The sequence below is a fragment of the Vicia villosa genome, linkage group LG3 (genome assembly GCF_029867415.1).
Source record: "Vicia villosa cultivar HV-30 ecotype Madison, WI linkage group LG3, Vvil1.0, whole genome shotgun sequence".
NCBI lineage: Eukaryota > Viridiplantae > Streptophyta > Magnoliopsida > Fabales > Fabaceae > Vicia > Vicia villosa.
Genome location: NC_081182.1, coordinates 199,453,605 through 199,597,783, shown reverse-complemented (window position 1 = coordinate 199,597,783; position 144,179 = coordinate 199,453,605). Strand labels below are relative to the sequence as shown.

General features: G+C 33.2%; 6 protein-coding genes and 1 long non-coding RNA gene across 7 annotated transcripts; 6 read left to right on the top strand and 1 right to left on the bottom strand.

The window, feature by feature from the left end:
* Positions 1-10,640: 10,640 nt before the first annotated feature.
* LOC131657102 (uncharacterized) lies at positions 10,641-12,301 on the top strand. Its single transcript, XR_009300477.1, has 2 exons — positions 10,641-12,003; positions 12,093-12,301. It is a non-coding gene; the product is annotated as an uncharacterized LOC131657102 (long non-coding RNA).
* Positions 12,302-78,786: 66,485 nt separating this feature from the next.
* LOC131593282 (uncharacterized) lies at positions 78,787-84,003 on the top strand. The gene is made up of 8 exons (XM_058865707.1): positions 78,787-79,098; positions 80,248-80,532; positions 81,334-81,390; positions 81,487-81,696; positions 82,620-82,738; positions 82,986-83,083; positions 83,160-83,284; positions 83,379-84,003. The coding sequence occupies exons 1-8, from the start codon at positions 78,907-78,909 to the stop codon at positions 83,544-83,546; spliced, it is 1,254 nt and encodes a 417-aa protein (XP_058721690.1). The 5' UTR covers positions 78,787-78,906; the 3' UTR covers positions 83,547-84,003.
* A 6,856-nt stretch (positions 84,004-90,859) lies between these two features.
* Positions 90,860-95,605, top strand: LOC131593281 (protein LATERAL ROOT PRIMORDIUM 1-like). The gene is made up of 3 exons (XM_058865706.1): positions 90,860-91,721; positions 92,294-92,604; positions 95,376-95,605. Exons 1-2 carry the CDS (start codon positions 91,001-91,003, stop codon positions 92,584-92,586), a joined length of 1,014 nt encoding a protein of 337 aa, XP_058721689.1. The 5' UTR covers positions 90,860-91,000; the 3' UTR covers positions 92,587-92,604; positions 95,376-95,605.
* Positions 95,606-99,191: 3,586 nt separating this feature from the next.
* Positions 99,192-103,124, bottom strand: LOC131593280 (phosphatidylinositol 4-phosphate 5-kinase 6-like). Its single transcript, XM_058865705.1, has 7 exons — positions 101,323-103,124; positions 101,067-101,234; positions 100,795-100,960; positions 100,578-100,694; positions 100,300-100,493; positions 100,007-100,216; positions 99,192-99,885 (listed from the first exon to the last, which is right to left on the bottom strand). Exons 1-7 carry the CDS (start codon positions 102,486-102,488, stop codon positions 99,597-99,599), a joined length of 2,310 nt encoding a protein of 769 aa, XP_058721688.1. The 5' UTR covers positions 102,489-103,124; the 3' UTR covers positions 99,192-99,596.
* Positions 103,125-110,842: 7,718 nt separating this feature from the next.
* LOC131593279 (putative disease resistance RPP13-like protein 1) lies at positions 110,843-115,878 on the top strand. The gene is made up of 4 exons (XM_058865704.1): positions 110,843-114,690; positions 114,793-114,900; positions 115,005-115,073; positions 115,348-115,878. The coding sequence occupies exon 1, from the start codon at positions 112,371-112,373 to the stop codon at positions 114,675-114,677; it is 2,307 nt and encodes a 768-aa protein (XP_058721687.1). The 5' UTR covers positions 110,843-112,370; the 3' UTR covers positions 114,678-114,690; positions 114,793-114,900; positions 115,005-115,073; positions 115,348-115,878.
* Positions 115,879-116,054: 176 nt separating this feature from the next.
* Positions 116,055-117,149, top strand: LOC131659714 (uncharacterized). The gene has a single exon (XM_058928866.1). It carries the CDS (start codon positions 116,055-116,057, stop codon positions 117,147-117,149), a length of 1,095 nt encoding a protein of 364 aa, XP_058784849.1.
* Positions 117,146-117,997, top strand: LOC131659713 (uncharacterized). The gene has a single exon (XM_058928865.1). It carries the CDS (start codon positions 117,146-117,148, stop codon positions 117,995-117,997), a length of 852 nt encoding a protein of 283 aa, XP_058784848.1.
* Positions 117,998-144,179: the final 26,182 nt, after the last annotated feature.

Sequence of the window (144,179 nt, the reverse complement as noted above, 5' to 3'; positions counted from 1 at the left end):
TGAAACCTTCTGAATCACTCCATGGACCTCCAACTGCAAGTGCTCCAAAGTGAGAGCAACAATGGTGTTCCTCCACCTACAGAAGTGATCCAGGTGCTTGGATCACCTCAAATGACCTCCCTTGAGATGTTAGAATGCTCACTTCCCAAAGATAAGCTTTGGTTTGAAGAAATCGATTCTTCTTGCCAAAGAACTTTGAAAAACAATGAACAAGAGGAGAGAAAGAGAAAGCAAGTAATATGGTTGCTTTGGTGTGTTTTTGAATGAGGAATGCATCTGTATTTATAGGCAAATGGATCAGTATAGCTGCAGAGGAGTGAGCTTCCTTAGTGAAGTTGATTTGCTTTCTTAGCCATGAAGGAATTTTGCAAATATCTCTTATGTAATGATGAGAATTTTGATTCCATTTGATCAATCCCCTAGCCCTCGATTTTGCTTGATCTTAGGGGACAATTCTGAGCCAGAAATGAGCTCTAATTGGTTGGTGAGAAGATTCCTTGGGTGATTCATCAATTTGCCATAAATTCACAAATGTAATCATTACATAATCACATGTTCTTGTTTTTAGAATCTTCTTCAATCCTTATGGCATGGTGAAAATGAATGCATGGCATGGTTTCAGATGTGTTATGGGTCATGTAGCATATGTATTTGAGGTCATGTGCACAAAACTTCAAAGTTCCAAAATGATGCATGACCTATAATTTCACTTCATGAGGCCATCTTTGAACAAGCATAACTCCTAGCTCAAATTGAATTTTGAGAAGGTTGAACACAATTTGGAAAGCCCTAAACATCTACTTTAAATCATTAGTTTATGTCTTCTTCAGAATCCTTTGGGAAATTTGTGAAAAATGAGGCCAAAGTTGGATGAAAACTAGGTTAAAACACTTAGAAAAATTTCTAAGTGTTTATGACCTAAACTTCAAAATTTCCAAAACTTCATAAATGGTTGATCTTTTGAAAAAAGTTCCCTTGTAAGATGTTGTTTTATTTTGCAAGATCTACAACTTTCATGTTGGAAGTTTTTTGAGTTGTGTAGGTGAAATTTTGAGATCTCACCATGCCTTCAAAAACCCTAATTCCCGACTTTTCGCTCCTTGATGAATTTCTTTGAATTTCTTTGGCCAAATGACTTTGACATCCATATATTGATGATATTGATCTTTGAAAGTCATTTTTTGACCAAAAACCTTAAAAGTCAATGATGATCCTTCACAGTTGACTTTTTCCTGACAAAGTGAATTTTTGGGCTTTTTGTGTAGAAATAAGATCTTCTCCACAAATGGATGATATAAATGGATTATATGGAGGTAGTAGAGATCCTTGAATCATGTCTTGAGTTTTGGATTCATGCCCTGATCAGAAGTCAACTATCTTGGTGAATTAGGTCAAAACCCTAATTTGTCGACCATGTGAAAGTAATGACTGTAGACTTTGATTTGAAGTGTGATGTCCAGTAGACCTTTTCATATGAGTTGTTTGAAGAAGATTGATGTCTTTGAATGGTTCCCTGGGGCTTTTTAGGGTTTCCCAAAAGTGATCCCTGATTTTAGTCCTTGATAGGCTCAAAACCTTAGTCTGGTGACCTGAGTAAACATGTACTCAGATGACTGGATGTCTAATCAATCATAGATGAGAAAAGTGAAGTCTTTGAGCCTCATGATTGTATTAGGGACTAATCCTTGTATTGATTGATCCTTTGCCTGAGCTTTCTTGTTTTTGAGCATCCTCGATTAGGTACCAGATGGAGAAATGACTACTCTGGGTACTTGTCTTGACCTGATGAAAAAATCCTGAAGATATGTCATCTCAGGGGGGTCAAAAATTAGGGTATGACACTTTCTCTCAAGACAATCCTTCTTAAAGTGGGCAGTTTTATGACAATTAAAACATTTTACCTTCGATTTATCAAAACATCAATTCATCACCCCCTTCAAAGCAGAAGATAATGACACTTCTGGCCTTACCCACCATCTCAATCTTTCTGCTTTACTTAGACGTGCATGCACCGATTCCTGACCCCTCCAAAGCATAAATACACTTCTCTCGAATTAAAATTGTTTGCATCTTTACTTTTCACAACCCAAAGTCGTTGTTTCCAGAAAATTTCTCGATCTCCCATCTACTCATAGTTTTCACTTGCAAATAACCATACCCATTTGTCCTCCAGTAGGTCCACTTGTTGTGAATAACAACAAGGTTCAATTCAATCAATATTTTATTATGTGAGGCAAAGAACAATAGCAACCAAAATAAATGATCTTCAGCAATAATAATCAATAAGCAAAAATTGTAACAGAATAAAGCGAGAAAAGACGAAATGTATGTTTACCCAGTTCGATCAACAGATCTACTATGGGGAGAGAGTAGCTCTCCTATTCACTATACTCAAAAAGTTGTTACAAGAGATTACAGATGAGTTATAAGAAAATAGCCTCCGCTTTTAGAGTTCCCAAGAACAACCCTGAAGGCTCCCAAGAACAAACCCAAGTGTTTCCAACGTCTCCAACTCTCAATATATAAATCATTCAAACCCAAGATTTAGAAGTAATTCAAAATCCTCTTAGATAACTCCAAAGATTTCCTAAAATCTTTGTTTTTATAAGTTTTCCCTTTAGAATACCATAAACTTTATAAACCTTAAGATTGTCACACTGTAAAATATAAAATACTCAAAAATACATATTTATAATTACTAAAACCCAACATACAAAGCCCAAAATACACCTTATTAATTATTAAAATAAAATATCATAATTAATTTATAATATATTTTATATTAATTTAGACTATTTCTAAATTGATATATATCAAATATTCTAACATTTAATAATGGATCCGTAAACTGAACCGATCAAATCCAAAATATGCGAACCATCCAAACCGATCATTCTTACTACTTTTCGCCTTTCTAATTTTTGACAATCTTGATTTTTGACAATCTTAAAATATATTGTCTTCTCTTCATCAAAAAAATGCTACTTGTACTATGTACTATGGCAGTATTAAGACTTCCTTCAACAATTGATATTTTTATTATTATTTTATTATCATTAAAATAACTCATTCCTATAATCAAAGGTTGAGAACTTAATTGAAAACAAAGATTCAAATGATTATAAAAAATTTAAGTTAACACTTTACTAAATACAACATATTGATCATCTTAAGAGACACTTCAAAATAATTTATAATTTTACATGAGGGTTTTTTCACAACACCTAAAGAGCTAATATTTTTTAAAAAATTTTAGAGCAACATGTGTTTTATACATTATAGAGTCAAATAATGTTCTATTTTTGGCATGCAAAGAGAGAGAAATATGGAATCAAGTTTGTGTATGTTGTAATTTTATTCCTTTTTCTTTTTTTTTTGTTCCAGAGAAAATTGACGCTGCCCCCAGTACTATATTTTTTTCATCCTTATATAAATTCCTTTAGTTCATGCATAATCTTTAATTTCCATTTAGTAATTATATTATTATTATTTTTTCATTAAAGAGGCAATTCCTTGTGCTAAGGATAGTGACTGTCCACCAAGAACTCCTATCTGCAGATATAAGTGCATTGAAAACAAATGTAGACACACTAGAGTAATTAGGAGTTATTGTATCTACGGATAGGAGTTCTTGGTGGACAGTCACTATCCTTAGCACAAGGAATTGCCTCTTTAATGAAAAAATAATAATAATATAATTACTAAATGGAAATTAAAGACTACTAAACGGGAATATGATCGATAATATGTGGGGTTTGAGTTATAAAAGTATCTCTGTGTTTTGTGTGTTTTTGTTGTATGCTTTGAAATTGATAAGAAAATCGTTATGTTAATGAAGTGTGTTGATTCATGTTCTGTTTTGTAAATGTGTTGCTTTGATTTAATTTGAGTGATGTTCATGTGATTGATCGAGTTGTTGAATTGTTGATGATATGATTATTGAATGGTTAATAAAATTGAAAGCCGATCCTGGGAATAATGTTGTAAATTCGAGGAATAGAATAACAAGGAAGGAAGAGAAGAAGATTTGGGAGCGGGGGCCACACAAGTATGGGGTGGGTGCCCTAAGTTCTAGCTAGGCAAAAGAAGTAAAGGCGGGGGCCCCATAAGAGTGGGGTGGGCGCCCTAGCCATTAAGTGGTTGGGACCACTCAGTTTTCTTCATTTTCTAATTACTTTCTTAACTTTGATTAGCCCTTATGAACATGATAACAGAAAATAGACAACATAATCATAATATATTAGTATTAGTATGAATTGGAAATGAGTTATTGTGAAATAGTATAATTGTTCCAGTCACAGAAGAGGTGTCTTAACATGGCCTGAAAAATGAATAATCGAACTTAACTCAACAAGAATGGTTTACAGAAGTAGTGATAAATAGCAGAAGTATAGATATAAAATTCAGTTGGTATTATAGTAGGATCGGATGATAGAGAATTGGTTAGTAGCATAATTAATTGTAACAATGAGAATAAGAGCAGATGACATATTTTTGGTAGCATGAACAATTTTAATAATAGAGGCTTGGTAGTAATATGTTGAATGCAGTATAGGGCAAGCAACAAAAAAGATTTGGAAATATTGATCCAGGAATTATCGTCCACAGAGATGAAGAGATGCCATTCAATAGTTTTTATGGTTTCGAGCTCGGGATTCAATGAGCAAAAAGTAAACAAAGATATAGACAGTAAAAGAATAAACACATTCTTAGAAGAGAAATAACTTATTAGGAATGTAAATATATTCACTCTTCACAAACATACACTTACCAACCCATTATACTCAACCTACAATACTCATATATGTCATCATGTATCTCTCACATAAGCGTCCATCTCTGGAGCACAAACGAGATCATATCACAACTAAGATTATCTCTAACGCGAAGTCCCGAGAACATTCGTATTCTCGCGTCCGCGATCTCTCGCGCGCCGCTCAAACACGAAAGCATTAAGTACAGATACCCATAGTGAATGCTAGCTCTAAATCTATCTCTAGAGTTCAGAAACTAACAGATAATCATCCTAGATAAGGATTCAAGAAGTTTATCTCTAAAGCACCCCAAATCCCCAGCATAGAGCAAAAATCCAAGATAACATCAACACAGATTTGTAAATCAAGTTAAACATAACATTATAATCAGTAAATATACATAAGTATCAAGTAAATATACAATCAAAACCCAACCAAAGAGAAATACACAAAGAAGAAGAGAAATGAACCGAAAATCTCTCGGTTTGTCAGCTCCGTTCGACGCTCAATCCACCCCCGATCATCCGTATGCAACCTCCGAAGTTGTTTTCTAAGCTAATTTTGATCTAAGAATGAAAATGATGGAGTTGGGACTAAAACTTTCCCAAAACCATAACCCTAAAATGTCTCAAATGAAGAAATATAAAGAAAATTCTGCGCAGGTCCGCTTAGCGGACCCCCTCCACTCAGCGGACTCAAAATTGCATCCAGCCTCTGATTTGCTCCGCTGGAGCTCCGCTCAGCGGACCCCCTCCGCTGGAGCTCCGCTCAGCGGACCCCCTCCGCTTAGCGGATGACAGCAAACGTGAAATCTTGTTTTCGTCATAAGTTGAGAACCGTAACTCCGATTTGCGCCCGGTTCGAAGCGTTGGAAAGCTTATTCAATGCTCTATCCAATAATGAATGAATGGAAACCAAAATGATAATTTTTATCATCCTTATTTTGAGCCTTATTCTTTGATGAATTGGTAGAATTTGCATTCTTGAAGCTTAGCCTTTGGTCTTTATTACTCAATGCTCCAAAGATGCATGAATACCTATAAAATGAATGGAAAACTATTAATTGGTATAAAAATGAATCAAAAACACAAGTATGCACATATTTACACAAAAGTTAGGATTTTATTACAAAAATCATAAGAATAGAATCGATAAGTGCCACAAATATATACTCAAAATATCGACATTTTGACACTTATCAAACTCTCCCCAACTTGAAACTTTGTTTGTCCTCAAACAATTTCAAATAAATCAAAGAATCAAAAGCAATAAACCAAAGAATTGTGAATCAACAAGTTTTGAAAACCAAAAACAAATGTATGGCTTAATACAAAAACGTATAAACAAAGTAAATACTTACCACTATCCTAAAACGACAACATATGAACGAAATGAATCCTAAGCACAAAAAGCATACAAAACATTCAAACACAATACATGCTCACATCATGAATCACACCTAGAAAAAATTCATCAATGGATGAAGAACACACAAAGGTGAAGGACTTTTAACACTCATCCAACAATCTTGCAAACAAAAGATTAAATTATGCATTCATCCAAAAATCACATTGAAGATACAAAAGCAAGAATCACAAGGACTTTTCAAGGTTGTAATGTGGCTTGGTTAACAAACAAGGGATATGTCCTAAGGCTAATCGAAACAAAAACTTGCCTAAACCTAAGGGAGTGATCAATCCACCAAAGTACCAAGCAATAAAATCTCGATTAAACTTCCTCCTTAACCACAAGTTTCTCAAACCAATCACATTACTTATTAGCACAATTATTCACTTCTCTTTTCTTTTTATTTTTCAAAACTTTTTCATTTTTTTTCTTTCTTTTTCTTTTCTTTTCTTTTCACATTTTTTTTCGTTTCTTTTCAATTTCACAGCAAAAACCAAATAAGTGCACAATCATTTTTCTCCTCAACTTGAATTCAACCACATCATCATGTGAATACTCCCTACTTTCTAAGGCAAGGTAAGAATTCATACCAAAAATCATGGTTGAGGGTTCAAGAAAACAAAGAATCAATCATCCATTTAAAAATGATAACTAAACACTCAAAGATAAGTATTTAGCAAAAACAATATGGACATTGAGAAAAAAGGCTCAGAAGGGTTAACAAATGATCACACACTCACAAGGTGAATTGACTATTTGGTTATGGTGGTTGTGCTCAAAATGAAACAAAATTCCTTGATACTTTTCATGCTTCCATAAAATCAACATAAACAAAAGATTAAGCATAATAAAATCCAGTTAAAACAAAGATTGTGGCCTCCAGCATATGTAAACAATGGAAAGCTTCCTCACATTTATGGTTTGGGAACTAAAGTGATTCAATCAACAAGCAAGTAATGCAAAAGAATGAATTATATGGTAATTGTACAAATGAAAAGTTTCCTAAACATGCTATGCTATAGAAAGCGATAAATGAGTACCTTGAATTATACACTTCAAAGACAACATCCTACCATACATCCGCAAGTTGAAACACTCGAGCTTTGGAAAATCACCTCAAAAATTTCGAATCACCGAACAAAATTTGAGTACAAACAACCAACAAAAGAATTAGAAAAACAAAACTAATATATACTATTAATTAGCCTTGGTGAGAGTGGGAAAAAGGAGTGAACCAAGTGGAATAGGAACTCCACTGGTACAAAGCAAGAAAACAGAATTTTGCTGTCATCGCTTAGCGGAGCTAGGCTCGCTTAGCGGATGACAGAAAAACCAGAAAAATCAGAATTGCACCAACTGTTCCAATTACTCACCATTTCACCTAAATACCTCATAAACAAAAATATAAACAATATTTACAACCGTTGGGGTGCCTCCCAACAAGCGCTTGTTTTACGTCGTTAGCTCGACGCCTTTATTGTTTTGGTGTTTGGAAAGTAGCTTTTTCTCGTCATGCCAGGGTGACGTCTCACCACACAAACCTAAAGAAAGTGTCATAACCAACCACTCAATAAATGTTATGGGTACAAATATATACAACGATTATACGAACATAAAGGAAAACACAAGTATAGAAATATGTACATGAACAAACACATATATACAAACATGAAACACATATAACTATTAACATACACAAAGAGAAAGTTGGTGAATGTTGGATGCACAAGTTGAAAAGTGAAGAATTGTAAGGAAATAGCAAATCCGAGATCAACATGTTTCACCAACATTCACCAATAAAAGTATAATTATATGTAACATATACAAGTAAACTTATATGGTGAACATAAACAAGTAAACGTGTACTAGTAAATATATATACAAGTGAAACTATACAATATATACGATATATACAAAGCTCAAGACCACGGAAACTATTGCGATGCAATCACAACCATCCCCGGCAACAGCGCCATTTTGTTGAATGCAGTATAGGGCAAGCAACAAAAAAGATTTGGAAATATTGATCCAGGAATTATCGTCCACAGAGATGGAGAGATGCCATTCAATAGTTTCTATGGTTTCGAGCTCGGGATTGAATGAGCAAAAAGTAAACAAAGATATAGACAGTAAAAGAATAAACACATTCTTAGAAGAGAAATAACTTATTAGGAATGTAAATATATTCACTCTTCACAAACATACACTTACCAACCCATTATACTCAACCTACAATACTCATATATGTCATCACGTATCTCTCACATAAGCGTCCATCTCTGGAGCACAAACGAGATCATATCACAACTAAGGTTATCTCTAACGCGAAGTCCCGAGAACATCCGTATTCTCGCGTCGGCGATCTCTCGCGCGCCGCTCAAACACGAAAGCATTAATTACAGATACCCACAGTGAATGCTAGCTCTAAATCTATCTCTAGAGTTCAGAAACTAACAGATAATCATCCAAGATAAGGATTCAAGAAGTTTATCTCTAAAGCACCCCAAATCCCCAGCATAGAGCAAAAATCCAAGATAACATCAACACAGATTTGTAAAGCAAGTTAAACATAACATTATAATCGGTAAATATACATAAGATTCAAGTAAATATACAAACAACACCCAACCAAAGAGAAATACACAAAGAAGAAGAGAAATGAACCGAAAATCTCCCGGTTTGTCAGCTCCGTTCGACGCTCAATCCATCCCTGATCACCCGTATGCAACCTCCGAAGTTGTTTTCTAAGCTAATTTTGATCTAAGAATGAAAATGATGGAGTAGGGACTAAAACTTTCCCAAAACCATAACTTTAAAATGTCTCAAATGAAGAAATATAAAGAAAATTTTGCGCAGGTCCGCTCAGCGGACTCAAAATTGCATCCAGCCTATGATTTGCTCCGCTGGAGCTCCGCTTAGCGGACCCCCTCCGCTTAGCGAATGACAGCAAAAGTGAAATCTTGTTTTCGCCATAAGTTGAGAACCGTAACTCCGATTTGCGCCCGGTTCGAAGCGTTGGAAAGCTTATTCAATGCTCTATCCAATAATGAATGGATGGAAACCAAAATGATAATTTTTATCATCCTTTTTTTGAGCCTTATTCTTTGATGAATTGGTAGAATTTGCATTCTTGAAGCTTAGCCTTTGGTCTTTGTTACTCAATGCTCCAAAGATGCATGAATGCCTATAAAATGAATGGAAAACTATTAATTGGTATAAAAATGAATCAAAAACACAAGTATGCACATATTTACACAAAAGTTAGGATTTTATTACAAAAATCATAAGAATAGAATCGATAAGTGCCACAAATATATACTCAAAATATCGACATTTTGACACTTATCAAACTCTCCCCAACTTGAAACTTTGTTTGTCCTCAAACAATGTCAAATAAATCAAAGAATCAAAAACAATAAACCAAAGAATTGTGAATCAACAAGTTTTGAAAACCAAAAACAAATGTATGGCTTAATACAAAAACGTATAAACAAAGTAAATACTTACCACTATCCTACAACGACAACATATGAACGAAACGAATCCTAAGCACAAAAAGCATACAAAACATTCTAACACAATACATGCTCACATCATGAATCACACCTAGCAAAAATTCATCAATGGATGAAGAACACACAAAGGTGAAGGACTTTTAACACTCATCCAACAATCTTGCAAACAAAAGATTAAATTATGCATTCATCCAAAAGTCACATTGAAGATACAAAAGCGAAAATCACAAGGACTTTTCAAGGTTGTAATGTGGCTTGGTTAACAAACAAGGGATATGTCCTAAGGCTAATCGAAACAAAAACTTTCCTAAACCTAAGGGAGTGATCAATCCACCAAAGTTCCAAGCAACAAAATCTCGATTAAACTTCCTCCTTAACCACAAGTTTCTCAAACCAATCACATTACTTATTAGCATAATTATTCACTTCTCTTTTCTTTTTGTTTTTCAAAACTTTTTCATTTTTTTCTTTCTTTTTCTTTTCTTTTCTTTTCACATTTTTTTCTTTTCTTTTCAATTTCATAGCAACAACCAAATAAGTTCACAATCATTTTTCTCCTCAACTTGAATTCAACCACATCATCATGTGAATACTCCCTACTTTCTAAGGCAATGTAAGAATTCATACCAAAAATCATGGTTGAGGGTTCAAGAAAACAAAGAATCAATCATCCATGCAAAAATGAGAACTAAACGCTCAAAGATAAGTATTTAGCAAAAACAACATGGACATTGAGAAAAAAGGCTCAGAAGGGTTAACAAATGATCACACACTCACAAGGTGAATTGACTATTTGGTTATGGTGGTTGTGCTCAAAATGAAACAAAATTCCTTGATCCTTTTCATGCTTCCATAAAATCAACATAAACAAAAGATTAAGCATAATAAAATTCACTTAAAACAAAGATTGTGGCCTCCAGCATATGTAAACAATGGAAAGCTTCCTCACATTTATGGTTTGGGAAGTGTAGGAGTTATTGTGATGATTAATTACCTCTATTTATTGGTAATAACGGTGATATAGGCGTATGCCTCGTGACAAGTTTTGATGTGATTGTGTATGTGATATTGCATTCATCTAGTCACATACATTTGGATTTTTGTGACGGTCTGGATTGGAAAACAGTGACGAAGGCTTATGCCTGTTTGATGTGAATTGTTGTGACTTGAATTGGAAGTCGAATATAATCATGCGAAGTATTGTGACTTGTAATCGTAAATTGTATCGTTTTTTTGAGTATATTATTGTGTAGAGAATTGTTACGTATATGCCGCGATGTGGTAATTTTGATGATCTAACGCTGATATATTATTTATCATTATCTTATTTATATTGATAGATATCTCACCCCTTTCTTGTTGATCGTTGCTTTTATACTGGTAACGTACAGGTGACTCACAGTGAGTGAAGATTTAATTGTTGTGATAGTTCGAGTCGGTGATGTCGTTCTGATACGTAGCACTCGGGGAGATGAACTATAATTGTTTAGTTGTTGCATTTGTTTTTGGATTGCTAAATTTTAAGTTAAATTTTAAGAAGTACTATGATGTTTTCAAGTTGTTTTATTTGAACAAGATGATATGTGAATTAAAATTGAATATAGTGATTCCGATGCGTAATTAATATAAAGAGTTTGGTTTTAAAAATTAAAGTATGTTGTTATCGGTTCATCCGATTGTGAAGTGTTATGTATCTATTGAATTAAAATGAACGGTTTGTTTTAAGAAGTGTGATTTAATGTGAAGCGTGACATCCCGTTGGTTTGTTATAAATTTTATAACTTTGATTATGATTATGATTATAATTACCTGGTAAAAATGGGGTGTTACAGAGACTTTACTCACAAAATTGTCATTGTATTTTTTATTTACACTTGTTTTTATTCAAATGAGTGAAAATCATCTCATTCTTTTTTTTATTTTGCAACAGTGTAACTATGTTTTCGCACAAATTGTAAATATTGATATTGATGTTATTATTTTATTATTAGTAAAATAACCCCTTCCTATTATTAGAGGTTGAAAAGTTAATTGAAAACTAAGATTCAAATTTTAAGTTAACATTTTACTAAATGCAACATATTGATCATCTTAAGAGACACTTTAAAATAATTATAATTTTACATGAGGATTTTTTCACAACTCCTAAAGAGCTAATTTTTTTAATTTTTTTTAGAACATGTATTTTATACATTATATAAGAGTCACGTAATGTTATATTTTTAGCATGCAAAGAGAGAAAAATATGGCTAAAATCAAGTTTGTGTATGTTGTAGTTTTACTTCTTTTTCTTTTTCTTGTTCCAGAGAAAATTGACGCTGCCCCGGGTAAATTATTTTTTCATCCTTATATTAATTCATGCATAATCTTTAATTTCCTTTTAGTAACAATATCTTATGATGTTTTTTCATTACAGAGGAAAGAAGTTGTGTTACTGATGATGACTGTCCAAGAAGAACTATCTGCAAATACGAGTGCATTAAAAACAAATGCAATCATACTAGAGAGATGGAATGTTTTTGAATAAATATATGGCATAACAGGTTACTTTTACAAGGAAGAATAAATTCTTGTACTAGCAAAAAAAATTATTTTCAATATATTTTTTGCTAGAAAATTTCTTAATTTCATGAGTCCCAGTAATTTTATTTTTATTTGTTTAAATATTTTTAATTTTACCAACCTTACAATTATTTCTTTGTACTTTAAGATCTTGAAAATTATATGGCCAACCATTTAAGCATATCATTATAATTTTAAACTAATGAGTTTTCAAACAATTCAAACAATATTTCATTTGAGCGGAGAATCCATAAGTTTATTTTGTTGATCTAGCTATAAATAGTTGGTTCTAATGTTGATGAATGGATTCTTTAGAAGATGATAAAGATGGAACTCAAATCATCTAGTTAACTTAGGGTTCGACGCACGTTTAGTCATATTCTCTTATTTCACTACTAGTCATATTCTCTTATTTCACTACGAGGTAATAAATGATGTCATAAAAAGTATCAACTATATCCTTCGGGTTTTAAAACAGTGAAGGAAAAATGTTTATGCACATGCGTTCGAAACCCAGCTTCTGCACTTTTAATATTTTTAAAACTAGTGCATCATACCTAACGATTTATCAATAACATCGAGGGGTAAGATTGATATTTTTTTGAACTCGTTACAAACTACAGAATATTAATAAATTAATTATTTACCCATACTATTACATTGTTTACACAGAATATTTATGTAAATACATATAACAATTTTTGAATTTGATTCATCATCATCACTGTTGGTGAAGATCAGATGTTGGATCGTCGTTTTATTGAAATGTCTGGAAAGATAAAATGTTGGATGCAATATATAATAGATCTCTTTTGCATTTATTTGTTTCTGATGTAAAACAAGAAAAATGTTAGTTAAATGAATGAATATATGATTATTGAAGAACACCGTAAAAAAAAATTAGTGAAACACACAAACCTTAAACACAATTTATTTTCTAATCTTGCAATCCATCTTAGAGAAGTTTACCAAGTTTTTTACACTTAAAAGTTTTCATGTTTTATGTTTCATTAACAATTATTGATATTTATAGTACGTTTATGATATAAGTTTGTTAGATTTCACAAGGATCACTAATGAAAGTGTCTTGAGCGTTGATATTCATGAAATAGACGACACAAATTTTTTTAAGGACAGTGATCAATATCCTCAATTATCATGCCAAAATTATACCCTCCATGGTAAAAAAATGTTTACCCCTCGTTTTCATTAGAAAACCGACGTGTATAAACTTTTTTTTAACATTACATTATGTGAGAAATTGATCAAACTCTATTATGTCGAAGGGTAGCTTCTAGTTCGACAGAGAATATGCATGAGATCGAAGCTTGTTTGTATGTTGTTGTTGAAGATCTATATATTGTAGTTAAAGTATGTTCTAGTATGTGGGTGTCTAAATGATAGGGTTGTTAGTATTTTGAATTGGGTTTGTTTGTTATGTCCAATTGTTTTATTTAACTTGTACCCTAAGTTAGCTTGTAAGAAGTATTTGTATAAAAGCCCATTAGTTTAGTATATTAGGTTTATTATAAATAGCATACTTGTCTCTCATCATTGCATATGGCAAATCCTAATTTAGGGTGAGGGGGTTATTTGTTATTCTTGTAACACTTGTTATCTTGATTCAAAGAGAAAGTAAAAAATAGCATTTATTACCAATTCCTTGTTATTTTTCTTGATTCCCATTGTGTTCCCTATTATACTCTGTTCTTGATGTCATACCCTAATTTTGACCCCCCCTGAGATGTCACACCTCCAGGCATTTCATCAACTCAAGACAAGTACCCGGAGCAGTCATTTGTTTATCTGGTACTCAATCGAGGGTGTTCAAGAACAAAGAAGCTAAGGCAAAGGATCAATCAATAAGAAAATTACCTCTAATACAATCATGGGACTCAAATGATTCATTTATTCACCTAAGTTGATTAGACACAGACATCAAGACTCAGGTTTACTCAGGTCACCAAACTAGGGTTTTGAGCCCATCAAGGACAAAAATCAGGGACCACATTTGAGAAACCTTAAAAAGCTCCAGGGCATCACTCAAAGTGTTCAATCATCCTAAAATGATCCCTATGACAATATCCAATGGGATTTTTACTTCAATTCAAGATCCACATTCATCAATTTCACCTAGCTTACAATTAGGGTTTTTGACCTAATTCACCTGGACAGTTGAGTTTTAGTCAGGACATAGCTCCACAACTCAAAACATGGCTCAAGAACCTCTATTACCTAAATGTGTTCCATTCATATCATTCATTTGAGGAGGAGAGCTTGATTCATCATAATAGTCCAAGATTTCACTTCATCTAGAAAAAGTCAACTCTCTAAGATCACCTTTGACTTTTAGGGTTTTGGATCAAGACATGACTTTTAAGGATCAATATCATCAATATATGATTATTTAAGTCATTTAACCAAGAAAAATCAAGAAAATCAATCAAGAATCAAAAAGTCAAAGACTGACTTTTCATACTTAGAAATTTTTCCAAGTGTTTAAAGGTCTTTTTTTCAAAACTTTGGAAGGGAATATCTCAAAATTTCAAGTACAAACTGAAAAAAACTTCCAACATCAAAGTTGTAGATTTTGATCTAATGAACAACTTTGTCACATATGATTTGTTTGGCTAAAAATCAATCATTGAAGAGATATGGAGCTTCAAAGTTGCTGCCTTCATGAAGCTAGCAAAAAAAAAACCCATTTTCAAACTTTAAGCCCATTTTCACAAATTTCCCAAATGATTTTGAAGAAACTCCAAACTAATGAATTGAAGTAAATGTTAAGGGCTTTCCAAATTATGCTCAACCTTCTCCAAATTCATCTTGAGCTAAGAGATATGATTGATCAAAGTTAGGCATTTGAAGTGAAATTATAGGTCATGCCTAAGTTTGAAACTTGCAATTTTATGCAAATGCCTTAACCAAATGGTACCTCTAAACTTCATATTTACCATAAGAGATAGGATGGAATCATTTGCATCATTCCACCAATATTTGAAGAGAATATTCCAAAACCAAAACATGTGATTATGTAATGATTACATTTTGAGAATTTATGGCCAAGTGGTGATTCACCAAAGGAATCTTCTCCCAACCAATTAGAGCTCATTTCTGCATCAAATTTGTCCCCTAAGATCAAGTAAAACCGATGGCTAAGGAGTGGTATCAAAGAACTCATCATTGCATATGGATCTTTCTCACATTTCTTCATAACCAAATAACTTCACTAAGTAAGCTCACTTACTTCAAGTGCTCTGAGTCCTTTTGCCTATAAGTAGAAGAGCATACCTCAGTAGAAGAGCATACCTCAGTAATTAAACACACCAAAGCAATAGAAATCTTGCTTTCTCCTTCTCTCCCTCATACTTAAGTTTTTCAAAGGTTCTTTGGCAAGAAGACTCGGATTCTTCAAACCAGAGCTCTTCCTTTGAAAGTAAGTATTCAAACACATCAAAGGAGTTATTTAGAAGTGATCCAAATACCTAGAACACTTCTGTACGTGGAGGATCATCATCTTCACCTCTCACTTGGAGCCATATCAGTTGAGGTCGAGCAAGAATTTCTGGGGAGTTCTAACTCAAACTAAGCATCTCAACACCTTCCTGGAGGATCATTGAAGGTATTTGAATCGTTGCACCAACTCTGTAACACACTTTGATCAGAGCTCAATCTCCATTTCAGAGGTAAGTTTCATAAGCTTCAAACTCTATAATTCATGCTTCATAAATCAAAACTTGTTATACCAACAAGTTTCTGCACTTGAGAGGATCATTAACCCTTAGTCAATTGCATCATATCATGCATATAGAGTATTTCATGTTAATTTTCAGTTTTAGGGTTCTTAGTGTTCATGCGTGCGAATTTTGAATTACACTGAAAATAAATGAAATCAAAGGATACCATCATGATCCTTGTTCAAAAACGAGCAAAATCCATGTTTACATATGTAATACGGTGAACTGACTTTAAAGGAATGTCGCGGTAAGCAAGAGTCGCCATCGAATTTTATTTTATCCAATTTAATAGAAAGGCTAAAAGAACAGGAAAAACCTTTTAAAAGAAATTTTGAGTTCGGGGGGTAATTTATACAAAGGGAAGGTGTAAGGCACCCTTTGTATCCATGGTTTTCCATGGGCTCTTAATTGCTTGGCTCACTTGTTTTCAAAAGTTTAGAAATGTATAGAAAAAGCATTTGAATAAGGACTTTAGCTTGTATATAAGCGTAGCCTTTTTGAAGGTTTTTTGATTAAAAAAATGGTAAAAAGAATTTAAGCCAGAGCAAGAAATTAGGAGGTAATTACCTTAACATTGTAAAAGAGTTCTTTTAGCCTTTCAGGGTTATCCATACCATAGGAATGTAAGAAGTCCTTTTATTGGAGGTTTAAAGGGTCATCGAGAGTTCGTTCGTCATAAGACCGTCCCTTGTTATAGAGAGGGCGGGTAGTCTAAGGGAAGGATAAGAATAGTCATTATTAGGCAACCAGAGAGGACGCCTCAGCAATCGAAAGGGACTATCACATCATATCGTAGGCAACCTCGAGGGACAAGATCATATAACCGAAGGAAACATCGAAGGGACTTATGATCTTTTTGTGATGAGAATGAACTGAGGGCAACATTTGCTGAGGCATCCTTGGAATCCGAGGGACTTGACTATTCTGTAATGAAAAGGCAACAAGGCAACAGGCAACAGGCAACAAAAGGGGTTACCATAAAAGGTGTGTGGGTGCACAATCACGTGGTTGATTCAGATATATTATCCTGTAAATTAGTTATTCTAATTCTGTTTAGAGTTGCACTCCCTAGAATTACTAACCACGCAGTTATAATGTAATGCATAACAGTTTAAGTGCCTTCAAGGCCACACAATACAAACCAGGAGCAGTTACAAAATATATAGCCATGGGGAAGTGGAAGAAGCAATAATATAACCCAATAAAGCAATAGGTTAAACACAGGTAATAATATCGGAAGAATGAGTTTAGGGTTACCGAAGGTTTGAGCTTTAATCGGTTGGTTAACCCTGAAAATCAATGAAGGAAAAATAAAAGGGCGAGTGTAGGATTAATTCATTGACCATTTGAAATAAACCCTATTTTGGGCAAAGTAAAAAATAATGATATTAAATTAAATAAGGATTCAGAAACTTAGCTTTTCGATCTGGTATGGCGTGTGTCTGAAGGATCCTGGGGTAACCCTGAAAATTTGCACAGAGAAGAGAAATGTTAGTGCATGAGTGATCTAATGACAAACCCTAACGGATTAAAAATCTACAAATCCTAACTGATTAAAACAGAACAGGTTCAAAGCAAACAATCATCAAAAGTTAAGGAAATCGAATGTTCGATAAAATATGATAATTAAATAATTATGGGATTAAACCCTACTTAATTGATTAATTAAAAGTATATACAAAAATAATAATTTTTATTGTTTAAAAAGAACTATTGATAAAATTGCGGAAAAAATCGAGTTTACGATTAAAAAGTAAATAATTATCAAAACACTATTATTTAATAAATAGAATTTTTCTAGAGAAAATAGAGAGTAGTTAATAAAAAAAACAAAAAAAGAAAAGAAAACAAATAAAAACAAAGAATTATATAATTAAAAGAAAATTAAAGAAAGAGAGACTTAGCTCTGATTAGGTGTGGTAAGCCTGGAGGTCTTTGAGATGCACCTTCAATCCTGGGCATTGGATTTAACCTAGACGTGATCTGATTGTCTTGGTGTGAAGCCTCATCATAGTCATTCGCGAGAGGGCGACACTGGATCTACAGAATTGATTTGCTAAAAAGTATAACGCTTGAGACGGGAATCGAACCCACGTCTCTGCATATAGAAACCTGAGGTCGCCTCTCTCCACTAAGCCAATTGCCACCTGATGACAATAACACAAACGCAAAACATAATAAGTGAATTCAAGAAATTTTAAATAATACTTCGCGCGCCCTGCCTGCTGCGTCGTCTTCCTCACGCGGTTTTCTTCTTAAAATTTGAGATCCTTTGCCTACGGTTTTGGTATGTGGCCATAGTCCTGTACATTCGAATCTAACAAAACACAACGCATAAATAAATTGCAAAGACATAGATTGATTGAAAACCGCCCTCTGAATCCATTGGTGGCCACGGTTTGGGCCAATTTTTCCTAATTAAAGAATCCCTAATTTGAAAACCCTAAACATGGCACAACCTTCAATCTGCAACTAAACATAAATTAAACAATCCAGATAGTTTGAAAACATCATTCTAAACACAATGATACAATCTAAACATGCTCATGATGTATAAATTGCCGTAATCAAGAATCAAAAAAATTGCAAACCGTGGTCCTCTGTAGGATCGATTCACGAAGCTTTGGCCGATGGTGATGTTTTGGTTAGCTTCAGAACATGTCCAGGAACGTGTTAGAATACTTAAAACACCTTGAACCGCCCCCAATACTGAATTCAGTTTTCAATTTTTCTTGAAATTTTGGAGCTCGGTTATGACTCTTGGAGGCCAAAAAAACCCTCTCCTGGCATCTGCAATTGCTCAGTATATATATGAGACTAGATTAGGGTAACAAATTTGCAAGAAATCCAATCCAATCTTATTCTTTGATGATGGAGAATTTGATTGAAAATTAGTTATAACGTCTTTCTAAATTGGTTCAAATTTCCATCTAATCTTTCCAATCATCATGTGCACGAATTTGGATACACAATGTGACTTAAATATTGATTGAATATGATTGGAATATGGATTTGAATCATATCTTTGATTTTCCCTTAATTTATTTGATTTTTATTATGTTTTAAATGAATAAAAATTCACAAAAATTATAATAAAATCAACTAAAACGTGGGATTGGTCTTGGAGCTTCTTGAGTAATTGAGGAACAAGTTTGGATCATAATAAGTTAGGCCCATTTGTAAAAATATCCATTTTGAACCTTATTTACTTCACATTTTTCGTTCAAAATCGCTCAACTTTGACAAGGCATATCTCTCTCAATTTTTAAGATATTAAAGAGTTCTAGGACTTTTTGGAAACCTCAAGATGTCCTCTTCAAGCCACTTTGGAACATATTTTTCATTTGGAGATTTTATCTTGACGATATGCCCTTTGACAAAAACTGCTCTTGGTTGACTTTTGAAAAGGACCTATAATCTTTTGTACCATATCTCCCAAATGAAGCATTTCTGGCTTTGGCTTGTGAGAGACAAAGTTGTAGAGAATCCAATTTTCCTTTATAATAGGCTTTGGTTGGGAAAATTTTGATACTCCATGTGAAGGTATGGATGGTCAAAGTTCAGTTGACTTTCTCCTATGAAACCCTAATTTAGAAACTTTTAGGTTTTGTTGATTTCTGAACTTTCCTTGATGAATCATGATCAATAATTGATCAAATGATGAATGATACTTCAAAATAAGGATGTTGACAAAAAATCAGGAATTTTGACTGTACTTTGACCATAGTTGACTTTTAGGTCAAACCAGTCGACTATTGATTTTCTGATCATTTGACTGAGCAATCCTTAGAATTGAAGCTTGTACTTTGCCATAGAGATAGTTTGAAACATCATGATCCATATGAATACATTGGAGACCTTGATTCATTGATTTTCTTCAGAGAAGTCAAAACCCTAGTTCATTGAGCCATTGTTTAGGAGGATGTATCTTTGAGTCTTGAGTCTTGGTATGAGCTTGGGAAGTAAAATGAGATGGGCAAATTTTGGGGTATGACAACATCTTTAAGTTTGGTTGAGAAACAAGGGAAATAGAAAATTCAAATTTTTTAAGCTTGAGGTTGAAGATGAAGATGGTGGCGCCATTTTTCAAATTTCCCAGGAATAAGTTTATTTTATTTTGAATGATAGGCGTGTCATTTACGAATTCATCGTAGTGTCACAATGGTTACAACGTGCGTCCAAAGTCTTGCATTGCCCAAGGTATGGGGTTCGAACCCCCCTCAGACCTTTTGTTTTGTTCATTTTATTTTTAACTCATTTAAGCATTTGTTTTCAAATATAATGAGCTGGAGGTGTTTGTCTAACAAGTCACGCGCATGGTCCAGATGGTAAGTGTTTTGAGTGGTGACCTAGAGGGCGTGAGTTCAAGCCCTTTGGAAGACAAAACATTATTTTTTATCACTTTTCCCATTCAATTTGTTCACAACTTCAACTAATTAATTCACCAATCAAATTAAATCATTTTCACTTGATTTTTCACACACTTCTCATTTAATATATCTATTTTGAGAATATCCAAAAAATCACAAAAAAATATATTATTTTAATATATCTTAATTAGGTTTAAAATCATATGTTTAAAGTATGTTTTAATACTTTAAAATATAGTTTTCTCTTGATTTTCAAAACCTAATCTCTTGTAAATATTTTTTTGTGATAAAACCCTAATTCATTTAGGTCTTAATTAGGTATAGATTTTGTCTTTACTCTAATTAAGTTGACTTTTGTCAACATTTCAAACTGTTTTCAAACTCTGATTAAACAGACGATCAAGGTTTTCAGACAACAAAACCTTGTATCATTTCAAAAGCTTTCAACTATTTTTCACAGATAGTAAATTAATTTCAATGGGCCTCTAATAGAGTGTAAGACCCAACACCCTTTTCTTTTCATAGTTTTTTTTTAAACTGTATTTCTTTACAAAAACTTCTCATCTGTTTTCAAAACATTCATCTGATATTTGAAGGGCATTATTCCCGGTGAAACTCTTCAGATACCTATGTGACCTAGTGTCCATCTTCCCTTCTTCTGTTTTCAAAACAAAAACATTTCAAAAATGTTTTCAATAAACAATTCAACTGTTACCAATGAACAACCAAGCTGATGGTAAGGCTTTGTACATACATCTTCAAAGGCCTCCTCTTCATTAAGGTTAGGCTTTATAGCTTTCCATTTACAAGCTTTCATTTAAATTACTGTCAAATATAAGTTGTGTGTGTATATATATATATATATATATATTGTTTAGAACTACGTCTGAGTACAACCTTAGGACAAATAAACTATATATATATATATATATATATATATATATATATTTATATTATAGGACTATGGCCTAGGATTGAGAATGTCTTCCCAGTGAAGGCTCTTTCCTAATTAGAATTCCTTAGTTCAAACCTCAAGATGAATTATTCCCGGTGAAACATCTTGAAAAAGCCTTAGAACAAAAACAGGACACATCCATCCAAGAGGAATTATTCCCGGTGAAACCTCTTACCCATTTACTTAGAGCCAAATTAAGTTCAAAACCACATAGCTTTCTCTTGTGCTATAACAAAGACCCTCGATGACCCTCGATTAGCCTCCTCTTAGGCTTACAATACAAGGACCCAAAGGCTTCTTAAAAGCATATTCCCAGCTTTATCTTGAGCTTGTATACAAGGACCCATCAGGTTTCTTATAAACATAGGAACAGGTCTTTAGTCACCTTTTAGCCTACCCTGGTGAGATTCTTCTACTCTTCAAACCAGACTTTAAACAAGCTAAGAATATCTCAATCTCAGTATTGAGTTCACCTTTTGGAATGAGAGACATGGACAGTCTTTGTCACCTTTGTTTTCAATCTCCAATAATTTTCCTCCTTAGTAGAGTCTAGGTTCCACATCTTCTCAGTCAGAGTCAGCCTTAATCTTGGGCTTTAAATAAGAAGTCTAAAACATTTAATCTAAATTCCCTGGAAAGGGTTAGCTTCCACATCAATCTTCATAAGTCAAAAACCCCTGGAAAAGGTTAACCTCCAAAAACACTCCTTTTAATCCAAGCCCTTGGAAAGGGTCAGCATCCAAAAATTTCAACTTTCAAAAGATAAACTCTCCAGCTGAGTAAACCCCTGGAAAGGGTCAGCCTCCAAAATCAATCCTTCAAATCCAAATTCCCTAGAAAGGGTTAGCTTCCAAATCATCTTTCAAACCTTCAAAAACTCCTCAATAGAGTCTAGGACAATCACTCAAACAAATTCCCCAGTAGAGTCAATCTTCAAACCTGGGTCTTCCATTCATCAATCCCTGCTTAACAAAAGCACAATCCTCAGAAGGGTCAACCTTTAATCCTCAACAGAGTAATCCTCAATTGAGTCAAAAGATCCCACATTGGTAGATCTTCTCCCCATTAAGAGTCAGCCTCAACCTTGGGCTTTGTACAAGGCAGATACTCCCCTTAGAGTCAAAACCTTACTCATAGGTATTTCCCTATCCAGAGTCAGCCACAACCTTTGGCTTTGTACAAGGCAGATAATAGAGTCTCCACAGTGAGTCCTTCCCCATCAAGTAGCCACAACCTTGGGCTTTATACAAGGCAGATAAACATCATTCCCTGTGTCAAAAGATTCTTAACCTTCAGGATCTTTTCCCTAGAGAGTCAGACACAACCTTGGGCTTTGTACAAGGCACACAAAAAATAGAGTCATTCATAGTCTCCAAGTTCTGTTTCCTCAGTAGTCAGACACAACATGGGCTTCGTACAAGGCAGAAAACAATGTCTTCCCTAGCTAGAGTCATCCATAACCTTGGGCTTTATACAAGGCACAAAAATAGAGTCTCCCTAGGAATAGCCAGCCACAATTCTGGGCTTTGTACAGAACACTAAAATAAACCCATCAATCAAATAAAACAAACACTCTTCAATTAGAGTCAGCCTCAATTATGGGCTTTGTACAAAACACAAATTTCCTTAAGACAAAAGTAAATTCCCAGTGGAGTCATCTACCAGAGTCAATAAAAACCTTTTAAGCCTCAAGCTTGGGCCTCATACAAGCCAGTCAAATTTAAATCTTTTATACAATAGATAGACATGACTTATCTATATAGAGATATATTTCTCCTATTTCACCACCTTCAAATAAACAAACAAACAATCATTTTAATTACAAAAATTCTCCCATTTAGGACTTTGAAAGGCATGCTCTGGCACATCCCCAGACTTGTACAACTTTCCCTAATTTGGTTGAGAATCTTTCTTTCATTTAAGAGACATGTGACTGGTATACTTGTACATCCAAGTAAGGTCCCTCTCTTATGAAACGAACTCAGCTTTTCTGTCACTTTAAATGTTTGTGGTGGAATAGTAGAAATACCTCTCTCTAAAGATGACTTCATGTCTCTTTACTGTAAACGGAGATTTAATTTCAAAGCTTCAACCTTGAGCTTCAAGAAAGGCACCAAAAAAATCAATCAATTTCCCTAATTAGTTCCTCGAACTACAAAAATCTCTAACTTCCATTAGGGATATGTAGGCATGAGATTCACAAGGAATCTCAGCGAGCTAATCAAAAACCAAAAACAGTCAGTTCATTTGTCTTTCAATTCACTCCTCTCTCCTAAACACAAAGGAGAAACTTTCCCAATCAAGTAGCAACACACACACACATAGACACAAAGAAGGTTCCCGTAGAGTAATACGGATATGTAGGGTGCTTAAAACCTTCCCTGTGTATAACCGACCTCCCGGACTCCAGAATTTCTAGTCTAGGTGAATCTCCACATTTAGCAAACTCATAGGGTTTATTTGAGATATTCTTCCCCCTTCCTCCTCGTAGGATAATTAAAAGTTTGTGTTCTATCGTAGGAAGAACTGAAATAAAATTCATCCCACAAGGGCGCTTTCTCCTTCCAAATTTTGCGTGAAGGGTTTGGCGTGCCTTCCTCCCAAGTGAAACGGGGAGGTAAAAAAATGACACCACACTTGACATCATTTTCACAACAAATTGGTGTGGTGAGTATAGAGAAGATGACTTCAACAAAGTATGAGACTGAAAAGTTCACCGGAGTGAACGACTTCAATCTGTGGCGCTTAAAGATGAAAGCCCTACTAGTCCAGCAAGGTTGTTTGGAAGTGTTGAAGGGAGCGGAAACTATGGACGGCTAGTAGAAAATGAAAAGACGACCATGATTGAGAAAGCCCATAGTGCAATTCTATTGAGCCTTGGTGATAAGGTTCTTCGACAGGTATCAAAGGAGACGATGACATCAAGGGTATAGGAGAAACTTGAAATTTTGTACATGACCAAATTGTTGGTAAATCGACTCTACCTGAAGCAAGCTTTGTATTTATTTAAGATGATCGAAGACGAAGTGTTGACTGAGCAGTTGGATATGTTCAACAAGTTAATTCTTGATCTTGAAAATATTGATGTGAAGATCGATGAGGAAGATCAAGCTATGTTTCTGTTGTGTGTTTTGCTTAGGTCACATGCTCACTTTAAAGAAACTCTCTTGTAGGGAAGGGAGTCATTGACCTTCAAAGAAGTTCAATCAACCTTGTATTTCAAGGACTTGAACAAACGAAAGGATCATAAAACTTCGACAATTGGTGAAGGTTTGGCTGTTAAGGGAAAATTCTTGCAAAAGGATAATGAGTTTGACAAGAAGAAAGGTAAAAGTCAGCATGAGTTTTACATTGGTGAAGCATCTGGTACTCGATGCTATCATTGTAAGAAGGAGGGTCACACAAGAAAGGTGTGCCCTGAACGCCTGAAAGATCATGGATGTAAGGATAATGGAAATGCAACCATTGTTCAAGATGATTTCGAGTCATTTGATGTTCTTGTGGTTTCAAGTAGTGACTCAAGTACGGAGTGGATAATGAATTCAGTTTGCACTTGGCACATGACGCCAAATAAAGACTTGTTCGAGGAATTATGTGATCAAGATGTTGAATATGTATTGCTGGGAAACAACAAAGCTTGCAAGATTGCAGGTGTTGGATCTGTGGGATTCAAGATCCATGATGAGTCAATAAGGTTGTTGACAAAATTCTAGTATGTTCCTGGTTTAAAGAGAAATTTGATTTCTCTCGGTGAATTCAACAAGAATGGATATGTTTTCCAAGGAGATAAAAGTATCCTAAGAGTCATTAAGGGGTTGAAGGAAGTCCTAAAAGGAGTGAAGAAACAAGGCATGTATGCCCTTGAGGATGAAGTTGTAGGAGGTTCGACAAATGTTGCATCCATCAAACCTTAGCCAAAGACATAAATTTGGCACATGAGATTGGGCCATTTTTGTGAAAGGGGTCTGATTGAATTGGGAAAACAAAATATGCTTGGTGGAGACAAAGTCGAAAAGCTAAAATTTTATGAACCATGTGTTAGGCTAAAGAAGGTGTTTTGGGTTGAAGTTGTTTCTACAACAACATATCTGATAAACAAATGTCTTTCGATTGTGTTAGATATGAAGACACTTGAAGAAGTTTGGTTGAGACATCCACCAGATCTCGACAAACTGAGTGTATTTGGCTTTGTAGCCTATGCTCACATTAGGCGAGACAAGGTCGAACCTAGAGCTCTGAATGGCATGTTCATGGGATATCCTGAAGGAGTCAAAGCTTTTAGGCTATGGTGCCTAGAGCCAAGTCACAAGAAGAGTATCATTAGTCAAGATATAGTTTTCAATGAAGCTGAAATAGCTTTTAAGAAAACTCGTGATGTTGGTCGAAGGGTAGAAATATCATACGAAGAGCTGGAACGGGTAGAGATTCCAGTTGAGGTGGAGCTTATTGATATGAACTGCATATCTCAGATGAAGTCGAAGAAGAAGCAAAAGATGTTGAGGAAACTGTCGATGACTACGCATTGTCAAGAGATAGGTCTGGAAGAGTCATCAAGCCTTCTCAGAGACTTGAGTATGCAAATCTTATAGATTATGCCTTAATCTCTACATGTGAGGTTTTAGACAAATAACCTGGAGACTATAAGGAAGTTATGAGGAGTCGAAAAAGACATTCCTGGATGAACGCCAGGAATAATGAGATGAAATCTCTTCATAATAATCACATCGGGGAACTATCAAGAAACCTACTGGAGTGAGGTTCGTCAGCTGTAAATGGATTTTCAAAGTTAAGGAATGAATAGAAGGAGTGGCGTCAAAGGGATACAAGGCAAAGTTGGTTGCAAGGGGTTTCACTAAAAAAGAAGGTGTCGACTTTAATTGATATGTTTTCTCCTGTTGTGAAGCATAGGTCCATTTGAATATTGCGTGCAATGGTGGCACAGTTTGATCTTAAATTAGAACAGATGGATGTGAAGACTGCATTCTTGTATGGTGATCAAGATGAAACGATCCTGATAAGGCGACCTGAAGGGTATATCGAAAAGGGGAAGGAAGATTATGCATGCAATCTAAACATATCTTTATATGGATTGAAACAATCTCCTCGACAGTGGAATAGGAGATTCGACAAGTTCATGGCACGTATAAGTTTCATTAGAAGCCAGTTCGACCACTATGTTTACTTCCGATTTCTACTTGGTAATTCATTTGTTATTTTGTTGCTTTATGTGGATGATATTCTCATAGCAAGCAAGAATGTCAAAGATGTAATGAGGGTGAAGGTTGAACTTAATATAGAGTTTGATATGAAGGATTTGGGAGCTGCATCCAGGATCCTTGGGATTGACATTCGAAGAGATAGAAAACAGTCAAAATTATGGTTATCTCAAGAGGCATACCTACGAAAGATTCTCGAAAAGTTTGGTACATCAAATTCAAAGCTTGTTGTGACTCCGACAAACCCTTAATTCAAGGTGAGTATAGATTAGTGTTCCATTACTGATGTCGAAAGAGCCTATATGAAAAACATCCCATATTCTAATATAGTAGGTTCTTTGATGTATGCTATGGTCTATACTAGACCAAACCTAGCATAACCAATGAGTCTTGTAAGCAGGTACATGGCGAATCTTAGAAAGGCTCACTAGAAAGCATTAAAGTGGTTTCTAAGGTACATAAATAGGTCTCTGAATAGAGTCCTAACTTATGGTGGAGTCTTGGGTGAATATAGTAAAGCAGTAATCGAAGGATATGTCAACTCTAGTTATGCAGGTTGTATGGATTCCATAAAATCTATTTTTGGGTATGTTTTCACCATGTTTAGCACAACATTTAGTTGAAAAGAAACACTTCAAAAGGTTGTTGCTTTGTCAACCACTAAGGTGAATTATATTGCCCTAACTAAAGCTATGAAAGAAACATTGTGGCTTGAAGAGTTTGCGAAGGAGCTGAAACTTTAAGGTCGAGGTATCACTGTGAAATGTGATAGTCAAAGTTCTATACACCTGTCGAAGAACTCAGCATATCATAAGCAAACAAAGCACATCGATGTGAAGTTTCATTTCTTCAAAAGAGTAATCGAGCATGGAGAAGTCTATGTGCTGAAGGTTTTGACAAATCACAATGTTTTTGATATGATCACTAAGACATTGTCGAGTTGCAAGTTTTTCCACTGTATGCAATTGATAAAGTTATATGAAGAAAGCTAGTTTGGTCTTTGATACTATAGAGTTTGTTCCAAGGTGGAGATTTGTGAGAATTTGATTGAACTATATTATGTTGAAGGGTAGCTTCTGGTTTGACAGAGAATATGCATGATGTCATACCCCAAATTTGTCCATCCCGATTCAAAAATTATATAATCTTAAAATTGGGTTTTATAAAGTTCTTTGGTTTATTTACATTTTGGATATTAAAATTTCTTTGGTTTATTTACTAACATTTTAGGCTTTATATTTCGTTGTCTTATTTACTAATATTTTGGGGTTTTAAATTTATTTTATCTATTTAAAAAGATATAATAGCTTATTTAAAATTATTTGTATTTTCTAAATAGCAAATACTTGCTTGCACGTCATATACTTTTAATTGGTTTATTATTATGAATAAATGATATAGCACAATTGGTAAAGGAGAAAAGCTTGTAAACAAATGTCACGGGTTTGAATCCCACAAGTGACATTTTTTCATTTTTTTCTATTTCTACTCATTTTCTTTCCTTTTTCCAGCATATCAAATTTTGGGCTTTTTGGATATGAGTTATTTCTCTTTTGCGATTTTTAACCTAATTTCCACTTTATAAATAGGATTTTTGGGAATCCTATTGAGAGGGAGAATTGTTTGATCTCACGTACAATTTTTTGAAACACTTTCTTTTTGACGCTATTTCTTCTCTCTCTTTGAGGTTTGTCTTGTTGACTGAACAGACAACGACCGATAAACCTTTTCTTTTATGCACCTTTTTAAATTTTGGGTTAATAGACATTTTCCCCCCTGCCATATAGGCGAGATTCGGTTTACCCCCTATTAATTTTTTTTTTGGATTACCCCCCTGTATTTTTAGGGTACCCCCCCTAAGCGTGTAAAAAACAGTGAAAAACCAGGGGGTAAATCAAAAAAACAAGTTTACAGGGGGGTCCTAGGGGGATAAATCATAGAGCTTTTCATATTTCAAGGGGGCAATAAAAAAAATATATTAATAGGGGGTAAACCGAATCTCGCCTATATGGCAGGGGGGCAAATGTCTATTAACCCTTAAATTTTTGGAGGCCAATGATTTCATATGAGGCCTCTCCCTTTTTTTATAAACCTATTTCAAATATTTTATCTAGAATAACAATATTTTTGGCCAATGATATACCTGAGCCTCCCTTTTTCAAAATGTTTTTAATGTTTATTTTGGCCATTGATTTTATATGAGGCCCCGTTTTTAAAATATTTATTTTGGCCAGTGATGATACTTGAGGCTATTGTTGCTACACTTTGGTTTAAGTTTACGATCATAATTTTATTTTCTAAACCCTTGGGGATTTTTACCCTTTCTGGCCAATGACTTCAATCTCATATTATATGAAGCCAAATCCTTTTTATAATATACTCCCTCTGTCCCAAATTATAAGAGAAATTCTCTTTTTTGATTCATTGAATAATTAATGTATCGGGTCTATATGCAGACCAGATACATTAATTATTCAATGAATCTAAAAAGTGAATTTCTCTTATAATTTGGGACGGATGGAGTATTTTTTTTAAATAACAATTTTCCAAAATTTTCACGTATTTTTTAAAACCTAAAGGCTAAATGGATCCCCTTGGGTACAAGGGAGGCAAAGGGTGTCTAACACCTTCCCTTTGCCTAATCTACCTACTTACCCAAATCTTTTTTTAAGGGTTCCCCACTTGCCCATAAAACAAGTAGTGGTTGGCGACTCGTTTAAACGTAAATTTTAAGGCAGGTTGTTACACATGAGTTCGAATATTGTTCGCATGATGCTAGGGAAGACCTACATATGCACGAGGTCGAAGCTTGTTTGCATGTTGCTGTCGAAGACCTACATACTGTAGTTAAAGTGTGTTCTAGTATGTGGGTGTCGAAATGATAGGGTTGTTAGTATTTTGAATTGGGTCTGTTTGTTATGTCCAATTGTTTAAGTTAGCTTGTACCCTAAGTTAGCTTGTAATGGGTATTTTTGAAAAATCACATTAGTTTAGTATGTTAGGTTTATTATAAATAGCATACTAGTCTCTCATAATTGCATACGGCAAATCCTAATTTAGGGTGAGAGGATTATTTGTTATTCTTGTAAGTTGTAACACTTGTAATCTTTATTCAAAGAAAAAGTAAAGAATAACAGTTATAACCAATTCCTTGTTGTTCTTCTTGCTTCCTATTGTGTTCCCTATTATGCACTATTCTTGGTATCATTTTCGCAACATTTTATTTACACAGAATATTAAATTACATTATTACAACAAATGCACTGTTATCACAATAGCTATTATTCTTGGAGAACAACACATCTTTGCTGTAATCCAGATCATGTTCAATATATTTTGTGATCATTATTTTAAAGTTCTATGGATTGCATTCAATCAAATTCTAAGGAGATATCTTTTAAAAGTAAGATGTTATCAGTTCCACACATTGATAATGTTTTTCTACACTTGCAATCAATCATATAGAACTTTTCCAAGCTTCTTTAAGTTCCAAAATTTCATTACCTTGAGCAAATGTATCAAGGAAAATGCTATGGATTGATGTCTTGGCAATATCTTGAGCATTTTTTTAAGAATGTAGGGTAGAGATTCATTGTTGTAGTTGTGTAACATATTTCCTCGGTTTTTATTAAAAAATCTAGGGGAAACGTATTTTCTTTTTAAAATAAAAAATAAAATAAGTAAGCCCCACAATTTTAGAAGAACACTAGGGTGAATAATATTTTTTTAAAAAACATTACACTATTTACATAGAATATTAAAAAATCCATATTCATCATCATCGCTGCAATTTCAGATTTTGTTACATATATCTTTTTAAAGGTTGAACAACCTTCTTTGTTTAACCTGAAAGCAAGAAATATTTTCTGCACTTGAAATCTATCATAGAGAACTTTTCCAACATTCTTTAACTGAGAGTTGTTCCAAATATACAACATCAACACTATTATGTTATATAGATTGCTAAGACAGAAAAATGTTTTAGTCACTAATAGAAGAACATTGTATATTTTTTCGGAATTGCAATCCATCCCAAAGAATGATGTGTACTAGTTTGGGGTGGCAACATATAAGTTAGAATTAAGGTAAAATCTGTTTAACAATTGCTTTTATAGTAAAATTTTATTATTTTATCCCTCAGTTATTAAGAAAACTGAAGGGATAGATCATTTAGTTTTTACTTATAAACAAATAAAAACATAAACTGCAATAGTTGGAATTTGAAGCATGCCTTGAGTTGTTTTTCCCCTCGGTTATATTAACAATCGTGGGAATATGTTGTTTTTATTTTTATAAAAAACACAAAACATGATGCGTCTTGGCATAATACCTCTTTTTTTTTCTAGCTAAAGTTAAAGCACCGTCATGAAATATATTATTTATAGTAGTGCTTTTTTCTTTTAAAACATACACTCTTAACATATCTTCTAACAATATATTGGTCCTTTCCAATTTACATTTTAGTTAAATTCGATAGTCCAAACTTATACTTAACTTCATTCCTACTGCCTCTTAAGATTTTCCTGAATCGTGATCTACATCTTGAACCTCTACCTGATACATTACTCCAAGACACTCCATCCAGACTTAAAATTTAATTATTGTTCAATAAAAAAAACTCTCCAACATGACTTATATAATAATTTAAATTAAATTAGTTGACTTAGCTTATTAGTCAACTAAAATGCTAAAAGATTAACCTCTTGACTGGCTTTGTAGTAGTCTTGCTACAAAATCCATATCAATATGATCGAATTCAAAACATTTTTCATTAGAAGGTTGCAATATTTCTAATTATTTATTGATGTTCTTTCTTTAATTTCAGACAAATCAGATGCACATATGGGTAAATAAACAAAAATGAAAATGGTAAAGAATTAGTATAACAAATTCAAATATGAGTTTTATGAATATTATGATGTCGCAGTTCTTATGGAAGCAAGTTGAAGGAAAGAGAAAAGCAAGGAGACCAATACAGTGGGACAATGTATCTAAGAATCATAGTAGAAATTGCAAACTTGGGGGTAAAAAGAAAACTATCTTCTTGACATCATTCCAAGATATATGCAAAGCAAAGGAGATGTATGAATTTTTTAGGGAGTTTAGTGAGATTGATGACACCGCTATTAAAGTGACACCGCTAGAAAACTATCTTCTTCACATCATTCAAAATTTGATTAACTCTGAATGATAGTTTGCTGTTAAAATGACACCGCTAGATGCAAAAATTTCCTCAACCATTGTAACTCTTTGCATGCTTCGGTAATGAAAATGAATTTAGCCTCTGTAGTAGACAATGCTACACACTTTTGTAATCTAGACTGCCAAGCTACAATTCCCCTGTAAATTTAATCATGTAGCCCGAAGTGGAATTTCTGGAATCAATGTCTCCATCCATATCAGAGTATGAGTACCCCACTAGAGTAGGCTTATCTCCTTAAAAACAATACCTTATATAAGTAGTAATGCGAAGTTACCTTCAAATCCATTTTAAAACATTCCAATACTCTCTACCTGGATTTGACAAAAATATATTGATTGTAGAAACAACATGTGTTATATCTGGTATTATACACACCATTGCATACATCAAACTACCCATATAAGACGCATAAGGAACATGTTTCATATCAAATGCTTCATATTCACTTGATGGACTTTGATTAGAACTAAACTTGAAATGAGTAGCAAGAGGAGTGTATATCGTCTTAGAGTTTTCCATTTTGAATCTTTGCAGCACTCTTTCGATATAATGTTCTTGTGACATCCAAAGTTTCTTCTTTTTTCAGTCACACATGATTTAAATGCCAAGATTTTGTTCAGCTTCTCCCATGTCTTTCATTGTAAATGACTCGCCCAACTGCTTATATAACCAGTCAATGTTATAAAAATTGTTCCACAAAATAATAATATCATTGACATATAACAACAGGATAATGAAGTCAATTTCATAAAATTTTCTAACAGATACCTAATGATTTGAAGTAGTCTTATGATATCCTTGATCACGCATAACATACTCAAACTTCTTGTACCACTACCTTGGAGCTTACTTCAACCCATATAAACTTTTTCTCAATCTACACACATGATCTTCTTTGCCTTTAACTTGAAAATCGTCGAGTTGTTTCAGGTATATCTCTTCCTCCAAATCACCATGAAGGAATCATTTTCACATCCATTTTCTCAACCTCTAAATTAAAATTAGGAGCCAAACTCTGGGGATTAAATTGCAGAATGGTAAATCACACAATAAATTATTAATCCAGTTCGGTGATCACCTACTCTGGGGACTACCAAGCCAAGAATGAAATACATTATAATAGTATTAGTTAAAAGTCTAAACAGTCCCTGTTTACAACTTCTCTCATAATCATTACCGCGTGCAACTTCTACCTATAAATCACCATCTAGAGATGAGAAATCCCATCTAACTTCCAATCACCGTAGTGATAAATATAGTCACAAACCTTGTGACCCGAAGAACCAAAAGAACCCAAATGAAGATTACACTTCAAAAAAATAACACTTGATCTTGCTTAAAAGCTTCAACAAAGAACAACACTCAACTTTATGCTTAAAAGCTTTAAGAGTGAGAACGATAACTTGATCAAGTAACAATTAATCTACCACATGGTATCAAAAGCTACATGGGTGACCTAAAACATAAGAGACTCTCAAAACTAAAGACTTCTAACCTTACCCTAATTTTACAATTGTAAAAAGAGACGCTTTACATTAGGTCTAGGTTCCTCTTTAAATACTACTTGATAATCCATGTGCTTTGAAATATTCACCCAAATATTGCTTGATCCACAAGCTGAGAGCTGCACCAATTCTAAAGAGAATCTCCTTAAATTTTTCAACACAATATTAAGTTTCCTAAATTGTCTCAATATACAATTTTAGAAACATATGTACAACTAGAGATTAGATCACTTGTTTCAGATTAAATCTTCTTAACCTGCGAAAATTATTGAGATATATCTAAAAGAAATATCACAAAATTAAATCAAAATTTTCAAGATTTAAAATAGCATGTACTGATGTTCTGGTTTAGCATGTCAGAACATCTGTCTTCAATGCAACCTTCACAATTTTTTTGAATCAGCTTGATCAATATGTTATAACATCTTGCTCAACATCTGTCATGAACCATGTTTTAGCAAAATTATTGTCAATCCTAAAACCATGATACTAACACTTTCACCAATAATCTACCTTTATATATTGGAGACTTATAGTTGCTTTCATGTTTAAATCTATAAATCCACCTGTTTTTCAAAGCCCTTTTACTTTTAGGCAACTTCACTAAATCATGAGTGTGATTATCATGCAATGATTTCATCTCATCATGCATTGCATCTAACCACTTTTTATTTTCATCACTTTCTATGGCCTCTTGAAAACACTCGGGTTCACCCTCATCAGTCAAGGTCACATACTCTTCAGAATTATACCTTGTAGAAGGTTGTCTCTGCCTATTAGACCTCACTGCTACGAATAACTTAATTAACAATGGTTGGGAAAGATATATAACAACGTGGGCCTATGCATTGTTATGTAGAGTGATGTTGAATATATGATACTTACTATCATGATCCAGTAACTATTGTAATATGGAAAGCGTGCTCCCTATCACAGCGGTTTTCCAAAAGACTGTTGTGATAACTTTAATGTTCCTGGGTTCAATTCCCAACTGCGTCGTTTTGATATTTTATTTTTTCTAGACAACACGCGAGATGATATAACGGTTATGACTATAACTGTTGTTAGATTTTCTTCATAATTAACAAATATTATGCTGCTTATATAATTAATCCCATTTTTAACTTGTATCACAGCAGAAAATATTGTTCACCATATTATGTTCACCATATCACAACATAATTAACAAATATTATGCTCACCATATCACAGTAAAAAATAAAACCCACATTTGTGATAAAGTTATCTAAATAATATTAATTGTATCATATTCATAATATCACATAATTGTATGATATCCAATTGTACCAGAACAAATAATCTACAATTTACACATAACATCACATAACTGAAACTTTGTTTTTTGGTGTCTTGTCTCTTGGTGTCTTGAATCTAAAAACCTGTAATTTTAAATAATTAAAATTGTTAGTAAAAATACTTGGAAACTATAACATACATGAATATATTATGAATAAATAATAAATTGCATACTTGTTAATTTTCCCAAATGCCTTATTCATGATTGATTCAAATAGCATGGAAAACATCTCCATCAACTTCATCATATGAGGTAGGAACTTGTGTTGTGTAAGAAGGTGTGGATGGAATATCAAGACTTTCATCACTAAGAGGAATGTGTTTTCCTTGGAGAACGATCGACCATTTCCATGATATATCTGATGGGTCAGTAACAAAGATAAATTGTTTTACTTGAGAAGCCATGATGAATGGTTCGATCATAAAAGATGCTTTGCCAAGGTCGACCCGGGTGAATCCTAAGTTATCAATGTGTACACCATTACTATTATTGAGAACCCACTTGCATTTAAATAAATCCACTATAAAATTAACATAACCAATATCCCAAATCTCATATATGATACCATAAAACGCGGTAGTTGCCAATGCAGGATTCTTTTCTTTCGAACTAGAGAAATACATCGATTCGGCTTCAACCATAACCATACTAATTTGCATTGTACTACGATCATCTTTTTTGATTTTGTATGAAATATATAATGACCAAGGTCGTATGCAATCCAAGTAATGACACAAAAATTTTGTTCATACGACAACCATTTAAGTATCTCGGATGTACTACAATCCTTAGATACACTTTTATTAAATCAATCTATGAATATCTTGTTATGCTCTATTAACAACAACTTGTCACTCATTCGGGGATATTTTTTCCTCATAAGTCTTTTGTGAGTATCTATGAAAGGTTGAACATCATTTATATTATTCAATATATAGAAATGTGCTTGAATAACTACATCCCGAGAAATTGACTTAACATTTAGATCTTGAATACCTCTTTCGTATGTGTGATCACCGTGACGATACTTTGGAATGCCTATAGAATCTGATTCCGACAAATAGTGTGTAGAAAACTCAACAGCTTCTTCAGTGATGTACCTTTCAACAATCGAAGCTTCCGGTCGCTGATGATTCTTTATATATCCTTTAAAGATCTTAATACATCGCTCTATTTGATACATCCACCTTAAATAAACCGGACCACAAAATTTGATTTCTCTTACTAGATGAACAAGTAGGTGAACTATAATGCCAAAGAACAATGGAGGAAAATACATCTCCAATTGACACAAGATTATGGCAGCCTTATCTTCTAATTGATCTAACTTTTTGAAATCAAGAACTTTATTACATATGGAATTGAAGAATCAACACAATCTCGTTATAGTTACTCTCACATTATTTGGTAGGATCCCACAAATAGCCACTGGTAGAAGTTGTTGCATCAATACATGACAATCATGAGAATTTAAACTAATTAACTTGAGATCTTTCACTAATACAAGTTTCTTGATGTTTGATGAGTAACCATGCGGAACTTTAATATCTTGCAAACACTCGCAGAAAATTTTCTTTCCCTTTCTAGATAGAGTGTGACATGTTAAACGCAGATAAGTTCTTTTTTCTTTCTCCATTGGAGCCAACTGTTTTCCTATACCCATCGCCTCCATATCAAGACAGGAATTCTTACTATCTTTAGTCTTGCCTGGAATGTTTAGAAGTGTGTCAATTAAACTATCATGCACATATTTCTCCACGTGCATCACATCAAGACAATGTCTAGCATCAAGACTTGACCAATATGGAAGATTAAAGAAGATGGACCTCTTTTTCCATATATTTTTCGCAACTTCCTCTTTTTCTTTTTCTCTCTTCCCGAAGACAACATTAATGTGTTCCTACCGTTGATAAACTTCATCCCCTATTAAAGGTTCAGGAGCCTCATCAAACTCTTACTTTCCATTAAAAGCCATCTGCAATCTACGATAAGGATGACCGAGTTTTATAAATCTTTGATGCCCTAGGTAAACGGTCTTTTTTCCAAACTCAAGTTGGTGATAACAAATATTATCTTCACAAATAGGAAACACTTTATGTCCTTTGACACTATATCCAGCCAAGTTATTTTAAGCAGGAAAGACGTTAATTGTGCAAAATAATATTGCACGCATCATAAAAGTTTCCCCAGAATATGCATCATCAACTTCAACGCCTTCATCCCACAAGAGTCGTAAATCATCAATTAATGGACTTAGATAAACATATATGTCATTATCAAGTTGTTGTGGTCCATAAATCATCATCCTTAACAGTATATACTTGTGTTTCATGCACAAGTCTTCATACTCTTTCCTGTATAAAATGAAATCATTAGGGCTAGCATGTATTTTAATATACTCTAGACCCATTGGATACAATATCTTATTGGCCTCATAGCAACGATCCATCAATTTGTTATCTTCCGGTAACATTTTCTTTAGTAATTCCGTGAAACTTTTATCCGACCATCCATTTTTTGCCTTTAGAATAAACAACTTTAACACCGCTGATAATCGTACAAAATTTATGTATCCCTTATATAAAGGGGTGTCTTTATCACTACATAAGGTATCATAAGGTATCATAAATATGAGCATTCTTAAAAGAAGATTCCTCAATATCACGGAACATGTCCTCTAGTTGATCCTCCGCATATTCATCTTCATCCACTCTTTGACTTTGTGGCGCCCGAATTTCCTCTTTATCCACCTCACCATGCCATGTCCATATTATATAATTTTGACATATACCATCACAACAAAAATGCTGGAATATTTATTTCTTTGTACCCTTATTGATATTCACGTAAACAAAACAAGGACCATAAAAGATACCATTATTGTTGGAAAGATGTTTATCACCATATTCAAGGAATTCAAGAACTCATTTTTCATAAACTGAACCTAATCTATCGGCTTTCATCCAACTATGATCCATAACAACTTCTGAAATTTATACACATATAATAATGTGAATGTCACACAAAAATATAAACCTAAAGCGTATAAAAATGTACTTTCATATTGACTTGATCACATATACAAAGAAAAAAGGAATGAAGATGTTGAAGAGTATTATACTTTGAAGCTGAAGAATCTTATGCACTCAAGCAATAAAGATGTTGAAGAGTGTCGTACTTCGAAGCTGAAGAGTCAAATGAACGAAGAGGGTGAATATTTGAGCATATACAACATAAACCAAAAAAAATTGAAAAAAGATGTTGAAGAGTACCGTACTAGAAAACTAAAGAAACAAATGAACAAAGAGGGTGAAGGTTCGAGCTCTAAATGGATAGATACAGAGAGGGTAAAGATTACGCCACCTCCAACGTCTCTAGCTCGCTTGTTCACCTAGGGTATCTTATAAAATAAATATGAAATAAGTTGTTTTAATGTATCAGTAAACCCTTTAATCGCGGTTGAACAAAGCAACCGTAGTGGAAATTTAAATCCTCTAACAACGGTTGGTGTATTCACCATTGTTAAATCATTTACAATTTATTTTTTAAATAATGGAGATAGGTGACACACGCTTAATGTACTCTAAAAAATGAAAAAATGTAGTAGCTGGGAGTCGAAGCATGTACACATTATTTTTTACTACAGTGTTAAAATCAACTGTAATTAAATTACTATTTATAAATCCAGCAACTCACTAGTGCGAAAATTTTAACCTATCACTACAATGTATATGAATACGTTGTAAACATGACATTGTTGTTTGCACGTTTTGTAGTAGTGCCTCTGTCATACCCAAAAATTTGCCCTCATATATTTGCAAATGTCATTTTATTTCAAATAAGTGACATAGCCCAGTCGGTAAGGATTTGAGGTTAAAAGGTACAAGCCCGAGATGCCTCGGGCTCGAATCTCACTTCTAACATCTCTCCTTTTTTATTTGTTTTCTAATTTTAATTCTAACTTTATTTCCATTTATTCAAAAATCATAAAAATTGCATTTTTTTTTTATTATTTTAATTTAAATTTTCGCACTAATTGAATAAGCATTTTTCTAAATAGTCAATTTTCACTTTTATGCATTTTTTAGTCAAAAATCATAAAATATTCAAAAAATCCAAAAAAAGAAGTTTTTAATTCTAATTTTCGTTTTTTCTTTTAATTTTTTTTAAATATTAGTTTTTAATTGTAATTCATTATTTTATGCATTTTATAGCAAAAAAAAATAAAAAATAAAATAGTACTTGTTGCTTAGCTTTTGGTCCAAGTCAATTGGCATTAAAATTTATTTGATTTGATTCTCTCTAATTTTAGATGAAATCAAAACAAATAATTTTGTTATGTCAATAGTATTAATGTTAATTTATCTTTTCCTTTTTTATTTTAACCTAACTTTACACTATAAATTGAGTCACTTTGTATACTTTTAAAAAAAACTAACAATTATCAATTTCCCAATTCACTCTCACAACTAAACCCTTATTTTTTTTAACACCTTCAACCTCATTCTTCATTCCTAATTCCTATATACAAAACAATTTACCAAGTTTCTTCAATATCTTTTGTTCTTCTTTTGCTTGGTTCCTGGCCAATGATTTCCTACGAGGCCTCCTCTTCTTCTTTTTTTTTTAAAGAAAAAACCTTTTCTAAATCTTTTTATCAAAACTAAAAATAAATCTTTTGTTTTCAAAATCTTTTGGCCGATGATTAACATATGAGGCCCCTGATGTATGTTTTTATACTAACTTTAGTTTTTGGCTAATGATGATACTTGAGGTCACCTTTTATCAAAATTCTTATGTTTTTGACATCCTCTTTATTTTTCGAAACACTTTCTTTCAACTCCCTTTTTTAAAAACCTTTTTCAAATACTTTATCTAAAATTACAATATTTTTGGCCAATGATGATACCTGAGACTTGTTTTTTTATAAAAATTATTGCTTTGACCATTGTTGCTACATTTTAGTTTAAATTTATGTTTTTACGATCATAATATTTTTTTAAAACCCTTGGGAATGTTTGCCCTTTTAGCCATGATCTAACTTTCCGAACCTTTCTTTATTTCTTGGAAAAATTGTAAATTACATGAGGCCAAACCCTTTTTATAATATTTTTTATTTTTATTGTAACTATTATCATTACTAACCTTTTTTTATTATAATTATTATTAGTAATATTTTTGTTAATTGCTTCTATTATACTATTATTATTATTATTATATTATTGTTATTATTACTATTATACTATTATTATTCTTATTATATTATTGTTATTATTACTATTATATTGTTATTATTCTTATTTTTATTCTTATTCTTATTTTTATCCTATTTTTGCAGGTACTTCCTTTCGCTAAAGAGGAGCGGTGCATGAATATGGGTTTACCATTGTTAAGACATAAAGCTTTTGCCTCTTCGAAAACCTCATTGGCATCCCATGGACCTCCAGCCACACCATATCAGATCAAATCCTGGTTTTTCTTTAATTCATTTTTCTAATTTTTGGTTTATTGTTTTATTATTTAAATTTTCACTAAAACCTTAATTTTTTTTCTCAAACCATAAAATTCATGTTATTTTCATAAATCACTCTAAAAATCTTTTTTTATAAAATTAATTTTTTATTTTAGTAATTAATTTGAATTAATTAGAATAATTAGTTAATATTTTTAATTGGGTTTATGATTTAAATTAGGTTTAATTTTAAATTAATTTTAGGATCAATAGTTAAATAATTTAATTTAGGATTAATTAATTAATTAGGTAAATTAGGTTAAATAATTAGGCTAATTAGGTTTATTTAGTCAATTAACTGTTTCGTTATTTTAATTTAGTGCAATTAGGCTTAGTAATTAACCTCAACTTCAAAAACCATAGATAACCCAAGAGGTAGGCGTTGCCCATTAACCTTTAAGATTTAGGTTTGCCCCTTTTGTAATTAAACATTGAATTTCTTCAAACGCGCATTCTCTTCTCACCTCATATTCTATGATTGTCGTATGTTTGTGCTAATTCCCAGCCTTAGGGTAAAACTTGTTTATTTATTTAATTTTTGCATTTTTATTTAAATTTCTGCCTTTATTTAATTCTTTGCCTTTAACTTTAATTATTTATTTTTAAGTTTCGCTTTTACTATTTATTTTAAATTCTAGAAAATGTGTATAGGCTTGCATGGTTTTTTTTGTAATAGTTTAGTTTTATTTTTCTGCCTTTCTTTTCCGCCTTTATTTTTCTGCCCAGAGGTGTTTATTGTAATAGCGTAGGAACTTATATTCTCTGCCTTTAATTTCTGTATAATATTAATTGTTGTGGTTAGTAACCCTAGGGAGTGCAACCCTGAATTGAACATAGAATCACTAATTTTACAAGATAAAATATCTGAATTGAACCACCTGATTGTGCCACACACGCACCTTTAGGGTAACCCCTCTTGTTGCCTGTTGCCTGTTGCCTTATTATTTGCTTCCTTGTTGCCTTTTTATTATTATCGTAAAATAGTCAAGTCCCTCGATTCCGAGGATACCTAAAGCAAATGTTGCCCTCAGTTCATTCATCATCAATTTTGTCCCTCGATGTTGCCTCGGTAAATGATGATTTGTCCCTATTGCTAAGGTATCCTCGCCTGCTGCCTAAAAGATTAAATGACTATTATGTCCTTCCCTAAAGACTACCTACCTCTATATGGTAGGGACAGTTTTATGGCGAACGATACTTTCTCGATGACCCTTTACATCCAATGAAAGGACTTCCTACCCTCCTATGGTATGGATAGCCCTCTTAAATTGAAAAGCTAAAAGAACAATTTTTCTAACTTAGGGTAGTTGCTACTAATTGCTTGCTCTAAATTCAAAATCTTTTCACACTCTTTTTTTAAAAAATCAAATTCAAAAGACTACGCTTATTTACAAGCTAAAGTTCTTCTTCAAAGCTTTTCTTATTCACACACTACACTTCAAAAATTTCAAACAATTCAAAAGTGAGCTAAGCAATTAAGAGCCCATGGATAACCATGGATACAAATGGTGCTTTAAACCTTCCCTTTGTATAACTTACCCCCCGAACTCAATCTCTTTCAAAAAAAATTTTTCTGTTCTTTTAGCCTTTCTATATATTGGATAAAATAAAAGTCGGTGGCGACTCTTGCTATCCGTAACATTTCAAAAAATCAGTTCTCCCACCGTATTATAGAACTGGCGACTCTGCTGGGGATGCTTTCGAATAAAAGAGGGGTTACCTTAAAGTTTAGGATTCACTTAAATGTTTTCAATTGTTTGTTTTATATTTGTGGGCCTGTTTGGGTTTACTTGTGTGAAAGATCCTAACCTGGATTTGAGTACCTTAGGTAAATGACATGATACCAAGGAGACTGCACGGTGTATACTGTTGTGGTTGATATGGTGGTCATCGTTAGTGTGACATATTGGTTTGTCCTGGTGTTCCTTGGGATCCAACTTGAGGAAACATTTGGCTGCTGCGTGGTGTCATTAAGCACTAATTTGCCCCTAGAACCCTAGTTGAACTTGACTTTGGCCTATTAGAAAGTAGCGAGATGGCTGGCTTTGGTTCCGACTCAAGTTGGTTGATACTCGATGCTACACTCATATGAACTGGACTTTCAGGACATTTTCGGTCGGTGATTCGATTGCTGAACTGAAATAAGTGCCTTCGAGAAAGGTCAATGATATGAGCTCCCTAGAACCCGATCTTTATCTAGGACAGGTTGAACCAACTAAACTTCAGTGGGGAGGGTACTTACCTACGGACTTCATGCAAGCCTTTAAACCTAAGGACAATTGTGTGACTTGCTTGTGTGTGCTACTAACCCTTGATTTCCATGCAGGTTTTGTCGTGGGACTCGCTTGACCTTATTTTACTTATGATTTGCCCAATGCATTACATTCGCATAACATCATGACATCATAACATTGCATATTAACTAACCCTTTCAAGGATCTTAGGGATTTAGGGCGCATAATTTCAGGTGCTCTTATCAAGAACTAAATTCCTTCCAAGGGGCAAGAGGATTTATTTTCCTCTGGCCATATGTCTTCCAATTCAGAGACACAATACCCACAAAGGGGCAAGAGGATTTATTTTCCTCTAGCCAATTCAGAAGTACAGGTGTCCCGAATCAGAGGCGATGACCCACTCGATATGGTGAGCTTGATTCTCAAAGAAGGACGTTCAAAGACAAAAGTCAGAATTCTTCAGACAAAGACGCGACCAAATCACTTTCTAATGTTTCTAACTAAATTCCTATAGATCCTTGAGAAGATTGCATTTGCATTCATAACATCACATAGAACTAACTTTGCCTTTCAGGACGACCAACTGGTCAGACAAATACCATTAACAAATCAATCTCTATCAGATATATATTCTGGAAAGCATATCCCTTCAGACATTTTGAAGACACCTTATCAGATATACATTCTGGAAGCTTGAACCCCAGACTTCTGAAACATTCCAATCAGATATACATTCCGGAAGCTCGAACCCCGGACATTCTGAACATTCCAATTAGATGCACATTCTGGAAGCTTGACCTCCAGACTTCTGAAACATTCTTATCAGATATACATTCCGGAAGCTCGAACCCTGGACATTCTGAAAGTTCCAATCAGATGAACATTCAGGAAGCTTAACCCCCAGACTTCTGAAACATTCTTATCAGATATACATTCCGGAAGCTTGAACCCCGGACATTTTAAAAGTTCCAATCAGATGAACATTCTGGAAGCTTGACCCCCAGACTTCTGAAACACTCCAATCAGATATATATTCTGGAAGCTCGAACCCCGGACATTCTGAAAGTTCCAATCAGATGAACATTATGGAAGCTTGACCCCCAGACTTCTGAAACATTCCAATCAGATATACATGCCAGAAGCTCGAACCCCGGACATTCTGAAACATTCTTATCAGATATACATTTCGGAAGCTCGAACCCTGGACACTCTGAATCTCTACACCACTTCCACAACTACGACCCAAGCTGGACCCACCTAAGCATCAATTCACCAAAATTAACATGTCATTAGATCAGGCATTGCAACATCTTTTGAAGGCAGGAATGATTACTGTGAGTGACCCTCCTCAACACATCAACACCTCCTCTTCTGAACACAACCCAAACATGCGATGTGCCTACCATTCCAATAGTCCCAGGCACGATACCACTAGCTGCTGGGCATTAAAGAATAAGATCCAAGACATGGTCGATACGGGTGAAATTGAGTTCAATCCTCCTAAAACCCCTACGGCAATCACTGCTCCCATGCCTAATCATGACAAGACTGATTAACGTCTAGACGGACGAATTTTTGGATCATTAGATCTACTTTCATTTGCAAGTTTCTTTTCTGTTTATTTAAACATTTGACTCATGATAGACATTATATGTTTTAATAATCATCATCAGTGCATTGCATATGTTTGTCTTGAATAAATTATTTTACTTTCACTCACTTTAAATTGTGTCTTTACTTTGCATATGTTTTATGATATTCAACTCCTGCTAAGCTGTAAGTCTTTTAAGGGAGGATGACGAAAATAATACCGCACCCTCATACAGTATGCTTTTGAACGGACTATGCTGACGATGTACAGGCATTGTTTCAATTCCTAAACAGTGGAGATATAAGGATGTTAATCCCTAGTCAACCCCCTTTGAGCCTAAGGTGTAGAAGTTTTTTCTTTCGCATACAAGCTAAAACCCTTGATCATATCCCGGGGCAGGGTAGTTGTAACACCCCATTTCTACCCGACAAATATATATAAATCAGAGTTTTCAAAAAATTTCTCAATAAACAAATGAGGTGTCACATAATAAAAACAAAACAAATCAACTCGTCGCATAAAGCGGATACATAGCACCTTTGAAATAGAATAACTTATTTTATCAAAACACAGCGGAATCACTTCAGAATGTATTCAATAAAATATCCTTAGTTAACTTATCATTTTGTTCAACCAAGATAACACAATTAAACAACAACATCATGAATGACATAAATCGTTCCCCCCAGAGTGCTACGTATCAGAGCGACAACCGATTCGAGTAACGACAACTAAATCTTCATACTTGAATACCTGCACATTACCAATATAAAGGCAACGGCGAAACAAGAAAAAAGGGTGAGATATCAAATCATATAAGTGGGCATATGATAAATTGCATGCTAGGATTCAGACATATAAAATCATCACATCACAAGTATCAATAGCTACTATACACATCATACTCCTACAGTTCATTAATCTCACATACTTTTCATCACACAACAAGTCATAATCATGTAAATAGTATCATCTAATAAATTTCACATATTCAAGTAAGCACAAAATTCAATAGTATAATACTCAAAAGATTCAATACTATTATCCCAAATATAAACACAATCCATCATTATCACATATTCACACGTTTAACCAATTATATATCAAAACATCACCAAATCCAATTATCACATCTCATGTACACATGACAATCACATAAATGCATATATTCAAACATCACTTAACCTCAATGTGACTCAATGCAAGACATGTGACTCTATGCATGTGGTACCCAATGTGGACCCAAAGTTCCACCGCTTCCGATTCATATAGAATCTAGCCACGCTTCAGATCCGGACAAGATCAAAGCCACCAAACGTAAACATATAGTTTACCGCTTTCCGAATTCACTCTAGAATCCAAGCCTCGCTTATGTTTCAAAGCAAACCACCTTTGTTTCAAGGCATCCATGATATGAATGTATGTACAATGTTAATCAAACATATGCAATTAAGATCATCTCTACCATCTTAATATTTAGCATATCACAATAATTCAACTCGATGAATTATCCACCAATTGTACACAACATTCACAACACATACATATCATTCACATATAAAAGGTCAATTAATCAATTACGATACACAAAATCCAATTAACACTAGTAACCATACTATCTCATGTTAATTCTCATTTTGCCAATTATATATGAACATACACATTTAAAATCAAGCAATTAATCATTAAAATTAATGCTATCCAACTACCCACAGAGAATCAATATCAAAACAACATCATTGACATAATAATATATATTTCTCAACATACATATTCAAGTCAAAACACAATTACGGATAACTTCTCAAAATATCGTAATTTACCGACAAACCAAATAGTTGATCTAATTCCAAATTATATTCTAATCAATTAAACACATTGAAATTAATTCAACTATTAATTTAATCAACCAAATAATAATCACACTATATTAATTTAATTCACTTCTATTTCTACTCCATTTCTAATTTTCTAGCATTCTATTGCTCAAGACCATTTTTATTAAAAAGAATATCGCGCTAGCTTTCTAACGCCTCGAACGGAGACTCAAACGGAGTTACGGTTCAAAAGATATAAATTGTTAAAGTTCTAATAAAAAAACAAACACCGACGTTATACACTGACAACTCTAAACATGTCAGAATTACTCAAAACGAATAAAAATATGACTCTTAATAATTCAAAACAACTCTGACAACTTATTGTCGACTCTAACAACTCTATTGACAACTCTAACAACTCTATTGACAATTCTATTAAATTATTATAATTTATTTATAAAGAATATTTAAACCAAACACAATTTCAGTCGATTCGTAAAATGTCACAATTTCAACAAAATAACACCACCACATTAATCTACTAATTAAACTTAACTACCACGTAAATTTTTATCAAATTCCGGACAACTAATTATACCGTTTAATTCGACTATTTCGATCAAACGGGACTGTTTGAATTGCATAGCACCACTAATTCTAAAATTCACTCTGATGAGTCAGTTAATAATAAAAAATGGGGCGGACATGTAGCTGTGCAAGGTTTTGGAATAACATAATCATAATATAACTATATCAGTTATGTTTTACTCATATATAGATATATCTATAATCATAGTGAATATATTAGACCACACCCCTTTCATTCTTTCATCATGTGGAAAATAAAGTTTTTCTTAAACATGAATTTTAAACATGGATTATATTCTATTCATTGCTCTCACTTTTGTGGTATGTTTTTATATATTCATTTTACTCAAGGAAACGAATTGTTCCTCACCGGTGGCACAGTACAGAGAAAAAACAAATCCAAATATATACTTTGTCCCTGTGAATGAACTGCAGGGTAAGATATTTGCTCAAACCCTCTCATTAACAGACCAACAATTAAAGTAGCACCTCAAATTCATATATTTTATGGCATACATCCCACTTCAAACAATCAATTAACACAAGTAATAATAATAATCTACACATCTAATTTCCCCACATACAATTGTTCATAGGCCCCATTATAGGAAGAGAACCCCACCCTTACCTTATAAATGGAAGTAACTCAATGGGTCTCCAATTGCATCTTCAATTTGACACCATGAGTAGAAATCTCCAAGCTTCTTCTTCTTCTCCTCCAAGACTTGCCTCTTTCTCTTCTAACTTTGTCTTCTCCAAATGACAACACTACACTTCATATCTCTAAAACCCTAATTTTATCATTCTAATTGGGCTTAGTCTTTCACTTCTTTTTCACAAACTAATTTAGGCCCAATAAGAATAATAACTCAAAATAACAATATATCACTTTAAATAATATTCCACCGATATAATAATTCTGACTTATAAATAATATTGTTCTTAATATTATTTTCCGACTTCAATTTAATAATTCCAAATGTGCCCTTAAATAACATCGACAATCCAAATTCGACTAAATCGAATATTTCCGGTCTAATCTCAATTACTCAGAAAATTCCCAAAACTTCAAATATTCTTCCAATAATATTTCTAATACTGAAAATATCAAAACTCTTGGTTAAATATCAATCCGCTATCCCGAACTAATACCGACTAAATCGTCTCAAAATACGAAAATTTCACTAAACACTCTGAACGTCTAGATTAAGTGAATAATTGAATTTCCGGGCGTTACAACTCTCCCCCACTTAGAATATTTTCGTCCTCGAAAATCTACTTGACAACACCATCGCAACCAAGTCTTGTATCCAATTCTCAAATATCCAAATCGCGTTTGGTAACACTTCGATCACTACTTCTTCGGCACAACAATGATTCCACAAGAACACAAACACATTACTATTCTTACAAGATACGCAATAATCTACGATTCGATGCAGCATCCTGGCTCTTCGCACTTATTCCAACAACCTATCAATCCAAACATTAAGATAATTCCACTTCACAGACTTCTGACATATAGTCCTTCACTTCTTACAAGTCGTACAACATCAGTGTCACACAATGCTTCCGCTGCGCAACTCTTATAAGTCTTTTTTAAGTTACTGTCTTGTTAAAATCCCGTCAACTGTATGGTTCACAAATTCTCAATCCAACGCAGACTTTCCTTAATACTCATTTTCACATCGTTGTTTCACTGTTACTTCCAAATCTTTCACCTTGCGCCAGCTGCTCGCACAAAACGCGCTACTTTGAATTGTTCTCTTCGTCAAACTCTTACTCAACCACTCCTCTTACCAAGCTACACAAACGGATGGGCGACTATCTTCACGGTAAAATATAGATACTCTTTCTACACTATTAAGACAACAGGACAAATCTATAACGTCCAACACGAGTTTCGTCTACCATTAACAATAGATTGAGGGTGATCAGTTCCCCAATTTGCCAATTAGTATCCGACAACCATAGTGGAGTATAAATCGTTGTTACATCATAATAGCGTTTTTTCCGAATTTCCACTTAAATCCAATAACACGACATAATCCAATAATTCACTTTGGGTTTTCACAACTCCTATAACTTCTTACTCAATTGATTTTGTCGATGAGACACTGACGTCCAAACATAATACTAAATCTGATTCACAATTACTTAGCATCACACAATCGTCAAACATCTTTAAAACCAACATCTCGTCTTCTCATTTTAATCATTAACAACAAGTTCTGCTTAACTTCACTTCAGACATTTGCGGTAACAACCATTCTTATTCAACAGACTTACACATTTCCATAAGGTATAATACAACTTCACCTCTTCATAGGTTCAAACGGTACATCCAATTGATACTCGAAACTCAAGATACGAATCTCTGACGTTATCCAAATTACAAACATCAACGTCAAGCATCGACAATTTTTATGTTATCTCCCAAACTCCTCAAATAACTTCGATAACAACTGCACCACATCCCAACATCATCACGTCAAACTCAAATCTATTATGGCTGCGACAATCATTCTTATAATACATTTCATCTCGTTATCTTTCTGACGCTTCAAACGGAGTTTAAATCAGATATCCGAAACTCAAACTACGCGCATTATCGAGTTCTAACTCGGGTTCACGATTCACAACACTTCACACAACGACTACGTCCGTTAATCACTAATGCGAGTCTAACATAAATTCTACTGCAACTTTATCACTTTAACACTTGTCAAACACCAACATCAGACGCAAAGGTTAAACACACCGACAAGTTCTCAGTCCTTAACTGTGCTGAACATCGCCACTCTCTAACTTCTGTCTCCCAAAATTATCCTTAACTTCACATCGTCTTCGACTCTGGGTAACATCCAAAACTCTCAACAACACTTGCATCGTCGCTTGTAGACAGCATACCTGACCATCCCTTACAACAGAAACATCTTCGAGAAGTAAAACTTCTTCCCCACTTTGAATCAAACTAGTCCCTGCAACAAAGCAAATAAGTACGGACAGTGTTTCACACACATGTCGCGTACTAAGGAATAAAACACTGACAGCATTCAACTGTCACACAACTCAACTGACTCGACAACTTGGCCGGACGGACCGTCCTGCTCTGATACCACTATTGTAACACCCCATTTCTACCCGACAAATATATATAAATCAGAGTTTTCAAAAAATTTCTCAATAAACAAATGAGGTGTCACATAATAAAAACAAAACAAATCAACTCGTCGCATAAAGCGGATACATAGCACCTTTGAAATAGAATAACTTATTTTATCAAAACACAGCGGAATCACTTCAGAATGTATTCAATAAAATATCCTTAGTTAACTTATCATTTTGTTCAACCAAGATAACACAATTAAACAACAACATCATGAATGACATAAATCGTTCCCCCCAGAGTGCTACGTATCAGAGCGACAACCGATTCGAGTAACGACAACTAAATCTTCATACTTGAATACCTGCACATTACCAATATAAAGGCAACGGCGAAACAAGAAAAAAGGGTGAGATATCAAATCATATAAGTGGGCATATGATAAATTGCATGCTAGGATTCAGACATATAAAATCATCACATCACAAGTATCAATAGCTACTATACACATCATACTCCTACAGTTCATTAATCTCACATACTTTTCATCACACAACAAGTCATAATCATGTAAATAGTATCATCTAATAAATTTCACATATTCAAGTAAGCACAAAATTCAATAGTATAATACTCAAAAGATTCAATACTATTATCCCAAATATAAACACAATCCATCATTATCACATATTCACACGTTTAACCAATTATATATCAAAACATCACCAAATCCAATTATCACATCTCATGTACACATGACAATCACATAAATGCATATATTCAAACATCACTTAACCTCAATGTGACTCAATGCAAGACATGTGACTCTATGCATGTGGTACCCAATGTGGACCCAAAGTTCCACCGCTTCCGATTCATATAGAATCTAGCCACGCTTCAGATCCGGACAAGATCAAAGCCACCAAACGTAAACATATAGTTTACCGCTTTCCGAATTCACTCTAGAATCCAAGCCTCGCTTATGTTTCAAAGCAAACCACCTTTGTTTCAAGGCATCCATGATATGAATGTATGTACAATGTTAATCAAACATATGCAATTAAGATCATCTCTACCATCTTAATATTTAGCATATCACAATAATTCAACTCGATGAATTATCCACCAATTGTACACAACATTCACAACACATACATATCATTCACATATAAAAGGTCAATTAATCAATTACGATACACAAAATCCAATTAACACTAGTAACCATACTATCTCATGTTAATTCTCATTTTGCCAATTATATATGAACATACACATTTAAAATCAAGCAATTAATCATTAAAATTAATGCTATCCAACTACCCACAGAGAATCAATATCAAAACAACATCATTGACATAATAATATATATTTCTCAACATACATATTCAAGTCAAAACACAATTACGGATAACTTCTCAAAATATCGTAATTTACCGACAAACCAAATAGTTGATCTAATTCCAAATTATATTCTAATCAATTAAACACATTGAAATTAATTCAACTATTAATTTAATCAACCAAATAATAATCACACTATATTAATTTAATTCACTTCTATTTCTACTCCATTTCTAATTTTCTAGCATTCTATTGCTCAAGACCATTTTTATTAAAAAGAATATCGCGCTAGCTTTCTAACGCCTCGAACGGAGACTCAAACGGAGTTACGGTTCAAAAGATATAAATTGTTAAAGTTCTAATAAAAAAACAAACACCGACGTTATACACTGACAACTCTAAACATGTCAGAATTACTCAAAACGAATAAAAATATGACTCTTAATAATTCAAAACAACTCTGACAACTTATTGTCGACTCTAACAACTCTATTGACAACTCTAACAACTCTATTGACAATTCTATTAAATTATTATAATTTATTTATAAAGAATATTTAAACCAAACACAATTTCAGTCGATTCGTAAAATGTCACAATTTCAACAAAATAACACCACCACATTAATCTACTAATTAAACTTAACTACCACGTAAATTTTTATCAAATTCCGGACAACTAATTATACCGTTTAATTCGACTATTTCGATCAAACGGGACTGTTTGAATTGCATAGCACCACTAATTCTAAAATTCACTCTGATGAGTCAGTTAATAATAAAAAATGGGGCGGACATGTAGTTGTGCAAGGTTTTGGAATAACATAATCATAATATAACTATATCAGTTATGTTTTACTCATATATAGATATATCTATAATCATAGTGAATATATTAGACCACACCCCTTTCATTCTTTCATCATGTGGAAAATAAAGTTTTTCTTAAACATGAATTTTAAACATGGATTATATTCTATTCATTGCTCTCACTTTTGTGGTATGTTTTTATATATTCATTTTACTCAAGGAAACGAATTGTTCCTCACCGGTGGCACAGTACAGAGAAAAAACAAATCCAAATATATACTTTGTCCCTGTGAATGAACTGCAGGGTAAGATATTTGCTCAAACCCTCTCATTAACAGACCAACAATTAAAGTAGCACCTCAAATTCATATATTTTATGGCATACATCCCACTTCAAACAATCAATTAACACAAGTAATAATAATAATCTACACATCTAATTTCCCCACATACAATTGTTCATAGGCCCCATTATAGGAAGAGAACCCCACCCTTACCTTATAAATGGAAGTAACTCAATGGGTCTCCAATTGCATCTTCAATTTGACACCATGAGTAGAAATCTCCAAGCTTCTTCTTCTTCTCCTCCAAGACTTGCCTCTTTCTCTTCTAACTTTGTCTTCTCCAAATGACAACACTACACTTCATATCTCTAAAACCCTAATTTTATCATTCTAATTGGGCTTAGTCTTTCACTTCTTTTTCACAAACTAATTTAGGCCCAATAAGAATAATAACTCAAAATAACAATATATCACTTTAAATAATATTCCACCGATATAATAATTCTGACTTATAAATAATATTGTTCTTAATATTATTTTCCGACTTCAATTTAATAATTCCAAATGTGCCCTTAAATAACATCGACAATCCAAATTCGACTAAATCGAATATTTCCGGTCTAATCTCAATTACTCAGAAAATTCCCAAAACTTCAAATATTCTTCCAATAATATTTCTAATACTGAAAATATCAAAACTCTTGGTTAAATATCAATCCGCTATCCCGAACTAATACCGACTAAATCGTCTCAAAATACGAAAATTTCACTAAACACTCTGAACGTCTAGATTAAGCGAATAATTGAATTTCCGGGCGTTACAACTCTCCCCCACTTAGAATATTTTCGTCCTCGAAAATCTACTTGACAACACCATCGCAACCAAGTCTTGTATCCAATTCTCAAATATCCAAATCGCGTTTGGTAACACTTCGATCACTACTTCTTCGGCACAACAATGATTCCACAAGAACACAAACACATTACTATTCTTACAAGATACGCAATAATCTACGATTCGATGCAGCATCCTGGCTCTTCGCACTTATTCCAACAACCTATCAATCCAAACATTAAGATAATTCCACTTCACAGACTTCTGACATATAGTCCTTCACTTCTTACAAGTCGTACAACATCAGTGTCACACAATGCTTCCGCTGCGCAACTCTTATAAGTCTTTTTTAAGTTACTGTCTTGTTAAAATCCCGTCAACTGTATGGTTCACAAATTCTCAATCCAACGCAGACTTTCCTTAATACTCATTTTCACATCGTTGTTTCACTGTTACTTCCAAATCTTTCACCTTGCGCCAGCTGCTCGCACAAAACGCGCTACTTTGAATTGTTCTCTTCGTCAAACTCTTACTCAACCACTCCTCTTACCAAGCTACACAAACGGATGGGCGACTATCTTCACGGTAAAATATAGATACTCTTTCTACACTATTAAGACAACAGGACAAATCTATAACGTCCAACACGAGTTTCGTCTACCATTAACAATAGATTGAGGGTGATCAGTTCCCCAATTTGCCAATTAGTATCCGACAACCATAGTGGAGTATAAATCGTTGTTACATCATAATAGCGTTTTTTCCGAATTTCCACTTAAATCCAATAACACGACATAATCCAATAATTCACTTTGGGTTTTCACAACTCCTATAACTTCTTACTCAATTGATTTTGTCGATGAGACACTGACGTCCAAACATAATACTAAATCTGATTCACAATTACTTAGCATCACACAATCGTCAAACATCTTTAAAACCAACATCTCGTCTTCTCATTTTAATCATTAACAACAAGTTCTGCTTAACTTCACTTCAGACATTTGCGGTAACAACCATTCTTATTCAACAGACTTACACATTTCCATAAGGTATAATACAACTTCACCTCTTCATAGGTTCAAACGGTACATCCAATTGATACTCGAAACTCAAGATACGAATCTCTGACGTTATCCAAATTACAAACATCAACGTCAAGCATCGACAATTTTTATGTTATCTCCCAAACTCCTCAAATAACTTCGATAACAACTGCACCACATCCCAACATCATCACGTCAAACTCAAATCTATTATGGCTGCGACAATCATTCTTATAATACATTTCATCTCGTTATCTTTCTGACGCTTCAAACGGAGTTTAAATCAGATATCCGAAACTCAAACTACGCGCATTATCGAGTTCTAACTCGGGTTCACGATTCACAACACTTCACACAACGACTACGTCCGTTAATCACTAATGCGAGTCTAACATAAATTCTACTGCAACTTTATCACTTTAACACTTGTCAAACACCAACATCAGACGCAAAGGTTAAACACACCGACAAGTTCTCAGTCCTTAACTGTGCTGAACATCGCCACTCTCTAACTTCTGTCTCCCAAAATTATCCTTAACTTCACATCGTCTTCGACTCTGGGTAACATCCAAAACTCTCAACAACACTTGCATCGTCGCTTGTAGACAGCATACCTGACCATCCCTTACAACAGAAACATCTTCGAGAAGTAAAACTTCTTCCCCACTTTGAATCAAACTAGTCCCTGCAACAAAGCAAATAAGTACGGACAGTGTTTCACACACATGTCGCGTACTAAGGAATAAAACACTGACAGCATTCAACTGTCACACAACTCAACTGACTCGACAACTTGGCCGGACGGACCGTCCTGCTCTGATACCACTATTGTAACACCCCATTTCTACCCGACAAATATATATAAATCAGAGTTTTCAAAAAATTTCTCAATAAACAAATGAGGTGTCACATAATAAAAACAAAACAAATCAACTCGTCGCATAAAGCGGATACATAGCACCTTTGAAATAGAATAACTTATTTTATCAAAACACAGCGGAATCACTTCAGAATGTATTCAATAAAATATCCTTAGTTAACTTATCATTTTGTTCAACCAAGATAACACAATTAAACAACAACATCATGAATGACATAAATCGTTCCCCCCAGAGTGCTACGTATCAGAGCGACAACCGATTCGAGTAACGACAACTAAATCTTCATACTTGAATACCTGCACATTACCAATATAAAGGCAACGGCGAAACAAGAAAAAAGGGTGAGATATCAAATCATATAAGTGGGCATATGATAAATTGCATGCTAGGATTCAGACATATAAAATCATCACATCACAAGTATCAATAGCTACTATACACATCATACTCCTACAGTTCATTAATCTCACATACTTTTCATCACACAACAAGTCATAATCATGTAAATAGTATCATCTAATAAATTTCACATATTCAAGTAAGCACAAAATTCAATAGTATAATACTCAAAAGATTCAATACTATTATCCCAAATATAAACACAATCCATCATTATCACATATTCACACGTTTAACCAATTATATATCAAAACATCACCAAATCCAATTATCACATCTCATGTACACATGACAATCACATAAATGCATATATTCAAACATCACTTAACCTCAATGTGACTCAATGCAAGACATGTGACTCTATGCATGTGGTACCCAATGTGGACCCAAAGTTCCACCGCTTCCGATTCATATAGAATCTAGCCACGCTTCAGATCCGGACAAGATCAAAGCCACCAAACGTAAACATATAGTTTACCGCTTTCCGAATTCACTCTAGAATCCAAGCCTCGCTTATGTTTCAAAGCAAACCACCTTTGTTTCAAGGCATCCATGATATGAATGTATGTACAATGTTAATCAAACATATGCAATTAAGATCATCTCTACCATCTTAATATTTAGCATATCACAATAATTCAACTCGATGAATTATCCACCAATTGTACACAACATTCACAACACATACATATCATTCACATATAAAAGGTCAATTAATCAATTACGATACACAAAATCCAATTAACACTAGTAACCATACTATCTCATGTTAATTCTCATTTTGCCAATTATATATGAACATACACATTTAAAATCAAGCAATTAATCATTAAAATTAATGCTATCCAACTACCCACAGAGAATCAATATCAAAACAACATCATTGACATAATAATATATATTTCTCAACATACATATTCAAGTCAAAACACAATTACGGATAACTTCTCAAAATATCGTAATTTACCGACAAACCAAATAGTTGATCTAATTCCAAATTATATTCTAATCAATTAAACACATTGAAATTAATTCAACTATTAATTTAATCAACCAAATAATAATCACACTATATTAATTTAATTCACTTCTATTTCTACTCCATTTCTAATTTTCTAGCATTCTATTGCTCAAGACCATTTTTATTAAAAAGAATATCGCGCTAGCTTTCTAACGCCTCGAACGGAGACTCAAACGGAGTTACGGTTCAAAAGATATAAATTGTTAAAGTTCTAATAAAAAAACAAACACCGACGTTATACACTGACAACTCTAAACATGTCAGAATTACTCAAAACGAATAAAAATATGACTCTTAATAATTCAAAACAACTCTGACAACTTATTTTCGACTCTAACAACTCTATTGACAACTCTAACAACTCTATTGACAATTCTATTAAATTATTATAATTTATTTATAAAGAATATTTAAACCAAACACAATTTCAGTCGATTCGTAAAATGTCACAATTTCAACAAAATAACACCACCACATTAATCTACTAATTAAACTTAACTACCACGTAAATTTTTATCAAATTCCGGACAACTAATTATACCGTTTAATTCGACTATTTCGATCAAACGGGACTGTTTGAATTGCATAGCACCACTAATTCTAAAATTCACTCTGATGAGTCAGTTAATAATAAAAAATGGGGCGGACATGTAGCCGTGCAAGGTTTTGGAATAACATAATCATAATATAACTATATCAGTTATGTTTTACTCATATATAGATATATCTATAATCATAGTGAATATATTAGACCACACCCCTTTCATTCTTTCATCATGTGGAAAATAAAGTTTTTCTTAAACATGAATTTTAAACATGGATTATATTCTATTCATTGCTCTCACTTTTGTGGTATGTTTTTATATATTCATTTTACTCAAGGAAACGAATTGTTCCTCACCGGTGGCACAGTACAGAGAAAAAACAAATCCAAATATATACTTTGTCCCTGTGAATGAACTGCAGGGTAAGATATTTGCTCAAACCCTCTCATTAACAGACCAACAATTAAAGTAGCACCTCAAATTCATATATTTTATGGCATACATCCCACTTCAAACAATCAATTAACACAAGTAATAATAATAATCTACACATCTAATTTCCCCACATACAATTGTTCATAGGCCCCATTATAGGAAGAGAACCCCACCCTTACCTTATAAATGGAAGTAACTCAATGGGTCTCCAATTGCATCTTCAATTTGACACCATGAGTAGAAATCTCCAAGCTTCTTCTTCTTCTCCTCCAAGACTTGCCTCTTTCTCTTCTAACTTTGTCTTCTCCAAATGACAACACTACACTTCATATCTCTAAAACCCTAATTTTATCATTCTAATTGGGCTTAGTCTTTCACTTCTTTTTCACAAACTAATTTAGGCCCAATAAGAATAATAACTCAAAATAACAATATATCACTTTAAATAATATTCCACCGATATAATAATTCCGACTTATAAATAATATTGTTCTTAATATTATTTTCCGACTTCAATTTAATAATTCCAAATGTGCCCTTAAATAACATCGACAATCCAAATTCGACTAAATCGAATATTTCCGGTCTAATCTCAATTACTCAGAAAATTCCCAAAACTTCAAATATTCTTCCAATAATATTTCTAATACTGAAAATATCAAAACTCTTGGTTAAATATCAATCCGCTATCCCGAACTAATACCGACTAAATCGTCTCAAAATACGAAAATTTCACTAAACACTCTGAACGTCTAGATTAAGCGAATAATTGAATTTCCGGGCGTTACAGTAGTTACTCAGTTAACTCAATTATACTAGTCGTTGTTTACACAAATAATGATGGGTTCCCACAACCATTAAGTCAGGCAGTCAATATCCACCAAAAAGAAAAAAAGATGTTAAGTCAAAACCTATGAAGGAGACTTATTAAAAATCGAAACATCCCACTGACTGTAATCTCAAAATAAGCAGTTCAGGCAAAAGTTAGGGATAATAAAGTCAAAAAAGGAGGTCATTACAAATCCTAGACAAAAGAAAATATTACAAAAAAGGATTATTGTCTGTCCAAAATAAACTTCCGGGGCTTCAACCATCATCAAATGTCAATCTTACGAATTCAAGCTTCGCTAGGCCTTAAACGCAAAGCTAATTGAGCATAGGATCGAAGAACATCATGAAGATTGGGATGGGTACAAATAAACTTTGAGCCATTATCTTTTGTTTCTTAAACCATGAACCAAGCCACGTTACAACCCTTGAAAGTCCTAACTGAAGCATGGTTAGCTCGAAAGCATACTGTCACCAAAAAGGTATCCTGACTCCTTAAGGTTTACCACAAATGCTGAGTTGATATTTCGTTTTTACAAACATCACGTTTTTATAAACTTCACGTTTTTTATCCCCTGTTTTAATGTTTTTAAAAAAACTCAAGACAGACATATGCATTGCATCTCATGAATTCATTATTAAACATATTCTGCTACATAATTTCAAGTGTTAGCATCAGGAAGAACCTGCACAAGGTACGGCTAATGACTAAAAGTCATCCCGACGGACGAAACTACTTCAGCAGCAACATCTCTTATGTCTGACACAGTTGATTAGAAGCAATGTATACAAGGGACATGACATGCTTTGTCCAATCAATCTGGGACAACCAGGTCAAGATTCAAAGAATCTCTCAAGAGCATCAAACAATCAGGGGCATACACCCAAGTAGTTCTGAAGCTACTTCCCGATTAGTCAGGGGCATCATACTAAGTTTATGAGTGCTAGGGGCATGTCACCCATAGTACACATCTTATAAGAACCTCGTGAGGCGAATCTCTTCAAATTCCCTACTAACTGGGGAAAAGCTATGTAGGGCATGTTCGACACTTCGACCAATACTCAATGACGTGTCCCAGTCAATAAAAGTCCGGGAATGACAACTACTATAACCACTGGGGGCAATGTTCAAAGCATCCATGCCTTCCTATCACCATCAATAGCATATAGATTATGACTAGGTAACTGAATTGGATCAACATTAGACAAACTAATATCTTTCTTGGGTGTAGTCTTTTATACCTTATCAAGGTCTTCAATGTTTTGGTATTCCATGAATACCATATTGCGGCTTTGAATAAGCTTCTTCTTTACAGGATCAAATAACCTGTAATCAAACTCATCTTGCCCATAGCTGATGAAGATACATTGTTTAAATTCTGCATCCAACCTGGATCTTTCATCCTTTAGAATATGCACAAAAGGCTTACAACCAAAGACTCTCAAATGATCGTACTTGACATTCTTTTCAAACCAAATTTTGTTTGGAACTTCACTATTCAATGGTTGAGTCCCAATAATTATTTGACAGCTTAGCTTCAGAGAGCATACACCTCACTCTCTTAATTAAAGTTTGATTCATCCTCTCTATTAAACCATGCAATTGAGGAGTTTTTGGTGGAGTCTTTTCATGTGAAATACCATGCTGCTTGCAATAGGAATCAAATGGCTCGCAATACTCACCACCATTATCTGAACGAACACATTTCAACTTCTCGCTTGTCTGCCTCTCTACCAAAGCATGGAATTCTTTAAACTTCTCCAACACTTGGTCTTCTGTCTTCAAGGCATAAAACCATAATTTCTTGAAACAATCATCAATAAAGGTAACAAAATAAAGTGCACCACTAAAATATTTTACCTTTAATGGACCACAAACATCAGAATGTACCAATTGAAGCAACTTTGACTTTCATGAGGGAGGATGTCTCTTGAAAGATACTCTTGTCTGTTTACCAACCATGAAATGAGAACACTTCTCCAAATATGTATTCTTTAATCCATGAAGAACATCCTTTTTGGCCAAAAAATTCATCCCCTTTTCACTAATATGACCAAGTCTTCGATGCCACAAAGATGCTTCCATGTCGATAGCATTCACACCGTCCCTAGCAACTAAATCTTTTGTCCAATATAATTTAGAAAGCTTCTTCCCTCTATCCATAACCAAGTTACCTTTGTTGAGTTTCCACTTTCTAGAACCAAAGTGATTGTCATAACCATAATCATCAAGCATATGCACATAGATAAAATTAAAGTGGACATCTAGAGCATGTTTGACACCTCTAAGCAACAATTGCATTCCTATGTTGGTTTGCAGGCAAACATCACCAACACCAATTACCTTAGGTACACCATTGTTACTTATCTTTAACACTACAAAGTCACCAGAAGTATAAGATGTGAAGAAATCCTTCATTGTTGTAACATGCAGTGTGGCACCATTGTCAACTATCCATATGCTCTCGTCTGATACAAAATTAACAAACTCATGATCACGGAGAATAACAAGATCATCACTAGTAGTAGTAGTAACATGATCTTCATCGTGATCACCGTGATCTCTCAGTTTAGACTTATATTTCTTGCCTTTGTTATCCTTTTTCTACTGATAACAATACTAGTGTACGTGTCCTATTTTGTGACAATAATGATACTCCAGATTTTTGTATTGTGGCTTGGACTTTCTTATGCTATTCTCTCTACCACCCTTTGGTTCCTTTTTTTTTACTTCTCCTCTATTTTCAAGCACAAGTACCTCAGATTTAAATGAAGAACTATGTGCCTTCCTTCTCATCTCCTTATTAAGAATACCACCCTTAGCCGTTTCCAAAGAAACAACACCTCTAGGAGCAGAACTTATGATAGAAACCTGAAACGTCTTCCAAGACTCTAGTAAAGATAGAAATAGAAATACCCCTGATTTAGAGGCATACAAGGACTTTATCTTCTCCCAAGAAGTTTTTGCATGTGTCTCATTAGCAATATGATTATAAACATTATCTTATACATGTTATCAAATAAAACCGTTCAAACTACCATTCTTCATCAGACACAAAATCCGGCTTGGCAGAACTAAAAACTTGTAAATGCAATTTCTTCAGAAATAGTAAGCCTTTTATCTTACTCTTCCACAAATGATAATTAGAATTTAGAACCACTCAACAATACCATCTTCATCTTTGTATTTGACTTCATCATTCAAACAAGTAAAATAACAGATCAATAACAGATCAATATGCAGCGGATATAAATTTCCCCACACTTGTAGGAACCTTGAGCATCCATAACAAATATAAGACAACAAATCAAACAAATAAATGCATAAAAACATCGATATTTTAACGTGGAACATCCCTCAATATGAGACTAAAAACCATGACTCGTCCAGACCAAAGAAATAGCTCCACTATAATCAATTTAGGATACACGAAAATCTTAAATTGATTCACAAGCAAGAGCTAACAACCACAAATCACAAAGCAAAACTAACTTACAAATAAGAAACAAAAAGCTGAAAAATAACTCAAATATGCAACTCCAATGAGAGCCACATATCTCTCAGCTTAGACCTTGTTTTCATATTCTGAACGATTAAAAGTTAGATAGATGAGTTGCAAACATGTCATCAAAATTTCAACTTGATCTGATGGTGAACGAGTCGAGGATCATCGATTCAATGAGGCTGATGCAAAAAAATGGGAATTAGTTTCTCTCCTCTTTTCTCTCTTTTGAATCCTTATTTTCTCTCTATCTCTCTTAACCCTAAATTCAAATTATCCACTTAAATAATTAAGACAAATGGACTATTCATATTTGAATTTTTTTTCCACATAGGAAGGGAGTCCAAACATTAGTGGAAGGTTTCTTTTAAATGCGCGTTAGTGGTTGGTTATTTTTATCATTGAGTGGATTATTAGAATTAAGTAATAATAATAATAACTAGCAAGAGACCCGTGCTTTCGCACGGGTCGTATAATTATAAATAATAAATAAATATAATATAATAATGATTAATAAAAGTATATAAAAGATATATAATTAAGTAGTCATCTACCCGTGCATTTATAGGGATCGCACAATATCATTATAAATAATATATAAATATAGTATAGTGATGGTTAAGAAATTATATAAAATATATATAAATTTAGTAATCTCGACCCGTAAAAAATGTATAGTTTAGTTCAAAAATAAATAAAATAATTAATTAGTCATCTACCCTTCTGTTCGTACGGGTCGCACAATATCGTCAGAAATATTAAATAAATATAGTACTTTGATGGTTAAAATAATATAATATTTGAAATTTTGAATGTCATATAAACATAACATTAATTTTAAAGTGTTTAAAAAATTTTCACTTTGATTTCATATTCTTGTATTTTATTTTATAAGTTAGTTGTTTAAAAAATTTTGATTTTTAATTATAAACAAATTGAGATAAATGTTTCAAAAAATTCAAAAAAAATTAATATATTGAATAAAAAACCTATATTTTGTCGGCCCGTTACAACATATGATATATAATATATGTTCAATTTACGTAAATATTTTGTCGGCCCGTTAGAAAAATAGGTTCGACCCGTCGGGCATGCCTATAATTTTTAAATTTTTCTCAATTGTAAATTTTTCTGAATTTGTGGAAAGATTTGCTGCGGATGAAGATAGTTTCTTTTAAGGTTTTTGCTAGCTCAATGCAGAAGCTTAGTCTTTTGGGTGTTAAAACTGGTAGACGAGGTGAGATCAGATTAATTGATCTTTCATCTTGTTTTTTGTGAGGGGTTTGTTTTGGATTCTGGTTTTGTTATTGGGTTTCGTAAAAATGTAAACTTTATTTACTTGCTCCTTTTTTTATATGTATAATTTTAGAAGGTGTCGTTTAAGTTCATTGTTTTGACTTTTGATACAATTAATAAAGGACCTGTGCGAAGTCGATATAAATATTATATAGTTATGGTTAAAAAATGTATATTAACTTATACGAATTAACAGAAAAAAGTTCAATGTTGATTTTCATTCAAATATTAATTTAATTTATCAAGTTGTAGTATTTGTCCGGATATACATAGATTTGATAATTGCTATTAAATTAAATATATGGTGAAAAAAAGGTTTGGTCCGTCGGGCATGCCTATAATTTTTTTAAAAAAATTTAATTTTAAGTTTACAATTTCTATTAACAAATATTATAAAATAAAACATTATACACAAAAGTTATATTATGTTTGTTAAATTTGTGTAGTAATTTAAAAGTTATATAATATAGTAATTCATATTTAAGAAGTCATTAAACATATGATCTATAATATATGTTCAATTTAAGTAAATATTTTGTCTGTCCGTGAGAAAAATAAGTTCGGTCTTTTGGATATGCCTATAATTTTTAAATTCTTCTCTATTGTAAATTTATGAATTCTATTAATATTATATGATTTTATTATCTAATAGAAAATAAATTTAAACATAGTTATTAATAACACATATTTATCTCACAAAATTGAAAATAATTATTTAATTGGATCAGTTTGAACATATTATTCGTTTATAATATTGGACACCAGTCATATTTTTATTTGAAATAACAATAATAAAAAATTGTAAAATAAGATTATTATATAAAAAAGTATTTAAAAAATCTAATAATAATTATATTTGATTAGATTAATGCATCCGTTTGGACTAAAGGAAAAAAATATTTAGAAAATCTTAAATAATGAATAGATTAGATTAAAAACATTAATGCAGTCTTAGAAAATCATTTTTAAATTGATTATTTACATTAATGACAATTGATATCTTGTAAATTGATGTTCTTAAGAGTATAAAAGAGCAAAGTTTATGCAATGGAGAGTAGGAGAATGAATTTATAGTGGAAAAGGAATTGGAAAGGTTGGTGATTTAAACATAAAAATTCAAATTATATAATTATTTTCGTTACCAACATTAGGTTGGAAACGGAAAAAAGGTTGGAAATAACCTAATGTCATGTTCAACAATCTTATGTTTTTTCATTACCTGTACAAAACAGGACATTCTTCAACCATTTTAGAAAAAGTAAAAATCAAAACAGAAAATTCTTCAAATAATAGTAATTAAGTAATTATGCTGATGGTGAATTATCTTATATTGATAGAAAAAGAATAAATAATGGATTTTATGATACCTTTGCATCCATTATATCATTATATAGGATTAAAATAATTAGAAACAATTGGTTTAACTGAAATTGGTATTTTTAATGCTTCATAACAAAAGACATGAAAGAAGAAAAGGTGAATGAAAGAAAAATGAACGTAATCGACACACAAACTCTTACCCAAAAATAGAGAAAAGACATGAAAGAAGAAAAGGTGAATGAAAGAAAAATGAACGTAATCGACACACAAACTCTTACCCAAAAATAGAGAAGGGAGAGCTTTCTCATTTTTTTAAACCCTAAAATCATTCTTCACGTGCCTCCATATTCTTCATGTTCTTCTTCATCTTCATTTTCTATAAATGTATAAAATCCAAAAAAATAAAAAAAATAAAAGAAGAAAATCGTACATGTTCGTCCATGTGAGGGAAGAGATTATATGAAAGTTCTTCAAAGAAAAATCGATGCTGACTATGAATTTTGATTCAGTTTTCTCCTCTTCCCTTTTCATTTATCGATCTACTTCAAATCATCTAAAAACAACCATAAAAATAATGGGGATGAGATTTAGAGATGAAAAAGAAGAAACTATGGTGGATCTTAGAGCAGCTTCAAAACTGATTTTTTTTCCAGATGCTACAATGACTGCATATTGTTTTATGGAGAGTTTGTTTGATGGAGAGATTGTATTCTATTTCTACTAAACAATAATGAAGATGCATGAAGGGTTTAACCGAGAACGGCGAGAAGATAATAGAAATAGGATTAGTAGAGAGGTAAATAGAGTGACCTATTTTCCATGTATTGGAAATCACGAATGAATTTGAAAAAAATAGATTGGAAAATGTGGAAACTTCATAGCATGTGTATAAGTTATAATGAAGATGGTGGGCATGGAATTCTCAAAAGATGTAACATTATTATATCGATTAAGATGACTAAATATCATTAATGGTTATTTAAAAAAATAATTAAAACTGAATAATCTCGTAATAACTTTTTTAACTCTAAAATTAAAGTAATCCTTGGATTAGTTTGGGATTTAAATGTAATTAGATGAGGCATTAAAATTCTTATTATAATAATAATAATAATAATAATAATAATAATAAGTAAGCTACATTCATGGGAGTGTTTTCTGTCTTTTAAGAACAATAGAGAAGTTTTGTGAAAGTTCAATTCAACTTGTTTTTGATTCAACGCTGCATTTTGTTTCATCTTATGGCAATATCTTACTAAATGCGGAAACAAGTTCATGAACCAAATCAATAACAAATGATAGCAAGGTTACTTTTCCATGCTCAGTTATTCCTCCGTTTATGAACCAAATCTACGCTAAATTATAGCTTAGGAAGCATAAAAACTAGTTTTTGAATAACAATTGGAATGTCAACACGATTTCAAATCTCCCAACTCTGGATTTACCTGTGAATTTATCTTTAAAATTTTACTTTTAAAACTTAATTTTCATACCAATTTATATTCATATATAATTTTAATTTCACAAAAATAAAAAATAAATATATTAAATAAAGAAAAAAATTAGTAAATTATACAGTTTTTGTTTTAAAAGAATAATAACTTAAGGTAGCGTCCTACTAGTAGATTCTTTTTGTAGATATTTTACTTTTTTTTTTTTTGAAATCAAGAAATATATTAAAGCTTCAAAGAGACGAAGATACACCCAACAAATAAAAAGAGAAAATTACAGACCGATTGAAACCTAGCTTAAGTAAAACAATGGGTTATTGCTAAACTCAAAGAAGTTATAATTGGAATGAGTAATTTTTCCGATGTACGACCACCTCCAAACGAGCGCTTTGCAACTCCAAACAACATCCCGCGAATTCCATGATCCGTTGTTAAAAACCATGTCATTCCTACGCAACCAAAGGCTCCATAAAATAGCAAGCCAAACGGTACCAACTTTTCCGTTTTTGACTTTCTTCGAACGGCGGCAAAAGGAACTCCAACTCTAATTAACCATCATAAATTATGATAAGTAAGCTACATTCATGGGAGTGTTTTCTGTCTTTTAAGAACAATAGAGAAGTTTTGTGAAAGTACCCATTTAAGTAATGAGAAATAGTACTATAAGATTTTTTTTTTTTGAATAAATAGTACTATAAGATTTAGCTACATGATCTTTTGGTATATAGGAAAATGTGTTCTAAATTTATTTATCAATAAATTGGATATTATTTTTTGCAAGTAGATTTCTTTATAATGCAAAAAGACATATGATAGCAAGGTTTAGCTGCATTTTGTTTCCTCTTATGGCAATATCTTACTAAATGCGTAAACAAGTTCATGAACCAAATCAATAACAAATGATAGCAAGGTTACTTTTCCATGCTCAGTTATTCTTCCGTTCATGAATCAAATCTACGCTAAATTATATCTTAAGCATAAAAACTAGTTTTTGAATAACAATTGCAATGTCAACACGATTTCAAATCTCCCAACTGCGGATTTACTGTTACCTGTGAATTTATCTGTAAAAATTTTACTTTGTTTTCATACCAATTTATATTCATATATATAATCTTATAATTTTAATTTCACAAAAATAAAAAATAAATATATTAAATAAAAAAATTAGTAAATTATACATAGTTTTTGTTTTAAAAGAATAATAACTTAAGGTAGCGTCCTACTAGTAGATTCTTATTGTAGATATTTTACTAGATTTTTATTTTCAAGTTTTTATAACATTTTTAAAATTTTCCATATCTTTTATTAAAATACAAATTAAAAAATTATATTAAATTTAAAAAATCACCTTTTATTAAACTTTAAAAAACCTACTATTATTAATTTTAGTAAATATATAAATCTATTAAATTTTTTTGCAAAAAAAACTATAAAAAATATTTTACATTATTTTTAATTTGCAAAAATATAAAATATAATACAAAATAATTTATAGGGAAATTTGCAGATACATATCCTGCGGATTTTGTATTGTAGTTTTGGTATTTAATTTTCTGATTATTTGTTACGCAGCAAAATATACAGAAAATTTTCCTACGAAAACGTGCGGATTCTGTAATATAGTTTCGTTTTAAATTCAAAATATAATTTCTAGTAGTGTAACTATGTTATCATGCTGATTGTGAATTATTATTATTATTATTATTATTATTATTATTATTATTATTATTATTATTATTATTATTATTATTATAAAAAAACTCTTTCCATCATCAAAGGTTAAAAATTTAGTTGAAAACATGAAATCAAATGAAAAGAAAAAAAATTTTAAGTTACCGTATTAGTAAATAGAATATATTAATATCCTTGAGAGACACTTTAAAATAATTATAATTTTATACGAGGGTTTTTTACAACTTCTAAAGCGCTAATTTTTTTTAATTTTTTATAACAACATGTGTTTTATACATTATATAAGAGTCTAATAATATTCTATTTGTTGCATGCAAATACAAAGAGAGAAAAACATGGTTAAAATTCTCAAATTTGTGTATGCTATATTTTTATTTCTTTTTCTTGCTTCAAAGAACATTGACGGTGCTGGTAATTTTTTTTTCATTCTTTTATAAATCTGTTCTATAGTTAATTGTTCATGCATAATCTTTAATCTTATTTTAGTAACATTATTTTTGTTATGTTTTTTCATTACAGTGTCAATTGACTGTGAAACTGTTAATGATTGTCCACCAAGAACTGCTAGCCGCAAGTATAAGTGTGTTAGAAACAAATGTAGACATACCAGAGTAATGCAATTTAATGAATAAGTATAAGCCTAAGAGAGTATACTTTTGCCATGAAAGAAAGAATAAATTTTCATTCTAATTAAAAAAAAAACTAGCGGCTTGTTATATGTTATCTCCTATTTTTGTATAATTTTAATTATATATAAAATAAAGGTTTCCCTAACCAGTGTTTTTTTTATCACTTTTTAAGTATATTTAAAAAAGAAAATATTTTTTTTAAAAAAAATCAAGATTTTAATTTCTAATACATTTTCAATGCATTGAATATACGTATTTTTTAAAATATTTATTATTTTAATCACTTAAAGAGTGTCCCAAGGACACTAGTTAGCCTTGTTAGAATATTTCTTAGTTTCCAATTAGGTTTGTGATGACTCTCAATAATTTAATTTATATTTATTTAAATTTTTTTAATTTTACCAACCATGCAATTTACTATCAAACTATTTTTAAAAAAGTCCACAATTCTATCCAAATTATCCTCTTTTTTTTAACAATTTACAAAGCAAATTAAAAGTACTAAATTGTATTTTCATAATCCAACCATTTTATTCAACTTCCAAACAAACCAAAATGCAACACATGTCTCCAAATCTTTCACTTTTCAAATTATTATTTTTCTTTTCTTTCTCCAATATTTTCACTTTCATTTTAATTTTCTCTCTCTCAATTTTCTCTTTTCTTTTTTATTTTTTAAACATAAATAAATTAATAAATTAAATTAACATAACTATTAAAAATATTATTTTCAAATGTCAAAATTATTCATAATTATTAAAAAAATATTTTCAGATGTTAATATTTCTATTTTCTCAGTAAAAACTATCAGAAAAATACATATTTTATTTAACAATTGTTTTTATTTGAGACATAAAATTCTTATTTTCAAATGTCAAATTTTTTATTTTTTTCGTGGGACACTATCAATAAAATATCTACATGTTTATTTAAATAAAATATATATTATAATACATAAATTTGTTACGGGAGACGATTAGTTAAATTCACGCTTTTTTTTAATTATAAATATTGCTTTCAATATGCATTTGAGTATAAAACCACCATACAAAATTATTCTAACCTATACAAATGAATAAATATCATTATTCTTTATACAAATTATATTTATCATTTAATATTATAAATATCTGAATAAATTACATATATAATATCAAATAAATAAATGTACTCGTGCGACAACACGGGTGATTTACTGCCGCACTAGTGAGTTACTAGTTATAGCTTTGTAATATAAGATCTCCAATCAAATTAAATTCTGCAACATGAAATCTATATTGATCAAATTATTCTAGGTTATAGATAATCAATTTTTTTATAACTAAAATTCTTATAGCTTTGTACAATCAAATCAAATTTTGCAACATGAAATCTGTATTAATCAAAATGAAATGAGTTGGTTTAGTCAATTGATCTGTCACAACACAAGAACAATCACATCTTGATTGACTCTACATATTAATACGATCAATTTCAAAACAATTATGTTTAGAAAGTTGCGATATATATAATGGTTTATCATTTTATTTCTTTAAATTCTCACAAGTCAATCACACATACACTACTTTTACAAGATATTTCATTTCGCCTTATAAATAAGTAAAGTTTTTTTTAGATTCATTGAATAATAAATGTATCTGGTCTATTAGATATATTCATTACTCAATAAACCTAAAAGAAAGAATATTTACTTATAAATAAGACCAAAGAAAATATCTTTTAAAAGTAGTGGATGTGTGATTGATTCTAGGTAACCAAAAAAATATTCTTTAGACATTATAATTATAATAAGAGTTGCTTAATATATTTTAAAAATCAGAGTGTAACCCAAAAAAGATGGTTGATTCCCTACATTTGATTAAGTATGTCGTTACGTTTCTTAAATATATTTTTCTTATATTTATTTTGAATCATGTGTTCTTTGTTTGTCATTATTGAATTTTACTTTGCAAGTTTTTTCAAATATTCAGAGTTCTTGTGTATTAATCTTTTCTTAATATAAGTTACCTTTATCAAAATAATAATAATAATAATAATAATACATAGGGTTCATAGAACTTTAGCTTTTTAACCTTGTCACCACCTAGTAGATTTTGTTTCCTCAATCCACCGACCCCTTTCGATGACATGACTCAGTCTCATGTGTCGTAGTTCTGTTTTCGACACTTGTTTTATGGATACAAAATCTGATGATCCACTTACAACATCAACCTCAAGGATATACTAGCCTTATTTTTTCCCGCCTCTCAAAACTTCATTCAACCCCTTTATGACTTTCAGGATACCTTGATCTCAGCTAAAAACGTATCCTTTCTTGTCGAATTCACCAAGAGAAATCAAATTTCTCTTAAGATTAGGTACATATCTGACACCAGTTAACAACTTTATTGACTCATTATGGAGCTTGAATCTCATAGATCAAATACCTGCAATTTTGCAGGCCTCATTGTTTCCCAACAACATTGATCCACTATCTTGATCATATAATTCCTCAAGCACATTCTTATTTGGAGTCATGTGCCAAGTACAACTTGAATCCATAATCCACTCCTTGCTAGAGTTGCTACTTGAAACTACAAGAACATCAGATGACTTCACAATGGTTGTGTTGTCATTACCCTAAGACTTGAAACTACAAGGACGTATTGTACGATTCTGTCTTTTATGTACTCATTGTTCCCTAATACTTTTTGAGTCGTTGCATCAAGGAAAGCAACCTTTTGTCCTCTCTCAACGGTCATCATTTCATGGGACTATATATATATATATATATATATATATATATATATATATATATATATATATATATATATATATATATATATATATATATATATATATATATATATGAGACACCCTCTTTTGAAGAAGTACGTCGATCAACAACGCTATTCAGGCTATATTTTTAAGCTTAGCAAATAAACTTCAAAGAGAAAAGAAGAAAAAGAAAGATCTTAGAGAAATTGCACTAAACACTTCGTTGTGAGAAATCTAGTTTCTAAGAATCTGTAAAAACACAAGAGTTATTGTTCATAGATTGTGTTAACATTTGAGCTAACTGTTTATGTTTCAATCTGCTTTTTAGAAACAATATCTTTTAAACATTTCCATTTGTAAATCTGTTGAGATTTGTATTCCTCAAGTGACTAGGTTGTTAATTTGTATACTTGAAATGACTAAGGTGTCTTTCTAGACTCTTACAGGTTGTTTGTAATCTTTCAAGATTAATGGATTAAGTCATTTTCTAAGGCTAAATCACTATGGTGAGGGGACACAATTAGCCTTTTCTAAGGTGAACCTGGATAACCAAGAGTGTTATTTTCCTTCTCCCTTTGAAATATCTCTCTAACTACTTGAAACATTTTTTAAAAGAATCAAAGTTTTAGAAAACCCAATTCAAACCGCCATTTTCTTGTGTTTTTCTCAATCTTCAATTGGAATCAGCACTCCGGGTCTTTGTTGATTTTTATCAAACACTTAATCGTGTAGAGAGGTTCAGTATGAGAAAAACTTATAAATGGATGTCGCTACTAACACTCAGGGAAGAGATAGTTACAATGCTAAACCTCCATTATTTGATGGAGAAGGATTTGACTACTACAAAGATATACTAGAAAGTTTCTTTCTAGGCTATGATATTGATCTCTGGGAGATTGTTACAAATGGTTATGAAGAACTTATTTCTCTTGTTGGTATTCCTATTCCCACAAACGAAATGGATAGTGAACAAAAATGTGCGTTCAAGAATTATCACAAAGCTAGAACCATCATTCTCAATGCCATATCCTACAATGAATATGAGAAAATTACAAATAGAAATTCATCAAAAGATATTCTAGATTCGTTAAGAATGACACATGAAGGAAATGCTCAAGTTAAAGAAACTAAGGTCTTGGCCTTAATTCAAAAATATGAGTCCTTCAAAATGGAAGAAGAAGAAGAAGAAGAAGAAGAAGAAGAAACTGTGAAAACTATGTTTTCAAGGTTTCAAACTTTGGTAGCAGGACTCAAGGTTCTGGATAAAGGTTATACTACAGCTGATCATGTTAAGAAGATCGTCAGAAGTCTATCCAAGAAATGGAGACCTATGGTAACTGCGTTAAAACTTACAAAAAGATCTAAACAACATAACGCTTGAGGAGCTGATTAGCTCTCTCAGAATTCACAAAATAGAGCTAGAAGAAGATGAACCTCAGAAAAGAAGAAATAAGTTACTCTAAGGTCTAAATCAGAAAGGACTAATTCAGACAAGAACAAGGCTTTCCAAGATGAAAATTTAGAAGATTCTGAAGATGAGGTTTCTGATGATGAAGACGAGTTGTCACTTCTGTCCAAAAGAGTCAAGAAACTCAAGAAGAAAAGACAAAGCAACTTCAGAAGATCTAGAAACCGAAGATCGTCCAGAAACGTCTGACAAAGGAAGATCAAGTGAAGAAGTTATGTGCTACGAATGCAAAGAGCCAGTACACTACAAAAATGAATGTCCAAAGCTTACAAAGAAAAGCACCAGAAAAGGAAAACTCTAGGGCAAGAAGATAGGGCTAATGGCAACCTAGGATAATCCCGATTCCTTAGATGAAAACTCATAAGAAGAAAAAGGTAACATGGCACTAATGGCTTATGTTGAAATTTCTCATGAGGATACCTTCCCAAGGTATGAAGCAAAATCAGAGTCCGAAACAGAAAAGGAAATTTCCAAAGAGGTATTTTCTGACCTCTCTCATTTAGAATTAACTATTTTATTACTTGAAACTCTGGAAAAATTCTCATTACTCAAAATTGAACTTAAGGAACTAAAAAGGTCCTATGAATCAATGTCTTATGGAAATAATAAACTTAAGGAAGAACTTCTAGTTTTAAATAGATATATAAATCTTCTTAAGAACAAGAGCTCTAATCTAAAAAATTTAGAAGTTAAGTCAGAAACATCTGATAGTTCTAGCACTATATTATCTGAGATTGTAGTCAAAGATACAAGAAAAGAAAAAGGAGCACTTACTCCTAAGCTTAAGAAAAATGTGTCGACAAAAACATCTATCTCAAGCCCATCTAAAACTAAGCCCAAAAGTGCTATAAAATTAAGAAGATCAACTAAGATAGAAACTAAAAATCTAAGGTTATCTAGAAAATAAATTATTTATATTTTCATTTCTTTTTTTGATTATGTGTTTACTTTTGAATTCATATGTTTCTTGAATTTGTATCTCAGAGTTTCATCACTTTAGCCTTTCGGATTGCTTAAAGGTATGGAATATGCTCTTACGAAACATTAAGGATCAAAAGATTCGATCGTAACGAGTTTATAATAAGCTTGATTCAAAAAATCAAAGTTGTGTGAAAGATTGTGCAGATCTAGAAATAACAATTGCGGGATTCTAAAAATAAGGTTTCTAATGAAGATATTACATCAAAATCCTCTAAAGATCTATCTTCCCAAAAAAGAAAAAGAAAGAAATAAACATGTAACCGATGATACGATTATTGAAGATAAAGTTGAAATTGTCAGAATAAGATTCACCATAGAATAATCTAAAGAGTTAAATGAGTTCTTCAGAAATGATGTTTGAATTCAAATATCAAAGCTTGAAGAAATATGTGTTATTGAATCATAATGGGAACTCTGAAATAAATCAAAGAGAAAGTAAGAATATTTGACAACAAGATATATCAGGTTAGACCCTTATTAAATCTCATTTATTCTTGTATTTTCTTATTCAGATGCTTTTACGAGTTAAAAGTTATCTGAGCTAGAAATATCTCAAATAAGAAAACTCTTTAGTTTCTTGATATTGAGAATATTAACTCGTGTCTGCATAGTTTACGTGTGCAATTGTTCATATGGACACCTGTCATCATTATATCACTCTAAGTGATACCTCGAACAATGGAATTTCTGAGTCTAAATGAAAAGTCATTATTACTCGCCATATTTTTCTTCGGTTGTGTATTTATTAAATCAAACTACTTAAAACACATTATTTCATAAATCACATACAACGTCACTCACTTCCCACACTTTCTCTCTTTCAAATCATAAACCCTAAAATCCCTTCTCTAAAATTATCTCCATGGATGCCCAACAAAAAGAAATCTATGAGTTCTCCAAGAAATTTGAGAAACAAGGAGAATCATCTCAACATGCGAATTCAAGTACTCCACAACAAATGGGTATTGCATGTCAACAATCTCTGGCAGCATTTCAAAATCCATACAAACCTCATATTCTCGATCGACAAGATGTAATTTGTCTTCCAACCCCATCAAGTCAATTAGAAGTCCTTTGTGAACTTCTTGAGGAATTTGAGAATATCAAGGATAATGGAATAGATTTAACAGAATTACTAGACAATCAAGGATGGAGAGTGTTTTTCAACCGTCTGTATGGTCTTGTTTACATTCATCTCGTTAAAGAATTTTGGAGATTTGTTGACGCAGACAAAAGGTACATTGTATCTTATGTTCTTGGTAGAAAATTGTATTTACTGAAAAATCTATTTCTACCTTGTTGGATATGGAAGGAGTTAAAGGAAAAAGGGTCTCTCACACCATCATAACTCTAAGTTTCTAAAGGAAAAGATTATCTCAACCATATTCACAAGAAAAAGGGAAATTGCATCAAAAGGAACATCCAGTTACAAGATTAGAGAACTGGATGACAAACTTAGGATATGGGTCAAGATCATTCTAAGTTGTATTCATCCTAGACCTTCCTCAAGCTCTCTAGACTATGTCAACTATGACCAGAAGTTTATCTTGTACTACATCATGAAAGGCATTAAAGTTAATCTTCCATATCTTCTCTTCAACTATCTGAGAGATACTATAATCAAAACCAGGAGTGTTGATACTGGAAAATCGAAAAAGAATTACATTCCATTAGGAAGACTCATACAAGACATCTTGAAATAAAGTGGACTTGTTGGTCATCTGAGTGAACTAAACCTTGTCAAAGATTTAGAATCTGAAATTGGAAACACACTTAATGGCAACAAACATAAAGTTTTGGGACTTCTTTAGAGGTTTGTATAGATTGTCAAACCTACCATTCTAACGGATTATGATTTTGTAATAAGTACAAGGATTCCTGTCAATAAATATCCTCTCTTCACACAACAAAACTCTCTAGAAAATCTTGAATCATGCATCCAAACGCTTGAAGCAGAAGGAATTGATGCTACAGCCATGTCCTATGATTCTCCTCTAGAAAACCCCTCATCTCCCATTGGTAAAATAAAGATCGTTTCTTGTTAAAACACTCAAAATAAGAAACCTAAGAAAGTCAAGATTCTTTTAAAAGGACAGTCTTCAACATCCTCTGAGAAGGCTACTCAAAATCAATCCGCAACTTCTGTTTGTAAGGTTTTTGAATCAGTTAATCCTTTTATGTTTGTTTCTACAACCAGTTCAATTGTTTTACTGAAATTATAGTATACAAATCTCATATGTCCTAAGAGATGTTGAGACATTGATCTCTGAGTTACATCAATGGCAAGATAAACATGATTTAAGAACAAGGTTGAAATTAATTGAACACACAAAATTGTGAGCCCAGTTTAGTGTATAACAACACCTACTCCGGGGGCTATCAAGCCGGGAAGGAAATTCACTATTAGCAGTATCAATTTGAAGCTAAAAAACCTCTAGTTTACAACTTCTCACTTAATCCATATTCAGTGCAACTTCTACCTAAGAACTACCTAGATAAGAGAAACCCCTCTCACTTTCAATCACCGCAGTGATGTCTCACAATAACAATCCTCATTACTGATATTGATGGCCCTTTATCTCAATCTTCAATTACAAGTGATACTAGATTAAGAACATCTTAATCAACAAGAATACTTGATCTTGCTTAAAATCTTTGATCAATAACAATAGCTTGAGACACAAGCAAAGAACACTTAGATTTCTGTATCAATGATACATAAGTTACATACAAACATTCAATGCTTAAAAGCTTATGAATGCATGACAGAACTTACAACTCAAAAATAGTCCTACTCTTCTATCAAGAATGATATTAGAGAGGCTCACAATAAACACACAAACCCTAACTTATTCCACTGTAAGTTATGCTTCATCAACAGGTTTGTAGTCTTCTATTTAAAGCACACATTTGGACTGGATTTTGGCTTCAAAACGCAACAAGGAGACGGATAAAAATATGCACAAGATTCTCCATAAAAATAGGTCTCCAATCATTAGTTTCCTAAATATTTTCCATATTTAGAAACTACAAATACATCTTCAAAACAGATAAAATCTTTTATCCACAAACTTAGCACCATGTTGGATTGTATGATATTCTTAAAATATTTTGCATATGTAACAACTTAAACAGATTTCAAAAGCCTAACTTTGCACACAGTCAGGATGTCGAGTAAATTTGCATAGGACATCTTGTCTGACATGTTGCTTTAGTTGATAGAAAATCTCAACTCAACATGTTTCTTCATAAAATAGGACTTCTTACTCAACTTGTTCTTCTCAGCAAGTTAACACATCCTCTTTAACATATTGTTGCTCTATTTGTTTTACTAAAATTAATGTCAATCCTAAAAATAGAGAACTAACATTTACCTTTGCCTACACCACCTTCATACACTTCAACCAAAGTGACTACAACACCCATTCCATCTCCATAAGAATTTATTATTGTTCTTATAGCAAAATCCAAAGAAAATCAAATCCCTCAAACAATAACCACCTCAAATATTCCATAAATTCAATTTAAACCATCTCTTCCTATACCATTCACTGAATCACTAATGTCTTATGCATTCAACCTTCCCCATATAAAATAAACTCCAATCTTACAAATCCAATTGACTTGTCTGACCCTGACTCACCTATCTATATTGATACCACTTTGCTGCAACCTACTCAACCAAATTCACTTGTCACTGAAAACTCTTTCTCGCAAAAAATTCATTGTGAAGAACAATACTTCGAAGAGCACAACTCTCAACCTCAACCTCCTGCCCTATCCTTAAATGAAACAATATTTTTATTCAAGAATAGTGTAGAAGAAAGGATTAATATACTTTAGGAAGAATCTAACATCTCAAATGATTCTTCAAGAGTAAACTCTAGCTGGAATTCTCTCGGCAAATGGATGTGTGAGGAATTCCAAAAGATCTTGGATCTTCTAAAGGTAGTTAGAGAAACTTCGATGATGAAGGCTGATGAAAGATTAAGAATTCAAGAAGTTGGACAGGGTGTTTAAGAAGTTTAGAAACTGCATTGTGAAAGAAATTTTTGGCTTGGTATTTGAGTTCCTGGAATTTCGGAGTTTTGCTAATAAGAAGGGCGTTATTTGGTTGGCAGTGGTGGGAGGAATTTGGGATATGCAGAATGACATCATTTTCGATAGCAATAGAAACATTGTTTCCGATCTCATATGGAATACAAAATTGAAGACATGAAAATGGTCTTTTGTAGGAGAAATTTCCTATTCCAAGTGCAATTTTTATGAATTTTGCAAAGATCCAATGTATTTTCTTAAGTAGATTTCAGTTGGCTGAGAATTTCTCTTATTTTAGATATTTCTCTCGGCTTTTATAAGCGGGTTTGAGTACCCCTAATACTCTCTATCATTCTCACATTTTTCATCTTCTACTCTTTTAATCTCTCTCAACCTCAAATATCAAACTTCCACCAAACTTCTTTGTTTTCTCTCGAGTTTGACGGTGAACGTCAACATCGACGATCAACACATTTCAACAACTTCAAAACTCAATTTAATCGATAAGTTTTCGAGTTTTTGAGTATTTCTTATAATAGAGTTTGAATACACTTTTAGGTGTAGAAATCATTAGTTAGTTTTAGAAACATAGTTTAGAGACAATGTAGGTATTTTTTTATGTGTAAAATGGATGATCAAGCCACCAAAATGAGGTTTGTTAGTGGCTGGAACAGTGACAGACGCCATTGTGCGTTTTTGAAGTTTAAGAATGCTCCGTAGGTGCATCTACAGAATAAATGAAACGTTAGGTAGTTCCGTAAACGCACATATGGAACAACTCCAGTTTTTTAAAAAACTGTGTGCTTATGTAGATACATCTAAGAAGGATTTTCAGAATTGAATTAATTTGAATTTTTTCAACGTTCATTATGTTTTTTATGCTTCCATAAATGCACCTTCGGAAAAAAACCAAATTTTATTAAAAAAGTGTTTTCATCTATGAAGCACGGACACCTCTAGGAGTAGGCGTGTCGCGGTGTCCGACACGCGTCGGTGTCCGACACTTGTATGACACCCGTACGACACGTGTCGGAAAAGTCAAACAAGTGTCGGAAAAGTCAGACAAGTGTCCCCTTAAAAATGGTTTTTTTCTTTGCTTCGACACTCTTTTAATCAGTGTCCGACACTCATATGACACTCATACCACATATGTCCGACAACTCAGACAAATGTTTCAAATAAAAATTTGTTTTTTTTCTTTGCTTCAACACATTTATATATTTTTTGGACAATTCTCACACATCTAAAAGGGTTAAACATGTATTGAAACAATGTTATCAATAAAGAATTAAAGACATTAATTTTGATATAAATGAAATTTAAATATTAGCTTATATGTAGCGGTGTCGGTGTCCTATGTTTTCAACATTATCGGTGTCGGAGTGTCCGTGTCGTGTCGTGTCCCAGTGTCCGTGTCGGAGTCTGTGCTTCATAGGTTTTCATATATATATATATATATATAGGGGACGACTCAGGTGAGAACACTTGGTTATTATGAGAAATGAGAACAATGAATCACGACCATTAAATTTTGATTTTGTTGATTTTAATGGATTGGATTGGTTTCTCTTTCTAGAATCCTTAATATTTATTTTAAATCAACATAGAAAGAGAAACCAATCAAGTCCATTAAAATCAACAAAATCAAAATTTAATGGTTGTGATTCATTGTTCTCATTTCTCATAATAACCAGGTGTTCTCACCTGAGTCGTCCCCTATATATATATATATATATATATATATATATATATATATATATATATATATATATATATATATATATAAACAAGTAAAATATCTCCATATATATCCAATCCAAATCAGTTACATAACATTGATTCATACTTTTCTTTCTCCAATGATTGATTAATCATCTTTATCTCCTTGATCACCACATGTTAACTCTCTTTCTGTCTGCCTATAATCAACTATCCACTCAACTCAACTATGTCCTCTTTCTTCACACTTCCCTCTTCATTCTCCAAATTCCAATTCTACCCTCTCCCTTTCTCTTCTTCTTCATGCTCCCGTCTCCTATGTCACGGGGGTTCCAACGTTCAGCACGTGGCAAAGGATGATCTTGAGTTCGTTTTGCATGATGCTCTTGATGCTTCTGGAATTGATACTACACATGCTAGAGTAAAATCTCATCTCTTGATTGATTCTTCAAATTTCAATGTTTTTTCTCATTATGTTTCATTATTTTGACTTTTTACTTAATTTTTATTATTTTTTAATTTGGAAATTAGTGTCAATTGAACTTAAGATTGGAAATATGTAAGTTTTGTTATCTGTTATGGTTGATTTTTTGTTTATTCGAGTTTGTTTCAAGTTGTGAACTATTCATACATGTAGTCATGGTTTTAAATTGTGTTCCAGGATGTGGTTGCAGTTGCGCGTGTTGCGATTGCAGTCATTATGGATATTGTGATTGTTGTAACTGCTGTAACAAGCATTGCAGCATGAATTTTGATTGAAATGTGCTTAAATTACACGGTTGCAACCGTTGCAGCATGAATTTTGATTGAAATGTGCTTGAACTACACCGTTGCAACCGTTGCTGCATGAATTTTGATTGAAATGTGCTTGAACTACACCGTTGCAAGAGGCTTAAAGGCTTAAAGTTTAGATTTTTCATTATAATAAAAGAAAATTGAGTTTCGTGTTCTGAAACTTCGATTTTTCGTGAAAATAATTGAATAAACATAAGCGACATTGTCTGATGAAGATCCTAAAGTCGTCACACGTGCAATTTTAGATGACACTGCAATTATGGTTTGATGCGGTTGCGGAGAGCCGGAGACCACTGCATCAGCTACATTGCGGCTGCAATTGCGGTTGCAGAGTGCAATTTAAATCTATGCTTGTAGCTTGGTGTATTAGAAAGTGGATTATCTTTATGCATCTGAAATTTACAAGTTTTTGTTTTGTTTTGTTTTTGAATCGTATTTTTTAACCAAGAGGCTTAAAGTTAAGATTTTTCATTACGAAAATTGAGTTTTGATGTTCTAAAATTTTGATTTTTGGTATGAGTGACATTGTCTGATGCAGTTCCTAAAGTCGTCAGATGCCCGATTTTAATTGGCACCGCAATACTGGTTCAATGCAGTTGCAGAGACTACTGCATTAGCAATATTGTAGTCGTAATTGCGATTGCTGACTGCAATTTGAAACCATGTATGTGGCTTGATGATGTGTTGGAAAATGTATTATCTTTATGCATTTGAAATTTACAAGTTTTGCTTTGTTTTGTTTTTGAATCTGTGTTGTTGGTTGATGAATGAGTAGGAAGCAAGGCAAGGGTTCTGCTCACAAATTAAGAGACTTACTGATATTGAGAAAGAAACAAGCATTTGCATTAACAGACATGTTGATTTGGGGAGAACTGCTCTCTATATAGCTGCAGAAGATGATTCTCTGGTATCGCATTCATCGGTTCCACTTCCTGTTGATGCTTTTGTTGGAAGATTAGATGATCTTTCAATGGATTACTGTCCTCACTATAACCCTCGAAGCGATTCATCGCCCGAGAAGTTTTTAGAAAGCGTAGAGAGGTTTCTGTATGTTCATAAGGTATGTAATTTGATTTCAAATTGCTAGTTGTATGCTTGTTTCATTTCAACGTGTGTGTATTAACTACTAAAGGATTGTGAACTCTTAAGCAATGTTTTAGGGTGGTAGATGTTAAGTATCCTGAATAAGAAATGGAAGCCCTGGCAGATTAATAGAACCCTATGAAGTGCTTATATGCTGGGCATGACACTGACACTGACACCGACACTGACACTGACACTAATTTAAGAAAATAGAAGTGATCGAATTTTGTTATATGTGTTGTGTTGGTGCCGATTACCAAGCATGTCTTCAGTAGGAAGTGTCAATGCTACATAGATCGAACCTCTAATTGTTTTTAGAGGCTCGGATAGTAACAGTTAGATTCATTTTAGGTCAGAAATTACAACAATTGATCAATTTTGTGTAGTTTAGCTGTAAATCAGATCTGTGAAGGAGAGAACTCAGAAATTGAACTCTAAAGAAATGTTCTCTAAGATGGTAATTTTTTTGTAGAACTATACTATATTTGATTTTCTCATTAGTACCAGTTTGTATAACTGATATATCATCCAAAAGAATGAGTAAAAAATTTACCTTTTTGAAAGGTTCTCATGTACTTACTAGTTCACGCCCACGAAACCGACACTTAGACACCAATAATAATTAAAGAAAATGAAAGTGATTGAATATAAGTGCCAGCGTCTGACACTGTAGCGTGTCAGATAAGAGACATGTCTTTAACTCGAACCTTTAATAGATTTTCATCAATTTTCCCAACATGCAAACTTATTTACTATTTCCAACCTTTGGTTACAACAGGGTTTCCGAAGAACAAGTGCGAATTTATTGGAGCCACAAGCACTCTATCTTCACTCGGTAATGTATCCGTTGTTATTTAAATTTTTCTGAAGAGAAATTTTTGTGTGTGCAAATGGAAGAAATTTGATAGATTTACTTAAATATTCTGAGCAGGTTTTGACTCATCGATCAGGTTCACCTGCAATGCTGTCACTTATATACTCAGAAATTCTGAAAATGCTTCGTTTGTGGGGCCTTTTGTATTTTGATGCTGAAATTTACTACCCTCATGATGTTCTGAATGTTCCAAAAGGCTACCATAAGCTGAAAAGCAAGGAATCAGACCAAGCACACATAATGACATCAGGGAACTTATTGGTTGAGGTAACATTTGATCACTTGCTTTTCTTTTACTTCTACTACTTTTGGTATCTCCTTTGTTAACATAAAAAATCATGTGCATATTTTTCCAGTTTTGGCATAAAATTTGCATCTGTATCATAAATTGAGTATAAGTGCTGCCACTTAGGCATGGCTGTCTCTTGACTCTTAAAATTTGAGTTGGGTCTAACGCAACCCTACAAAGTTGTCTTGTAAGGTGAGGGATGTCTGCTACAATGTGCGACTCTCAACCAGTGTTGTCCATGGCGGAGAGCCAAAGTTCCGCCATACCGGATGCTTTGTGGCGCCACTATAGCGGATTATGGCGGAAAAACCCGCAATATCTGCTGATATTTACCATTGCATAGCGAGCCTAAAAACCACCTCGTATATCTGCCATAGCGCCGCAATTGCAAATATTTGATAACACTGCTCTCAACATACTCTCTCATGCTTAGGACTGGACATCTGGAACTGGAGTGATCTATCGGCTTGTAAGAGGAGGGATGTCTCCCACTTATAACCATATTCTCAAGCCATATCTCATCTAATGTAGGACTCAACAGTGACCTACTGATCATGGGTTCTATTTGCAGAGACAACCTCTAAACTGAGGGGATATGGCTGCATCTGCAGATGTTTGACCTGCGTCATCCTCATAGCTCACAGTAGAGAGTACCTTGTGTAATTAGACACCCGTGATGACAATAGATTTGCCATTCTGTAAATCGTTTTGAAACAAAAAAGAAGGTTTTCTTCAATGTATATGGAAAAATGAGGTTGGAGCTCCTGGTTTTAAGACCTAAGTTCTGAGTTTGACACTTCCATAGCATATTCTGCCATATGTTAGAGAGTGTGTTGTTAGGATTATTCTTGGCTTTGTTAATTTTCCTTTAGCACTCACTCATGTTAGTCTATATCTGCAGATCTTAAATAATCTGAAACATGCATTCTGGCCTTTTCATCATGATCATACAAAAACCTTATTCTTAAGGGCAGCACATGCTGCTAACTGTGCCGATAGATCTGATTTTATTGGGGAAAGGTACTTTATAGAATGCCTTTCTTCTCTTTTATTTATCTATTGTAATCTATGAAACACAAACACCGGATACGACACCGACACTAAGACGCTGAAAACGGTAATATTTAAATTTGAAAAAAAAGTTAAATTGAATGAAATCACAAGTGTCGGTGTAATCACACCGACACTGACACGGATACGGGCACACCTTTTTTCAGAGGGGTCGGTGCTTAGTTTAAGAACTAGCCTTAAAGTTTGTGAACTGCAGTGGCTCTCAAATTGCATCAGCTAAGGCTGCTCAACATAGACTGGACCGAGGTGTTTGGACTACCGTGCGCTTTGGCGACATGAGGCGTTCATTGTCTGGTATGGACTTGATGCAGTTTCTCTCTCTTTTTTTCTCAATATTTGAAAGCCATTGTTAAACTTTCTGGTATTTCAGCATGTGAACGCCTTATCCTCCTTACAAATGATGCAAATGAGCTAAGAGATTACAGCGTTCTCCTCTACCATTGCGGATTATACAAGGAGTCGCTGCAATACCTAACAAAATACCAGGATCTGAAAGTATTATATTCTATAACCATCCTATAATGCAGAACCAAATGACGTTTTGTTGCCAAATTAATCGAATGTGATGTGTGCCATTTGGTTTTTGCAGAACTCATCTACACAAGTGATGAAACTATCAGACTCTAAAAGAATCATGGAAGAAGACGCTGCTGTGGATAAACTGCTAATGCGATTGAGTCTCATCCAGTTAGAACACGGATGGAGTCGGCCGTCAGTCGCTAGAAATTTTCTCGGTAACAACTCCGATCCATGGTAATTCCTCCTTTGTCTTGATTCAGACAACATCAAAGAAGAATATTGGTTAGCTTGTAAATGAAATGAAAGCTATAGTTCATGGGAGCGAGTTTCGCTGTATTTTCTCGACACAGCAATAGCTTGCAAGTTACGCAATCATACAAATGCGGTTGCAACTTCTGAAGTGGACGAGATTGTCCAATAAATGGAAAGACAACACTTGAATACAAAGAAAGCAACACCATATAAGGAGTGGAGAATGTATAATAATCTTTACATTTTACACTTTCATGTAAATTCTATACAAGTGTTTTTAACATTGTCAGGTTTCAACATTAATTTCAAAAAATATAGATCAAAGAAATAGATAGTCGTATGTATTTTGTGCTTGTGGTAATTGGTTCATGTCTGAGTAACTACTTGCACTAAACTGTATTTCAACTTACTAGACCACAATTTTGAAAAGGGGGTGTGGTTTATCTTGGATTCTTTATGCAGCCTCAGATAGCCTTTAAAAATAGATCTCAATTGGGCTGAAATCTTATGGCAAGAGACATTCTTACCTTCTTTGCAACTTGAAACCAAGAAGCAAGAAGAACAAGATTTTGGTACCTTTCATTTCACCAGCCTTAATCTTTTGTAATACGGCATGCTCATCTTATTGAGCCAATGCTATTTTTAATGAACAAACTAATAGGATAAATGTTAAGAGTTCTATATATATATATATATATATATATATATATATATATATATATATATATATATATATATATATATATATATATATATATATATGAGGAGGGATATATTTACTCCAAGAGTAAGTGTTGAAGACTTACTCCAAATCTTAACCATTGCTTATCATTAATCTAACGGCTTTAATTAAAGAACAATATTTCCAAAAATAATTAGATTAAATAATCAATTAAAACCGTTAGATTAATGAAAATCAATGGTTAAGATTTGGAGTAAGTCTTCTACACTTACTCTTGGAGTAAATATATCTCTCCTATATATATATATATATATATATATATATATATATATATATATATATATATATATATATATATATATATAAAAGTTGTTTTGTAAAAATAAGATAGCTTCAACTCAGAATCTTTGTTAAGATTCATTTAGCCGATTCCTATTAGATTTTCGTTATCGGACCCATTTATTTTCATGCTTCAGATGTTCAGTCTTGAGCGTGTAAGAGAAAATAATTTTCACTTTATAAATTGGTTTTATAAAAATAAATCAGGTTCTTCAAAAAAACCAGAAAATTTATTTTTAAAATGGTCCTATTTATTATCTTTTTTTTTACTTGATTATATCATCGTCAACTCTCTTAATCAATGACGTTTTTCATTCTTCTATGTGAAGTAAAGTTATGTTTAGTTTGGTTTTTGGAAGAGGCAAAAACAATTCTAGAGGTGTAGATTCTTAAGTGATTTTGAAGTGTCTGATTCTTCTAAAATAGAATTAGTTATGCCTTTAAAATTGATTTTATTTGAAACTAAAATTTATAATTTAATAATTTAAACGTGTGAGAAGAATCAAAAACAATTTTAGATGTGTAAATTCTGAAATGATTGTGAGGTGTTTGATTTTTCTAAAATAGAATTGATTGTATTTTTGTTCCTTAAAGTTATTCTGTTTTTTGTTTCATTTTAGCTACTTTTAAGTTATGATACTTTTTAATATATTTTTTAATTAATTATATTTTTAATATACTTCCATAAAAGTGGCAAATTACTAATTAAAAAATCGAGGGAATCTTATTATTAGAGAGCATTTATTTTAAATTATCTTAATTTCAAAAGAATTTGTTAATATGCACTATACATAGTAGATTACTAATACTTCCATGATGGCATGCTATTGCTACCCATAACTAAAAAACAAAAAGTGCAAATAAAAATAAAATAAAAGTCTCATAATGCCATATCACTGTCAGTCTAGTTGTCAAAACAAGAGAAAGAGGGCCAACTTTTATGCAGTGAGTGGAAAGACTAATGAATGAAGTACCATTCCTATAGCGTGATAGCTCCATAGTGCCCTATTTTTACTTTCCAATAAGGCAAATCTATAGCTCAATTACTAGGGTAGGCTCTGTGATATTGACCTATTATAATGCATCATAGATTCAACTAGCTACTTATACTAGTAACTAGGTTTAGGTTGGTCCTACTTTTCCATAAAATATGGTTGGTTGGTCCCATTTTCCAACTCTTGTTTGTTTAAGCAAGTAATTGGGGTTGATGGTTGCTTAATCATGTTCCCTAATTTAATCACATGAAAAGATTGAAGAATGTTTGTTAAACATCATATCCTAGTACTTTTGTTTATTGTGTCATAATGTTTGAGAATTTTTTAGGGATTTAGCTTGATCTTACTTGTGATTTAAGTGATGGTTCATTTATTTATATTTATTTATTTAATGTGGAGGATTTTGTTCAGTGAAGAATTTGACCTAATTCAATAGTTTGATAGGTGGTGACTTAGATAAATATTTATTCAACATATTTTTTAGATTGATATTTTTTTTTTCTGCGTTAACTGCAAGATTCAAATAGCGAAATTCTAGTAACAAAGTAAGTTATTAAATACGTTCTTTCTCCTTTGTATTGTAGACTATGTCTTACGAGAATATCATAAAAAAATTCTCAAATTAATTCAACGATTAACTACATCCCACATCGTTTCACGTGCATGCAGTTATCCACCATCTCCCTTGTTTAAAGAGGTCATTTCACATGGATTCAAATCATATCTCATTAAAAATTCATTTCTCATTCTTTTTCTTTTAGTACTAAATTGAGCATTGAAGTTTAATCTTCTTGTAGATAAATCATCTCTTCATCGCATTGAAATTTTTAAACAATTATAAGAGATTGTAGTCTGTAAATTCATCCTCTCTAATCATTATCTAGTTCAACAGAGCAAAACATATTATTTTATAATTTGAATTGTACATAATTAAATTATTTTAAGCTTCATATATTAATTGAAAATTTTAATTGTATTTCTATTTAATTGATTATCTAGATTGCAAGTTAAACTATGATAATGATTTGATATTCATATTTGTGGAGAAATTTATTTCCTTTTTAACACATTAGCAACAAATGGAATTATCATATTTTCTTATAATACATAAAACATATGAAACTAATATAAATAGTAAGTGTATCGAATTCACATAAGAATTTCATAAAGAAGAAAGGTATGTGTGTCTATGTACATTATTGTAACGTAATCAAGTGAACCTTTTATTTTTAGAGAAACTCAAAAAGAGAGGGTGAGAGACAGAGAAAAAAAATGAGCAAATTATATTATTTTTTTTCTAGTTAAAAAGAGGAAATATAAAGGGTATAGACAAAACGTAACGGATTCTTATCAGTATTTTTTTTTCTTCTCATTATTGAGAAAAGGAGGAAATAGAAAAGCTTGTTGAAATGATTAATCTATCCGATAACCTTTTAAGCCACGGGATTTCTTTTAATGTCTTCTATAAAATCAATGAACGTATTCAGACAATTCTAGGATATGTTTTGATTAGGCAGTGAATATAATTGATTTTAACAGGTTTGGTAGAATTGATTTTAGAAGAATAAAGTTTAGCATAATTGATTTATGTTTGGATACATTTCTGTAAAAGTGAGTTGAACAATAAATTTCAGTGTAAAAATCACCTAGAATCAATTTTGGAAATAGAAACTACAAATTCTAGTTTCAAATAGAATCAATTCTAAAAACAGAATCAATTCTACTTTTGATAAAATAAACACCTAAAAATTACCCAAAATCAATTCTATACATCTAGAATTGATTTCAGGACTTTCAAAAACTAATCCAAATACGCTAGAAGTAAACTAGGGAATGGTTCTAAGATTGATTTTTGGCGTTACATGGGATGACTCAAATTGTTTCGATAACAACATTTCTTATAAATTAGGAAATGATTCTAAGATTGATTTTAGGCGTCATAAATGTGTAGCAAATTTTTTGAAGCATTATTTTCATGGTCAATTTGATTGTGTGCGGGGTTCAAGACTTACGGTGGAGGAATTTGCTTCTTATATTAGAGACAATTGTTTGTGGTGTGTTAGGATCAATTCAATCTTGACTTCAAACACCTCGAGGAGTGATTGGGAAGGTGTTCAAAACACTTTGTTAGTCACTGCCTCAAATCCTGATTTTTTGAATGCCTTTGTCTGGTGGTGAGATGCAACATAATTCTCTATCGAATATGCTCATAATAGATTGACAAATATGTCCTTAACAGGTTCACAACTAGATTTGGTTTGGTTGAATGCTCTCAAACTGTTGTGAAAAGCAAATGTGCCTAGTAAAATTCAAAATTTTGTTTGGAGCTTGATAGTTTGTAAGCTTCAAATCAAGGATGATCTTACAAAATGTGGGGTCTTGATGAGAGTTCATAATTTAGTTTGTCCTTTATGTCTAGGTCAAGATGAAACTCATTCTCATCTCTTTCTTTGTTGTCATGTGGCTGAGCGTGTTTGGCATATTACTATCATCTGGATTGGTCTGGGTGCGTTGCTCAAAGTGTGTCACTCTTAGATCAATTGAAGACCTGAGGGCCATCTCTTGAAAGGAAGAATCAAGAAGAATTTGCGTCTACTTTTCTTACTAGCAGTAACTTGATCAATCTGATTAGTTATAAATGATATTCTTTTTAAGGTTAGTTACAAAGATGTGAATGATACTGTATCTTTAGTTAAGTTTCTTGCGTGGAATTGGTTCGGGGATAATTGTAAGGGTCCTGTAGATTTTGAATTTAGTGTTTGACCTCCACCTTTATAGTAGAATTCCAAGGTTTATAGGCACTAGAATTTCTTATTTGGACACATGTGTAAGAGAATAGATGATAGGAGATCTCATAATTTACTATCTACTAGTATTTAGGTGTTGGTCATCCTAATCAGGTGAATTGCTAGGGTGTGACCATCTCATTGTTTGAAGACCCTAAAACCTTCTTCTAAGATAGCTACTTCAAGGGATAAATGTCAGGGAATCTAATTTCCTATCTTATCTAATGCTCCTTAGGTTATAAGCCAACTCATTTTATATTATGCTAGGGTTTGGCCATCTTATGGTCCCGCGGTTATAGATCGTTTGTTGGGTATAACTTCCCTAAATCGTCTCAGAAGACAATTATTGAGATTTGACGGCTCTAGGATAGTGTGCAGACAATGAGATACTTCAACTCGCGATACATGTTGTCATGACACCAAATAATTAAGTTGTGTCATGGTCTAGTTTGTATATATATATATATATATATATATATATATATATATATATATATATATATATATATATATATATATATATATATATATATATTCAAAACTCATGATAGTGGTGCCAACAATTAACGCTTGATCCATACGAATGCAATAAGTGTATCACAATCCTAAAAGGTAAAGATTTAAGAAGAATCATCTTAGTAGTATTTACATAAAAACTGGATTGGACATTAGAGATAAAACATAAAAAACATTGCTCATATTTTCATCGGAAAATAGTATAAATCACACATAAAAAATTGTATCTAAATTTTCTCTTTTTTAAATTGCTCTTTCATGTGTACTAAACAAAAGATTAATATTCTAAATTCATACATAATTTATCTTTTATATATAAAATTATGTTTTTTAATTTGTGTGAAATATTCAAAACATTTTATAATTTGAAATGAAGGGAGCACAGCGGAAGAAAAAAACATTTTATTATGTATTTTAAAAAATAAGAGTTTTAATTACTTTTTTTTTATAAAAATCCTAAAAGAAAGAGTAAACTATTTTTTCAAAAAGGATGGGTAAATAAATACTTTTCCTAAAAAAAATATAGAATTAAATAACTTAACAAATTGAAGAAGAAATTTTTAGAAGAATAATGATGAAATGAATTGAAATGAAAGAAGAAAACACACCAAATCGGAATTACTCCCAACCCACCATATGTTCCATTAACTTCCCTCAAAATAGAAACCCTATTTTGTTTTCTTGCATTTTCTCATGTCTCTTTCTTCCATTTACAACAAAACATAAAGCCTAAAATGACTCATCAAACTATAGATGAATTTAATAACAAAAAACGTGCAAGACGTAACCTAAGGCTTAACCTAGAAATGAAGGCACACAAAAGATGCAATGTGGGTAGCCACATAACTTGTGGATATTAGTTACAGCACTACTCTATGAAGCTATTAAGCCAAGAATATGTATGTAATGTAAGTGGAGTTTCAGTGTCAGAACCTGTAGCAGTAGACCATAGTAGTATAGTACCCAATATTTTGCACAAAAGATATACTATTTTATATTATTTTCAAAAAGTTGGAGAACTAATTTAGTTTAATGATATTTTTTTATAATAAAGTAATAAAAGAGAGAGATTACATTTAGCAGTTTAATGTTGGAATTTAACTTCCTAAATGTAAATAAGTACAATGTTGTATTAATACATAAATATTGTTTAAATCGACCTCAAGTCCGTGTCAGTTAAAGATAAGAAAATGTAAATTTTAAATTTCTATAAACATTCTGATCAACCTCAAATTCTCGTTAGTCGAAGCTAGATGTACAATGCAAACTAATAATTTCCCTAAATGGCGTTTCGATTAATCTCAAGTTTACGCGACTGAGATTATCAACTAGTATGGGTGTAAGAATTCTAACAATTTTATTTTATTTTTTAAAAAGTTTCATTAAGTTGAAGTTTATGTGTATCATGTACAAACTACACTTAAAATCGATTCTTTGTGCCACTATTTTAGCCAATCTTAAACCAATATAATTAAATGTTAATGCCATAGATTGAATTTTTATATAACATATTAATCGTTCACCTGCCTCATCTATCCAATATTTTAATTACTTTAAAATATGCTTGATTTATAAATGAAATGATTTTTTTAAACTTAAATAAGAATTAATTTTTAACTCTTCTATTAATAATATGAAATTGAATGTAAATGATATGTGATTTATACACTGAAAAATATTAAATTTTTGTTTTTGAATTAAAGTTTTCATCTATGATTTTTTTTAAATAACACATTAGAACATTTGTTATTGTTAGCTTGATATATACTTTTTGTTTTTATAAACTAAAATAGTATATAGAAATTAATAGAAATTATTAAAAATTAAGATTAAAAACATCAACTTACATTTTTAATAAGAAAAATCACATAAACCACAACTTATATTTTATACATTTTTTAGTAACTTTTGTTTGCTCAAAATTCAAAACATATCCTCTTAAGATTTGCATAAAAAGAATAGAAAGAACCACACCATTCTATTCTCATTCCCTCTATAAAAATCACCAATCTCCATAAATTCATCACCACCTCAAAAAACACACAAACACAACACAACAACACTCTTTTTCTCCGAAACCTCAAAACTCTCACACATTTTGTAACAACCTCTTCCATTTCCAATGAGTATGTTAGGCCTAAGAGACCTAGTTCTCATAGCTCCATCACCTTCATCTCTTCACCATCATCAACAACAGCAACAACATCAACAACACAATCATCAAAACCAACCCATTTCATCAGATCACAATTCATCAGCTTCCTTAAGTGTCGGTTTTGGAATTTTCCCACTTCTTACCGCCACACCATGCATGCCACAACCACAACAACAACCAAACCAGTCTCAAAACAATGAAGCTCAAGAAAATAACAATTTTTGGAACCTTAGGATGTGTCCAGAACCAAAAAAAGTGATAACTGATGATAATGATGATGAGAATCATAATAATCATAATGATAGTAATAACAAGATGGTGATGATGGAGAGTGAAGAGAATGGTGTGTATGGTTCTGAGTATAGAGTGTGTCATGATTGTGGCAATAGAGCGAAGAAAGATTGTGTTTTTAGGAGATGTAGGACTTGTTGTAAGGGACGTGGTTATGATTGTAGTACTCATTTGAAGAGTACTTGGATTCCTTCGACTCGTCGGAGGGAGCGAGAAGGAGAGATTGTTGTTGGTGGCGGCGGTGGTGGTGGTTATGGTAGTGGTGGTGAGGGTTGTTCTGGTGTTAAGAGACCAAAGATTTTGTTAGGGTCTTCACAAAATGGTGCTGCTACTTCTCATAGTTCGAATTCTAATGGTGCTACTCCAAAGAGTTTTGCTAATAGCTCTCGTCATCAAGGTAGTTTCACTCTCTTTTGTAAATGATATTTTTATGTTTTCTTTTCGATTTTGTTGAACTTGTCGCGATTTCAAACATGGGTTGTATGTATTTATACCCGATGTCACATTAGTATTTTAGATTGACGTATTTGAGTTTATCTACACACGAATCACACAACTCAAAATTTGAATCGTCTAATCTTGATCAAATAGTTCTGGTTTGAATGGCTAAATGCATGATTATCCTAAATGCGGAGATTCTAGATCTTTAGATCTTTAGTATATGTGATAATCTAGTTAAGTTGATATATTTTTTATGAATAATTACTATTAATACTCTTCGGTCTCATATATAATTAAATATTAATTTATTTAATGTATCTAATCTATATATAGACCAATAATCAGAAGAGAGTAGTCGTTAAGCTAGTCACTTTTTCTTCATCGATGTTTAAACAATTTGAACTCGGGTCATTTAACCCTAATCTCAGACCAAATGCCCAAACAAGATGATACAATTGCATAAATTCACCACAAATCTTACTATAATCGAAATTACGGTTATTGAAGTGACGATTTTTTGAATTACAGATGCTAGTTTCAAAGAGGCATTACCAGGTCAAGTTCATGCACCTGCTGTATTCAAATGCCATAGAGTAACTGCCATTGGAAATGGAGAAGATGAGTTTGCTTATTTGGCAACGGTTCATATTAGTGGCCATGTGTTTAAAGGGTTTCTCTATGATCATGGAGTTGATGGGAAAAATCCAATGCCTTGTGTTTCTGAACTTCAATTGGGGAACAATTGTAGTGGAAAAAATGGTGAATGTTCTTCTGGAATTGGTGTTCAAAGTAATAATGCTTACCCTGCTTCTGCTAGCTAGATGGAGATTTATTATAAGGTAAGAATTTGACTTTTGTTGAATTTAAAGTAGTAACATTTTGTACCCTTTTGGTTATATTGCTTAAATAAGTCAATTTAACTTGAACATTGAAAAAAAATTCACTTTTTAATGTTTACTAGTTCTATGTGAAAAAAATTTAGTTGCAATAAGTCGGGTAATCAATTGGTCGGGTCGGGTGAATTTTGTATCCACATAACCCAACTTTGACGGGTTGGAAAATAGGTATTCATACTCATCCTAGACATGGTCGGTTTTTCTCTCCCCGATCACACACATATATGTAGGTTTGGAAATTGGATTCTCGTAGTTGTGAAAAACACGCATTTACGCATTTAGAGTATTAACTATTAATAATAGTTTGATCAAGATTTTATGACTCAATAAAATACCGGTTTAAAATTTTTTTAATGTCAAATTTAAATCTAAATCATCTAATATTGATCAAACGATTACTAATACCCTGAATGTGTGACTGCGTGTTATTTCATTACCTAGAAACTCATAAATTAGATCGGTAAATTTAAGTTTAGGGTGGAGTAGGTATCCACACTCCAATTCCATTCTCTAACTTTAAATTGCTTAACAAAATTTACTTCTCTATTAAAGTCGAGATAAGTTCAAACAAATAGTCATAATTGTTCTTGAACTTATGTCAACTTTGTCATCAATCATCAAAATAATGTGGTTTGTACATTACATATCTACACTTTTTCTTTTTACCATGTCTTTTACTATGAAGATCAAAATAAAGACACTATCAAAGGTAAAAACTATAGTGTACTAAAAATAATAGTATTACTGCAGTTGTTGAGGAAGGGTAAAAGAACAGTGAGAGTCACTTTAAAAATGTCACTTTGGAGAATCAACAGACAACAATATAAAAAAAGCAGAAATTGTACAGTTGTCTATGTCCATTATATGAGTGTGTGGTGTATAATATATTTTCACTACCGCCATTATATTATATCCTCATAATTGTGACATTTCCACTACCACATCATAAATTTCCACACTTTAATTATCAATTGCTTACTCTAGAGGTGTCCCATAATACTCACTCTTTTTTTTTAAAAAATATTATAATCACCGATTTTTATAAATTTAATGTATTTATTAATCATTTTTATTTAGGTTTAAGTTTTAATTTCCCTATTATAGCTTATTTGTAGAAAATAATCTCTCTATTTGAAGTTTAAATAATTTTGATTTTTTTCTTACATTTTGTATTTAAATTGATGTTATGTTCATTAATATAAATGACACATTATTATAAAATAGATATTTTATTAATTTTAAAAGTAAAATTATAAGTAAAAGATCAATAATTTTTTAATTTGAGGTAAAAAGTTTTGTGAATTGAGTTAAAAATAAAAAACCTAGGTGGTAATTAAATCTTTTATTTATTAATTTTTAAAAAGCATTTGTATGCTAAAGTGTAGCTTTCACTTTTCAAAAAGGTTAATAGTATATTTAAAAATAAATAATAAATGCATATAGTAAACTACACAAGGGTTTAGTATATAATAACACAAATTATTAGTTTATACTAATATGTATTTTTAATATGTGTGTAATAAACATTTTAGAGGATAAATTTATACAATCAAAGACCACAAGGAGTATATATTTTTAATATGAGTGAAATAAACAAACAAGTCATTTATTATGAAGATAGAGATTACATTTTTTTAATCAAATAATAAAAATAATTAATTAATCAATCTTTTCATTTTCCATAGAATTCAACATCTCCTAGCTATAAAAATGTTATAGCCATTCATTGCTATAATTCAATACTACTATTCTACTAACTAGTCACATAGACCCTACCAAAACCAACAACTACTACAAGCCATTGATTTCAATAATTCAAAAGCTAGCAACATAGGAGTAGGAAAGTTTTAATGTACACAATGGTTGTCACCATTTAACTTCAACATTTGTTTGATAGGATGTTTAGTTTCATCTCATTTATTTCATATTTGGGTTGACTTCAACTTTAATGAAGGAAAGGACAACTAATATTGTTTCTTACAATGAAATATATACCCAAACAATAATGTCCTTCAATTTATTGATTGGCTATTATCTTTCCTAAATGGAAATATTTGACCTAACATAACTTCAATTTTGGTTAATGTCACATCTTGCTTATCACTCCTAATTTATTTTGCTTCATTTAGAAACCTATTTGGGTCGCACATTTGTTACATAAATGAGACATCATGGAAAAGAAAAAGATAAGAGGAAACCTAACAATTGATTAAAGAAATGAAAGAAAGTTAGAGTAAATGCAATGTTTGGAAAGTCGAACCGGGTCGATTCAATCTATTCAAGCGGTTGAACCAAAGACGGCTAGTTTGTCGGTTTATTTTATCTTTGTTGAATTTTAGTCTAGTTAAATTTGAGTCAAGCGATTGAACCTGAAACCGTTGGTTTAATTGAGTTTATTTTTAAAATATATTTATTTACTTTATTAATAACAATTTAATCTTTTATTTATTTATTTATCATCTGATTCAATCACATTTGAACCAATTGAACTATAATCTAAAAGACCGGTTCAATCTTCGGTTTGGTCTGATTCTAAAACATTGTTTGCATGCAAAAGAGCTAGCAAACACTACACTAGTTGATTTATAAGTGTTACATTTTGTGTATGTATTGATGTTTTTTTTTCTTTATTGGTTTATTTCTAATTAACAACATAATTTTTAAGGTTAGTTTTAGGCTTAACAATATCTAAACATTTTGTATGATCATTACAGGTGATGGATGAGTTTGGTAAAGCAGCAAAGAATGGAAGTTTTTATTATGCCCTTTTGTTGAGAAAACTAACCAACCTATATGCTAAGTGGTCTTTGATTGTGTAAATTTATTCTCTTAAAATGTTAAAATGCATAATGGACCCTTTGTTAAATTTCTTGCACTAGGTTAGAAACATTGATGTAGCAAATACTTTATATTTAATGCTTAACTGAAGTTCTTAATTACTTTATGATGAGGTGAATTAGAATAAACCAATATTTAAAAATTTGAATTGTTGAGAACTCTAGATTATGATTCAACTGTTTTAAATTATTTGAACCGTTTCTTGGGTTGATTTTCAAATCATTGTTAGAAACATTTGGTATCATTAGTTTTAATAGGACAAAAAAAAAAATAATGAATACTAAATTTTAAAGGAAAATGATGGAAAGATGACACAATAATTTGGTTATCACAATAAATCACAAAATTAAGAGAAGAAAAAAAGATGAATCATGATTACTCATGTGCTTAAATTAATTATGATAATATGGGTGCAATAGTATTAACAATATTCTTTTTGGTCAAATAGTATTAACAATATTTGTTGTAAAAAATAGCTATCAAGACATTTTTGTTTGTCCATTTGTGTATGAAGAGGGTTGAAGTGCACCTTCATCATAATTTCACTCCTCTATGCCAACAACCATCGTGTTAAGAGTCCCACATCGGACAATATATGGCATGAACATGTCCTTATAAAGTGGGGGCAATCCTCACCCTATAAGCCGGTTTTGTAGGGTTGAGTTAGGCCTAACCACATTTCTTAACATGGTATCAAGAGCCTCGTTTAAGATCCAGTGGGCCACCTTCTATGGTTTCCGCTATCGGGCCACCCGCCATTTATTTCCACGCTCCAGTTGTCTAGTCCTGGGCGTGAGGGGGTGTGTTAAGAGTCCCACATCGGACAATATATGGCATGAACATGTCCTTATAAAGTGGGGGCAATCCTCACCCTACAAGCCGGTTTTGTAGGGTTGAGTTAGGCCCAACCACACTTCTTAACACATCGAGTCCTTGCAACTCTGAAACCATCTTCACTAACCAATGGGTCAAAATGGTATAGACATGAAAAACGAACTCCTCCAGAGCCTTCACCATCGGAACTCTGAAACCATCTTCACTAACCAATGGGTCAAAATGGTATAGACATGAAAAACAAACTCCTCCAGAGCCTCCACCATCGGAACTCTGAAACCATCTTCACTAACCAATGGGTCATAATGGTATAGACATGAAAAACGAACTCCTCCAGAGCCTCCACCACCGAAAGATTTGAAATCTTTGAAATATTGTGTTTGTGTGTCTGATATAGTAATTGTTACTTTGTTTTCTGTTTTATTTTAGTTGTGTGTTGTTCTTATGTTTAGTTTATTTTAATTTTGTTCTCAATGTGTTGTTTGATGAAAAGACCCAAAGAAGTTTGAATGAAGAAAAAATATTGATGAGCAAGAATCTAACTGTGGTTGTTGCAAATTAGACTCTCTTTTATAATTAATATTAAGAACTTTTATAATTGAACGCTGCAGTACACAACTAAAGAAGTAATCCATAACTGAATAGATTTAAATATTGTGGTTCTTAAACTCACTGGCAGGAGAAAATTTACTTGGTTGTTGGATTAAAGAATTGAATTTTTAATATTCTAGGAAATTTCTTTACCCCCCTCCTAACCTTCTTGGTCACCTCTGGTGAATTTACCGAAATACCCCCTGTTTCGGAAATACATCTTCGAAAAAGTGCTTTTATTGGAAAAAAAGGTGTTTTTCGGAAATGTATTTCCGAAATAAATTTGTTTTCCAGAAAATTGGTGTATTCGGAAGTCCATCTCCGAATTCACCCCCCTTTCAAGAATTCGGAAATGAAATTCCGAAATAAGGTCTGGGACAAAATCTACATGGGCACAGTCAATGAGGCGTGCTTTAGTCAAGTTTAACCCGATTGATTCTCATATGAGTGGGAATTTGAAAAGTCTTGATCCTGATGATACAAGAATGAGGTTAGAAAGACGAAGGAGGAGACGCTGCAACAGGTTAGAAAGTCCTGATCCTCTAGAAATTCATACCACATTGTAACTTACCAACGTAATAAACAACAACAAAAACTATACATTTAAAGTTCAAAAAACTTATGAACAAACTATACTTACATCATAGTGGTGTAGATCCTTACCAGCCATTCGCAACTCATTATGATTAGCACAAACTTGAATTTTCCTTCCCAATTGACCGTAACCAGGTCGGTTAGGGAACCTAACCGCCTTTTGAGACGATGGAGCCGACTCTAGAGTAGCCTTCTGTTTAACTTCGGCAGTCAGACTCTCAATGGAAATCGGAGCCGAACTCGAGGAAGCATCCGACACAGCAACAGATGGAGTAACAACTGGCGCTGCAACAGATGGAACGAATGGCGCTGCAACAGGTGGACGAAGAACCAGAGCTGCAACATATGTAGGAGTAGGAGTAGGGGTGACCGACGGCGAAGCATATGACGGAGGAGGTGGATGTCCGGAGGAGGTGGATGTCCGGAGGAGGAAGAACCGGCGGTACGTCCACCGCGAGAGCCACGACCACCACTACCACGGCCTGATCCTGCAGCATTAACGGATGATTGTTGAGAATGTGTAGGAGATGGTTGACTCCGGCAATTTTCGAGATGGTTTCCTCGACCGCGACGAGACATTGTGATGAAATTGGTTACAAGAGAGAGAAAATGTGTGAGTAGAGGAAAAGAGTAAAGATCGAAAATGATTTTGGATGTGATTGGAAGAAAAATGGGTGAGAGAGCAGGCTTTTAAGTAGGAAAGTGTTACCACATTTCTTAGAAGGTAACCGTCTGAGAGTGGTGGGGGAGAAAGAAAAGGCACTTCGAAATTTCAAATCAGGTTGATTACAACTCGTTCTACATTTACTATCATTTAAGAGACTTCCCAATTTACTATCAATGCGATTACAATTTTTGTCCTATAATGGTGAACAATTAAGAGACTTCCCAATTTACTATCAATGCGATTACAATTTTTGTCCTGTAATGGTGAATAATTAAGAGACGAAAAATAGTTTGATTTTGATGGAAGTTTTGGAGAGAGTTTGGGTTTGATTTTGATGGTATATGAACACTTTTCCGAAATATTACCTGATTGTAAAAAATAACTGAATTTTCATGCATTTCGGAAATGCATCTCCGAAAACACCAATTTTTTGGTGTTTTCGGAAATGCATTTCCGAAGTCTAAAAAAAAATTACTTCGAAGATGAATCTCCGAAGCAAGGGTAAGTTGGGGATTTCGCTAGGGGTGACCCCTATAGGGAGGTGGGTAAAGAAAAAACCATATTCTAATGATTTCTAATTTCTCTATGTTTATTTATTATTTATTGATGTCTAAATTTTGGATGGCATAGTTATTAGTGTTGTTTTTAGAATGTAAATTTCTTTCCCTATGATGTATTCTAGCAAATGAAAGTGTTCTAAGATTAGAAGTTGTAATCATCATATTTTAAATGAATATTGTTCCACTATTTTTTCTTCACCAAAAAATGTGGGAGTATGATGTTTAAATAATAAAAAGGAGACTCGATTATTTCAAATGTGATTCCAAATGATATGTAAAAATATGTTCATCTTATGTAATGATTCTCTCACATAATATAAGATATAAAATCGTAAAAAGCTCAGAGAATATCAGATGCTAAAATCGTAAAAAGCTCAGAGAATATCAGATGCTAGTGTGTTAGTTCAACCATGCAATATTTCACTTGTTCATCTTTAAAGAATGAAATTTTGGTCAATAAATTTCTTGGAAGAAAAATTAGATACAATACCATAGTATCATTGAACATGCCTAAGAATCATCATATATTTTTTGCACACTAAAAATCAACTGTTCACCACCTCAACATATGTACATTTCATTCAGCACCAAATACAGGCCCCATTTTGGAGACAAAAAATTGTTACATAATGAACATTTTCAATGTTGCTTACCCCTTTAGTTGATTCCTATACAATTTTGAAACAACATTGTTGTAAATAAAACAAAATTCACCAATGTACCCTCCTCAATGCGCCGGTCGCGAAAATGAGTACGAGCATCGACGTGCTGATTAGAACTCTGTCGTTCGTTGCAACTATACATGGATGGCCACATGCCACAAGTCGAATATTTTGACCAAAACTACACCCTTACGTAGTGTCTTCTACAAAAACTCGGAAGATGAATTCGCGAAAGCGTTTTGAGTATAGCCTTGGATCAACGGATGAGATTGACGTTGGATCGTATTGGATAGATTTGTAAGCATGCTCGAGCTTTTTACTAATATCGTAGTCTTGTAATATGTCTATGATACCGAAAAAGATTATAATATCGTATAACTCCCCAGTTGGTTCTCCAACCAACTGAGGAGTATCGCAATTGCTTCTTCGTAAAGCCATTTCGGCTTGCGCTGGCATGTTTATACCTAATTGTATCCACCTGAAACATAGCACACAAAACAGAAAATGTTTAATGTTCGGTTTCATTGGATTCATATGTAAAAAGTTAAAATTTATCAAAAGATTGCAACATTTTTCAGATGAGTTAATGGAGTATATACCGATTAGGATCTACGATGAGATTATCTATGTCGACTCCAGAAAGACGAGGGCCTCCATCGTCAAATCCAGATGGGGTGCATGTTCCCGAATTTCTACTACAAGGTGTAACGTTGCCGGTTGAAGTTGTTTCTCGAAAGTGAAGACCGACCAACATACTATAATCCATGATCCTTTCATGTTCCAGAAAGTCGCAATCTCTAGAAACTTGTCTGCATGAAAACATGTTTAGAACTATGATCAACAAACTTCAAAATAATTACTTTCCATCGATAACTTGCGGAAAAAAACTCACCTGCAAAATTCTTGGAACCAAGATTTCTGCAACCGAAATATGAAATTTAAGTCAAGATCCTTAAGTGTTGTAGTTGGCTCGATTTCTGCCTCGGGTTTATCGGTTGTGCGACCAAATGTTGAACCTTTCAAGTCAAACCGTCTGTGAATGGTGTATTGAGAACAAAATATATTTCCCATGATGACAAAGCGAACCTGAAATTTACGAAGCGCGTTTGATTAAGAATAAAAGTTTCATTTTTATACGAAAGCGAAAGTTTATAAACACCTACGCGTTACCTTCTTATGTCCAGCTCCTGTTAGTTTAACACAATGTAAGCCGAAGAATTTTGTGACTAGCGTGTTCTCAAAAGCCCGGACGTGTTTATAATAAGCCGGAAGCATTTTCAGAAAAACCTGCAATCATGTATCCAGTGAAAACTATCACCTCAAAGTGGACTAATAAATATTTTCGAAAAAAAATTTTGATTCTTTAGCTAACTAAAATGGAACTCACTTTTACTTCGGCTTTCTTCATGGTTTTGATCATATACCGGTCATCGTTCGTCAAATAGAAGAAACTTCCACTTTTTCCAGGGGATGAAAGCTCCCGGAGAGCGTCATTCCCACATATCGATATCATGTAATCGGCAGGATCAACTTTGAACAACTTTCTAAGAGCCCTGAAAATATAGATGCAATCAAATCAATCATCATTGTTTCTGAAAATTTGAAAATACATTGTTTCGTAAACAAAATCGGATAATTCGATCCTGATGAGTTGACTACCTGAATACTACCGGACAATAGTCTTTCCATCTAAACTCACACGAAGGATGAGGTGGCGTATGCTTCGATCCTTCTGACGGAAATCGAGTCCAAACTTTCTCTTTGGGATCAAACGCGGAAGATTTCAAATCAAGAGATGCACTTGGAGCCGGTCTTCCAACAGAATGTCTGTGCTATGGTACACGAAATTAGTAACTACGCGATGAAAATTAGAATCGAAAAAGAAAATTAGCAACAAATTTTCTGATCAGTATACCTGATACCTAGTTGGAGATTCAACATCAGCTCATAGTTTTTATGACCTTTAGCTATAGTTTCTCCTTGTTTCTTCGACGCGGTTATTCTCAACCGCGGCGATTTATGCCAACTTTGAACAGAATTACTTCCCAACTCACCAAATGTCGATTTTCTACCTGAACCGTTAGCGCCTTCTTCTGCGCTGTAACTACTAACCCTTCCATCAACTGAACTCCATCTAGGTTTTCCATTTCCACCCGTTCCTTTCTTACGTGTCGATTTTTTCTTCACATTATTATTATCTTCCTCGAAACCCATCAAGCTCAATATCTTCTCCGAAGGATAAACCGAAACATCCTCGCACGGAGAAACCCTACATTCACTCAATTCATCGATGAAAACCTCCTGAGGATCCCATTCAAAATGATTATCACTAGAACCGGACGGATAATACGTACCGCTTTGCTCATTAGGATCCTTACTCCAAACACCAACATAAAAACTACCATCACCCCATCGAAACGTACCGTTCCCTTTCGGTAAACCGTCTTCCCAACAACCATCATACCTATTACCATTTTGCCACATCATTGTACCATTCCCATTAAACAAACCATTCCTCCATTGACCAATATAATGATTCCCCTTCTTCCATTGATACCTACCATGCCCATTTTGAAAACCCTTCTTCCATTCACCATCATAGAAATCACCATTAGGATAACTCTCCTTCCCATTCCCACTCTTCATATTCATAACCCAAGAGCCTTTATATGTATAACCAGATGAACCTATATAAGTACCTTTACCATCCATATAAAAAACCTTGAAATCACCTTCATAGGTAGCACCACTAGGCCAACTAAACCTACCTTTCCCCATTGTAAAACCTTGAATCCATTCACCAACATACATACAACCATCAATCCATAGATACTTACCATGACCATGTGGAAACCTGTCTAGCCATTGTCCTGTATAGAAATCACCATTGGCGAAAAGCTTTTCGACATGACACAACTCTGTCGACGACGACGAAGCTTGTTCGTCGTCGTCGTCATCTTCATCATCTACATGGGCTACAGACATCGTTGTGAAGATGCTGTTAGCCCTTTTCTTAGCAGTTGCAGATTTTCTAACTGTTGCTTCCCATGCTTTTACAATGCCATTCAGCTCCCTGCTCATTCTCTTGAAAGTCTCCACTTTGATTATTCAAACTTTAACCCATCAAAACCCAATTGAAAAAGATTCAATTTTTCTATCTCAATACATAAACCCAATTGAAAAAGATTCAATTTTTCTCTCTCAATACATAAACCCAAATGAAAAAGATTCAATTTTTCAATCTCAATACATAAACCCAATTGAAAAAGATTCAATTTTTCAATCTCAATACATAAACCCAATTGAAAAAGATTCAATTTTTCTCTCTCAATACATAAACCCAGATGAAAACAATGTTGCAAAATGCATTTCTGCAACAAACCCAGAAACTAAAATCTCTCAAATCAAATCAAAATGTTGAGACCAACCAAAAAGACTAAATTTTTTTCAATTTGATTCTTTGTTTCTTCTAACGTTGTTGTGTGTAACAATAATGGGTTGTGTTTGGATTTTGAAGAAAACAATGTTGATGTTGGGTTTGAAACCTATGACTCTTTCTTTTACCTTGTTATTTCCGACATTATGTTTTCTCTATGTTTTTTTGTTGTTGTTTTGTTCAATTGGATTCCATTCAACTCTTGGTTCTATGGATTCCGAATTTGGCTCCTAAGAGTAATTTAAAACCATACAATTGTAAGAAAAATGAGAAAAAATATGTTGAAAGCTTAGGTGTCTTTCAAATTATCAATGCCTATATTTTAGAATAAGAGATAGAGTTTTATTCTAATTTTAGTGTTTTTTTTGTTTGTTTTAATGATCCCTATATTTGTTACTCTAATGGATAATGCCACTTGGTTTTAGGGATTTGTTGATTGATTTATTTTGTTCCTAGTTCTTCATTTTTCTTTATATGCAATTGATGTTGAATCAATGAGATCTATTTATCCATAGGGTGTGAGAAGTGAAATGTGAAAAAACAAACAAGTTTTTTTTTTCCTTTTTTTAAATAGATTATTTTATCAAGAGATAATCATATTTGAGACTTGTAATAAATTAAATGTCACTACATATTTCTAGGTGAGATTTAAATTTTAATTTGTTTTGACTACCATATAACCATGGAAAATGTCCACTCTGTCATAAATTTAATCGTTGTTTTACAAAAAAAAAAAAAAAACAATATTTAGATTATAAATCATTTTATAATTTTAATAGAATATTAATATTTTTTAATATTTTATTATTATTTATTATTAATTTTCCACTAATTTTTTAATTTCTCTTTTTTATATAATTAATAAATACTAGAATTGTAATTCATATAAAATTTTTATTTCTCATATAAAATTAATTAAATTTTTTTAATTTGTATAAAATACATAAAACTTCTTATAATTAGAAACAAAAGAGAGTGACATTCAAATATAATCATAATTTTTTTGGATTAATTAAATATTTTGAAGTCATTAACAACACTATATTTACTCAATAATAAGTTAAGTTCAAAAAGTTGATAACCTCTCAATCATAATTGAAAGTTAATTTTTTTATCTTTTGTAATTAGCCATCCTTTCCAATTAAAAAGAGCATAATTAATAGCATGGGAGCAAACTCTATTAAAAAACTTAAGTCAAACTCCAAAAGGCATCTTGAAATCCCAAAAGGTTCACTTTAGCTAGACATCTAGGTGACATAGTCTTTCACATTAAATATAGTATGAGAACATTAGTGGATAACCTCTACTTTATTTATGATTTTAATAATATGAACATTGTTTTATTAAAAAAAAAGAGAGAGGCAAACCCATCTCAAAGCTTTGAATGTGTCTTGTGTGGCTCTTTTGAAGTATCACTAAGGATGATATTATGAAGGCTGTGAAGGATTTCTTTGAGAGAAATAGAATTTATGTAGAGTGAATTGTGCCTTGGTGATTTTGATTCCAAAATTGTCGGATGCAAAAACCATGAAAGACATGAGCCTGATTGCCTGTTGTATGAAAATTTATAAAATCATATAAAAAATCCTTACGAGAAGACTTAGTAATGTGATCAACGAGGTAGTGATGATAGTTAGTCAGCTTTTATGTCCTGTAAGGTGATTCATGATAATATTTTGATGGCACACGAGTTATTGAGGGGCTATAACAGAAAACATATATTTCTCGATGAGAAGGTGTATGACACGATGGAATGGTCTGCTTTGGAAGAAATTCTACGTGAGTTAAATTTCCCGATGAGATTCATCAAATGGATTATGGTTTGTGTCACTACTGTGTCATATCGATACTCCATCAATGGGCAAGTTATGGAACAGCTGAAAGCAAAACGAGGATTACAACAAGGCGATCTGGTATCCCCGATGTTTTTTGTACTTATTATGGAGTTGTCCGGAGAATTTGCATCATATTTCTGATTTCAATTACCACTCCCGATGTAAAAAATTGCAAATTGTAAATCAACTATCTACCCAATACTAAAGTGTTGCCCAAACTGACCTTTTTGTCCTTCCAAGCAATTATTTTTTTCCTTTGCTAAAGGTTATTCCAGTAATTAACAAAATAAAAATTGCTTCATGCCAATTGTTCTCTCCTCATTGGTCACTTCAATGATCTGTTGTACTTTCACGTTTTCTCTTCTCTCTCACACGTTTTCTCTTTTCTCTTTCCTTTTCTCCACCCTCTGAGCTGCCGAAACTATTTGGGAAAATGAAGACGAAGCAACTCGCAGCAAATGCAGAAACTCATAGCCATGCCAATATTCGTCTCTGATTCTATGGTATCTTAGAAACTCTTCTACCATTTCAATATTTCCTTCACTTCTTCTCATTTTATTTAGAGTTGGATAAATATTCGTTTGGGTTTGATTTCATTTGTCATTTGATTTCATTTTTGTTTTTGTTTTAACTCCTTCATATTCTTAGATCTATGGTGCTATGATTCCATTTTCATTTACTTCTTCTAATTTGTGGTATTTTTATTTATTTTTTGTTAGGGGTTTTGATTTCAGAAGAAAGATACAACTAAGCAACAAATCTTTTCAGTGGATAGCGGCATTTCAGATCTGGGCTTGATCACTACATCTAAATAGTTAGAATGATTTATGCCTACTTCCATCCAAATGTAATATCGTATACTAGCTTGTGTTGTAGTGAGTGTTATTTTAAAGTGTTATTGAGCTATTTTAAATTTGACATATTTTACCATTTCAGGTTGAGAAATGGATGGAAAAATTGGAAGAATGTGAAATCAAGAGAAAAGTAACAATCAAAACCATCATTATGTCAGTTTCTTTTTTTGTGAGTTACATGGCTTCTTATTAACCTTTGCTTAAATTATTCATGGTTTTCTCTTCTTTTTTTGTTGTTGTTACTTTATGAATGTTTGTTCTTTCCATCATGGTTTTAGAAAACATTCAATTCCTATACTTTTTCATAATCAAATGTTAGTTAGTACCTTAGCTGTTATGAATTTACCATTGATTTGATTTTATTGCAGTTTGAAAAAGCACTTAATCAAATTAAAGACGATTCCAAATCAAATCCTGATGCAGCCCCTCAGTGTTGTAGATGTTGCATCTTCCTTAGTACATGGAAGAAGTGCAGCAGCTGCTAAAGCCTCATCAAGTGATAAAATTGCTGCCATATTAGCTATGCATGTGGCTGGTGACAGGGCTCCAGTGAATACTTAAAGTGTTGGAGTTGATGTTGGGCCAATTATTGAAACAATATTAATAATTTTTCAATTCATACATAAATTGTGCTACAACCTTTTTTTTCAATTGCAGGTTGAAAGAGTTAATCATAGAGATGACGTGCAGAGATTTGTAAAGCAATAAAGTCAAGCCTCTTCTTGGTATGGTTTTTGAGTTTATTCTGTTAAACTAAGTTAATTATACATACAGTTAAAACGGGTTAATGGAACACTGGACACGGAAACAGTTGTAACACGCCGAAATTTATTTTAACATTTTGGAATTTCACTTGGATGGTTATATTGTTTATCTATTTGATGTTTAAAGTAGTCTATGTACGGTATATGATGTTTCTCAATGGTGATTTTAGTGACGGGCCTTACACTAGATGCACGCCACGGTGAATATTGACTAGAAGTAACTGCAGCACTGACTAGAAGTAACTGCAACACTGCCTTTTATTATCAATTTCTTAATAATTATGTTCTAAGTAATAAAATTTATCTCAAACTGTTTTGGAAAATAGTCAACCTAATATGTTTTATCAAAGAATGTATTTTGATTTAGTGCAGTCATGATCTTAGCTTCCTTTTTTTATATTGTATTGCAAATGTTTCTTCTTCATTTCTGGTTTTAGTTAATTTTTTCTTTGTTTGTAGATAGAAAACCTTCTTGATTGTGCTGTAGCCAAAATAAGCAGGAAACCATTGAAAGTTTTTGTTGAAGTGAATACAACCGGAGAAACATGTAAGTTACACCTGATAGATTTTCCAGCAAATTCAGTATCTAAATCTCTAAATAAAATTGACATGGTTTAGTTTGAAGACTATTAAGTTGCCCGAAAGAGTTTTTGTTGTAGGTTGAAAGAGTTTTTGTTGTAGGTTGAAAGAGTTTCTCATAGAGATGACATGCAATAATTTGTGCAGAATAATTTTTGAATAAATTTAAATGATGTTGTTTTTGTTGTAGATTATCAGTCTGGCTGCAATTTGCACGTCGACAGATTATTATTCGCGGCCGTTGGACACTATTGTATTTGTGGGTGTAATTATGCATGCAGATTAAATTTTGGACTGCAGTTAAAACCTTGGTCACTACTATTAGCTAAAAATTGTTTATATTTTCATTTGATGAGTTAGTTTATATGAGTTGGTTTTGATAACTTGGTTTATGTGAGTTGGTTTTAGAAAGTGAAGGACATATGCAAGAGGAGACCAAATCCATTAATATGTCGTTGAGTATTCATAACTTGGTTTATGTGAGTTGGTTTATGTGAGTTAGTTTATATTAATGTTTTGCTGCTATGAACCTGTAAGTATTCTATTCCGTTTCTGATTTTCTCTCAGCCCTTTTTTGTTAGCAATTAAATCGATTATGGGAGCCTGCTAGTGATGTTGAATTCTTTTATATTTTTGGTGTTTGATACAAAACCGATCTGTGCCAATTGATTTACGCGATAGCTCGGGGTGAATGTACATGCTGTTGCAGTTAAGATTTAATTATAGTTCTTCCTTGTCTTCTGCACCTTTTCTTCTCCGCATACTCAAACACTTCTGAATTGTGTTTGTATGTCTAGACACCGTCATTTCATGATTTCTCCTCCCTTTAAAATTGGTTTGATTTTAATGGACTCCATGTGTTTGATTTTAATACTAAATTACCCAATTTCAATTTGTTACAGGAATACTAAACCAAATTGGTTGGAGCTTGATACAATTAACTTTGGTCTTTGAAACTGTTACTGATGATGAGTTACTGATGACGAGGTTGTTAATTTTATCAACTCAAAGGCCAATGTTGTTGTCATATACCATATTATTCAGGACTGTATAGAGTTATAACAGATAGAATTGTAATTAATTATAATGCAAAGATTACTCCAATCACCTACATCTTGATGAAGTTATGATGTTGAGAATGACAAAATTGAAAGTTGGCATAAATGACAAAATTGCTAACATAAAATTGCTATTGTTTTATTGAAAAAATTAAAAAATTGCTACTGTAAAACTACTAATGTAAAATTACCATGGTTTTATTAATTGTTACTGTTTTATGAATTGCTGGATTGTTTTATTAAATGACAAAATCAAACAAAAATGTTTGCTTCATTACTTTTAAAGGCTAGAGCTAAATATATTTGGTAGTTTAACAATAATGCAGAATTCAACATGTTCTGCTACACGATAAAAATAACTTAATTAGGATCAACATGTTCCACTACATCCACTCTAAAAATTAGGAATTCAACATGTTTTGGTACATGACAACCATGTACTAATACAAAGTGATTAATACAAAATAATTGAATAACTTCAATCAACTAAACTATATCTAAAATTAACTCAAATCAAAACTCCAAGTAGCAGCAGAAATATGTCTTCCTCCAATGCCATGTTCCCTTCTCTGCATATAACAAAATTTTAATAAATATGAGATTAATTATTAATTTTTTTCACATGTCACTATCAAGACAATATCTATTTTAATTTAATCAATCATTATCTTAATTTAAGAGATAAAATTTTTATCTTTAATTTTTTCTCCATCTCCCTATTTTTTTTCTTCTTTTTTGTATGATTATTTAATATTTAATATAATTAAATCTATATGATTTTTGTTTATTTTAAAAATAAGTAAATATTTCAAATTTTGTATCTATTTCTAAAATTTAATATTTTTATTCCTTAAAATTTCATTTTTTTTCTTCAACACACATGTCCTTTTTTTATATGGTTATTGAATACAGTTAAACTTTTAGGATTATTATTCATTTATAATTAAATCATTCATTTCAAATTTACATGTGTCCAAATATATTTTATACAACATCATAATTAAATTACCCGTGCGGGAGCACGGGTCTCTTACTAGTATTACTTTTACAAATGATCTAATGTATTTTACAAGAGGAGATGACATGTTTCTTAAAATTTCGATGTAGGTGTTTTAAAAGTTCTCGAGTACAACCAGTTTGAACATTCGGTAAAGTGCAAGGTTTATTTCGGGGGTGTCAAACCAGAAGTAAAGCAGGATATCCTTGAAGCTATAAGTTTTTCAGAATGAGAACTTCCATTCAAGTACCCCGCGGTGTGCCTTTATCAAGTAGAAACGTACAGTACATCAAGATTGAATAGTTGCAAAGATCAAACTTTGAAAATTCGCGCGGTAGCTAAAAGATCCATGGGATGCATTGAAAATTTGTATCAAATTAAACACACCTCAAAGATTGACAAATCAATATTGATACAGTTTTTTATTTTAGAAAAGGTTATTGATTTAAAAGTATCAATAATTTATTTAAATTAATATAAATATAAGTAATTGTTGCTATTACGAATTTAACTCTAAATCAATATTTTACACACAATTAACTCAACTAAAGCATATAAACTTAGCATCACAACTAAGAGTGGCAAAATGGCTGGATTGGATGGATTTGGATTGGATTGTTAATGGATGGATCAAAACAATTCATTAATCCATTAACAATCCACTAAACTTTCTTTTAAAAATCCAATTCAATCCATCCACTAAGTAATATAATTCATCCAATCCATCCGTTAAGGTATTTCTAATGGATGGATATCCATCCATCCATACAATTAACTTAAATATTTATCCATGTAACTAATTCTAATCAATTAACATGTTGATTAACTTTACTTCTTGATTAACCAATTAACGTGATAACCTTCTCAATTAACGTGTTGATTAACTTTCTAATTCTAACCAACTAATTTTTCATTAACTAATTCTATCTAAAGAAAATTAAAACCAATACATTGCAATTACAATTAAGCCATTTTACGTGAAAATTAAATTAAACACAGACAGGTCATTTAAGTATGAGCATTATTAATTTTTCATGTTTACATCAATAACAATAAATATTTACATTTTTATATTATGATACAGTACAAGAAAGAAAAACTATGAGTGAATATGTGAGACATAAAAATGTCAAGAAATTATTTAATTTTAGATTTTTCATATTTTTTTAATAAAAAACAATTTAATAGTAATAAGCTAAATTCATTGGATCTATAAAATGAGATGGATGGATTGAATCCATCCGTATAATTTGATGGATGGATTGGATCAATCCACTAAATTTGTTTTTTATTTAATGGGTGAATTTGATGGATAAATTATTGGACGAATTAGATGAATATTCTCTTAATGAATTTTATTGCCACCCCTAATCACAATCATTCATAAATATTATTTTATGTGATTAATAAAAGTTTAACGGTTATGATTCATTGATAGTGTAAAATATCTTTATATTTTCAATGTAGTTCAATTAAACTTATTTTGATTATATTTAACAATTTTAAAATAAGTTTAAATGTTAAATTCATTTTGTCTTGTGAACATTTGGAATTGGATCCTGCATTTTTTCACTTACTCTAAATATAAAACCTCCACTTTTGAATCATATCATCTCAAAACGTGAACAATAAATTATATTTCTTAGTGTCATAGGGATATAATAAAGATACTTTGCTTGCACATTAGTAGAGAATAAAAAGTATCGGACACAAAGAATAAACTAGTCAATCAATTTCGGTAACAATTATACGATATGAAAGTTTATTACTTTATCAAGAATTTTATTTGGTGTTATATTTTATAAAAGTATAAAGAAACTTGTATGTTAGATGTTAGAAACTTGACATGCAAGAAAAGTAATCAATCTACTACCACTTTATAAGTCATTTTTTTCTACCTTGCATTGCATTTTCTTTCCACAACAATTTCTCAAACTATTCTTACTTTGTTTAACTAAGTTATGGAGGCTATGGTTGGAGGAGCATTTCTTTCCGCTTCTGTGGAAAAGTTGGTGGAAATGATTACTTCTGGCGAGTTTATTGATTTCTTTCGGAGGACTAAGCTTGACGATGTGCTGATCTATAAGGTGAAGACAACACTGCTAAGACTTTAATCTGAACTTCGTAAAGGTGGGGACAAACAGTTCACTGATGATCTGGTTGCGGAGTGGCGGAATACGCTGCAAGATGTTGTCTATGAAGCTGAAGATCTGTTTGATGAAATCAACACCGAAGCATTGCGGTGCAATGTAGAAGCTAACCAGGTTCTTAAAAAGTGTCTTTCTTATTTTAAGAAGTTCAATAAAGAGATCAATTCTAAACTCTTAAAGTTATATGAAAAATTGGATTATTTGAAAATCCCTAATCCTGTATTGATAGAAGGTGATTCTAGCTTTGTTAGGAATGTAACTCCTACAAGTCCTGTTTTGTTAAGTGAATATGAAATTAAAGGTAGAGAGGATGACAAAAAGAAACTTAAAGAGTTTCTGTTGTTAGAGGATGTTTGTGATAGTGGACATAAAATAGGAGTGATTTCTATTGTGGGTATGGGAGGGTTAGGAAAAACAACACTAGCTAAACTCCTTTACAATGACAATGAATTGAAGGATAAATTTAAGGTTAGAGGGTGGGCACATATACCAAAAGATTTTAATTTTTTCACTGTCACTAAAGTCATTCTTGAATCTGTCACTTCTAAAACAGTTATAGAGACTAACATTGCTAAACTCCAATAAAAATTGCAGCAAACATTAAGTAATCAAAAGTTTTTGTTAGTATTGGATGATATGTTGCATGAAAACTATGTTGATTGGAATAGTCTAAGTGATATCTTTAATGTTGGGCAAATAGGAAGTAAGATCATCATCACAACTCGAGATGAAAGAGTTGCATTACCCAAGCAAAGATCTCTCTTTGTCCACCATTTAGGATATTTGGGAACTGAAGCATCCTGGTCTTTACTAGCCATACATGCATTTGTAGAAAGAAGTTGCGAACAATATCACAATCTAGAAAAAATTGGTAGAGAAATTTCCGAAAAATGTCGTGGCTTACCATTAGCTATAGTAACACTGGGGGCTATTCTTCGCACCAAATTGTCACCTGATCATTGGAGTGATTTATTAAACAACAATATTTGGGAACAAACAAATGATGGGGTGCAATCATCTCTGCTATTGAGCTACCATTTCCTTCCGAGTTATTTAAAAGGATGATTTGCTTATTGTTCAATTTTTCCGAAAAACTCAATTTTAAGCAAAAAGACGGTGGTTCCGTTGTGGATTGCAGAAGGCTTAATACCTCAACCGAAAAGTGAAAAAAGTTGGGAAAAAGTAGCTGAAGAATACTTTGATGAGCTAGTGTCAAGGTCTCTGATACGTCAACGGTCCATTAACAATGAGTCAGAAGAGTTCATCGGTGATGAGAAAGTATGCTTTGAAATGCATGACCTCATCAATGACTTAGCTATGAAAATTTCATCTCCATACTGTACTAGGTTAGACAATCATAAAATAGATGAAATGATAGATAAAAGGGTGCGGCACTTGTCATTCGATAGACTAAAATATAACTCATACAATAAAATTGAAAATTTGCATGGATTAAAAGGTCTACGAACCTTTCTACCCATGCCAGTGCAAATTTCATGGAATTATGGTAATTCTACGTCGTTGAAGTTATTTTCTGGCTTGTTGTCGACAATGACACAATTACACGTGTTATCACTTTCACACTTCAAAAATATCACTGAATTACCCAACTTTATTGGAAATTTGATATATCTGCGATACTTGAATCTCTCTAGCACTCAGATTAAATCTTTGCCTTCCGAAACATGCAAGCTTTACAATTTGCAGACTTTGTTGTTGTCAAGTTGCAAAGAACTCACTGAATTGCCAAAGGACATGGGGAAATTGGTGAAACTGCGCCACCTTGACATCAGAGGCACTAAATTGAAGAAAATGCCGGCACAAATTTCCAAATTGAAAAATCTACAGACATTGTCCGACTTTGTTATAAGCAATGTTAAGGACGTTGGATTGAAGATTGAAGATCTTGGAAAATATCCCCATCTACGGGGAAGACTTTCCATCTCACAACTTGAAAATGTAATTGACCCATCTCATGCTTCTCAAGCAAATTTGGAGATGAAAAAAGAAATTGACGAGTTGGAACTAAGATGGTCATGCATTAATCCTTCAAACTCACAAATACAAAATGTTGTATTGGAACGTCTACGCCCATCGACACATTTGAAGAGTTTGACCATTTCCGGATATTGTGGAGAAAAATTACCAGATTGGTTGGGCAATCCATTATTTAGCAACATAGTGTGTATAAAAATCTCGGGATGTAAAAATTGTTCAAGGCTCCCATCCCTGGGGCAACTCGATAATCTTAAAGAACTCTTTATTAGTGGGATGCAATCAATAAAGAGTGTTCGTACCGAGTTTTATAGAAGAGACTCTCCTTCATTTCAACCATTCACCTCTTTAAAGACTCTAAGCTTTGAAAATATGCTAGAGTGGAAGGAATGGGAGTTGATTGGAGGTACATATATAGAGTTTCCTAGTCTTATACACTTGTCATTAGTAGATTGCCCAAAACTCAAGGAAAACATACCGACCAACCTTCCTAAGCTGACACATTTATGGGTGAAACATTGTCCCGAACTCATAGTGATTACACCGTACAACCTTCCTTCCCTTATTGAACTTGAGTTACATGATTGTTCTCTACTGATAAAGTCAAGGAGTTCAGATGATACAGGCCCACCATTTGACATGTTCAGCCAATTGATGATTAGCCTGAATTCCCTTCAAAAGATAACCTTAGAAAATATTCCATCTCTAACATCCTTTCCGAGAGACGGTCTTCCCAAAACCTTACAATCTATCATAATTGATAGATGTGAGAATCTGGAATTCCTTTCTCATAAATCTTTTCACAATTACAAATCACTCGAGCGTTTGGAAATAAGTAAAAGTTGCAATTCAACGACATCATTTACCTTGTGCTCTTTCCCGGTCCTCAAAATTCTCGTGATTTATGGCTGCAAACATTTAAAATCCATATTAATTGCAGAAGATGCATCAAAACAGAATCTCTTGTTTCTTAGAACCATCAGAATAAGTAGTTGCGATGAATTGGAGTCAGTTTCCCTAAGTGGATTGCCTATTCCTAACCTCGCTGATTTAACTGTGTGGGGCTGTAAGAAGTTCCGTTCTCTACCTGAATCATTAAAGACTTTCACTAGCCTTCAAGAAATGAATATTGTTAACCTTCCAAATCTGCAATCGTTTTCCATAGATGATTTGCCTAACAATTTACGGGACTTGTTGATTGGCGGAGTTGGAGGGATTTGGTGGAATACAACTTGGCAACATCTCACTTCTCTTTCAACGCTGGATATTCGAAGTCATGATATTGTGAAGGGGCTGATGAAAACTCAAGTTCCGTTTCTACCCACTAATCTCATTTCCTTGAATATCGGCGACCTTAAAGATATAGAATGCTTGGATGGGAAGTGGCTTCAACATCTCACCTCTCTCCAACAACTTCTCATTTATGACTCACCCAAGCTCAAGTCGTTGCCGGAAAAAGGGGAATTGCCTTCCTCTCTTAAATTACTGATTATCACAGGGTGTCCATTATTGGAAGCAAAATTGCGGAGGAAGCAAGGGAAAGAATGGAGGAAGATTTCTCACATTCCCACAATATATTTAAATCACGATATCATTGAATGAGTATTACATCAAGGTGAGTCACCAAAACACTTGTTTATTGTTTCTTGTTATAAATGTCATCAATAAATATATTTATTTTCACCTGTTTATGGACAACATTTTGTTCCTAATCCAGGTTTTGGTTCCATCTTGGATTCAAATTGAAATGAAATGCATCCTTGTTCTCACATTAAAAACTTCTTTTATTCTTGCTGTTGATATGGATTGCTGTAAAGTATTTTAGGTTTGACCCACTGTCCTATTGTGCTCAAATTTCTTCCATCACATTTTCTTTTCTGCTTATATTCCTTATGGGATTCAGTGTAATGTTTAATATATTTTTTTCAGAACGTCAATTCTAAGATGATGGAGATTCTAATTAAGAAACCAAATTGCAAAGCTAGCGACAAAAAAATTGTATGTGTTTTCTCATTATCTTTTTTGCATTACCTCTTCTCTCTTTCTATTGTTTATCACTTACGAATAATTTTCTAGATTTGATTTATTGCTTAGAATTTTATGAAATAAAATTGAGAATCTTGTCTGTGAAGATTTAATATGATACTTTGTTGCAATTTTATTGTTGTTGTTATCTGTCAATAAGCACATAATATTGTTGTTTGAAATTAAATTGAACTGCCTCTTTTCTATTTATGTTGTTTACTTACAATACTTTTCTTTTTGATTATAGACCATTGTTGGCTAAGGACATGAAGCAATCTAGCGGAATTAAAAAATTACACATGGATCAATTGGGGCAATATTAGTTAGTATCAGTTTGACGTAATGGTAACTAAAATTATACATTAATCTTTTAGTTTTAAAAATAAATTATAACATATTCATAGCTCTGATTGGGAAGACATGTTTTTGAGCTTATCTCTTATGTCTTATAAACTCATATGATAATTTAGATACGTTTGGTAACGGTCTTTTCATCACGAGCTTATAGTTTATTTTACTAACTTATAATTTATTTTTCAGACGTTATTTCAAATATCGTTTTAGCTTATGTCTTATAGTTTATTATTTTCTCTTCCTTTTTTATCTTTATTATTTTAATTAAAATTCATTTTTAACTCTTATAATTTATTTTAATTTAAAATAAAATAATTATATATTCATTTTACATTTATAAGTTAATTGAACCACTATTTTTACCAAACACTTCAATTAGCTTATAAGTTATCAGTCTCAACCACCTGCTATAAGCTATAAGTCATCTGTCATCAACAATCAGTCAACCACTATTTTACCAAACAGACCCATAGTCTACACGTCACAACAAAATCCATGATCTAGTAACTAACATAAACAATTTCTGCCAATTTAATATTAATTAAGATTTATATAGTACAGGATCTGAGTAAAAATCTAGTAACTAAACCCTAAACCACGATGCTGAATGCTTGGAAGCTGAAACACGCAGTGGAAGTTCAGGATCTGAGTAAAAATCTATTTCTGTTCAAGTTTGGCTCAAAGAGAGATATGGAATACGTTCTCAAGTCTGGACCTTGGAGCTTCGACAGAGCCTTGCTGGTATTTAGACGCATATCAGGAGAGGAACAACCTTCAGATCTGAACATGCATTTCAGTTCCTTCTGGGTCCGAGTTTACGACTTGCCACTCATGCTCAGATCTGAAACAATGGCAAAGAAACTTGGAAACATTATTGGATCGTATGAGGAAATGGATGTCAAGGAGGCGCACCGAAATGGCAGGTTCCTGCGGATTAAGGTTACACTAAATCTGAAAGAACCTTTGAAGCGTGGAACGGTTGTTTCTTTCAAAGAGAAAAAAATAAGGGTCCATTTTAAATACGAGAGATTGCCAACCTTTTGCTTTGTCTGTGGTCGTATGGGTCATCAGATTAAAGATTGTGAAGCAGTTGAGGATCTCAATGAGGAAGGATACGAGGAACTAGAGGAGCAAGACTTAGCTTTCGGGCAATGGTTACGTGCATCCCCTCTCCCGAAAATGAATGAAGATTTTAAGAGGAAGGATTCAAGCTCTAGTCTTTGCAGCAGAGAACTCTTCAATGTTTCTTCCAGTCAAAGCCGTTGTGAACATAAAGGGAAGGGTGACAGTGATGACCTTGAAACCCAACAAGATAACCAGATATTAAACCAGCAGAAAGATAGCGGTAAGCGTGGAGAGGAGACAAATGCAAATCCTGTAGATGTGGAGACGGTAGCTGAATCCCTCGGGGCGGTAGCTTTATCAACAGAGAAGATAGCCGAGTCCAAGGAGGTGGGAGTCCAGAAGAGAAAGTGGGTGAGAAGAAAGACCACAAAAAGTGCCAAAACGGCTGCAGATTTGTCGGCCAAACCAAAACTATCCAAGCGACACCTTGTGGATGTCATGGTGGTCGAAGGCTCTCTTGAAGATTACGGTGGGGGAGATAAGAAGAGGAAACAGGTGGCAGACACTAAGCACTCTCTTAACAAAGGACCAGAGGTGGTGTTGGATGACCAACACCGCCTACCCCAATGAAAACTGTTAGCTGGAACTGCAGGGGTTTGGGGAGCCCTCGTGCAGTTCGAGGCCTTGCGAGGCTTCTTAAAACTGAAAATCCTCAACTTGTCTTTCTAATGGAGACTAGGCTGAAGAAAGATGAGATGACGAAACTAAAATTGAAGTTTAACTTTTCTTTTGATTTAATAGTGGATTGTCGTGGGTCTGGTAGAGAAAGATCTGGGGGGCTCTGTCTATGGTGGAATGAGGGTACTGATATCTCTATTCAATCCTCCTCTCCTAATCACATAGCGGGATTCTGTCAACAAGAAGATGATGATGAGCCATGGTTTTTTGCAGGAGTGTATGGTTATCCGGATGAGGCTAGGAAGAAGGACACATGGAAACTGATACAGGCTATAAATACGGAAAGTGGCAGCAATATAGTTTTCTTTGGAGATCTCAACGATATATTGTATGATTCTGACAAAATGGGGGGCAACATGCGATCGGATACTCAAATGAATTGGGGTCGGAGCACAATGAGTGTTTGTGATTTGCAGAAAGTCTGTTTCGAAGGATATCCCTTCACCTGGACTAATGGAAGAGTGGGAGATCAGAATATCCAATGTAGGCTGGATAGGAGTTTGTGTTCGACGAGTTTCATACATAATTTCCCCCTCACCAAGGTGCATCATTTGGAGAGGTTCGGTTCCGATCATGCGGCGCTGCGTATTCTGATTCAAAAGGAGGCGGATAATGATAGAAGGAGGTATCTCTTTCGATTTGAGGAGGCTTGGTCCAAGGAAAAATCTTGCGGTAATTTCGTGAGCCATTTATGGAAGAGGGATCCTGGAAATTTTCAACAGCAATTGAGGTCTATCTAGGAGCTGCAATTTTATTTCAAGGATATGCGTACTAGCAGTATTAAGAAAGAAATAATGCGTCTGGAAAATCTTATTAAAGAGGATCGAAGATGGTCTGGAGATGAAGAGGAGATAAATCACTACAGAGCTTTAGAGCGGCAGAGAGATAACTTGCTTAGGACGGAGGAAACGTTATGGCGACAAAGAAGTAGAGCGGTTTGGCTACAGGATGGGGATAGAAACACAAAATATTTCCATTCTAAAGCTGATCGTAGAAGAAGAAACAACTCAATCAAAAGGTTGAAAGACGAGAATGGGAATTGGCAGAGAGGTCGTGATAGATGTGAAAGAATCCTGGTAAATTACTTCACTGAGATATTTACTTCGACCAACCCTTCTAGCATCTCTGAAGCTTGCAGCTTTGTCCATGTGAGATTATCGGAGAGTCACAAATCCTATTGTGCCAACCATTTCTCTCCAGCTGAAGTTCACGAGGCTATTTTTCAGATGCACCCAACAAAATCCCCGGGCCCGGATGGACTCCCAGCTCTATTCTTTCAAAAGTATTGGCCTACGGTTGGCAATGATGTTACCCACTTTGTTCTGGATATTCTAAACAATAATGGTGACCCTGCTGCCATTAATGACACCTTCATAGCCCTTATTCCAAAGAGGAAGAACCCAACCTCACCTATGGATTACAGACCAATCAGCCTGTGCAATGTAGTCATGAAGGCCGTTACCAAGACAATAGCTAACAGACTTAAAACCTTCCTCCCGGAGATCATTAGCGAAGAACAAAGTGCTTTCATCCGGGGAAGACTCATCACGGACAACGCGCTAATCGCAATGGAATGTTTTCATTGGATGAAACATAAGAAGAAAGGGAAAAAGGGATATATGGCACTGAAGTTAGATATGTCAAAGGCTTATGACAGACTGGAGTGGAGTTTTGTGATTGGAGTTCTTCAAAGAATGGATTTTCCCCCCTCAATGATATCCTTAATTCATAAATGTATTTCTACAGTTTCATACCAACTGCTCATCAACGGACAACCGAGTAGAAGATTCACACCAGCAAGGGGCCTCCGTCAAGGAGACCCACTCTCACCCTATTTGTTTGTTCTCTGTGCAGATGTGTTATCCAGAATGTTGCGGCAGGCGGTGAACGAGAGGAAAATCCATGGCATTACAGTAGCGCGCAAATCTCCAACAATTTCACACCTATTTTTTGCTGACGACAATCTCCTCTTCGCTAGAGCCAGTGAGGTGGAAGCTGAACGTGTTCTTCATATTCTTAGCTTGTACCAAGCAGCATCTGGCCAAATGGTTAATGTGGATAAATCGGAAGTGTCTTTTAGTGGCAATGTGGGAGAAGCGACGAAAGAAATCATTAACTCTACCTTAGGTTTCCGTGGTGTGAGTCATCACTCGCGATATCTGGGGCTCCCCGTTGTCTTTGGAAGATCAAAGAAGGAGGTATTCAGGCTTGTTGCAGACAGGGTTTGGAAAAAAGTGAAGGGGTGGAAGGAGAGGTTCCTATCCAGGGCAGGGAAGGAAATTCTGATTAAGGCGGTGGCTCAGGCAATTCCAACATACATCATGAGTTGCTATCGCATACCAGAAAGTTGTTGTAAAGAAATTGAATCGATGCTAGCGAAGTTTTGGTGGGGATCAAAAGATGGAGAGCGAAAGATTCATTGGTTAAAGTGGGAAAAGCTAGCCCAATCCAAAGGAGATGGTGGTATTGGTTTTAGGGGAATCCACGACTTCAATTCAAGCCTCCTTGGTAAACAATTCTGGCGTCTACTTCAAGCTGATGGCTCTTTATTGGAACGGTTCTTTAAAGGGCGTTATTACCCTCGCTGCTCCATCGCGGAGGCGCAGAGTGGCTATAATCCCAGCTATGCTTGGCGTAGCATTCTGAGCTCTAAAGAGATGGTGTTGAATGGATCCAGATGGAGGATAGGTAACGGCGATAAGGTCAGCATTTGGAATGAGCGCTGGATTCCAACTCTGCCAGGTTTTCAAATTGCAGCGGCGCCGCGAGCCCTTGATCCCTCTACTAAAGTTAATGCCCTCATCAATGCAGATTTGGCCTGTTGGAATTTGGATATGCTACGGGAAAACTTCAGCCCTATCGAAGTCCTTCATATCAGTAGCATTCCTCTTTCTCATAACCCCCCTGAAGACAAATTGGTTTGGCACCACGAAATTGATGGCTTATATTCGGTTAAATCGGCATACCACTGGTTAGGGGAGCAACGTCGCAAATTCAATCCTGGACCCTCGACTAATGGGAGACCGCGAATCTGGAAGCAAGTATGGAAATTGCAGGTGAATCCTAGAGTTAAGAACTTTCTGTGGCGAGTCCTTAGAGATATCCTGCCCACAAAGAGTAATCTTTTGAAAAAAGGTTTGCCTAGTGATGGCCTCTGTCCTCTGTGCCAACAAGAGTTAGAAAATTCCACCCATCTTTTTCTTCGCTGTGAATTTGTTAGAAGAACTTTATTCTCTTGCCCCTTGGGAATTCGTATCCCTTTAAATGGTGGCGTTGAGGATCTGTTGAGCGACATTTTCTCCCGAAAGGACATGATGCTTGGTCAAATCTTTGCGATTTGTTGGTGGAAAATCTGGCAGTTACGAAACTGCGTGGTCTTTAAAGGAGTCAAGCCAATGACGGAGGTTGTGGCTGCTGAATTACGTCGAACCATCGATGAAGAGACTGTGGGCTTATTATGTGTGGATACGGATTGCAATAGAGCTGATACATGTACGCAAAAGCAGGCAGGGTGGATTATCCAAACTGATGCAAGTTGTTATGATGATGGAACGATAGCGTTTGGTTGCATTATTAAGGATCCTACTGCTAGCATTTTCTTAGCAGCCACCAAGCGAATTGAGAGCGTGGCTTCTCCATCTACGGCTGAGATTTTGGCTATCCGGTGGTCTCTTCAACTCGCAAAAGATTTGAGCCTTCAAAACTTTGTCGTTCAGTCCGACGTTATGGCAGTGGTTGACTGTATCAATGGCGTGACGACCAACTCTGACTTGGAACCTATTGCTAATGACTGCAGAATTTCAATTTCTAATTTCTGTAATGTTTCAATCATGTTTATTAGTAGATCTATTAATGTTGATGCCCATAGAATGGTAGGTATTGGTAAGGCTATGGGATCTAGGACTTGGACTGGGCATATACCAAGTTTTGGTAGCCCTGCTTGTATTTCTTCTGTTTCTGGTTCTTAATGAAATATGTTTACCATAAAAAAAAAAAAGATTTATATAGTACAGTAATTTAAAAGAGAGTTATATATTAGATCAAATTTTTTTTGTGATGTACATTTACCTGCAAACGTGTTTGAAGGACAGCACAGTAAAGAAAGTTGAATTTCATGAAGACATGAATCACCATATTTAAATTCAACTTTCATAACATCATAATCAAAATTTCAATTTTATATACAACACCAAACTTAAAATTAGTTATTCATATAGAAAATATTATTAGAAAATAAATTAAACACTAAAACAAAAATAAAATATGTTGAATGAACCTTCCAATGTTTTTTTTTTCCAGCAACAGAGAATGCATAAAAGTTTGGGTTAAATATATTTTTAGTCCCTATAAATATGCAACCCTGCATTTTTAGTCTCTATAAAATTTTCCTTCAATGAGTGATCCTTATAAAATTATTATGCACCTAGTTTCAGTCCTTACTGTCAAATCAATGTGTATTTTACAATGATTATTTTGCAGACATGTTGATAATGTTTTAAAAAGTTCTTGAAATAAAAAAGAAACTCAAAATTTAATTTCTCATTACTTTTATCATTATTTTTTGAAGTTTGAAAAATTCATATTTAATTTTTCTCGTTTTAAAAAATTCTAAAACTTGGTAAATAAATATTTTACAGTATTCTAAACATATATAAAAAAATTATTCAAAAATTTACAAATTAAAGGATAATTAAACTGTTTTTAAAATTTTAGAAAATAAAAAGGACTGAAATTGCATGCATAAAAATTTATATAGGGCCTAAAAATGCAGGGTCACATATTTATAAGGACTAAAAACATATTTAACCCTAAAATTTTAAATATGTTTAAATTAGTACTACGAATATTGCTGCATTTTTAATTAGAATGAACCTTGCAATGTTCTTTATGGGATTGCCATGTTTAATAATATATTTTTGTTAATTGAATTTCCTCTTTTCTTTTTCCATAGTCTTTTAACAGATACTTTCCTTTTTTATCATAGACAATTGTTTGGCATAGTCATGGAGAAATCTAGAGGAATTGTAAAATTACTCATGGATCAAGTGGACCTCATAAACCAAGACGTAATGGTTTAGTTGCAGGTTTGACGTAGTGATATCACCAACCAATGAAGCATTTAACCAAATGATGCTTCTGCAAAGCTTCATGGTTGTGAGTATTTGTTATTAATATATGAACTTCAATTTGTGGTGAACATATTAATCTTAGAATCTGTTTGGATGAGATAATTGTAAATTTTAAAGGAATTTAAAATTTAAAGCAATTTAAATGATTCAATTTAAATCTATTCATTTATAAATTATTTTGTTTGGATGGAGTATTAAGATAATTCATTGTTAGATTTTTGAGGTATTTTTTATAAAATTTAAATTTTTTGGACCAAATTAAAAAATTAAAAAGTAGACACCAATTTGTAATTTTAAAAAATTTGTAGGACCAAATTGTTAATTTAAAAAATTATTAAGGACGAATTTGCAATTTTTTGAAAATTTTTGGAGTTAATTTTGTAATTTTAAAAACTATGAGAACCAATTTGAAGAAATAATATAAGAGGAATTTCAAACTCTTTAGTTTTTGGTGTCATTTCAAAATAATTAAACTTAACTTAGATAAAATACTCCATAAATTTCTATCATTTTAACAATTCTTCATTTTTATATCCAAACAATAAATTATGTGCAAATTATTTTAAATTCTCTCAAAATATTACATTATCTCATCAAAATATTTCATCCAAACACACTCTTAGCATTTCTAAATGAACTAGACCATATGAGCATGAACCTTTTCTATTCATGTGTATTATTCATCATCATTCATGGTAGAAAGTTAAAATGTTTCAAAGGACTATCAATTAAGTTTGACATTATTCACTTAGAAATCATTGGCCAACTCCATTATTAGTGCCTAAAATCTCATTCAATCTTAATCTTATGTGCTTTGGTAACTTGCTTTGTTCAAAGGTTTTTATGTAGGGCAGTATAGTCCAAAGGTTTTTGCTACAAATCTTAATGATCCATGTACGAAAATTTTCATGTTTATGTTTATGTAGGGATATCCTTCACATCCGTCAAGACACATTCATCCGGCATTTTGACACATTTAGTAAGATTATGTTTGGGAGTTCGGAAGGGAAGGAGACTTTGAAAAAATAGAAGGAATATTGGAAAGAATTGAATTATTTTGATTGGGAGGATTTTAGAGAATTTGCTTTTATTCATAACACCAAAAACCCTCTAATAGAGAACTTAAAATTTGTATTGAATTAGGGCTTTAGAGTTTTTAGATGACTTACATAAATTTTTAAAATATCTTTTATGTTGTTATAGTATTCATAAAATAAAAAATATAGTCATGATATACACTCTTTTATCATTCTATACAAATCATTTTTTCAAAAAATATCAAATATCTTCCTATATTTTTTTTAAAATTCGTTTTCGGAAGCCATTCCCTCCCCTCCAAACCCTCAAACATAGCCTTAAGGAACATCTCTCCATTCAAAGATCAGAATAGAGGCACTTTAACACCATCTTTTTATTGATTTTTTGTCAGATACTTGAATAGCAACTGCTCTATTAAATTGTAACCTATAAAACATAAATTTGATTAATACAGTGGCACTGCAGCTGCTCTGCAGTCGGAGACGTAGGCACAATTAGCCGAACTTCGTTATCAAATGTGAATTCTTTTTATGTATTTTTTTTGTATTTGTTTAGTTTTGAATTGGAATTTTAAGACCATTTATAACGGGGGTGTTGAAAAAATTATTCAATAGTTGAATAGGTGCAATGAGGTGTTGAATAAAGAGTTGAAAGTGATGTGGATTAATATGTGTTGATAACATTCAACATGTTGAATGAGAAAGTGTGGACCCACATATATTACTTTGCAAAATTGTATTGGTTGTTGTGATTGTTTAAAATGGTGGGATTGGGTGTTGAATTTTATTAAACAAAACTGACCCAGTTGGAAGCCGCCCAAAGGAATAGCAAGCGCTAAACCTTGAATGAAAACAGGGTTGCAAGCGCAAACCCTATAGATAAGCTCTGGAGTCCACCTAGAATAAAGAAAACTTTGGATTCTATTATAATAAAAGAGATAATCCTTATGGCCATGCCAAAGGTCTTTAAATACATAAAACAAATAAACCCTATTGGGCCTTATGGACCTTTAATCCAAAACAAAATTAAATAAAACAAATAAAACAAAATTGCTTAAATATTAAAATTAAAATTGCTTAAATATTAAAATGCTTTCCGACGTGCGGTTTCTTCTTTGATATGCACAATCCTCCTACATCAGTCTCCTTCACTTCTGAAGAACTCGACCCCGAGCTCTCTTCTTGATAAAGAACTTCATCTGGCAGCTTGCTATAATTGTAAGTACCCACTAAAAACCTCTCCTTACGCCGAAATGCCATCACATCTTCTCCCACATTGAAAACTTTAACTTCCATGTGTTTATCTCGCATAGGAGGCAATTCGTTTTCCAACTCATCTGCAGTTAACTCCTTAAAACCCTTTAGGATCCCTAGCAATTCTTGTGGAATTGTTGTTTTCTCCTTTACAACATCCATCAACCCTTTGATCACCACTGGACAGAAACATTCATTTTCTTTTACATCCTCATCAAGCTCCTTTTCAATCTGCATCATCATTAAAAATCTAGACTTCTTTCCTTCTGGATTCTTATCAAAGTGCAAAACAGGAGCCATAGCAATTTTACGTGTGCCCCATGTAAACATCATCACGTTATCCCGTCCTCGATAAGTGATATCATTATCAAACTGCCAAGGCCTACCAAGTAAAATATGACAAACATCCATATCAAGAACATCACAAAGTACCTCTTCTCTATAATATTTTCCGATGGAGATAGGAACTCTGCAGGTTAGTGTTACTCGAACTTGGGAGCCCTTACTTACCCAACCGAGGTTGTATGGCTTCTCATGTGGTTTTGTGGACAACTTCAAATAATCTACCAATTTTTTCGACACCAGATTCTCCATGCTGCCACTATCCACAATTAGATTACACACTTTGTTCTTGATAGAACAATGTGTCTTGAACAAATTCTTGCGCTGCCCTTCGTCTTTGGATGCTAGTAACATTCGCTGCAACACAAAATTTACCCTCTCATCAGATTCTTCCACCGCAAACTCAACATCGGCATACTCATCGTTCTTAATTGTAGAATCTTCTCTTTCCTCATCTTCCTCCCTTTCTTCCACAACAACAACGACTCTTCTTGTTGGACAAACATTTGATTTGTGGACTCTTCCGTTACAATGATAACATGTGTCTATAGCGGGTCTAGCATATGGATTACTTGGCCTCTGAATTGGTGTTTTACCATACTGCACACTGCTAGAGCTGCTAGCCCCCTTATTCTCAAGATTGGAATCCCGGGTGCTGCATTATTTTCCTTGTCACCTGCTGATTCACAGTTACTTTGGGGTGAATACCTTTCAATAGACGAGAAATTTCGAGGGGATTTCTCCATCAATTCTGCCTTGAAAGCCATAATGGATGCTTCAACTACGGTCCATACAGTCTGTAAACCCATCTTCTCCTGCAAGGATCCCTTTAGGCCACTGATGTATCGAGCCACTTTCTGGCTTTCTGATTCTCCCAATTCATTGCGCTCAGAAAAGCGCAGGAACTCAGCTGTGTATTCAGTCACGGTTCTCTTGCCCTGAACACACTCGATGTACATCTTATAAAGAATCTGCTCATAATCCTCTGGTAAAAACTGCTCCAACATCAATTGTTTCATTCTTCTCCAAGTTCTGACTGGCCCCTTCCTTTGTCTCTGCCTTTGAACAACAAGTTTATCCCACCAAACAGCTGCAGTACTTTTAAGCCTGATCGCAACCATCTTGACTTGTTTGTTCTTAGGGACACCTAAAACGTTGAAGAACTTGTCGACGTCGATCTTCCAATCAAGAAACTCCTCCACTCCCATAGTTCCGTAGAACAATGGAATATCAGCTTCACTCGATAGTCATGGTTGTTCGGTAGATTCCCACGATTAACCTCTTCATTGTAAGTTTCTTCCTCATCAGAACTCGAATCTTCGACACAATTTCAGCCCCGCAGAACCCTAATTGGTTCCTCTCTCCTGTCTCTTCGTTGATTCCCATTGTTGTTGGCGTTGTTCGCCTGATTTGCTAAATTTGCCATCTGTTCATTCAAAGTAGTTAGAGCCGCGGTAAAAGCCGTGGTAATTCCCTCAAGATCTGCTTTGGTCACCGGTTGATCCGCCATAGTTGTCAAGCTATGAAAAAAACAGGAGAAAACATGCTCTCACTAGTACCCAATGAACAATATAATTTTAAAATTTACACCCAATATTCTAAAAACGGGTGTAAATAAGAAATTTGATGGCAATTTTGTAAATAAAATTTCATTTTAAATATTAACATGTGACAAATTACATTCTATTTATTAAAATCGGGTGTAAATTAAAAATATTATTATAATCATATTTCAATTACTCCCATTAAATTTAAAACGGGTGTAAATTTAAACTTCTTAAAAAAATATTTAATTTTATAACTCAATTCGACCCCACATGGACATATCACAATCTTCAAACATTCCTTTCATTGACGCATCTAAACATGCAAGAGAGCCTCCAACATACAACTATTCAGATCGCAGCAACGCAACACACAGAACCTTATCCTTCAAGTAGATTCAACAGCAACCACGGTGCATCAACAACAGAAGCACAACCTACAGATCCTCCGTCTTTAATATCAACTTTCAGCACTGTTTTCCTCTGATCTTCAACGCAAACGCAAACACCGACGCGAGCTTCACCTCACAGACCACATCATCATCATCGGCGATAACGATTCAGGACGCTTCTCCGATCATGGTTATCTGATTCAATCTGCAATAACGATTCAGGACGCTTCTCCGACAATATTTTCGCTCATTTTTAACCAAAACCAAAGCCACCCTAATTCTCACCCTCAAAACGAGGTTGAGATTCTATCTGATTACTAATCAAGTGTTAGTTTTCTTGTGTGCGTGTATCACACCCAAGTAAGTTCTCACTGTTCCTCTTGCATATTTAACTCCGAATTTTATGATTCTTTTTTCTTGTAATTTCTCAACAATTTGTTTATGTTAAATGTAAAATTAATAGGTAAATTTCAACTTTCAAGTGTGAGATACATATGCATGGAAAGTGTTTGTAAAAATGTCTGTTTGAACTTTGAAGGACCTCTTCATATTTACTATGTTTGGGTAAGTTGCTCATTATATCATCCATTTATTTGTTCACTATCTTAGGTATCAGTTACTAATATTCTTTAAGGAGGTTGAATTAATAACATTAGTTGACCCAATTGTATCTCTATAATTCTAATCATTTGCTCTAAGCTTTGATGAATTGCATTATTCTTTACTATGTAATCTGAATATTGTATACTATCGAATCTTTTTAGGTATAGTTTATCGTGACTTAAAGCCCAAAAATCTCTTACTTCAGAAGGATGGCCATGTTGTATTAACTGATTTCTATTTCTGGATTAGATTTTAGTTATATGTTATTATTTTTTCAATATTAATCAACTGCGAAACCACTCGGATAATTTTCGAGCCATGCAATGCATTTTGAATGTAGCTAGTTATACTCATACCTGCTACTCTGAAAAGATCTTCAACTGAATCTGGTAGAATTGTGAGCTTTCATGTTGTTCCAACTTCGCTTTTTCCATTGCGGTGGTGTCCGTGATTTTGGCTCTAATGGGAACTAGGCTTGACGGTGGGCTGGAATTTTCTGTTTGTCCTGCAGCAACCTTGAATGTCAAATGGTTTTTGTTTTAATGCTCCTACACAATGTCTACCCACTAGTATAGTGTTAGCATCTCTTACTGTTTATACTAGACATAAGATTAAGGTTAATTTCTTCATGATATTCTAAAGCTTCCTCATCTTGTGTGGCCTTGTTTTGTGTCTGTTCCTGCAAGAAGCATATAATTTCATTATATATGCCATGATTCATAAATATGTAAATATTTGTTGATTTTAATATTAGAATATGGATATCCTAACTCATTACATGCTTGGAATGTGAAATTAGATGTTTTCTTTCTTGATTAAGATACTAAAGTTGTGACTGTCTTTCCTTATACTTTGGTTGGTATAACTTATAGTTTGGTTTTGAAACATGCCATATAGATGTTCATGTCACTGTTAGACAATATCAGTTCATGGGTTTTTTTGTCATTTTAGTAAATTATTGTCTCCTAGTATTGCCTTTGCTCTTTGCAAATTGCAATGAACCAGATGCACCTTTCTTGGCAAATGTTAGTTAGTTTGCTAGCTATTAAAAGTTAGAGGAATTATGAAGAGAAGTTTGATATTATAAATACATTTTATATGCTAAAAAAATGGAACAACATTTCATTACTATTAAAAAAGCACTACTTAATTACCATAAAGTATGATATTTGTGAAACTTGAAACTCTCGATCACATGCATAGTAGAAAATGGAGCTAGAAATATTGTCATTAACTTTGGGTGATCATTAGTTAGCCAAAGGCAGAACAATAATAGAGAAAGAATACAATAAGGTAAGGTGTGTCTATTTGTCTAAGAATCATTTCTAAATGCTTAAGCTCATTATAAAAAAATCTAATGATGCATGAGACATGCATCCAATGAGAAGTCAAAAGAAGTGCTTAGAGTTAGGTGAATATGAATAAAGCTAATTATGTGTTTTATTTTGTTAGGGTTAATTAGCTTTTGCCTTTTACATGTAATTAACAAAAAGGCATACACAAATTCTAAAAGCAAAATGATGGTTTATTTAAAATCAAATTATGACGCATAATTTATTTATGTTTTTAACTTTACATTCTAATTGAAACCATGATTCTGAATTAGTTTTATATTTTACAGCTATCAACAACTAGGTACTTTATAACTTTTTCGGTTTTATGGTGTAAGAGGGGGGGTGAATTAGGTACTTTATAACTTTTTCGGTTTTATGGTGTAAAGTGATTATTTTTCTGGTTTATGGTGATGTTACTAAAAATGTAAAGTGCAGAAAAATAAATGACACAAGGATATATCCTGGTTCCCCTCACAAACCGAGAGTACTCCAGTCCCCTTACGCAGTAAGAGATTTCAATATAGTTGGTATCTTGTACAAGCCTAATCAAACACCAAGAACAATCCTCTTGGACCAAGAACAATCCTCTTGGATTTTTCACTAAGACCACTTATGAGAACAATCCTCTCAAAGTGTCTAACTTGTTTCCAACAATCCCGGATAACAAGGATACAACAAGTATTTGATTTTGTATAAGAGTTTGAATAGTAGAACAATGTATCAATCACTTGATTGATCTTCCCTTCCAATGATAATAATTCACAATTCTTTAAAGTAATAGATTGCTCAAAATATTTTCTAGTTTGGATGATATGAAAGTGTGTAGAAAATATCTTGAAAAAGATTGAAGAATAACAATGTGAAATTCTGAAAATTTCTAAGAGTTTTTTGATTAGAAGAGGTGAAGAATGAATTTGAAATTTTGAGTATATATAGATGTTCATAACACCCCTTGAAATATCATAAGTTTCTGTAGATTAATCATGAACAATTGCCAAGATTAAAGGAAATGTTTCCATGAAAAGGTGTGTGGAAAGGTGCTACGAAATGCTGCTGTTTTTCAAAAAACGTATAGGTGAAATCGATTTCCCTTAGCATGAAATCGATTTCATGCATGTAACGTTAACAAAATTTCAAAAACAAACAGTGGGAAATTGATTTCCTCTTTAGGTAAATCGATTTCCATAGTGCAAAAAGTGAATTTTTGCTTCTGGAAATGTTTTAAGACAGTGGCAAATCGATTTCATGTTATGGTAAATCGATTTACCCAGTGTAAAAATTGAATAAAAGATTTTGCAAATGTTTGCTATTATCATGGATGGTCTATGCAATGGTTGGTTGATTTCTTGAGCATCTAAGACTTTAGAGAATGTAATTATAGTCATTATACCTTCTTGAAGTGCAAGCTTGATTCCAAAGCCTTGATCATTGATATTTTAACTTTAACAACTCATCTTTGCCTTCTTGTTATTTAGAGATTTGTCTTCATCAAAAACAAAGTTCTTTATTTAATCTTGACTTCACATTCTCCCCCTTTTTGATGATGACAAATAATCCTCTTGATGTTTTGACATTTCTGGAAATAATTTCTCCCCCTAAGATATATAGCTCCCCCTTAGTGTGTACTTGTGCTACTTGGAGAAATTTGGAGAAATTTGTACCTTAGGAAATTTATAAACATACAAACAAGTATATAACAAACAAGTATATAACACCTTTCTCCCCCTTTGTCATTATCAAAAAGAAGGGAAAGATGGGTGAAAGATAGTAATAGTGGCAAGTAGAACATCATTCATCATAACAAACACATGCATTCAAACAAGTAGAACAAACAAGATAATAAAGTTATGGTAACAAGTACCTTACAAACCACATAAGGTTTTTAAGAAGTTTAACATAAAACATAAATAAACATTATAAGAAACATAGAGTGACATAATACTAAAAGAACAAACAAGAACAACATATCAAGATTGGTCCATGTCATTGTTGGTGTTGTTGTTGTTGAAGAAGTTTGGTCCTTGATAGGGAAATTGAGTTTGAATAGGTGGAGTTATTGGAGTAGGGACAGCCGGGTTATTTGGATCATATGGTGGAATGTGGAGATGAGAATAAAGGTAAGAGAATTGTTGATTCACATCATAGCGAAAATCATTGATCCGGGTTGTGGTGGATTCATTGATAGAGTTCCATTGGTTGTTGATTGAGGTGTTGAGTGTTGCAAATTGTTGAGTCATAAAATTTATCACCTCTTGATTACTTGGACCATCTTGAGCATGAGGAGGAACTTCTTCATCACCAATATTGTCTTGGGCTTCTTCATGACCAAAATCTTCTTGAACATTAGCTTGATTTCCTTCATTATTAAGATATGAAATCGTTTGTGTTTCCGGATCATAAAGAACACCCATCCGCTTATCCACACTTTTAATAGAGAACTTATGACTTCTAGTATCCATAAGATGATAACCAACATCATCAAAAGAAACCCCAAAATGTTCCAAAATACGAGTTATGAACCAAGCATATGGAAGAGACTTAATCCTTTGAGTGTGACACAACATATGGTGTAAAATGAGGCTAGACCAATTGAGAGAGATACCATTCTTGATTGCATATAATACTTGCATTTCCACATCGGTAATGTTGCAATGATTGCCATTTTGAGGTAGCAAGATATAGACCAAAGCATAATGAAGCAATCTATCATTAATAGCAAAATTTCCAGCACTCCAAAAATCTTTTGAAGTTTCAACCCTTTTAGCATTATATTCTTCTTCCATTATCCTACTTAAGCTAAAATAAAATTCTCTCTTATGATATCCTTGCCACTCTTCAATATCCGGATCATATAGAGAGCTACCAACATAAGGGATATCCAAAATTCTACCAAGTTTCTTAGGATGCAAAACTATGTTTTTCCCTCTTACATTTGTAACAAACTTATTATTATCCGAACGCATATTGCAATAGAACATTCTAACTAAATCCGGATACTATGGTCCAGAGGATGCAATAAGAGGACCCAAACCTAATGAAGTTAATGTTTCTTGAAAACTAAAACATTGAGTAGGAAAAGTAGAGAGTGCACCATATTTTGGAGTTTGGACAATTTTTGATTGATAAAACTTTTGGTACCTTTCTAATTCCTTTGAGGGATGGTCATGGAAGATGTTTGGAGTAGCTATGGAAGAAGATGAAGCTTTGTTCTTCCCTTTCTCAGTGGCTGAATCTTTCCTCTTTACTCTTGAAGACATGGATGAAAGTTTGTTGAAGTTGAGAATAAGGTTTAATGGAGTTTGAGAGTGTTTTGGAGAAGAGGAAATTTTGGGTTTTTGGAGAGCACCAACTCACCAATTTTCGGCTGCTAGGGTTATGGAGGATGAGAGACAAATTTTTTGCTTTTATGAGGGAGAGAGAGGAGGTGTGACAATGTTATTGGACCAACATTTAAGAAGCAAACATAAAAAAAACTGAATATATACAGTAAGAAATCGATTTACCATGGGGTGAAATCGATTTACCCAAGTCAAAAAGCACAAACAGAAGCAAACTTACAGCATCAAATCGATTTCCTCAGGGGTTAAATCGATTTCCCCAAGCCAAAAAAAGAAAGCAGAGGCATACTTACAGCATCAAATCGATTTCCTCAGGGGTCAAATCGATTTCCCCAAGCCAAAAAATGAAAAACACAAAACACTAAGCTACTGTTACAGAAGTAAATCGATTTACCATTACATGAAATCGATTTACTCATAGAAAAAAAATAATTTTCACATATTTTTATGTATTTTAAACATCTAAGACACTTAAAAGAATGGTGTAGAAGTAGAGACATTGTGAAATCATTTGTAAGAAGATTAGATGAGATAAGACACCATGTGCACCTTAGAAATTTTGACGGAGAAACATGAAGTGAGAAATCTATGTGTCTTTTTCATCCAAAATTCCAAGTTCTCTTCGAATTTTGTAAAAAGGTTCTTTTGAAAGAGGCTTGGTGAAGATATCTGCAAATTGATTATGAGTATCTACAAAAGTGACTTCAACATCTCCTTTAAGCACATGATCGCGAAGAAAATGATGTCGAATGTCTATGTGTTTGGTTCTTGAATGCATGACCGGATTCTTTGTAATATTTATAGCACTTGTATTGTCGCATCGAAGAGGAATGCATCCGAGATCAAGTCCGTAGTCACGAAGTTGTTGCTTAAGCCAAAGAATTTGTGCACAACAACTATCCGCTGCTATGTATTCTGCTTCGGCCGTGCTAAGAGCAACACATGCTTGCTTTTTACAAGCCCATGATACTAATGCATTTCCAAGAATGTGACAAGTGCCACTTGTGCTTTTACGATCAGTTTTACATCCTGCATAATCCGCGCCAGAATAACCAATTAAATTGCAAACACTACCTTTAGGATACCATAAGCCAACATTGGTTGTTCCTTTGAGATACTTCATGATCCTTTTAACCGCCATAAGATGTGATTCCTTTGGATTTGCTTGGAAGCGAGCACAAAGACAAACACTAAACATTATGTCAGGACGGCTTGCCGTCAAATATAATAAAGAACCAATCATACCTCGATACTTAGTAATATCAATTGGAGTACCGGATTCATCCTGATCAACATATGTACCGGAGCCCATTGGAGTATTCATTGCTTTACAATTATCCATATCAAACTTCTTCAATAATTCTTTACAATATTTGGATTGATTGATAAAGATTCCATCTTTGAGTTGCTTAATTTGTAGTCTAAGAAAGTAGTTCATCTTTCCCATCATAGACATCTCGAATTCTCCTTGCATCATCAATGAGAATTCCTCACACATTTCTTTGTTAGTCGATCCAAAAATGATATCATCAACATAGACTTGAACCAATAAAGTGTTACTCTTGATTTTCTTAATGAACAAAGTTTTATCAACCTTACCCTTTTCGAAACCCTTTTCACACAAAAAATTGCTAAGTCTATCATACCATGCTCTTGGTGCTTGCTTTAAGCCATAAAGAGCCTTTCTCAACTTAAAGACATGTGTAGGATTCTTGAAGTCTTCAAATCCCGGGGGTTGTTTGACATAGACTTCTTCATTGATGTAGCCATTCAAGAATGCGCTCTTGACGTCCATTTGATAAAGCTGAAAATTTAATGAACATGCATAAGCAAGTAAAAGACGAATAGCTTCTAACCTTGCAACCGGAGCAAATGTTTCTTCAAAGTCGATTCCTTCTTCTTGATTGTAACCTTGGGCCACCAATCTTGCTTTGTTTCGAACAATTATACCATTCTCATCAAGTTTGTTCTTAAACACCCATCGAGTACCTATGATGTGTTTATTACTTGGTCTAGGCACAAGTTCCCAAACTTGATTTCTCTCGAATTGATTTAATTCTTCTTGCATTGCATTTATCCATTGATCGTCTCCTAAGGCTTCATCAACTTTGGAAGGTTCAATTTGAGAAACAAAAGCCATGTGTAAGCAAGCATCTTTGAGATTTAATCTTGTTGCAACTCCTTGACTAATATCACCAATAACTTTATCAATAGGATGATCTCTATGAGTTCTCCATTCTTTTGGTAGATCATTGGTGTTTGATTCTTGTTGTACACTTTCTTGTTGAACACTTTCTTGTTGAACTTCCGGTGCCTTCACAACTGTATCATTTGAAAGTTCTTTCGGTGCCTTCATAATTGTATCATTTGAAAGTTCTTCCGGGGGTAAATCTAAAGGATCATCATCATCACAAACAACTATTTCTTCTTTGGAGGTGTTAGTCTCATCAAAAGATACATGCATGGATTCTTCAATAGTTAAAGTTCTTTTATTATAAATTCTATATGCTTTACTAGAAAGAGAATAACCAAGAAATATACCTTCGTCGGATTTCTCATCAAACTTACCAAGATTGTCTTTGTCATTGTTGAGAACAAAGCACTTGCATCCAAAAATGTGAAAGTGAGCAATGTTTGGCTTTCTTCCTTTGAAGAGTTCATATGGAGTCTTCTTTAAGATAGGTCTAATGATTACTCGATTTCCTACATAACATGCCGTACTAACCGCATCTGCCCAAAAGTATTTAGGAAGATTTGCATCACTAAGCATTGTTCTTGCAAGTTCTACTAGAAACCTATTTTTCCTTTCAACTACTCCATTTTGTTGTGGAGTTCTTGGTGCTGAAAAATTATGAGAGATACCATGTTCTTCACAAAATTCTTCAAATGATGCATTTTGAAACTCTCCACCATGATCACTTCTTATGGATACAATCTTTAATGATTTTTCATTTTGGATTTGTTTTGCATACTTCTTAAAGGCTCTAAAAGCATCACTTTTCTGCACAAGAAACAAAGTCCAAGAATATCTAGAATAATCATCAACAATAACTAAAGCGTATACGTTACCTCCGAAGCTTCTTGTCCTTGATGGACCAAATAGATCCATATGCAATAATTGAAGTGGTCTTGTTGTAGTCACCACATTCTTTGGTTTGAAAGATGATTTGGTTTGCTTTCCCTTTTGACATGCATCACATAATTTATTTTTGACAAACTTTATCTTAGGTAGGCCAATAACAAGATCATGTTTGGTTAATTTATTTAAATGATCCATATGAATATGGGTTGCTCTTTTATGCCATAACCATGATTCATTATTGTTTACCAAAAGACATTTTACTTTCAAAGATAAATCATTTAAAGAAATCATAAAAATGTTATTAATTCTTGTACCTTTGAGTTTTACCTCATTGGTGACTTCATCGATGATCAAGCATTCTTCCTTAGTGAATTTGATCTTGAAGCCTTTGTCACAAAGTTGGCTAATGCTTAGAAGATTATGCTTTAGTCCTTCAACATAAAGAACATCTTCAATTGATGTGAACGGTGGTGCACCAACTTTGCCTTTGCCAAGAATTCTTCCCTTATTGTTGTCTCCATAAGTGACAAAGCCCTTGGCCTTTAACCTTAGATCTGAAAATTGGTTTAAGTCACCCGACATATGCTTTGAACAACCACTATCTAGATACCATAGGTTTGAAGTGGTCTTCAAGCATGCCTACAAAACAAATTAAGTTTTGTTAGGTACCCAAATGGCTTTGGGTCCATCATAGTTAGTTCCTTTCTTCACCCATACATAATGTCCACTAGGAACACTAAAGTTCCTTACATAACAAGCATTGGGTGTGTGACCAATAATACCACAATAAAAACAAGTAGGTTCAAAGTTACTTCTATATCTAGGAGGATAAGATTTCTTCTTAACAAAGTTCTTCCTTTTAGGATAATGTTGCATTACTTTAGGCTTGATCACTTTCTCTTGAATTGGTTGGTTACTAGCCTTGACAAAGATAGTCTTGTTGGATGTTGGTTTATCAAATTTAGAAAAACCAAGTCCGCTCTTATCATTGGAGTATCTTTGTGTGCTAAGAACATTTTCCAATCCAATTTGCCCTTTTTCATATCTTTCTAAAACACGTTTTAATTGGACAATTTGGAAGGAAAGTGATTCACAATTCTTGCATGCAACATTATCTTCTTGAACACTAATCATTTTTTCTTTGTCATCTTTATGTTCTACTTCACTTATCTTAACCTTCTCTTCTAAAGATAGTATGATTTTCTTTTGAGATGAGATAGTTTTATAGAGAATTTTGCATTCTTTTAATAATTCTTCTATTGCACCTTGTGCACCATTATCAAAAAGAGAATCATCATAACTAACCTCGCCTTCTTCATCGTCGAAGTGGTGTGATGCCATTAGTGCTAGGTTTGCACTTTCGTCACTATCGGAGTCCGATGAGGAACTTACTTCATTATCTTCCCATGCTATGTAGGCCTTTTTATTTTTGAACTCCTTTTTGCCTTTGAATCCATTATTCTTCGAAAGCTTTGGACATTCCGGCTTTATGTGTCCTTGTTTCCCACATTCATAGCATGTAACTTCTTGTGATGAAGTGGATGCTTCTTTATCTTTATGCTTTGAGAATTTCTTTCTTTTGACATAGTTAGTTTTATCAATATTAATTTTATTACCAAAAAATTTGCCTAACCTTTTTACAAGAAGCAAGAAGTTTTCATCTTCATCCGATGCATCTTTCATTTTGCTTTCTTTTGAATCTACCATTAATGCAATGCTTTTGGATTTCTTCTCTAAGTTCTCATGTTTTTCCAATCTTCCAAGTTCCGTCTCATATTCTTGAAGTTTTCCAAATAGTGTTGCGGAAGTAAATTTTGATAAATTTTTCTTTTCGGATATCGCCGTCACTTTTGGTTGCCACTCCCTTGTCAAAGATCTGAGCACTTTAAGATTAAGTTCTTCGGTAGTAAGAATCTTACCAAGTGCCTTCAAGTGATTTGTCAAATGTACGAATCGTTTTTGCAAATCGAGAATAGTTTCTCCGGGCTTCATTCTAAACAGTTCGTACTCTTGGCTTAAAGTATTCAATCTTGATCTTTTAACTTCAGTGGTACCTTCATGAGTTTCTACAAGAGTATCCCAAATTTCCTTTGATGTTGTACATGCCGATACTCGGAAGAATTCATCCATACTAAGAGCACCTTGAAGAAGATTGACCGCCTTTTTGTCAGCAAGAACCCTTTTTCTATCATTATCATCCCATGACGCTTTAGGTTTCTCCGATCCAACACCATTAACGACCGTTATAGGGACATGAGGACCTTGTAGGACAGCCTCCCAAACTTCTTCTCCTTGTGATTCTAGATGAGCCTTCATTCGGATTTTCCAAAAGTCAAAATATTCACCACAAAACAATGGAGGCTGGTTGTTAGAACCACCATCTCTGAAAACCGGATTTTGATTTGCGGAAGCCATTCTGGATCTTTAGGAACAAGTTACCTATAACTTGCTCTGATGCCAAATGTAAGTATCAGATATGCCTAAGAGGGGGGGTGAATTAGGTACTTTATAACTTTTTCGGTTTTATGGTGTAAAGTGATTATTTTTCTGGTTTATGGTGATGTTACTAAAAATGTAAAGTGCAGAAAAATAAATGACACAAGGATATATCCTGGTTCCCCTCACAAACCGAGAGTACTCCAGTCCCCTTACGCAGTAAGAGATTTCAATATAGTTGGTATCTTGTACAAGCCTAACCAAACACCAAGAACAATCCTCTTGGACCAAGAACAATCCTCTTGGATTTTTCACTAAGACCACTTATGAGAACAATCCTCTCAAAGTGTCTAACTTGTTTCTAACAATCCTGGATAACAAGAATACAACAAGTATTTGATTTTGTATAAGAGTTTGAATAGTAGAACAATGTATCAATCACTTGATTGATCTTCCCTTCCAATGATAATAATTCACAATTCTTTAAAGTAATAGATTGCTCAAAATATTTTCTAGTTTGGATGATATGAAAGTGTGTAGAAAATATCTTGAAAAAGATTGAAGAATAACAATGTGAAATTCTGAAAATTTCTAAGAGTTTTTTGATTGGAAGAGGTGAAGAATGAATTTGAAATTTTGAGTATATATAGATGTTCATAACACCCCTTGAAATATCATAAGTTTCTGTAGATTAATCATGAACAATTGCCAAGATTAAAGGAAATGTTTCCATGAAAAGGTGTGTGGAAAGGTGCTATGAAATGCTGCTGTTTTTCAAAAAACGTACAGGTGAAATCGATTTCCCTTAGCATGAAATCGATTTCATGCATGTAACGTTAACAAAATTTCAAAAACAAACAGTGGGAAATCGATTTCCTCTTTAGGTAAATCGATTTCCATAGTGCAAAAAGTGAATTTTTGCTTCTGGAAATGTTTTAAGACAGTGGAAAATCGATTTCATGTTATGGTAAATCGATTTACCCAGTGTAAAACTTGAATAAAAGATTTTGCAAATGTTTGCTATTATCATGGATGGTCTATGCAATGGTTGGTTGATTTCTTGAGCATCTAAGACTTTAGAGAATGTAATTATAGTCATTATACCTTCTTGAAGTGCAAGCTTGATTCCAAAGCCTTGATCATTGATATTTTAACTTTAACAACTCATCTTTGCCTTTTTGTTATTTAGAGATTTGTCTTCATCAAAAACAAAGTTCTTTATTTAATCTTGACTTCACAAGTATCACATCAATAAAAGGATAAAATATGTTCAGGAACCGTAGTTTTTTTAAAACTAAAAATGTGATACTAATAAACATCAATAAAGATAAATAACACTTCCACCCATGACTCTTGTGAGACTTTTCAGATTTGAGAAATATTTGATTAAATCGTCTTCGACTACTGTCTTTAGTTCGGTTGATCCATCATTCGACTAATAGAAAAGTGATGTATTTCATATTTCATTTGTTTGTACTGAATCTTTAATGCATAGAAAAGTTATTATTTTGGTATGTGTTTCTATCCTTTGTATAATGTCCAATAGTTCTTGGTAGTAATGAGGAGAAAACTATATGGACAGGTCTACATTAATTGATAACTATATCCCATGATTGTTATTTGAATTATGACGCATGAAACTTGTTTATTTGTGATGAAGATGGGATCTTGTTGCTTGAATTTAGATTGAATTTATTGAAGCTTTTCAGCTATATTTTTATTGAATTTATGTATTCTTCAGTTATGTACTTTTCTTGAACTGGCCTGAACAGTCAATAAGTTATTGGAGAAGAAGGATCCAAGTGCATCTAAGATTACCAGTCAGCACTCAAGAAGAAATGACATGTGCAGGATGATTCAACAAAAAGCCTAGTTTCTAAGGCTCTTGTCTCCCATCCAATTCTCCATACATGGACGACGCCTTTGCTAGATCTATTCCGGAGGTAAATTCCCATTGTTTATATAACTTTTCACTAGTTCTCAATCCATCAAATCTTATTGTAACTTCAGAAAAGAATCTAGATGCAAATATTTGTTGATTGTTCTTGAGTTCTATATACAACTTACTAATATATATCTAAGTAATTAGTCGATAAAAAAATCAAAGTAATTACTATAGTTAAAATATTTAATATGTTAGTGAAAACAGTCTTACATGATTGTTCTTGGTTTTTTTTTTACAGTTATGTTTGATTGATGTGCATGTAAATCTGAAAGATTTGATCATATAGACTCTTAAAGAGGCTTTTGAGGTCTTTTGCAACAAAGGGGTTGCTGGAAACTCTAGTGCAGAACTTCTTGCCACTTTTTGTGATAACATTCTCAACAAAGGATGCTTTCATTATTTTATGGACTTTAGCAGTACATGTTCAACAAGTTAAAGCTTCATGTACTCATTTTAGGGATTGACAAGGTTGGCAAAACGGTAAAACATTTTTTAACCTCGTAGTTTTTAAGAAATTAGAGGTTTGTTGTTTGGCTCTGAATTGCTATATAATGAATAATTTTGTAGACTTTGCTTGAGAAAATGAAGTCGGTGTACACGAATGTAGAAGGTCTTCCTCCGGATCGAATTGTGGAAAGCAATTGCTTCTCTAGGGCGTGGTATTTTTGTTAGAACAAGATTTGTTCTTATCAATTATCTTAGTTTTGATGATAACAATAATATGAATTTTGCTTAAGATAATATGGTACTCTAATCCAATGCAATTTCCCTTTCAGGAAATATATAAAGAGTACGCATAATTCAGCGCTCAGAAGTTGTGTCTCAAATGGTTCAGCATGCAACATCAGAACATGGTCTGGCAAGACATCAGAAGATGGTCGAAGCAGAATCAGAACATGGGTCTATGGAAGCATCAGAAGAACATGAGATCAGAAGCACTGAAGATCAGAAGATGGTATCACGCTCAGAAGCACTTCAAGGTCAGAAGATCAGAAGATGCTATGCACCAAGCTGTTTGACTCTGATGATATTCAAACGTCGTATTCACAAACATCAGATCAGAAGGAAGTACACGTGGCAGACTACGCTGACTGACAAAAGGAACGTTAAAAGCTACTAAAGGCTACGTCAGTAGACACAGCGTGAACAAGGCTCGAGGTAGTTGACAAAAGCGTATAACATTAAATGCAATGCTGTACGGAACACGCAAAGCATTAAATGCACTCAACGGTCATCTTCTCAACGCCTATAAATATGAAGTTCTGATGAGAAGCAAGGTTAACGATTTTGCACCAACACAACTTATATCAAACTTGCTGAAACGCTGTTCAAATCTAAACTCAGAATCTTCATCAACTCACTACATTGCTGTTGTAATATTTTAGTGAGATTAAGCTTAAACGATTAAGAGAAATATCACAGTTGTGATTATCGCTTTTAAGAAGCATTTGTAAACTCTTAGAATTGATTACATTAAGTTGTAAGGAACTAGAGTGATCGTGTGATCAGTATACTCTAGGAAGTCTTGGCAGTTGGCTGAGCAGTTTGTAACTAGAGTGATCAGGTTGATCAGAATACTCTAGAGAAAGTCTTAGGAGTGAACTAAGCCTAGAGTGATCGTGTTGATCACTAGACTCTAGAAAAGTCTTAGAGGGTATCTAAGCAGTTGTTCCTGGAGTGATCAGTGTGTGATCAGAAGACTCTGGAAGACTTAGTTGCGGACTAAGTGGAAAACCATTGTAATCCGTGTGATTAGTGGATTAAATCCTCAGTTGAGGTAAATCATCTCTGCGGGGGTGGACTGGAGTAGCTTCGTTAACAGCGAACCAGGATAAAAATAATTGTGCAATTTATTTTTATCGTCCAAGATTTAAAGTCACACTTATTCAATCCCCCCCTTTCTAAGTGTTTTTCTATCCTTCAATTGGCATCAGAGCGCCGGTTCTAAGGTGCAAGCACTTAACCGTGTTTAGAAAAGATTCAGGAAGAGAAAAACGCTTCATTTAAAAGATGGTTGATGAAAGTGAAAAGACTACATCTACATCTGGCTCTGCTGAGCAATACAACGGTAACAATGGTTATACTAGACCGCCGGTATTTGATGGTGAAAACTTTGAATACTGGAAAGATAAACTGGAAAGTTACTTTCTGGGTCTAGATGGTGATCTATGGGATCTTCTGATGGATGGTTACAAACATCCAGTAAATGCCAGTGGCGCAAAGCTGTCAAGGCAAGAAATGAATGATGATCAAAAGAAGCTTTTCAGGAATCATCATAAATGCAGAACTGTTTTGCTGAATGCTATCTCTCATGCTGAGTATGAGAAGATATCTAACAGGGAAACGGCCTATGATATATATGAGTCCTTGAAAATGACTCATGAAGGAAACGCTCAAGTCAAGGAGACCAAAGCTCTAGCCTTAATCCAGAAGTATGAAGCCTTCAAGATGGAGGATGATGAAGACATTGAAAAGATGTTTTCGAGATTTCAAACTCTGACTGCTGGATTGAGAGTTCTTGACAAAGGATACACCAAGGCTGATCATGTAAAGAAGATCATCAGAAGCTTACCCAGAAGATGGGGTCCTATGGTGACTGCATTCAAGATTGCAAAGAATCTGAATGAAGTTTCTCTGGAAGAGCTTATCAGCGCCTTGAGAAGTCATGAAATAGAGCTGGACGCAAATGAGCCTCAAAAGAAAGGTAAGTCTATTGCATTAAAATCAAATATCAAGAAATGCACTAACGCTTTTCAGGCCAAAGAAGAAGATCCTGAAGAATCAGAATCTGAAGAAGAAGATGAACTGTCCATGATTTCCAGAAGGCTAAATCAACTCTGGAAGACCAAGCAAAGGAAGTTCAGAGGCTTCAGAAGTTCAAGGAAATTTGAACGTGGAGAATCTTCTGATGAAAGAAGATTTGACAAGAAGAAGGTCATGTGCTATGAATGCAATGAGCCTGGACACTACAAGAATGAATGTCCAAATCTTCAGAAGGAAAGTCCCAAGAAAAAGTTTCATAAGAAGAAAGGTCTTATGGCAACCTGGGATGAGTCAGAAGATGATTCAGAAGATGAGCAGGCCAACTGTGCGCTGATGGCGACAGAAGATGACGGATCAGAATCTACATCAGAATCAGATTCTGAAGAGGTATTTTCTGAACTTACTAGAGATGAGTTAGTTTCCGGATTAACTGAACTTCTGGAATCCAAGTCTCAGATTTGTATTAAATACAAAAAGCTGAAAAAGCTATTTGAATTTGAAACAAAGAGGCTTGAATCGGAAAATTCTGAATTAAAAGAAAAACTTTTAAAATTATCCAATAATGTTGGATCTCCTTCTGATTCAGAAAAATCCACTCCCAGTCTAAACCATATTCTGAAAGAATATGATTTAAGTTTCAGGAAGTTCTTATCTAGGAGTATTGGCAGAAGTCAGCTAGCTTCTATGATATATGCTGTGTCTGGAAACAAAAGAGTCGGCATTGGTTTTGAGGGTGAAATCCCATACAAACTTGAACCTGTTGATGAGATGAAAATCACATACAAGCCATTGTATGATCAGTTCAAGTATGGCCACTCACATGATATTAGGCACACTTCACATGCACAAAGTTTTCACATTACACACACCAAGAAGCATGTGACACAACCTAGGAAATATCATGAAACTCATATTAAAAATTATCATGCTGTTCCTCTTATTGCTTATTATGTCAAACCCAAGTTCAATCAGAACTTGAGAAAATCTAACAAGAAAGGACCCAAGAAGATGTGGGTACCAAAGAAAAAGATTATTTCTTTTGCAGATTCTCTTGATAACAAAGAAGACAACATTCAACATGATATGACACCTGGATTCAAGTTGGTCTCAACACTTGAAGGGAAGAAAGATTGTCCTCCAAGTTCTGGTTCTTAAATCTGTTGAAGAAACCATGTTTGTAGGAATTCAGAAAAGAAGATTATTAGTCTTGGAACCATCTATGATGTTTGCCTCTAAGGCTTTGATGTTTCTTTCTTGAGTATTCTGAATGCTCTAAATGCTATAGAATATACAACTTTGAAACATTGATTGTGGTCAAATCAATAAACATCTGTTTTGATGATAAACTTGTCCCTGATGAAACAAAGAGCTTAAGAATTTCTGCAGATACAGTTTTATCTTATCAGAAGCTGCAGAACAAAGAAGTGAACCTCCAGAAGCTGTGTATATCAGAAGTAATGGATCAGAAGATCATTCAGACTTATATCAGCACACTTCAGAAGGAGTATTTCCAGAAGAGAAACTTGATCAACTCAGAAGCAGTGATCAGAATCTGAAGGCGTAAAATCTCTCTGATATTTACAGCTGTCATCTATTATCTGATGATGAACACGTATCTGTACGGTTAGTACAAAGCGTGCAGTTGAAAAGACGCCGACCTAGGTAACTGTTTTAAATCATTTCATTTACCACGTTCTCTCTCCTCACGTCACTCATCATTTAA

What these genes read in the sequence shown, in the direction of transcription:
- LOC131593280 (XM_058865705.1), bottom strand. Translation starts at nt 102,488, where the DNA reads ATGAGCAGGGAGCTGAATGGCATTGTAAAAGCATGGGAAGCAACAGTT. An exon ending in AATCTCCAACTAGGTATCAG is followed by an intron (nt 101,235 to 101,322) that starts GTATACTGATCA and finishes ACCATAGCACAG; the next exon opens with ACATTCTGTTGGAAGACCGG. An exon ending in TGAAGAAAGCCGAAGTAAAA is followed by an intron (nt 100,695 to 100,794) that starts GTGAGTTCCATT and finishes ACATGATTGCAG; the next exon opens with GTTTTTCTGAAAATGCTTCC.
- LOC131659714 (XM_058928866.1), top strand. Translation starts at nt 116,055, where the DNA reads ATGCTGAATGCTTGGAAGCTGAAACACGCAGTGGAAGTTCAGGATCTG.
- LOC131659713 (XM_058928865.1), top strand. Translation starts at nt 117,146, where the DNA reads ATGAAAACTGTTAGCTGGAACTGCAGGGGTTTGGGGAGCCCTCGTGCA.
- LOC131593281 (XM_058865706.1), top strand. Translation starts at nt 91,001, where the DNA reads ATGAGTATGTTAGGCCTAAGAGACCTAGTTCTCATAGCTCCATCACCT. An exon ending in TAATAGCTCTCGTCATCAAG is followed by an intron (nt 91,722 to 92,293) that starts GTAGTTTCACTC and finishes TTTGAATTACAG; the next exon opens with ATGCTAGTTTCAAAGAGGCA.
- LOC131593279 (XM_058865704.1), top strand. Translation starts at nt 112,371, where the DNA reads ATGCATGACCTCATCAATGACTTAGCTATGAAAATTTCATCTCCATAC.
- LOC131593282 (XM_058865707.1), top strand. Translation starts at nt 78,907, where the DNA reads ATGTCCTCTTTCTTCACACTTCCCTCTTCATTCTCCAAATTCCAATTC. An exon ending in CAGGGAACTTATTGGTTGAG is followed by an intron (nt 81,697 to 82,619) that starts GTAACATTTGAT and finishes CTATATCTGCAG; the next exon opens with ATCTTAAATAATCTGAAACA. An exon ending in TCTGATTTTATTGGGGAAAG is followed by an intron (nt 82,739 to 82,985) that starts GTACTTTATAGA and finishes TGTGAACTGCAG; the next exon opens with TGGCTCTCAAATTGCATCAG.